We start from the raw sequence: 141,256 nt of genomic DNA on the forward strand, positions 1-141,256 counted from the left end.
TTAAACCACCTAATACATATGCACAACGTGATCTCTTTACAAAGGAGAAACTTTGATTTTTTTTTTTTATTATTCATCTAAAAAAAATCAAGCTGTTTAATTCCATTCCCAGTTAAAGTTGACTGTCTCACCCAACAAGAATTCACCTTGTGTCCCGCAAGCTTAATGCGAGTGAAAATATGTCAATGACATGCTAATGGTTTGCATCGGTATTTGCGGTTTTCAAAGCAATAAATATTTACTCATAGGCAAATATTCTTAATTCTCTATGAAAAAAAATACTACTACTAGAATACTACAGACTACGACTAGAATAGTAGAAATCCAATTCGTTTGTGTATACATGACTGCATAATATTGCCCCCCAGTGGCTAAAATGGGAACACCAGAAGGTGCAGCACTGAAATGAGTGTTTAATTTTTTTCCCGTTCAATTTAATTTTGCAGTTTTTTCCTTAATTAACATTTATAATTTACAAATGAACAGTATAGATTTCTCGTAAAATTATCAATTAAAAAGTCAAAATAAAAACTAAATATAGTACCGTACATAAGCTTCAAGACCAGATGACCATATTTATCTATTGAAAACAGGCATTGGTGATGGAAAGAGGAGTTGCATGGCGAAAATTGATTATTTCATTACATATGATTAAAACACCAATTGCGCTTGCACTGTACACAGTGTAGTAACTGTTTGATGACGACTATTGACAAAGTATTTTTTCATGAGTTTATCTATAAACAAATCACATGCAGGAAATCACCAACACAATGCCAGTAATGTTACGTCGTAATCGTGTAACATTTGCATTTGTCATCTCAACTTCACTCACTCACTACGACACACTCACTTCCTTTTAAAAATGAAAAATCTGGTCTTTATAAAAACAAAAAAAATACCTTTTGTGGCCTTTTAATTCAAAAAAGGAAAAACAGATCTTCAAATTCAAATTTATGTTTATAATTTTGTGGATTTCAATCCAATGTATTTATATTTTTATTATTTATTAGAATCAAGCAAGATAATAATAACAAAAACATAGCTGTATTTCTAATTTATTTAAAATTAAATACATTAAATGGTGGGAGCGCAAACAGTTAAATCACGGCGGTGCGTGATTACGTCACACGCCGCAGCCGCCTCCTCCTCCTCCTTCTCATCTTGGACCTGACCGGACAGATTGTTCAGATTCAGACGAACTTCGACCTCAAATCATCACCAGCCGGATTTTCAGCTCCAGTCATGGGGAACTGCCAGGTTGGTGTTGTTTGCCTTCAAATCCTGCCAAATGCCTGTTTTTTAACCTAAATTTCTTAACGTTCTCATTCCTGCTTTCGTCAACAAACAAAAAAAACCCAAACAAACTGTACGTTTCGCTACGTTTTGCCGCTGGATTGTCGGGATTTGTCTTGTTTCTGCTCATTTTAGTGGAATTATAACGACGTTTAGTGGAGCAGCAGGCCACGCCCATGCGCAATTCATGGCAGCCCCCGTTACTTGCTCAGTGGTGGGGGGGTCGTGATGCCTTCACGGTCACTCCACTTACCCGCACTAAAAACCTCCATTCATCTTGCACAAAATCGTTGCGGCAAAAACCAGCACAGCATTTGGGCAAAATACTTCCAGAGCACTTGGAAGGTGGACGAAGAAATTAGATTAGTCAATGATACTCGATACTGCAAGACTTGATACTGGTGCCATAGCAAGTAAATGCATGTGCAACAGTCACGTTTGAGAAGATCCCATCTGTCTGTCCATCCGTCCGTCATTGTCTTACGAACCATAATATTGTACATACAGTATACTGGGTGCACTCTAAGATGGATACAGACGGATGGACGGTTCATTGAGACATCACAACTCCACTCTCACCTCATCAGTACAGCGCTAATATTGGATGTTCTACGCAGAGGATAAAGAAAATATGACTTAATACTGTTGTATCATCTGTTTGCACGAATTGCGGTACTGTTTGTGTTCAGTTATCCCATGCATGACAGCACCTCGCCCTAAATACTGTTAGCATTAGCATTAAGAGAGCATACTGGGTGGCTAAGCTGCATGGTTGTTTAAAATCCAGCCAGCAAGTACTTTTCAAGGGAAGTCAATGACAGTGGATCTTTCAGAGGCGGTGGGAAAGGAAATGGAGGAGTGGGGGAGGGGGGAGATTTGTCACTGACCCTCTACCAGCATAACTCATTCATGTTTGTTTAGAATTTAGGGCCTGGAATTTTTCCAGTGGAGCTTTGTGCTCCCGCCTCCCCCCTCCCTCGGCCACCTGACGCTCTACCCTACTCACCACACATATTAACCCCCCTCCCCCTCCGCATGCCTGTCATACACTTCCTCTGTGATTGTTTTAATTGGATTAATTTAACTGAACTTGCTGCAAAACAACACACACGAGCTTGACATGGAACACCATGCTCTTGTTATTTTCATTTGAACAGAGAGTAAAGAATGTTTATAAATGTGTGGCCATAATGCAATTGTTATTGAATTTAAAAAAAAAAGTTTCTTAAGGAGTGTCTCGCTCTCTCTCTCTCTCTCTCTCTTACTTGCAGCCCACCATTGTGCCCTATGAGGACTTTGACGTTCTCGCTGACATCAAGGCCATCCGAAAAGCCTGCAAGGGACTTGGTAAGCATCAAGTCTGCTTTGGAACAACCTGATTGATGACGATATACATTTGCAGGCACCGACGAGCAGGCCATCATCGACATCCTGGCCAACCGCAGCTCAGATCAGCGGCAAGAAATCAAGCAGGCGTACTCCGACAAGTACGATGACGTGAGTAGCACGTTCCGGATTTTTCGATGCATAAAAATAATCATAATACATTTCATTTTGTTTGTATGTGTTGCTGCTCTGCATGTATGAAGTCGCAGTTGTTTGAAGCTTAGGAATTATTGTGACTTCCACGCGCTGTCATTTTGTATTTAGCGTTAGCATTGAATTAGCAGACTTTCTTTGGTTTGGTTGAACATTTTAGCGGTAAAATATACAACGCTGAATTCTGTTTTGTCTGCTCTGTTTGGATGTGTTGCTGCGCCGTGCGTGTAAAGTAGCAGACGTTTGGAATTAGCGTAACATCTATGCTAATTGCCGCGCACCTGTCTTTGTTTTGTTTCACGTAAAATGTTAGCATTATGCTAGGCGATGTTCTAAACTTGTAATTTTATGAATTGGGTAAATAGCTTAGCGTTTATATATACGACGTAATTTAGCGTAACGAGGGTTCGCTGTAAAACGAGATGTTTATGATGTCTTTTTTTTTTTTTGGCATAGGAGTTGGTGGACGTGCTAAAGAGAGAGCTGTCGGGAAACTTTGAGAAGGCCATCCTGGCTATGCTAGACCCGCCCGTTATCTACGCCGTCAAGGAGTTAAGAAGGGCCATGAAGGGGGCGGGCACCGACGAGGACGTGCTGGTGGAGCTCCTGTGCACCGCCACAAATTCCGTCAGTTGCTTTGCTACGTACACCCGCCCCAAAAAAGAACAGACTTCATTGATTAAATTGCGCTCATTGGGTTTTTTGCTTCTTTTTTTTCTCAGGATATTGCCTTGTTCAGGGAATGCTACTTTCAAGGTGAGGACACATTGTCATTTTGGTTGTTTTTTTTTTTTTTCACGCAGCATTTCATTGATATTTTCCTTCCTTGTGTTTACTTTTAATGGTTGACTCATTTGCTGAATAAAAGCACATTCGGTCACACACTGTTAAATCCGGAACAATATGTCTGAAATGGCAAAAAAAAAAAAAAAAAACACCATAAAATGGCCGCGTATATATTTGTGGGCGGTATTTATCTTAATGAGTCGTCCCCTCCGTTGTCAGTACACGAACGCGATCTGGACGCCGATATCGAGGGAGACACGAGCGGTGACGTGAGGAATTTGCTCATGGCTCTCATGCAGGTAACGTGCCACTCAACAGTCATAAAAATTAGACGTTCAGAATCATTTGTGAAATTGCACTGGCCCTTTGCAGCTCCGTTGTTGCCATAGCGATCTCACATCACTTACTTTAAGAATATTCATGGTCCGGCCAGGGCATCTCAATCACATTTCGTTTCGCAGGGTAACCGAGACGAGAGCTACGAAGTGGACGAAGAGCTGGCAGAGCAGGACGCCACTTCTCTCTTTGAGGTGACTTCCAATTGTGTGTAGTTGCGTTTTTTGGCGTGGTTGTCGATTCCAATACAGTTATCGTTTTGACGCAGGCGGGCGAGGGTCGCTTCGGGACGGACGAGTCCACCTTTAGTTTCATTCTGGCCTCGAGGAACTATCTCCAACTCCAGGCCACCTTCAAGATGTATGAGCAGGTGAGTTCTTTTCAAGGATGACCCTTCAAACTAAAATGGCAGACTTCCTGTGTCCTTTTTTTTTTTTTTTTTTGGTGGGTCAACTCATGATAGTAATTGCTACCAAATTTGATGTTGCTAAGTGAAATTGGCTTTATGGGCTGAATTTTCAAAAGGTTTTTGAAGGCCTCGTGGCAACGAGCGAAGTGACCTTAAAATGGCTGACCCTTCAAACCAATGTGGCAGACTTCACGTGTGTTTTCAGGCATGGCTTCTTGAGACTTTTTTGTGGGTCAGCTCATGATAAACATGTTCACCAAATTTCATGTGACTAAGGGAAACTGGCGTTGGGGGCTGAATTTTCAAATTATCTTTCAAGGACGAGCGGCATTGACCAAAATGAGCCTAAAATGGCTGACCCTTGAAAACAAAATGGCAGATTTCCTGTTTTGGTTTTGTAGGTCCGCTCAGACGCGCCGACCAATTATGATGTTGTTAGGTGGAACTGTGCTCATTTTTTTTAAACGTTAATGTTAACTTGATTGATGACTTGAATGTTGATTTGTTTTTCCTGCAGCTGTCCGGCACCGAAATCCTGGACGCCATCGAGAACGAAACTTCAGGCACGCTGAAGAGATGCTTCGTGGCTCTTGGTGGGTGTACATCAAAACGCCAGAAGGACTGAGGTCATGTGTGCTATGAAAAAAAAAAAAACAATTAAATGTGTCCTTCTACGTCAACGTCCAGTGAGAGTCGCCAAGAACCCACAGCTCTACTTTGCCAGACGTCTAAATGACGCCATGAAGGGGGCGGGGACTGACGAGGACACACTCATACGCATCATCGTATGCCGCTCTGAGGTAAGATTTTTATTTTTTACCTCTATCAAGGTTGTGTTGACATCACGATTCAACTTCTTGTGTGCCGTTTGTTTGTTTTTTTCGCATTAACCCGGATTTAAAATGATGATGATTATTATTTTTTTTTATCCAGACCCTGCTGATTGATCACCCGTAAATTCTCATAATCGTTTTTTTTTTTTGTGTCACCCAGTTTGACCTGGAGACCATCAAGGACCTGTACCTGGAGAAGTACGACGTGTCCCTGAAGGACGCACTGAGGGACGAGTGCAGCGGTGACTTTAAGCGCCTCCTGCTTGCCATCTGCCACTGAGGACCCCCCCCCCACCACCACCTCCCCCCCTCCCTCCCTGCTCAAACATTTACCCTCAAACGCACTGTGACTTTAGGTTGCTTCTTGTCTTTTTTTTTTTTTTTTTTTTGTAACCTGACCTTAATCTTTGCGCACGTAGTTACTAACCAACTGATCCCCGGTCCGTTTTTAAACCATTTCACGGCGTTTATGTCGAAAGCGAAAAGGCCTGGATGCGTTCGAGAGTTGGATAGAATACAGCACAAGGAAAACGCACCAATCTCTTATTCTCCAACTACTGATTAAAAAGTCAGTTCTTTTTCGATGCTGACTTTTCTGGTTAACAATTTTGTGCACAAGATGAAAGCCAGTATCCCTCGACTGAGGTACATCCGTGCCAAAATAACGACCTCACTTTTGTGTACTACTGCGACATGCACTGAACAAGCGACACATTGCTGTTTGTACATTTCTCACTGTTATTTCTGCCCTCCACGCGCAACGTGGCGCTGATTGTAAACTACGCTCGCTACTCGTGACTTGAAATCAAACCGCGGTGCAGATGTGATGGAATTCACACTTTTTCCCGTTTTTATGCACTTTCAAGCAGCGCAGTTAAAAGGGGATGACAAACTGCCAGTAAAGCTGTTTTGTGGACAAGACTAACGGACAAACTGCTGAATTTTTTAGTAGAAAGTTAAATGTGAAGTGGAGAAAAAGGAGATTTCTTGAACATATTACCGGTCCTGTAAGTGCATTTGATGAAAGAACGTTAATTAATCAAGTTTTATGCCGAGTTAAATGAAGAGAATTGAAGAGCGACCCTCGTGAAGATAAGCGGCTCAGACAACGGGAGGATAGATGGATTTAGTTTGTGTTGATTTTTGTCTTATTAAGAAACTATGTATTGATTTACAGAAATTTGTACGTTTGTCCAATAATAACACACCAAGAAAGACTTGACAGACACAACTACACCTCATCTTCTATTTTATTAAGATTAATTACACGACTAACAGCTGACGTGTTGTATGACACATTTGGAGTACCACGCTGTAGATGAATGAGAAAGGCCATTTCGATTAATGTGCCCGTGTGGCAGCTGACATGCTTTCAAGTACCGTTCGTGTAAAACGTTCGATGTTCGATGATAATATCGGTGGGTGATGTCATCCTAAAGTACAAATATTTCACTGTATTTGCCTTGATATTGCCGCGGAAATGTAGCAGAAAATAAAAATTCCCTATAATTAATCGCACTCGTTTTCTTGCATCTCAAGCATACGACATGCCGTTTTGTCTGTAAAGGCAGCGTCACCATTTGCTTTGTTTGAATGTTGTTTTTATGCTTTTTCGCCATTTTTAGAATTATGTAAAATGGGGCACGCGTTTTGTCATTCTCAATCCCAACCACAAGGGAGAGCCACAAACTGCATTATAATAGGTTTTAAAAGAGGACACGCGATTTGGCATTCTCACTCCTAACCACAAGGGGGAGCCACAGACTGCATTATAACAGGTTGCTCTGCGTTCATATTCACACGAGCCACCAGGAAAGCGGAAAATCGTCACATTCAGCCCGATTGTAAGTGGCCTGCTTTGCTTCAAATTCATGTTTCTATTGTAATCATTGAAGCCAAGGAGTGCGGTCTTAGACACAGGCAGCACATGTGGCAGTACATTAGCATGATGCTTGCCTGTCCTTCCGTACAATATTTTTCGACCACGTTTTATTCCAAATTCCTTTTGTCTATTGGAGGAAGTGATTTGTGATTCAGAAGCTCCGCGTGGGTTCAGTCGTTAAGTAAGCAATCCTGCCCAATGTTTTCCTCCATTGAATCTCCCACTAGCTGAAACACTTTACCTATTTTGTAACGTTGTTTGAACATCGTTTGGACATAAAAGTGTCGCTCGGTGTCGATTAAATGCAAATTTCTTGAACTCCAAAGTTAAATACAACTGAATTATACTTAGGCAGTCGTTCTTCTGTATTCCACTAGTGGGAGTCCGGGTACCAGCAGAAATTGTCGCATTTCCTTCCTGCCCCTCCCACCCCAAACCAGCTATTTGCACATTGTCTATCAACCAAGCCCACCCACCCAAATAAGCACCGCCATCCGTGTCTGTGATGTGAACCCATTCCGTCACGTCTCATCACCTCGCCATCATCAGCGATGATGGCGCTCGTGAGGGGAGGAGGTTTTTTTTTTTTTTTTCCGTGTGGCTTGATGGCCAGGGGGGACAGGTGCATGCTGGTCCTCCCAGTGAGAGGGGAGGAGGGGGCTTGGATGTAAAGAGGCAGTGTATTTTTCCGGTGATACCGAGGAGGACAACGAGTGCTCTTGATGGTGAAAAGGTTCCAGTATGGACTCCCAATGACCCAAATGAGGTGAAAGGAAGTGAGCCTCAATTGGCTCAAACTGATCTCAGTGCAGCTGGGACTCCATTTTGTGATTGCAGGTGCTCAGCCACACAAATCCAAACTCCACCTCTTCGATGAGACCCTCGTCCTGACCTTGAAAAAAAGAGCATCTGCATAGCCGTCGCGTGCGCGCACACACACACATACAATGGGACGGTGTTATGTGTTAGACTGTAGTTGTTATCTTGGCGATGTGCAACATAAATTATTACAAGGCTTGGAAAGAGGAATAATTGATTTTACACCCAGAAATGGGGAAAATAATTCTTTGTGGGTCTCGAAAATATCGTTTCAAAACACAAAATCTGAAAATATGTAATTTTAAATATTTTTTCCTGCATGTTTATTTATCAGCAATTCATCAGATTCTCATTTCCGATGTTGACATGTAGACAAAGAGTACAAAAAAAAACTGGCAAAAGAGGTTAAAAACAGATGCAAGTATTTTTTTAGAAATGGTGTTCATGAAAGATAATATACTTTAGGGATGTTTGATACCACTTTTGTTTGGGTCGAGGCTAGTAAGTACTCACCGATAATAAGTACCAATACCTCAATTAATAGAATGACAAAAAAAATTCTCGATAAATATAAAAAAATTGCTTCGCACCTCTTTCCATACACTGCTGAATTGGTTTTAGCATGATCAACATATCAAAGGTGAAGAAATGGCAGTCGCCCTCGGCCGAAAAAGTTTGGATGGCCCTGTCGCGGAGGCAATGAAATAAATCACGGCGCCAAAATAATCCTCATTAAACAGATTTATCTGGGTAATTATAACACAGGAGAGGAGTGGCGGCGATCCTAATCTCGCTTGACGCCATCAAGCCGTCCAGGGGAAGCGCTTTCTGCTCTCCATCTGCCTGGCACTGATAACAACTTATCATGGGAGGGCAGGAGAGGGGGTTGCTGGGTAATCGCTACACGCACGCACAGGCGGTCTTAAAATCAAAAAAAGGGGGCGAGTGGGGGACTGTAATGTATTTTTTTCAGGGGAGGGGTGTGCTAACTAAACCAGACAACTGTGGGCTTGTGTTGACCCCCAAGTGATGTCAGTCCGACTGTGTGTGTGTGTGTGTGTGTGTGTGTGTGTGTGTGTGTATGTGCGTGTGTATGTGCGTGTGTGGAGGGTGGCGTCACATTGCAGAGACAGTCGAGGTATCGTCGTGACACAAGCTTCCCCAAATAAGCCCAACCCATTCGGCGCCCGCCTCACACACGTGCCGGAACGGGGCTGACGTACGACGCGACAAAGACGACGACGACGCCCTCGGATGCTGTTGGTTCCTCATGTTCGTGACGTGAGCATGTGTCACAATGCAGAGTGTGCAGGAGGAATTTGAAAAAAATATATATATATATGCTAAAAATAAACTGTGGAGGCGATAAAAAAACAAAAAGCACATGGTCCCCAATAGTTGCTTCACCTGCGCGATTTCATCCAAGTGATGTTTTCCAACCGTATAGCTTAGCCTTCCAGACCACTAGCTTGATGCTAAAGCTAAATAGCATCTATGTTACAGTGCTGTAACCCTTGAAGCAACTGATTGACCTGGCCTGCAGACAGGCAATGTAACGTTACTCACAGTCTTTATCCTCTGCGAAGAATGACTAATATTAGCGCTGTACTGATGAGCTGAGAGGAGTTTTATTGGATAGAATATCCGTCTGTCTTATACTGTTTGGAGTTGTGGATTTTCAATCAAAGTACAAGGTGAACAATGTGAAGTCCGATTTTTTAATTTTAATTTTTTTTTTTCGGGGCGGGGGGCGGAGGAGTTGACAAAGGATATTAGGAATGCTCTATTTGCTCCTCTGCCACAGGCGTCTTGACTTTCCCTGGCAAGCAAAGCGGTAGGGGGGAAAGTCCAGCTTTTGAAGGATTGTCTGTCCAGAAGCATCTGAAAGGCCTTCTCATCAAGTTAAAAGCACCTCATGTGATCAGGCACAAACCTAATACAATATCGAGTTCAGGCTTTCATTGAAAGATTAGCATTTGATGCTCTTGTAATGCTATTTAATTCAGCGCCAGCCATTTTCAAACCCTTTTTATTACCCTGAGTCTTGAAATAAATTAAAAAAAAAATAAAAAAGTGCATGAGATGTGTGGAGTCTGAACAGACATATAAATCCGCCTCTGGGAGTGAATGAGAAACAATGATAGGATATTTTGTGATTCATAATCGTGCTATCATGATACTTTATTGTACAATATTACAATATGTTTAAATGGTTTAGTTATATTTTATTCTATTTTAATGATACAGTGTTTTGAAAGCGCAATATGAATCAGGAATCAGGATGTATCATCAAGCTAATAGTGACATCAAGCCTTTTTGTCACTATATCGATAAACACTGCTGTTCTAACGATACTGTGCAGTAAATGGCAACAATAGGATTCATTCTGATAATGATTTGTTGTTGGTGAAATGATAAAATACGCTATGTTAATAAAGCTGCCTTGCCCTAATGTGTACATTTCACGTGACTTTGAAGCTAATGTATTACCAGCATGCTAGCACCGCCTCACAATTAGTTCTACTAAATGCTAAGCTAGCACACCTGACCAATGCCAGCTCGGCCGCAGCTTGTGTCTCGGCGATATTAGCCTAATGATCTTTTTATCCTTCGTTTTATCATTCAAGAGGCTCATGATGGGGTCCGTCCCACAGCTCTGGGGGGCGGTGGGGTTGGTCATGGCCGGCTGGACGCACACAATAGCAAGCCAGACGTGGGACTCCATTCATGCACGGCGTGTAATAACCTCTCTCCCTCATCATCGCTCGCCTCGCAGCTACATCGCAAAAATCAGCAACCCCCTTTGTCCGTGTCGTATTTGTCGAGCGTGAAGACGTGAGCTTTTTTTTTTTTAATCCATTTTTTTCGCTGGCTGTTGTTTCTTGTAAATGTGGTGGCCCGTATTGATTGGAGTATTCGCACAAAGAGCAAGAGGCGATCCATACTTTGCTCAATCAGTCGCTCTAGCCTCATCGTGAATGCTTGCGCATTGTCTTTTTTTTTTTTTTTTTTAGCAGCCTTTCCTGCTCAAGGACACTATTTTTTAACATGACATTTAACACAACATTCTATGATGATGTTAATGAACTATCACTGAAAAAATTTTTTTTTAAAAATGAATCTCGATATATATGTAGTGTTTCACAGTCTCCCTGTGAGGTCAGTCACAACTGACGAGGCCCGCAATAGAAAATGAGTTCAACTTCACGGCTCTGGAACATACTAGTAATAATAATTCCCAAAATATGTCGTGTCAATCAAAGAGGATGATCTGTGTGCGAGGCGCAGAGCCGTATGTAGGTTACCTGTCGGGGAAATTAAGCCTATTAGCTGCTTATGTGAGGCGTCACACTTTTTTAGTTGAGACGCATCCAATTTTTCATACCTGCCATGATGAGATTTTCATCGGGAGCTGGATGTTTCTCACACATTTTTACAAACGCTTGGAATATACTGTTGGACAGTAAATAGCACAGCAAGGTTACTATAGTTCATGAAAAGTAACCAATTAACTGAAATTCAAATGACAAAAAAAACCAACCCTATTTCTTTTGTTAACGTTACAAAATAAAATGAAAATGAACTTGCATCTTAGGTTGACAAAATTAACGACAATCATAGCAAAAATATCTTGTTTTCCTCTTTGTCAATTAATTTCATACATGAGCTTTCAAAAAGCTAAAACTAATACTAAAGCAAATCAAAACTCACTAAAAACAGCTTTTTAAAAAATAATAACGAATAAACTTGCTCTGAAAACGAATCTAAACTAACTGAATTTAATAAAGAAAAGCCAAACAAAAATTAAAAATAAATTCACTGATTAAAAAAAATAAATCTGAATTATAACCCTGTAGCATCGCCAATCTTGTACAAATAAGCAAACATTAAATAGCCCTGAATGGCTTGCAAGAAAATTGTTATCAGCCTGAAGGTGGCGCTCCACTCACCAAAAAATGTCCTCATCCTGCGAGGAGTTGTCGGAGCAGATGTTGAGATATTTCAGTCAGGGCCAAATTGACTCGCTGAATGATGGACACTCAAATTAGCGTGATGTGGCGCCTTTCCAGCAGGGGGCGCAATTATAATGAGGCAGCAAAGTGTCAGCTTTCACAAAACGTGATATGGAAATAAATGATTTACGATTGGATTGTGTAAGTGCACCCGAAAGACATTTTGCCAAACTCATGCTGACATTTACTATTGTTGTTGTGTACGGGGACAGACTGCGACCCGGGTCCGGCGTGGGCTTGGACCCCATCCGCGCCAATCCCACGGCTCTTTAGGACCATCCTGGGAATCATCTGTGAGGCGATGGAGCAAGAAATGAGTTTGCTGCCCGGAGGATGTGACTGACCAGGCTCCCCCGCCCCCGTTTGTTGTGTGGAGGCCCCTCGATGAGCACGTAAGGTGAGATGTTTTCAAAGTAAGAATAATAGATGTTCATAATAGAGAATATGTATTTAAATATTACTGAGCACCTTCTCACGCAAGAAATGGGGACTATCGTATAACAACACAAAGAAGACCGTTCAGGTCTCACACAGTTTTCCAAATAAGTTTGCTTACTTCAAGTGTTTGTATGTCACTCCGAGCTGTTTACTCTCTAACTCACGCATAAAACCAAAGTGAATTAACTTTTTTTATATTTCAACACCAACATATTCAACCAACGCGTCTCACTTTGTCTAATAAAAGTCAGCTAGCTGAATGCTAACTTAAAATGTGACACTCCATAGGTGGGCTAACGGAATTCAGCATCGAAGTTACGGTAATTGTAAGCTTTCCATCGGCGGCTGCTTGAACACACACGGAGCAACGACACTTGGGACCTGCTCTGCCTCTTCTTCTTGTTCTTCATCGCAACTGCAGATTTCCCCTAGACCTCAGTGCTGCCGAGGCACGTTGTGGCACAATCTGGTACTACACAACTAAATTGGGCCAACCCTGTGTACTGTAAAAGCCCATAAAAGAAAAACAAATTGCTTGAAAACCTACAGTGTGTGTGTGTGTGTGTGTGTTGATTTAAGTGCATTGTGCTTCAGTGCACATATGTGCAAATCACTGCTGGTGTGTCTCGTGTGTTTCTTGTCTCTCCACAGCTCCCGCCGCCAGTCCTCAAAGGTCAGAATATACCTTTTTATTACTATTAATTAATATATATATATAATATTCTATATATAATATATATTAAATATATTTGGCGAGTTGCTGGTGATTTATACACTTATAATTGTGAAAACTGCGGGCAAACCTTATTCCCCCACGGCCAGCCACATTTGATTAACGTCAAATTGTATATACAATATGAAATGCAGTTACTTTCAGTAATGAAAAAATGTCTAAATAATCATTCGTGTTCATTTAAAAAAATAGTATATTTAATCATTGTCGTTATAAGTTAAAAGCATTTAATGGCTTTTGACTTTACAGTGGATCTTTAAAAAAAATACAACAAAAAATTCAAAAGGAGTACATCGGTGTAATTTAATAATAAAAATGCAAAGCTTCGATCACAGAAGGACGGTGCGAGTCCTTGGATTTCGCTTTCGTGAGTCACCGCAGCTGTCACTTGCACGGCCGACGACGATGCATAATTGACGACGCCTGCAGATCGCTCTCTCCTGATAGTCGACTGAGCATGCATGCCAAAAAACAAAAAAAATGTGATTCTCGTTCTGTCGTCAATGGCTGTAGTAATGTGTGATGTACAGTTAGTAAATTGTCGTTATACTTCTGAGGATGGAGACGGAATGGTTTACGAGGTGTTCGTTGTAGAGTAAAGTGTTTCCGGTCACCCGTGGCCATCACCTAGCCCCGCCCCCTCGCAAGCAGGTTTGTATTCTCGCTGCTCTGTTTGAACGACGACTCTCACTGCAGTTTGAGGTCAAATGGGAAAAGCCAATATAGTTTTTATTTTGTTTGTTTGATTGATTTTTTTTGGGGGTGGGGGAGTGAGCTCGGTCACGGAATTAATTCAACTCGTGCAAAAATCAAGGTACCACTCAATGCGTCTTGGCTCAGATGCTTAAAATATTGGCGTAAAAACTACAAAAGTGCTCCAGGACAGAAACGCCTTAAAAATGTTCCTTTTGCTGTGTGACAAGGCCTAAATAACCGCTGCTGTGAGCCAGCCTAACCAGCTTTCCTTCGGGAATGAATGGGTGTCTATATGGGGAAAGGCTCATGCCGCAACTGCGGCTAATTCCCGCTAATCCCAGTGGGGGCTCCGACCAACGAAGAGAGCCGCTTTCCAATGGTGGCCTCGCCGTCAGATTAGCTCGTTTACTCGCTCCCGGACCGGGCCGCCGCCAGGAATGGGCTCGCTCTCTGTCCCAATGGTGCTGTTCAGACAACCATGTAAGTGACTTTTTCCACTTTGTGCTACTCTTACACTTCGTATTTTTTGTCATTGACTTGCTTTTCAGCTGCCAAAATGAAAGGCGGCCTTTAATTCGCTGTCACATTTTGCGATAAAGTCACAAGGTTGGGCCACCCGAGGAACCCGTTCGGCTGTTTTTTCCCCTTTTTAAAAAAATTGTCGACATAGTTAACATCACACATCCTTCTTAAACCATAAACAAGCGTTGCTCCATGTTATATAGGTCATATACTTTTTGAATCACACTTTCGTCGGTGTAAATTTGGGAAAGGGACTGCATTGTAAACCGAATACCAGAAATTTTCAATTTAGCATTAGCACTACCAATTTGCAAGCTTCAAAAGTGTTTTAGAACATGTTTTAATAATATTATTTAATTTGATCAGATTTGCTTTTTCAGAAGTGTGTTTCAGACTGGCAGCCCTTCGCCCTCAGCGCTACCTAAGAAGTAGCTCTCGGCTTCCAAAAGCTTGGTGACCTCCTGACGTCGATGACCATGTTCTCGTGTTAGCCGTCTGCACCTTTTGTCATTGTCGTGCTCACCTATGGAATAATAGGGTTGGAAACGTGTCACCCCCAACTGTGCCACTGCCTTGGGATTATCCTCTATTTTCAGATGATGTGCTGCTTCCAGGTTAATTCCCCAATGACAACATTCCGGCATTTTCTAAAGACAACTTTTGGCCAGTCCCTGATACACTTTCATTCATTCAAACCCACAAATACAAAATGAAAACTCTTACGGAGCATGGCGCAGATGCTGAACTAACCGTGTGCTAAACAGCCAACCTGACCTGGCTCCTGATGTCATTCACTTGGCAACATACAAATACAAGATTTGTATTTGATGATTTCTTTTTTTTCCTCCACTTGGTGTCCTTCCGCAGGAGATCCCTCCTCAAAATGTTTCCACAATCTGGGAAATCGATTGTCTTTGACAACTTTCCGGACCCCACTGACACTTGGGAAATCATCGAGACCATCGGGAAAGGGACTTACGGCAAAGTGTACAAGGTGCTCAACAAGGCGGACGGAAGCAAAGCGGCGGTGAAGATACTGGATCCCATTCATGTGAGTGTTGCCACCTGTGCCCAGTTACTGTCTTAGTTTCGTTTTACAGTTTTGACTGCTCGCGCTTTTTTGCAGGACATCGACGAGGAAATCGAGGCCGAGTACAACATCCTCAAGGCTCTTTCCGACCACTCCAATGTTGTCAAATTCTATGGGATGTTCTACAAGAAGGACGTCAAATGTGGGGATCAGCTGTGGCTCGTGTTGGAGGTGAAAAGCATTTTTTGTTGGCTAGTTTGTCAAAAAATCTAAGAAATCTCAGAAATCTATTTTCATGGAAGGTGCGTTTGTGGTATGGCTCAAATGCCGGCGGATACTGAGTTTGGGAAAGTGGTCTCCGCAGAAAGTCTAAACTTGCCAGACCATATATACAATGCAGCTGGTTTAACGCAATATGCTAGTGCTTGACTAGCACGTTGCATTTAAGGGGAACGAAAGAATCTGCTTTGAATGACTATGATTGAAGCCGTCTGTGATCACTCCCACAGCAGCGCAGCCTTCCCATTTTCAAATATGCCGATTTGCACTCATCGGCGAAAATACGAACATAAGAGCTAACCCGCCTCTTGGCAGAGATTCGGCACACGACCGTGGCCTCGATGCGTTTGCATCCCGGCATGTCGTTTTACCGGGCGCCGCGCAGACGAAAGCGTGCGAGCGTGCCGATTAAAGGTCCGATTGTTCCTCGTGCTGCGTCTGGTCAACTTTGCGCGGCGGTGCTTAAATCTGGCTGCGGATTACGTAACGCTAAACCCGGCGGGAGGTGGAAGTGGAGGATGGCGCGGTGAGGATGACAGTAGCAGAGTTGACCCGTCGGCCACCTGGGGGATTTGTTTGCAAGCCAGTTGGCATGGTGGCAGTGTTCCCAGAGAAGATGGTCCTCTCGCGTGTCACAGGCTGCCTGCTTTTGTGTACAAAGTCGCCTCCCGGACAATTAGATTAAATGATACAGCTGCTTGGCTCTATTCCTGCTGCCTCGTGTCAAATGTTGAACACCACGCAAGTGATGTGGAAGTTGGAGTTTAGACAGTTTGGACGTACCATAAAACTACTTCAGTTAAATGGTAAGAAAATATTTCATTTCGGGTAATGTAATGAGATCCAAGAGAACAATACTTGAGGCGCGTGGGTGTGACGTTTGTGCCGTGTTGTGCACAGCTAAAAGAGAAGGAGCTCCCGCCCCGCACGTCTTCATCTCTCATATTTCATCCCCCTGCCGCGTCGCCGCCGGCGAAACGTCAGACCTGTAATGGAGGTCAAGCTCGGAGCGTAAACACACACACACACACACACACAGCGAGGGAGATATTGGTTTTATTTGTCTTTTTCTTTTCTTCTTGTAAGCGCTTGTGTTTGTGCTGGGATAAATCAACCCGCAGGCGTCCGCTCGACTTGATTGATGAAGCCCGTAAATATGACGCCACGTAAACATGATTCACACGGCGTGAATTTTGAATGAAAAATGTCTCAATCACTGTTTTGGTTGCGCTTTCATCGATGATCTGATCTTTTTTTTGGGGGGGGGGGGGTTGGAAATGTTTGGGTGCAACCTCCCATTTTGAGAATTTTCACTGTAAACACATTGAATGAATTTGTGATGATTCACTTAAAAAAGCACATTTCATTGTAAATATATTTTTTTTTTGAACAGTAGGTTTAATTATTTTATTCAAATATTCAAGCTCAGAAAAGCCATTGATTGAAAAAAAGTCCGATTTCCTGTACCAATGTGGCTGGTGGAGGGATCGAACTGTTAGAGTACATGCACGTGACGTTTAGCGATGATGAGGATCTGTTCCCTCTCCACGGATTCTGTCCCCTTCCTCTTTTTTTTTTTTTCCTCTCAACAGTAATTCCTCCCCCCCTCCTCCTCCCCTGAGCGCAGCCCAAAGAAGCCTGCTCATTAACAACAAGCTGCATCCTCCTCTTTTCTTTTGCCCATTCATGAAGCGTGATGAGAGGACACTTTCATGTGGCCCCGCGCGCTCCAATTTAAGCAGGCGGGCAGCTGCAAAGTGCTTCAAAGAAAGCGGGCCACCGCTGGGCCCCCCGACTTTTATTTTGTAATCAGAAAAAAAAAAAAAACGATTGATTTGCATGCGCACATCACAAAGGAGGCAAACGTTCCGAGACGAGTTTTGAAAAGGCGCATGGCAAAAAAAATAAAAGTCGCAATGAAATTGAACTATGGGCCTTTTCCTGTTGCGCCCCTCACGTCTTGGTTGGGACTGACGGTTTAAAAAAAATCGTGTTTGCCTGCACTCATCAAAAGTTGGATGAGTCAGCGCCGCGTTTCATCCGCTCGGGGCTTCTTTGATCGACCTGTCGTTTATTCGCGTGACTAAACGAGCCCCTGACCCAGCCGAGAATATGCGCCGACACATTTTAACGCAGGCTATAGAACGGCGGGAAAGATCACATTTAAGATGTGCCAAATATTGGGCCACTGGAGTTTGGGTTTCAAGATACTGTTGCGGTTTTTATATTGAGGTTTCAAACAAGGGCTAGGTTTTCAAATTTGGGTTTTAAGACATGGTTAGGGTTTCAAAACTGGGTTATGTTTTCTACATATTGTTAGAGTTTCACATTATGGTTCCAAAAGCCAAGATTTGGGTTTTCAAACTATTTTGTGAAGACATGGATTTGTTGGAAATCAGGGTTTCCAAATGGGGGTTATGCATTGAAATTGATGCACTGATCTAAATGCATTTGTGGTTTTCTGCCTTGGAGGAGGTCTGCGCTCTTCTGTCTTGGTTTTGCTCGATCTGCTTTCTGCTTTGTACAAGCGCTCCGGGGGAGCAGATTTTCCCCCTAGAAAAACCTCAGCGAGCACACGTATGGCCCAATTAGGCTTTTGTTTTTCAAGAGCTGGGAAATGGGTGTAATTATAAAAGAAGACACGACGCGCTTGGAGAAAATTTTGCCGTTTGCCACCCGACCGCAGTGACGGATGCGCATTGAAAGGCGAAGCGCGCACGTCGCCATGTTGACAAACAAATGTCAAATTCTTCAGATTTTTTTCTTCCTGCCGTTTCTGTTCCGCCTACGAGCGACGCGGCCGAAGCGTCTAATTTAACCCCCCCTGCCGCCACCCCCCCTCCCTTCGGAATCTTTCAAGAAAAAGCCTTAAATGGAGGGCTATTATCGTTTCCATGGCAACCGAATGGGTCGTTTTTGCGAACGGGTGCCTGGCTCCCCACCTGACAGTTGCAGTCGCACAGCTGGCACAAACGGCGGGGGGGAACTCTTGGCGTCTTGCGCGTGCCGAATATTGAGCCCGTCATCGGATTAGAAATGAGCGTCCGCCGCGTTCCCTTTCTTATCCTCCCACGAAGCCGCCTGTAAAAAAGATAAGCATGCGCATGAACGACTCTTTGCTCAATCTTGCCAACAAAACCGCCCGCTCAGGCCCCACCCGAATGATGGCCCAGATTTCCCCAGAAGTGCCGAATTGCAATTTTTATTTTTTATTTTTTTTCAATTCTTGTCTCTCTTTTGTAGCTCTGCAATGGCGGCTCGGTGACAGATTTGGCCAAAGGCATGTTGAAGAGGGGGGAGCGCATGGACGAAGCCATTATTGCCTTCATCCTGCATCAGGCCCTCATGGTGAGCTTGGAAAGACTTTGAACGTCCGTCTTCATTAGTAGGACAATCCAACGCACTAGTAGAACGACTCGCGTGCGCTTTTAGTCACCCCCCCTTGACTCCTGCCTTCCGCTGCTCTGTGACATTTCTGCACGCTAGTAGATGTTCTCTCGCCTCAGAATGCCAGTTTTGGTCAACTTGTATGCAATTAAACCTGACAGGTAAACTACTGTGCCACACTAATAACAGTACGAGGTATACGTATCGGGACAATACTGGGCTTATTTTAAGGATATCGGGTACTTCTCGAGGGGGCCAATACCCCAATACCAGCCACCGATACCTAGGCTAGAATAGTCGGCGCTGTACTGCGGGAATTTGCCACATTGGCGAATCGTCACCTGCATCAGAATGAAAGGTCTTTGCTCGCAATTATTTTTTGTCGCGTTCAATGAAATTGAAATGAAATCTCAAAAGTACGAGAGGTATCGTCAGAGGAAATAGTCGGCGTGTACTAGCGCGCGCTTTGTCCTCACTCGTCAAACAACTTGAACAGTATGACGTCTACGCGTTACTAGCGAGGCACACCTGCGCACTTGTTGCCAATTTCTTGCTAGCGGTTTTGCTAGTGACATTGTCAATGTGAATACGAGCAATCTGGAATCAATGCCCAACTGGCTTTTGTTTCCATCATCAGATGCTTCAAAAAGTTGTTCCACTAATTAATTTTTTGTTTTGCTTTAGGGACTCCAGCACCTGCATGTCAACCACACCATCCACAGGGACGTGAAAGGCAACAACATCCTGCTGACCACGCACGGAGGCATCAAACTGGTCGACTTTGGTACGTGACGCACCTCAAAGGCAAATTCATCACATGGGGGCGGGGTCAAGCGCTCCCATAAAATACGACGACTTTCATCCAAATTTTTCTAATCATTTGTTCGGATGCGCTTCTTACGCTAGTCTGTCAAAAATGTTCCACCTTCCGGAAGCTGTGTGCTAAGATTTGACCGTTTTCAATCAAAACACACACCGACTGCCAAGAAATAACAACAAGCTGCCCGTTTTCATTATAAGTAAAAGCGCTCCATTTGGAAACATGTGTAGGTTTGCATTTAGCCTGCGCTTCCCTTAAAAGCTTCCCCCCACCCCCACCACAACAGTGAAGTGCATGTCTCTCTTTTGAAGATGAGGACAAGGGTGCCGTGGGTGCGTGCGCGCGCGTGTAAGCGGGGCTTAATGGAATCTGTTAATACGTGAAGTTGCTGCAAAAGAGCCTTTTCCGAGAGTCACTCGGCCTCCTCTCAAAAGCTCGCGGGGGGGGGGGGGAATGTTTCTCACCACTTTTGCATTCACTCATCTTGAAGTGCAGTGAAGCTGTGCGATGTCGCAGTTTTTTTAAATTTATTTTTTTGTGCGCACACTATGTAGCAGAATTGTCAAGCAATGTTTTTTTTTAAAGAAATAAAAAAATGTTTTTTTTTTGCGTCTTGAGTATAGTGCCACAAAATACCAGGTAAGGGTTTTGTTGTATACTTTGTGTAGTAGTTGTTTGAAGCGTTATAATTACTGATAACTGTATGCACATTCCGTGCGCTCGTTCGTCGATGCCGTTTTGCATTATATGCCAGCGGAATTTCGTTCAACACAATTAGAGCAGGAGTGCTGCTTGTAGGTGTTCAAGTATCAACCGTTTAAAGGTTTATCATTGCCGTAGCAACGATACTAGTTTCCATTAGGCCATCCGCGGTGTTTAACATTGTTAGCATTTCGTGGTACCATTAAGCTAGCTGACGTTATTTTAGGGTTTGGTGGTAAAAGTACAAACTACGGCGAGTTAATGGTATGAGAGTATGGGAATTGTTTGTGAAATATTTCAGCATGTGTTTTGATGTGTAAAAGTACATTTTGTGTTCGCATTTCAGCACTTTATCTGGCATTAGTATTCAGGTCAAAGCGCAGGAATAAAATGGATTTTTTTGGGGACAGGAAAAACCGCCACTACAGTCGTGCGTCGCAATTCCGACCCCTTCAATGCGTCGTCCTTCGGCAAGGTCGCCAGCAGGCAGTCAAGTGGGCCGATAAGGCGGCGCATCCCCGGGGTTTGCCTCGTACCTGCGAAGCCGTAGGAAACTGAGCGCCGTTGGTCGTGCGGCCAGAGAAGCTGACAGCGCTGACGCTTATCAGCTCTCAGTCGCGGCCAATCACAGCCAGGCAGGACATTCGGAGTCAGCAAGGAGAAAGCAAACGCGCGGCCTGAGCAAAGCGTTGAAGGAAAACGTGTTCGGTCGGGCGGGTGCCGAACTGCGTCACGAATGGATTAATCCTCCCACCCCCGCCCGACATCGGCGGAGGGGCTTCTGCTACGCTGAGCGGATAAAGCCCCCGTTGTGACTCATCACCAGCAAACGCACAAAATAGAAATGCGGTAAATATTTTCACATGCAGTTCGTACCAAACGAAACAGAACATATTCATTTCACGATTATTCTTATGACGCATTTATGTCGTGCCAATCAAGGTAGACTCTGACCTTGTGAAAGAACTACAGCACATTTGGTTTTTCAGTGTTCCCGAAAATGTCGTCACCTTTTGCAATTTAAAGCAAGACCACATTTGCATGTCAAATATTCCTTCGCGATGCTTTCATTCGCTTTTTTAGTCTCGGTTGCCATCGTGACTGATTTCCCTTTGCTGTGTAAACCGTTTTTGTGTGTGTGTTTGCCGCAGGTGTTTCTGCCCAGCTGACCAACACTCGCCTGAGGAGGAATACCTCCGTGGGAACGCCCTTCTGGATGGCGCCAGAGGTGCGTTGCCCCCCCCCCCCCCCCCCCCTTGGGTTTCTGTCACATTAGCTTGCGGAGCGTGTCGCAGGTGGGCCGCAGTGAATCGTCGACATCTCGCCATAACGTGCTCTCATCATCGCTCTTCACTCGTCTAATCAAGCCTGGCAGGCCTCCGGTGGCTTTACGACGCAGAAGCAGTCACACTTTGTGTGTGACGGGTTAAACGGTTGAAGCTAAATTGCCTTTTTAGCCACACGTTCGATTGGACAGTGGAACATTGTTTATCATGGGGGTTTTGTTGCGCACCCACCCGCGTGAAGTGGAAATCCACATTAAAAAAATCTTAATACTATTTTTATACTATTGAATAACTAGAATGTATTGTCACTCATTCGCTAGCTAGCACAGCTGTTAGCATTCACTACTAGTTGAAGTTCTCTGCTAAACTGACACACAAAGAGAATTCAACGTTGTATATTTACAACATGAATATGCTCAACCACACCTTGTCATTTTGCCTACAACCTGCTCTCATTGTGCTAACGCTGTTCGCATTTCAGGAATGCTAACATTGCTAGCATTTCAGACACGCTAACAGCGTTAGCATCGTTTACAGTAATGGTAAACTTTCCAACTGTTGCTACTTGAACATGTCGCAACAACACAACAAATGAACTCAAAAAGAGTTCAACGATATATATTTAAAGACCAAAATGTTCAACCAAACCATGTCATTTGGTCGGATGAAAGTCTGCTAGCTTAATGGTAACCTGTAATGGGGAAACACCATTAACAGGCTAATGCGAAACTAATTAGCTAATTCAACCCACATAGAGCATCAACGCATTTTCCATCACCTCAACTGTGATTCCTGCCACAAAGTACAACAAAAAAACTACTTCGAGCGTCCGCATATTTCCCATCAAATCACACCATTCACAAATAGGCTTTTTTTGTGTACATTGTAAGGCGATTTTGCATGCTGTGCAAATGTTGCGTCACAACACAAGCCCTGCGTGACGCCGCCTTGGCCAGATTTTAGTCTGATTCGAATCGGACGCTCGTCGAACACAAAGCCTCGAAGAAAGCGCGGGATGAAGTCCGGCTGCAGACGCAGGATTAATTCCACCGTGTTGTGGAGTACGGCAGCATTGATTTGCTTTGCTTAACTTTTAATCTTCTGAGGTAAGTCTTCTACAATACAAGAGGCTTAGATTTGCAACACCAATAATTACACAATGCCCATTTGTAAAAGCATGTATTACAGTGTAAATATGTTTTTTGTAACAATCACCATTATGAGTCTGCTTAAGAATTACAGTTTTCACAAATTTGCCAAATCGCTTTTCTTCTCCCCCCCCCCCCCCACTTTGAAAACCAGCTATTAAAAAGTCACCTATTCACACACACACACACACACACAAATCACAAATGAGTAATGTGCGGAGGTCATTCATGTATTTATTTAATTTTTTTTTAGGTGATAGCGTGCGAGCAGCAGCTGGACTCCACCTACGACGCCCGCTGCGACGTCTGGTCCCTGGGCATCACCGCCATCGAGCTGGGCGACGGAGATCCGCCCCTCTCGGAGCTCCATCCAATGAGAGCGCTCTTTAAAATACCCCGGTGAGACCCCTAAACCCCCTGTTGACGTCATCATTCGAATAACTTCGAACCTTTAGCTGCGCCACTTTGGATTATCTTTGACGCGGTCACGTTCTTGGGGAGAAATTGACTGGTGGTCAGAAAATGAAATAGTCACTGATACTTGAGACATCAACTTAAGTACAGTGTAATTGGTTATTTTTCACCACTGGTGATTTGACGGTGTCTCTGTGAAAAGCCCCCATAAGCACTTTCCCGTCACTGTCTGTTTAACGGTGCAGCACGATGTCACATAGCTCACACACACACACAAAGAAGGTGCTTGCTGCGGGGCTCCCGCTTGTCACGCAGCTTTTCGCCGAGTCTCTGTGACGGCTGCATTGGACCCTCAGGCTCCAGCTCGTCACCTCTCTGGTTGTATTTGATCAAGCTTTAACGTGGACACACTTGAGGCATTCATGTCTGCACTAACACTCGTCCTGCTTAATTGACGCACTCCCCCCCTCCCCCTCTCTGTGTGTGTGATTCACTTTCTATTAGATTTTCTTTGAAATAAGCAAAAAAATGTTCTTATCAGACAATGGAAATTTACAAGAAAAGAATTTGTAATGCTAATCCCTGCGCATGGCTTTTAGCTTTCAGCAACATTAGCGCGTGCGCTTATGCCCGGCATGCTGCGCAACGTAAATTATTGGAGTATTGTGATTGCCGGCTGTGAAGACAAGAAGCCTGCCAAATATCTTCCACTGGCGCACATTTGTCCTGCAGATAAAAGGGGAACTCTTAAGAGCTCCTGACGTCTCTGTTGGGCATGTTGTGCGATTCAATAGAAGCAGTGCGTCCGCTCATTAGGCCAATTTATCCCCACCTGCACTATGGCGGCACCTGCACTCCTTGTCGCTACGTAGAAATTACTGCAAAGTAGCTTCCCTTTCTCCACACAGTTTTTTTTTTGTCACTTAATTTTACTCTTCCGACACTTTTTAATTCAACATATTGAAACATCTTTCTACCCACATTCTTGCTGCTGGAGGCTGTAAATTTCCCCAGTGTGGGACAAATAAAGGATATCTTATCTTATATGAAAAAAAAACACTTGTTGAAAATTATGTGATACTTTTTTTTAAACATGTCTGTTCAAGTTTACTGTAAAAGTCACGCACAAAACTAAAGACAAATAATGATTGTCATCATTCCGTCGAATGAAAGTCCGCTAGCTAAATGCTAACACGTAATGTGGAATGCCTTTGATGAGCTAAAAGAATTAGCATAGATGTTATGCTAACAAAAATAAATAAATAAATCACAAATGTTATGCTAAGGATTTACTGCACTATATGTGGTGGTACAGTTTCACTCTTTAACATGATGACTTATCATTTATTTTGACAGAAACCCTCCACCCACCCTTCAGCAGCCAGAGTTGTGGTCATGCGACTTTAACGACTTCATCTGCAAGTGAGTGCGTGCGTTACGTCCTCCCGACGGTCACCCGAAGCGTCATCTCGGGCACTAGTTTTCCACATGCCGTTCATCGCTTAGGTGTCTCATCAAGGACTTCGAGCTGCGCCCGAACGTGGCGGACCTCCTCCAGCATGTCTTCATTAGACAGACTGTTGGCAAGGAGAAAATGCTTCAGAAACAACTCATTGAACTTATCGATCTCAACCAGCAAATAGGGGTCATTGAGAAGACCAGGTAATGTCCACGATTCACGATACACACACACACAGCCCATACAGTGCTCCCATTGCTACCGCTGAAGTCTGCGAATAATTAGAATTGCCTGTAGACATCACAAGAGGGCGTCAGAAACTCCACTTTCAACTGTTAGACAGGGCTATGGCCTAAAGAAATGAAGCGCTATTACTTTTTTTAACAGAGATAAATATGGCGCCAAAGCAATACTTTTATATTAAACAGGGCTTTGACCTGAGCGCGATAAAGCCAAGCAGAGATTTTCGGCGCAAAAAAATAAATGTGTACATCGGTGAAAAACACTGGAACTCACTGGCCAGAATATTAGGGACACCAACTTAATCCAAACATTGCACAACGTGAAGGTACTGTCCATCGAAATAAATTATATGGGAAAGAAAAACAACAACACTCTGATATACATCATGGATTTATAATTTATGATTGGCCTCAAGAAATTTGAATATTGCAAGACAAAATAAAGGATTTTTTTGTTGTTACTGTTAAACATACGTATATACATATTTCATTAATCTATATACTGTAATTTATGAGTTTTTATGAGAATTACTGGGGAGAAAAATTGACTTTTCTGTGATATTCTAATTGATGTACCTGTCCGTGAAATGTAATTAGTTTTATTCGACTTAGTGTTCAAATGCTGACGTTTTTGCCCCAATTGTTGATCCCATTGCTGTCATTTTAAGCCATCACGGAAAAACCGACAGAAGCAGAGACAGTAATGACAGGTAAACAAAACTCCTACTGTTGATGTGGCCCTCATAATGCGTCGCACGCACTCCCCGATAGAAACCTTGATGTCCCACGCACGTAGAAACCGCCGATGCTGCACTAGTGTGAGACGAGAAGCTTGACCTCGTTTTAGCTAGTTTATTTTCGTGCCGTCGCGTCATGATTGGGGGTCTGACTCATACCGACGTCTGCTTTTCTACGTCCCTCAGCTTTTTGTATCGTCTCTATAACCTGGAGTGGCTTTTCGATCTTTGCTGGCAACAAGTTCCCAGCAATGCTTTACTTTTAGGGGACAATAAATGAACACTGTAGAATCTGTACATTGCGGCATGTGTCATTTCTTCAGTCTTGTCCAATGAAAAGAAAAATGAAAAATGTGGAACTGTATTCGGAGCCCATTTCAAAAATATTATTTAACGTAGCGAATGCAAAATGTAAGCTGCTTTTGCGTGTACATTTCTTTGTATATTTCTCAGAGTAGTTTTATTATTCATTTGAATTTTTTATTGCAATTTTGGCTCCTATTGCAGGCGTGAACGCATCCACACCAAAAAAGGAAGCAACATGAAGACGGACCGAGATGAGGGCGACGATCTCGCCGCTCTGGAAGTTCTGGACGAGGTAGTGACAAAAAAGAATCTTGAGCAGAGCAAGCCTCAAGTCGTTTTACAACGCGCGCGGAGCGCGATTGCGATCGTTTCCCTGTCACCGTGACGCATGAGATCTCTTTTGCATCTGTAAAGATTGTCGGTGCCGAGTGTAACTTTCGGCGTAAACAATGTCAATATTCCAAGCGTCGTCTTGACACTCGGGCCATTCATCATGACGGCGAATGCTGCTGCCCCTGGTTCTATGGGCCGGCGGATATTGCCGCCATCCTTCACCGCGAGAGGCTGCGCTGCGGGACGCCATGGCGTTGTCATCGTCGTTAGTGTTATTGTTGTGGAATGGAGGACAATGCATTGCAGAGAGCCCACACTTGGTGAAGACCCTTGAGTAACATCATGCAGGATTATAGTTGTCTTGTTTGAGATTTTTTTTTTTTAACGAAAGCGTCTGAATATTTTTGCATAGTTTTAAGGCCTAATTATCCAATTTTTTTGTTTTGTTTTGTTGTTTGTTTTTTGTCACCTTGTGTCGGTTTATTTTATCTTTTCTTGTTAAATCAATTCACTCATCCATGTGGACATTTCAAGTTATTTTTTTCTATCTTTAAGTGGCTCTATTTGTTGCTGCACATTATTGTGGTTCTTCACTACGCATTTTTTATTTTAAAAAATTGTCAAACATTAGAAACACTTTCACAGTAAAATGCACAACATAATGGTTTATTTTTGCTACTTTTCATATGGACAGTATATAAAAATATCAATAGTTAGAATTTGAAATCAGAAATTAATATTTGTGGCAAGCAAATATTTCAACGTGCCTTCCTAAATTATTATATACTGTTGCTCAATGAATGTTAAAGCCCCAAAGTTAAATTGAAGAAGGCGTGGGCAGATACTGACGTTTTGACTCTAGCCTTGACTTGAAGCAGGATGTGATCAAAAGTCAAGTATGCGTTTCCTTTTTTTTTTTTTTTTTTTGTACATTTGTTTATTTTTTTTTATTTTTATTTTTTTTGCGGGCAGGATTCGGTGAGTGAGCAGCTCCAGGAGCGCTACGGCAGGGATCAGATCTACACCTACGTGGGCGACATCCTCATCGCCGTCAACCCTTTCCACAAAATGCACATTTACGCTCCTCAGGTTCGTTCCGGGCCAAGTGGCTTTTCATGCACGCATGTTCTCGATGAAAATATCCTCAATCACATTTGTCTCTTTCAAATTATGAACTGCAGATGTTTTTGAAATGTAGTCGTGGCCCTTGTTTTTCATCGCTTGATCAAAGTTTCCCCATTTGTGTCCGGGATAGTACAGTAAAATATACGTGGGTGCAAAGCGGACGGCCAACCCGCCGCACATCTTTGCCGTGGCCGACATCGCCTACCAATCCATGGTGTCGTACAATTCCGATCAGGTGACGCTTCATTTCCTCTGCCTTCTTTTTGAACGTTTGTCGTTTGAACTGATGGGACCGTTCCTAACCCCCCCCGCACGCAGTGCATCGTGATCAGCGGCGAGAGCGGAGCGGGGAAAACGGAAAGCGCTCACCTGCTCGTGCAGCAGCTCACCGTCTTGGGCAAGGTCAGAAATGGAGCTAGCAAACGTACTCGACATTCAGTACTCTTGTACTTCATACCCCCCCCCACCCTCCTTTCCCTCGTGGTGAAATCAATTGAGCAAGAAGTTTGCCATCACCGTGTTGTATCTCGCAGGCCAACAACCAGTCCCTCCAGGAGAAGATCCTGCTGGTCAACAGCCTGGTGGAAGCTTTCGGAAACGCCTGCACGGCCATCAACGACAACTCCAGTCGCTTCGGCAAGTACCTGGAAATGAAGTTCACCGCTGGAGGGACGGTGGTGGGCGCCAAGATATCCGAGTATCTCCTGGAGAAGTCCAGGGTCATCCATCAGGCTGTGTAAATATCACCGTTTCATACATTATTATTATTCGTATTATTATATGAATAATAATTGGATGGATGTCTGTCGATATTTATGGCGCTTGTATGTTTCCACAGGGGGGAGAAGAACTTCCACATCTTCTACTACATCTACGCTGGCCTGGCCGACAGGAAGAAGCTGGCCCACTACAAGCTGTCTGACAGCAAAACGCCAAAGTAGCTCAAATGCACACGAGCAAACACTCTTGCTTCCTCTAACAGCACAAAAAAATGATGAGGAAAAAAAAAGTGTTGAGTTTCGATTCAAACCATTTTTTTCCCCAAAATTGTATGATTCAATCCAGTAAGCAAGAAAGTAAAATATGTAAGTTGGCTTTGGTAGAGCCTGTACATGTAAAGAGCCGCGGAAGCAAAACCTCCCGCCTTGGGATGCTTCATTTGCAGTAAGAACACAAAAAAAAAAAAAATGGAGGCGGACGCAAATTGACAGCACGCAGCTCATTGTGATTTCCCAATACAACCCTCTCGTGCTTCCCATGTGCCGCGCAGGTATCTGTGTAACGAGCACGTTAAACTGGGGCCCGACATTGTGAGTAACGCCCGCCTCAAGGAGCAGTTTGACGCCGTGGAGCAGTGTTTCAAAGTCATCGGATTTTCCCTGGAGGTAATGCACTGCTCGCCCACATCACCTTGATGCCAATCGTCGGCCGTGTCCCCCCCCCCCCCCCCCCCCCACTCCGTGCGACGAGGCACCTCAAAAAGGACAAACCGCAGAGTCTCTTCATCATCGCTGTGCTGGCTAATGAAGCGATGATGGCTTGTGGGATCTGGCCGTCAATAGCACTTATTCTTGTCAATGCAAGCTGCATTCGAGGAGAAACCTTTCTGGTGACAGGAGAGAAATTCAATGCGATAGGAGTCAAAAAGTTGCCCATTTTCAAGCAAAACTTTTGTCATATTTTTTTAAATAAAGCATTTCTCACCCCCCAGTTACAGTGAACGGGAAATAGGGACCAACACTTGCCTGTAATTGACACCCCCTCAAAATTTTTAGAGATGCCAGTTGATGCTACAGGATAGCACTGAAGCCCTACTTTTGTCCAAATGAAGCTCCTCAGATCCCCAGGAGTTCAGGGGGACCTGAGTTTGAGAACTACTGTTCGAGTTTACAAGTCGTCTATTCTTTTCCCAGTGATCGTTTCAAATGAAGTTTGCATTTGCAGGAGCTGGGCAGCGTGTACAGCACCCTGACGGCCATCCTCAACGCGGGCGACATCGAGTTCTCCGCAGTGGTTTCGGAGCACCAGACCGACAAGAGCAACATCGCCAACATGTCCATCCTGGAAAACGGTGAGAGAAGTACTCTACTGTTCGTTTCCCATGCACGCCTAAGTTGTGGGCCAAGAAGAACATCGTGCGAACATAATTTCATAATACTCCATTGCGTATATTCTTTATCCTCTGCAACAAAAAAAAGAAGAAAACCCCTCCATGAATGCTCATTACTGAGTCGATGTGACTGCCTTCTTGGTCTTTTTATGATGTATGCCGAGTGGCCGGCACGTGTACACCAGAAGGAACACCACAATGCCCATTGATGAATAATAATGCACAAAGTGTTAAACTCTTAACTTCTTTGTATATATGTTATGACTGAATGTTTTTGTAAAGTACAATGCTGCAGAGTGCTATTTCTCTCATTAATTTTTTTTTTCTCGTCTGGAGTCATATTTTCATATTTTGTCATCTTCACAATTTGATATTTTTGCTCTTTGTGGATGGATGGATGGGTGGGTGCAGTTATTGACATTTTTTTTTTCCCACTCCCCTCCTCTCACCTCAGTGGCATCCTTGCTGTGCATCCGCTCCGATGAGCTCCAAGAAGCCTTGACCTCCCACTGCGTGGTGGCCCGGGGCGAGACCATCGTGCGGCCCAACACGGTGGAGAAGGCGACAGAGGTGAGGGACGCCATGAGCAAAGCTCTGTACGGCCGCCTCTTCAACTGGATCGTCAATCGCATCAACTCGCTGCTGCGGCCCGACGGCCAACTCGGGTGAGGGCGCCACGCACCCGCGGCGCGGTTTGACATGACATCATCCACTGACTGGGCTTCATCCTCCAGAGAGGACGACAAGGGCTTGAACATCGGCATCCTGGACATCTTCGGCTTTGAGAACTTTAAGAGGAACTCCTTCGAGCAGCTCTGCATCAACATTGCTAACGAGCAGATTCAGTTTTATTTCAACCAGCACATCTTCGCCTGGGAGCAGGTAACTTCCATCCATAACGAGGTGCATACTGTCTTTCTTCTAAATGCAAACAAGCAATTCCAAATCGTCTCAGCCCATTGAAAGGAATGGAAATGTCATTAATGCGTTTCAGCGACATAGAAAACACCAACAAAAAATATTTGTACCGTCTTTTTTAATAAGGAGAACTAGCACTCCACATTGTTGGACTTGATAAAAATCTATAGTTCTAAAATAAATATACAGAAAGTTTAAAAAAAGCTGTGAATTATGATTTCACTCTTCAATGCCAAAGAGACAGTGTAATCCAGACATATATAATACACCAAATGTTTCATGACTCAATAAGCTGCAGTAATATTTTTTTAATTTTCACCTAAAGAAAATATGCATGTAAATTCAGTTGAGAGGTCATGAGGTTCAAATCTGGTCATACTGCTGTATTAGAGTTGCACATCGTCCATCCAAAGCCGTCACCTTCATTCACAGCAAAGTGGGATTCACTTTTCTTCCTTTAAGCGATCCTCTTGGGCGGGTGGGGGGTTGCGTCCCCAGGGGGGTGCAGAGAATGGTTTGTTAATGTTAAATTATTTGCTCTCACCCATGGAGAGCGGCCATAAATCAGCCTAAAAAAGGCTCAATTAGGAAGGGGGGGGGGGGTGGACACTGCTCAGCATTAGATTTAAAATCGACTCTTGGGAGTTCTTGTTGGCACCAGGCCCAGACATACATTTGTCCTATACTGCCACCATATACACTTGAGCAGACGGGAGTTGTTCCCAGGTTCATTTTAAATGCATTGCTCATGTGTTCAAGCTGTGCTGCGTCAAACATTTTGACCTTTATCGTGATTGAAGCAGATTTGATGTGCATTTTGTGGTTCTACGGTAAATCCATTCCCATTATAGGGTAACAAGCCCTGCCGCAAATAGGGCGAAGACTTGAATTTGGACCACTAAATTTCCCACTTCTAACTGTAGCTTGTGTGCAGGACGAGTACCTGAATGAGGACGTGGACGCTCGCATGATTGAGTACGAGGACAACCGGCCACTGCTGGACCTGTTCCTGCAGAAGCCAATGGGCATGCTGTCCCTCTTGGACGAGGAGAGTCGCTTCCCACAGGCCACCGATCAGACGCTCGTCGGTGGGTTTCTTCTCACAGCTTTGGAAACCTCTTCTCAGTTTCTCGTCAAGTTGTAACCGTGACGGTGTGATATTTTAGAGAAATTTCAAGATAACCTGAAGACCAAAAGCTTTTGGAGGCCAAAGAGGATCGACCTGGGATTTGGTATTAATCACTACGCTGGAAAGGTATCTTCTCTTCCTTAAGAGGATTTGAGTTAGTGAAATACTTTTTTCATCCAGTGATTCGAAAAGAAAACATTAGCCAATAAAATATAGCAGCAGTGTCTTTTTCGTGTCAGTTTTAGGGAAATGTCTGTAAATATTGAGACAAATGGGGGGGCCTAGCCTGGTGCTGTGTGGTGCTCCACATGATTAAATGATTATTCATCCCCAATCATCAGGAGTGAAGACTATTTTACGATCCAGATTTTAGCAAGAAACAAAGTAGATGCACATAATTTGCTTTAACGGGTCACACGAACGCTGTGACGGGCCTCATCTGGCTCCCCGGACTTTGACAACTATGATTGAAACTCTCAGGTGATCTACAACGCCGCAGGATTCCTGTCCAAAAATCGAGACATGTTGTCGGCGGACATCGTCCTTCTGCTGAGGTCCTCGGAGAATGAGCTCGTTCGTAAACTTGTCACCCATCCCCTCACCAAAACAGGTGAGTACCGTCAACCCTGGTTGCTATTCCTCACCAACAAATGTTTAGAATTTTGTTTAAATCCTAAATATACCCCCAAAAATATGATCCCAGACCATTTTGGACGCTGGCATGTATGACCAGTTACTACTTTCCTATCAGCTATTATGTTTATCGCCGTTAAAGTCTTCAATATAGGAAAACCTAATTAAAAAAAATAAATAAATCAGCCGGGCTAATAGAAATTAGCATAGATGTTAGTAGAGTGATTATAAACTTTCAAGCAGCTGCTACTTTCACACACAGAACATCAACACTTACAAACGCCGTGTGTAATAAGAGCAAAAATCCAACCAAAACGTCCGCTAGCCTAATGCTAGCATGTGATGCGATAATTCTGCTGCATCTCTTCCTATGGAGCTCAGTGCTGCCCGGCATGTTGTGGCACAAAATGGTACTGCACTCAAAATCAGACATACCCGCAAATTTTAAAAAAAAACCCAATAAAAATAAAGAATCGCTTAAAAATTGTACAAAGAACCATATCGTGATCATAAAAAATGGTTTGAGACATGTCCCCAAAATCACTTTTTTTTCCCCCTCAGGCAACCTTGCCCACACGAAAGGCAAAGCCATCAACACGCTCCGCACCCCCACTCGCACCCTCACCTTCGCCAAGGTACTCTGCACACTCACCTCTGCACGTTTCTTTCCACAAAGGCTATTTTTGTTTTTTACTTCTCAGCCATTGGCTTTTATTTTCCAAACTAAAGGTGAAACCCTCTCATTTGTTTCTTCCCCTTCTTTTGCTGCGTGCTCTGTGGTAAAGATGGGAGTGCTTACCTTGTACAGTTCCTTTGCTTTCATCGAGGTAACCATTATATTTCACTTGTTTTTCCTTTCTATTTATAACCCTTGCCTCCGCTCCAGTCGAGTCTCTTTCTTGCTACATGCTTCCAAATTGCGCCCTGGACCTAACATTCTTTGCCATTACAGAGCAATCAGTGTACTCACATCGAGCTCAATATCATGTTTAGCTTGCATGTAGTCCACTTTCGATTTCCGAATTGCAAATCGGCTCTTTTGTTGTTTGGTTTCTGGATTTTGGGCATCTGTTTTGCAGCTCAGATTTAGAGCTGACGGCTGACCAAAAAACATTTTTTTAATGCTTTTTTGATGCGCCTCTTGCTGACACAGTCCAATAATGCATTCCTATTATCATTGTAAAATGGAGATTGGTTGTTGGTTTTTTTTTTTTACACATTCACCTGGAAGGTATAAAAAATGCAGAAAGGACTACATGTGGTCGTTTTTGACAATTTATTTATTTTTGTCTAGCCGTTTGACGCAGACACACCCTACCATCCTCGAGAAACCACCAACATGAGAACACAGACGGTGGCGTCCTACTTCCGAGTAAGAGATATTGTTGACATCAAATGGTAACCTTTTGCCATTATTTGGCCACTTTGAGCAATTCAAACCCATGAAAACTATGTTCATGTTGAATGACTTCTTTTTCAAAATGTGTGTTCATTCTCGACACGAGACATTTTTAGACAAAGGGTGCAGTCGTTCCTGAAAGTGAAATGGAGCCAATGAATGGCCCAATTTTGATTTGATAAAGTGAAGAAAACCCTTCACTGACTGTAAAAAGATTTTTTTTAAGTGGTACTGTACTAAGAATATTTTACAAAAACGAACCACGTCAAATATTAAGCCCTTGTGCTCCTACTAGTACTCCCTGATGGATCTGCTGTCCAAAATGGTGGCGGGGCAGCCCCACTTTGTGCGCTGCATCAAACCCAACAATGACAGGCAACCCAACAAGTTCGACCGGGAGAAGGTTCTGGTCCAGCTGCGCTACACGGGAATCCTGGAGACGGCCAAGATCCGGCGGCAGGGCTATTCGCATCGCGTCCCCTTTGCTAATTTCCTCAAGAGGTTGTCATTGACGTTGATTTTTCAAACAGGTTTTTGTGCTCGTTTCCGTTCGACCGCTGACGATTGGTTGTCCCAGGTATCACATCGTGGCGTTTCATGCTGACGAGGAGCCCGCGGTGACTCCGGAGACATGCGCGACCATTTTGGAGAAAGCCGAGCTGGAGAACTGGGCCATGGGCAAGACAAAGGTGGGAAGAAATCACCCATGCGTTATTTGATTTATGTGGATAAGATGATGTACTGTACATTCAAACCAGATCGTGACTTTAAATTTCTTTGATTCTGTTTTTATTGTTGTTTAGTCTCATGTTATTTTTCATCTATTCAAGAAATGCCGTGGGAACCTATGAGCAATACAAATCTTGTGACATCTATGCTAATTTGTGTTAGCCAGTCTATGGGATTCCAAATTATATGTTAGCATTAAGCTATATATATATTTTTTTTTGAAGAAGAAGAAGAAATGATATGGTTTGATTGTGAAATGTTGGTCATGTAAATCACACATTTCCACCTGTCGCGGCTTCGACTGGACGGACTGAACACAGTTTTACTTTCGGCGAATTTGGTTCGTCCAGGTTTTCCTCAAGTACTACCACGTGGAGCATCTGAATCTGATGGTGCAGCAGGCCACGCAGCGCATCGTGCTGCTCCAAGCCTGCGTGCGAGGCTGGCTGGGCTCCAGACGCTACCGCAGGCTGCTGAAGGAGCGACAGCGCGGCGCTCTGGTGCTGCAGTCCGGTGAGTCAGCCTTGCCACGTTGAGCGCAACCCCTCTAGCACCGAAGTGTGTCATTCTTTCGCTTCCATGCCCAGCTTACAGAGGCTATCAAGTGCGGAAGAGGGTCTCCGACGACAAGAAGAAGAAGCTGGAAGCCTTTGTTGTCCGGTTTCAAACTGGTGAGAGCCGCTCGGACTGGGATGGAAGAAAGTGCGGTTTGTTTTCGAATGACACCTGTTGGCGTCGCTGTTGTCAGTCTGCAGGGGGTATCTTGCCAAGAAGAAGTTCAAGGAATTGGTGGAGGAGAAGCATAGAGCGGCAAGCAAGATTCAGGCGCACTACAGAGGCCACAGGGAGAGGAAGAATTTCAAAAGGAAACGGTATGAGAGGCAAACTATGCTCCTTCGTCCACAATATTAAGTTGGCCCTCTCGTTTTCAGAGAAGCCTTGGAGAAGGTGAAAGGAGAGAACGCTCCGAACGCCGATCAGGAGAAGCCGCCTGAACCGGACCAGAGCATCGCCGAGGACATTCGTCCAGCTTCAAGCGCCGAAAGCCGAACTGAAGACGAGGAAGCCAAGGCTGCCGTGGTCCTGCAGACCAACTTCCGAGGCTACAAGGAGAGGAAGAGGTTTAAGGAGAGAAAGAAGACCATGGCCGGATCCGAGCTGCAGCTGCCACCCGTGTCACCGCCGGAAGCCGAATGTGGCCAAGAAGAAGCGCAAGGTGCCAAGAGCCCCGAGGAGGAGGACGAAGATACATATGAAGCGGAGGAGAACGGAGACAGCGATCACACGCAGGTGCCGGACGACGAAGACAACATCGAAGTGGCGGATGAGCTGGCGGTTGGATCCGGGGAAGAAGCCCCGCCCGAAGAGAACAGAGACTCCTCGATCTCGCAGGAGGAGTCCGAAGCTGCCACGGTTCTCCAGAGTAATTTCAGCAGCCAGGAGGAGAGGAAGGGGCTTCAGGAGGAAGCCAAGAGCAACCGAAAGAACCGCTATGAGCAGGAAACTTCAGACGAAGATGCCGTGGAGCAGGACAGCGCAGACCCGGAAGAGACCAAGGCTGCCACGGTCCTTCAGAGTAACTTCAGGGGCCACCAGGAACGCAAACTAATTGAAGAGGAAGGGACCACCGAGAGTAGGACAGAAGAGCTCAAAGTGGTGCCAGAATCCTTTGAGAACCTTGAGGTCCTGGATGGAGAAGAGGCAACCGAGAAACTTTTATCCCCCGATGATGTGGAGCTCGAATTAACCCAGGAGGCTTTGGATGCCTCTGATGTTCTGTTGGAATGGGACGCTGAGAAATGGCGGGAGGAAGAGGCCGCGTTAAAGATCCAAAGTCACTTCCGAGGCTACAAGCAGCGCAAGAAGACGAAGGCCAGCAAGCAGGCGGCGCAGGAGGAAGCCCAGCAGCTGGAGACCTTCTCCAAACAGGTCACTTACAAACACACACTTGACGCTTGTTTTCCCAAGGTATCAAATAGCGAACTATGTTGACGTGAGTATGATTATTCTCGATTATTTAACCTGATAAGCTGCATGTGAGTTGTCCCCACCGTTCATTCCCCAGCTCACTCACACCAACTGCTCTACGTCCTCCACAGATCGCAAAGACTTCTCACCACTTTGTGGCCCTGCAGCAGAAATTGACGGAGATTATCCAGGCCCATCAATCAAACCCGGAGAGGAACGGCATGTTTGTCAAGGAGAAACCAATCAATGGCTTTGCTTCCCCGATGCACAAATCACGTAAGAGATTGACACATTTGTATTGTGTTTATTACTCTTAAAGAATGATGTCACAGGTATCTTGTGTAAAGTAGAATAAGATGTTATTCCGATGTTCTGGTCATTCTTTTATTGTAAAGTCTTACATTTGATCAAAGCGGCCTTCGAAAGGGCCTAAAAAGTCATAAATTGAACTGATTTTGAAATATTGGACAACTCTTATTTTCAGCCTTTCATTTGTCCAAACAGCACATGCCCCCCCCCCCCCTTTTTTTCGAGCTCATCCATCATTCAGTGAGATGCATCTGAGTTGTTTCCTGCGGAGATGTCGGGATTTGATTTGCAAATATTTCGGTTGCGCCCACAATCCAGGAACAGTCGAGGATATTTTGACTCCGCGAGCTTGAGCTTTTATTTCCGCCTTTTGCGGCAAGGAACACGATGCTATCTGCGCGGCCGTTCCCGCGAGGCTTGATTAGATCGGTTAGCCGGTGAAAGTCAAGTGGCCAGGCAGGAAGCACTTCTCTATCCGACGTGTCATCAAAAATAAGTAATTACTTTTTGGGAAGGTGAGCGGCGACAGGCGGCAAACGCAAAGTTCACCGCGGATGCTCACGGGACGCTAATGATGCCGTTGGCTCATCTGTCACTCTCTTTTCAAATTATAATGGGAAATAATCATGGAGGGCTCACGTGTTTGGGAATGATTTTCACATTTCAATTAGATTTGATCGTGCCACGATATTTCAGGATATGTTTGTTTTTTTTGGATGAATCATCAGCTGGCAATCACACGGACATTAATATTCACTTTCTCAAGCTGTGCTATTCAAACACAACTTGTATAACAAAAGACAATTTAACATTGTATATTTAAACACCAACAAATTCAACCAAACCATATAATTTCATCAAATGAAAGTTAGCTAGTTTAATGCTAACATATACTGCGGAAAAGCATTGACAAGCTCATGGAGATTAGCATATGGACTCATAAAGTGCTACCGTAAAACACATAAAGAACAACAGAGCATACAACGAAAAATAATTTAACACCGTGTAATTATAATTAAACACCGACAAACACCATATTTTGTCTGACCAAAGTATGCTAGCTTAATGCTAACAACACATTATGCGAAACAGTAGATGGGCTTCGATTTACAGCAATAATACAAATGCTATTTTAATACACACGGAGCAGCAACACAAACAACAACATATAATGAAAAAAAATTCAACACCGTGTAATTACAATTAAACACCGACAAACTCCATATTTTTTCTGACCAAAGTTATGCTAGCTTAATGCTAACAACACATTATGCGAAACAGTAGATGGGCTTCGGTTTACAGCAATAATACAAATGCTATTTTAATACACACGGACCAGCAACGCATACAAACAAAGCATCCAGCAACACGCGAAAAATTCGACTGCTTTTTAACGTATGACGTCATCACATCTACTTGCCCTTTACTGACTTTTCCTGCGCGGAACACATGGCCCCAGGTCTCCTGTAAACTTCCGCGCTTTATTTCCCTGGGTTCATATTCATGCCCGTAATCATCAACTCCATCATCATCATCGCGCAATAAACACGTCGGTCGCAATGCTCCTCACGGGAAAGGTCGTCCAAGCTTAATCGCATTGTGTGACAATTGCGACGGGGAATTAATTGGCGGAAGCGTAGAATTGTTTGCGCCAACACCAAATGACCTTTTCAATGATATTGTAAACTTTCCGCTCGCTCTTCTTGCTCTGGCTAGTTTTTATTCACCTGTTCGCTCTCGTGCGAACGTGATTAATAAGAAGTAGCGCGGGAAGGTCAACGTGATGTATTTGCACGAGCGCAAGAGTGTTACCGGCCGACAAAAATGATCAATCATCGTGAAATGGTTCTCCAGATGCTCCAAAACCTTGCCGGTGGCTAAAGTACTCGTACTCTGTAATAAAGTAGAAGTACAGATAAAACATCGTGCGAAGAGTAGAACTACAGATTTAACTTCTATACTTGGTTCAAAACTTTTCAAGTACGCGCTCTGAAATGTCTGAAAGTAAAAGTATGGTATAGAGGGCTACTATTGGAAAATTCAAAGCGTTGGCAAGGCCTGAGGTTAAACTGCCCGTGCGGATGGAGGTCAGCTCAATGGGACAAAGGTCGCAGCCAGGTCAACTGTGCGGTGAGCCACTCGGATGGCTTCTCGTCAAACGTCGTCGTTTCCCACTCTTTCAGCCAACAAGAGACTGTCGCGGCCCCCCCGCCGCACCCTGCAGCCAAAGACCCTCAACACTCCCGAGGACTCCACCTACTACACGTTGATCCACGTGAGTGGCCTGAAAGATATTCTCATATTAAAAAATGTTGGGGGTAAAAACAGCGGCTCATTCCTTTCATCCTTTTCGCGGTGTAGCTGAGCACCGCGGCATTTCCTCCACTTCGGGTAGCTTTATGGTGCGAACTGAAAAAAGGTTTACACTGAACTAACTGTGCCGAGAGAGCATGTTTACACTGAAGATGATGATGGCCGACGTGTTCGCTCTTCCCCGCAGCGCTCCGTCCAGGATGACAAACGCAAGCCGAGGAAAGAGGAGTAAGTGCATTTAACATCCTCTTAACCGCCGACGCGCGGTGACGCCTCATGGCGGACTTAACGACACGCGGTGTCCAATTTTTACGAGCGTCGTCTTGTGTGGCGTCCACGCGCCGGACATGTTCAGTGACGTTTTATGATACGGAATATAAAATGTGGCTGGCCGCCTTTGCAGGACATGGAAGGTGCTGAGAGAAGGGACAATGTGAGCACAGGTTCACATTATACAACCGAGTGAACACGAAAAGGGCTCAAGGTTCGTAATCATGCGATGGATGGGAACATTTTACACGCGCCATTAGGAAGGAAGAGAGGCCATCAAGAGACTTTGACTGAAGGGGGAGGAGTCAATAGATGGTCATGTCGTGTGTGCATGCCCAAAATAAATCAAACCGATGAATCTTATCGCCTCTGAAACCTCGGTGTATGTTTTATAAAAAGGAATGTGGGTGAATAGTGGTGATGAGGGGACTTAAAACACAGCCCTGTGGAACTCCAGAAAGATATTTAGGAATCTTTCTCTACAGCCAGCACAATTATTATCTTGCAGATCACTTACGTACGAACTCAACATCAACACAAACTTTTTGGCCTTGACTCTTGCTCGTCCGTCCTCGTAGTCCGGGTAAGCTTGTGGATGTGGACCAGCACTACTACCAGGCTTTGCCCACCAGCAAGTCTATGCCCGCCATTCCTTCCGAAGAAATGTCGTCCGAAAGCAGTCTCCAGTGCAGGGTTTCCGAGGACCAGAGACACCCCGTGGAGACCAAGCCAGAACCTGCCGAGACCAGACAGCCAGAAGAATCCAAGCCAGAGGCCAAACCTGCCAAAAACAAAAGGTGTCTTTGTTCATCTATCTATGCCAGTGGCGTTTAGTGACGGACAAAACAATTCAATGCTCTTCCATGAAAGCTGTCTGCTGCCTGACATATTGTGGCACTCCGTGGTACTACATCAAAGGGGTGCTACTCTAAAGTGGTATAAGAGCCCATTTAAAAAAATGATTGCTTCAAAATCAGCAATACTGCAAAGAGGGTTGGTGGGTCACTATTATACTGAGCCCTGTAAAGTTTGGTAATCACCGTAACAAGGCGTTTGAAAAAAAAAACACAAACATTTCATCACTCGTAGCTTCTGCCCATACACATTTTCTCTCATTAAAAAAAACACTTGAAACAAATTAACTTGTTTATCCAGGGAATCGACTTAAAAAGAAACAACAACCCCAAGGCCGCGCTCTCAAATGAGAGCGCAGATGGCGCACCGCGTTCCGTGCCGTCGTCTGGCTGCGAGCGTTTAGGTGAAGATTTAAAGCCAAGCTAATTACGGGAGATTCGTCGTAGCGAGCACGCCCGCAGCTTTCCTCACGTCTATGAAGTGTTTGCTTTTTTTTTTTTTTTTTTTAACCGTTTCTCCCCCATGTTGCAAGTGTGCAATGTGTATATATATTTTTTTGCGTCGTCCACAGTCGCTCCGTTGCCAGAATGCTGTCTGCAAGCAGTCGCACCGACGATAACCCCTACGACTTCAGGCACCTGCTGAGGAAGACCTCGCAGAGACGAAGACTCATCAGACAGTACCGAGCAAAGGACTGAACTTTCTTTTTTTTTTCCTTTTTAAAATAATCAAACAATGGTGACAATGACAAGAAATGGTTTCTTATCATAAATTTGCACTAAAACAAAACTGACCTATGAGAGCTTTTTAGACAAGATGACCACATCTGTGAATAAAAAATGAGCTTTACTTTAAAAAAGCCTGTAAATAAAAGCCTTGCAATTTAGTCTCTTTATTTTCCTTTTGTATTTCTCTTTTTTTTTTCAGTTGGTTTATATGAAAAAAAAAACGTACAGGTAAGTCTGTACACAACCTAAAGTATCTACTCAATCAAAAAGAGACATATGGCACATCAACTTTTGAATATATTCCAGCAGATGCACCCTTTACATTTTCAATTTTGGGCAATATGTAAATGTAACGTAGAGACAAACTACTAGGGACCAAGTTGTGCGCCTTGGGGTGCTCCAGATGACAAACATTCACACCAGTGTGAAAATTTAACGTCTTCAAAAAAGCTAACATGCATGTTTCTGAAATGTGGGAGGACATAAAAGTACCCAAAGAAAGGCTGTACCTGCATGAATTTTCTGAACCGTCAGGCAGACATGTTAACCAATTCTACACCATGATTTTTGTTTTTATTCACCAGTTTATTCATACATAATCAGTACTCACGTTTCTCCATTTTGCAGTTGTTACCATTCCCACACCAAACTGAGCTATTGTTTATTGGAAACATTTTTAATGACTAAAATCTGACATATTTTTAACTGGTACAAAAAATACTACAATTAAAGTAAGATGAAGCATAAAACTTACATTTTAAAGTCTATTTTGGATATAAATAGAGTAAAACTAATGGGGATCAAGTTGTGAGCCTTGGGTTTCTCCACCTGCTTGAATTACTTTGATTTTAAAGGGAAAAAATCATGTATATATATGATAGATATTTTATTTGGGGGAGGCTTGTTTGTATAATATTTTTAAAACCACATTGTGCAACCTATGGGCCCGCCATGTATTCTGAAAAGAAACCATCAAAGGAAATATTAAAACATTTGTTTCCCAATTTTCATGAATTTTGTCTTGCCTTTAACAGGACAAAGGTTTCCCAATGCTTTGCTTTCAGCATTTCATTTTGTGCTTCCTCCGCAGTCAGAGTATGAAAAAGTTACCATAAGTACAAGCATTCAAGTAACGAGTATGAAATACTTTTGGAGTAACGAGCTGTGACGCTGCAGAGAGAGAGAGAGAGGAAAGAGAGCGAGAGATCCTCCTTCTGTCCTCTCTCTTGTCCCCCAGCTCCGGAAGGGGTGGGCGGGGGCAGGCTCCGCTCGCAGCCGCCCTATGAGACGCCCTCACGGGCAGACGTCTCGGTTGCCATTCGGTGCTCATTTGGAGGCTGAAGTGGAACAGCCGCGTTGGTGTTTGCGTGCGAGTCACGGCGCCACGCAGCTCGGCATGACTCGCAAGTGAATGCACCACGATTTAGGTTTATTTATTTTTTCCTTTTTTGTTTTTTTCGGGTGACGTGAGATTGGATGTCATCCCTGCACCCCCCACACCCACACGCTGCTTTGTAATCCACTTGGTTTTTTTTTTTCTAAGGGATGTAAAGGACACTTTTTTTCCCCCTGGACAACACAATTTCCAGGGAATGTATGTGAGAGAATTTACATTCTGTAACCGCGCATCGTCGTAATTGCCCCCGCCCCCCTTCTTTTTTGTTTCCTCCCCGCGTGTGCTTGGATGTGCGCGCGTCCGACGACGTCGAGTACAACCAGGACGCCACACTCGCCGTGCTCCTGAGCCATGGCGTCCCCGGGTTTCTGGTCCCTCGGTGCCGGGGACAATTCGGGCAGCCGGAGCCCCAACACGCGTGAGTACATCTTGCATTTTCTCACGCAAGGCCTTGCATCACCTTTTTTTTTTAAATTCCTAACCAAATTTCGATCATCATCTTGCTTCACGTGAAGTCGCGTGACGTTTTGGGTGCATTTCTTAAAAGTTGCATGCAATGAATTGTCTCTCGCAGCCCGGGCTTGGTGCCAGGCAGCGGCCCAGAAACTCTCCGGAGGGCTGGGATCCAAATTATGTGGTAATTTTACGCTGATTATTTTTTTAGGGGTGGGAAACTTTTTTTTTTTTTTTTTTTTTTAAATTTCCTTTCTTGAATTGAATTGTGCCGTTTGTTTTGGAGCGCTCCTGAACGTGAACGAAGGGGACAAAGGTGCAGCCGATCCCCCAGCCGCCAAGCAGCAACCTCACGCGGCGGAGGGCAGCTGCGGATGCACCAAAGACTGCAACTGCACTAAAGCCGCCGTGCAAGGCTTCTCCGACCTTTACTCAACAGGTGCACCACACATACACACGCTGCAAAAAAAAATAAAATCTCAAATAAGCACGATTGCTAATTTTTTTTAAGCCTCTTTTTTTCTGCATTTCTTTATTGTAAAATAATCACAGACCGGTTATGTAATCGACCTTGCACTGAAATGCATGGCATTCGTGATTTAAATGGTTTATTTTACCGTGCGAAAAATCAAACACACCCTGAAAGCGATCGTTGATGCTGCAGAGGTCACCTTGATTTCTTTTGGGGATTTGCTGCAAAAAATATATAACAAAAGGCTCACCTCCCAAAAATGATAGAGATGTAAAAAAGAAAAAAGAAAAAAAAAAGCCCTCCCGTTTTTTGTTCCCCAGACCTCCTCCCGGCCATGGACGGCGACGCCAAGACTCTGAGCTTCCTGCAGGAGGTGGTGGACATCTTGCTGGCCTACATCGTGGAGTCGTTCGATCGCGACACCAAGGTGATCGACTTCCACTACCCCAGCGAGCTGCTGCAGATGAACAACTGGGAGTTGCAGCACGAGCCCAGCACCCTGGACGACATCTTGATCAGCTGCCGCGCCACCCTCAAGTACGCCATCAAGACAGGTGAGCAAAAAGCGGGGCGGGGGGGGGGGGGGCGTCTGCCTTGCATGGTTGCTTCATATGTGCGAATCGATGGCAAAAAAAATGAGCAACAAACGCCCAAAACAAATTATTTGATGTGAGGAAAAAAAACGAGACGTGTTTCTTCCCCCCCCCCCCATGAAATATAAAATGGGGCCTCCGCCTCCTTCCTCTGCTGCAAAGATAATGATCGGCAGATTACACCGTCGCAGGTCCATTTTGTAAAATAAAACACACACACAATTGATTTTTGTGTGCTTTATCTCATCATGCCGCCCCCACAAAAAATAAAACAAAAAGGAAAAAATGCATTTTTTAGCATTTGATATAGATAAAAATACAATACATCCCTTAATTTACTGCGTTGTGGCTCCAAATATTTGATTTGTCGTGAAGATGTAATTCTATCTAAATTAAGGAGACTGAACATAAAGGCCATTAATTTCCACGCAAATCCGCAAAAAAAGATTCGTACACAGTGAATAAATAGATGGGTGTGTCTATTCATTTATCCTATTGTTCTGTCCATTTTGAGAGAAACAAATAGGGAACAAGCTTTGTCCCTTGTGGCGCTCCACATCAAATTATCATCTTCTTTTGTTCCTACTCACCATTTCCTATGTTTTTTTGTTTATCTTTGCAGTTTGTGTGTAAAATGTGAGTATTTGCAGAATCAACCTTTTTTTTTTAATATCGTCTTGGAGAAAATGTTAGTTTTGATGCTGCTACTGCAAAACCCACAATGAAGAATTTGATTTGAATGAAGAATCTTTTTTGTTTTAACCATTATGAATTGACATTGTCATTCGTTTAATTCCACGGCTTCGTTAAGATGTGACCATTCGTGTGAAAAAAAAAAGGCATTATTTCACCCCCCCTCCCCCTTCAGCCCACCCCAGGTACTTCAACCAGCTGTCTACTGGCTTGGACATGGTGGGCCTGGCTGCTGATTGGCTGACGTCCACTGCCAACACCAACATGTAAGTTCTGGCCTCCGACCATCATCATCATCATCATCATCATCCTCCATTGCATTTCCGGTTCGACATGCGCACGTGCGAATGCTTCTCTTGCCCCTTTTCCTGCCAAATGAACAATAAGAAGCGAATTAGCCCCCCCCTTCAACTCGCCCCCCACCCCTCACTCACTCACTCACTCACTCACTCACTCACGCTCTCTTTTTCTATTTTGTGCCCCCTTCCTCCCTCCTTGCATCCCCATGGGAACAAGGGAGGGAGAAAATTGGCTGTGAAATTAAATCCAGCGGCTCCATTTAGTGTGTGTCTGCTTTGGGGCTGATAAAGCTTCGTGCCGCTTGTCCAACAGTGACCTAAAAAAAAAAAAGGCTGCGGGCAATTAATTAGAGCCTCTAGTTTAGACATATGGACATGAGTGAAAATGTACTTTTTATGGCCTCTTTATGGATAGAAATGTCAACTGTCACTCACTGAAATACGTTGACATGCATTTTTATTACTGTGGCGACATTATACGGTTGCTGCTTTTTTTTTTGGTACGATTTTTAAAATCAAATCATTGTTCTTCTTTCTGGTGTAATCAATTTTTCGTTCAGGTTCAATTATTCCTAGCTGTGTAGAGGGCTACAATATTTTTACATTCATAAAAAGAAGTGGTTGTAAATTCATTAGACACTTTATTAGGAACACTTGCAATTAAAACATTCTATCAAGTCTCACACACCAAAACTGAACTGAGAGCTGTGTTTAATATTTGGACTCCATAATAATAATAATAATGATAATAATAACGATAAAGTGAGCCTTTGTCGATGTTTAGTGCCGCTCTCGTGATGTTGGGTGCATTGGGTTGTGTGCTTAATGCAGTCTCCGCCAGATTCGGGGGGGAGTGTGACGTGTTTGCGTTGCCTGTGATGTCACCACGCAGGTTCACGTACGAGGTGGCTCCGGTCTTCGTCCTGCTGGAGTACGTGACGCTCAAGAAAATGCGCGAGATCATCGGCTGGCACGAGGGCCGCGGCGACGGCATCTTCTCGCCCGGTGCGCACGCACGCGCGCACGCGCACCGGACTTTTCGTCATTTTCGTATAGACGAGGAAAAAAAAACTTGTCGTGGTGTGCGTAACATTTTCGTTTATTTTAAATGCTGACAAGTCATCATTTGCAGTTCTTAATATGTCCTCTAGGTGGAGCCATTTCCAACATGTACGCCATGCTTCTGGCCCGTTTCAAGATGTTCCCTGAAGTCAAGGAGAAAGGAATGTCATCCGTTCCCCGCCTGGTGGCCTTTACCTCCGAACATGTAACGGCTCTGATCATACTCAATAATTTAAAAAAATATATATTATTATGACTAGAAATCGCTCATGTTTTCAAGCCATGCCTATTAGGGTGTTCATACTGTGACATGGTATACATCGCTGATGTCATCTTCCTTCTTTTCATATTCCAGAGTCATTTCTCCATCAAGAAGGGAGCAGCAGCTCTCGGGATCGGCACCGAGAGCGTCATCTGCATCAAGGCTGACCAAAGGTAACGCACTCATTTTATTAGGCATCATGCATACTTTTACGCTGAAAAAAAAATGCTTCAAGCTGTTTCATACCACTCCCAATTTATGTTGTGTATTTAAAACAACCAAAATTCTTTTCCCCCAGTGGCAAGTTGATCCCCGCAGACCTCGAGCGGCGAATCCTGGAGGCCAAACAGAAGGTGACGCGCCCCTTCCAATGCCCGTCGATGACGCTGTAAAACCGAACCTTATCTGATCGCCCGATGTCTGAATTCCACGTAGGGTTTCGTGCCATTTTTCGTGAGCGCCACGGCGGGCACGACGGTGTACGGCGCCTTCGACCCGCTCATCGCCATTTCTGACATTTGTAGGAAGTACAACATCTGGATGCATGTGGACGTGAGTCGCCCGCTCGTTCGTCATCGGGAATAAAGTGCTCACTGTTGAGTGTGACAAATGCGTGCGACGGCTTTGCTGTGACCTACTTCACAGCTACGCATACACACACACACACACACACACACACACACACACACACACACACACACACACACACACACACACACACACACAAATGTGAACGCAGGTTATAAATCATCTCCTGCCCTCTCTCAATGGCCATTAGTGACCCCCTCCTCCTTCTCATCTTCTTCTTTCACCCCCCCGATAGATGATTTAGTCTGGACAGCAACGTCTCAATCAGGCGTTGCAAAGAATATTTTCGATAAATGTACAGTCTCGAAGACATTTCCCTGGGAATTGAGCAAAACTTCATCTGTTCACTGTATTTATCATTTTTACAAATCAGGTTTACATAATCATGCCTACAGATGTAGATTTCAAAAAAGAAACCGACAGCCGTTTGCCTTCTGTCGGCGTAACACACAGGATGATAGAGGATTGAGACGTTCAACAGCCTCTTTCGATTCTCTCCTGCAAGAATTTGGCTCTTCATTCTTCTTTTTTTCAAATTTTGCGTTGAACGCAATCATGTGTCACCAACTATAGACAGTTGGAAGAATTACACACAAAAATGAACAACAAAATTGAATTGTAACCGGACCACCAAAATAAATAAATAAATAAACATGCTTCCGTTTTAATTGTGCATTTTTGTCACGTCAGGGTGCGTGGGGAGGAAGTCTGCTAATGTCCCGGAGACACCGGTGGAAGCTGGATGGTGTCGAAAGGCAAGTTTGTTTCACCCCCAAAGAAGGGTACCAAAATGATCACTTAATTCAGTCCCTTTCACGATATCAATCAACAAAAATCTGCATATGACCTGACATGGTTGGTGAAAAGGGCAGAATTGGGAGTAAGTCACATTTGTCATCAGGAAGTCCTGAAATGGGAGACTTGAGTCAAGTCATGTGACTCGAGTCCAGGCAACCATGACACATTTTCGATGCTAACATAATATCGGTTGTTACCACAGAGCCAATTCGGTGACTTGGAACCCACACAAGATGATGTCGGTGCCGCTGCAGTGTTCTGCCCTGCTGGTGCGCGAGGAGGTAAGTTTAGTAAATTTCGTACAATATTTTCAGACTCTGAACTAAACACAGAGGTATCCACGTACCTATTTTTAAATATTTGCTTTCAAATTTTACGGTGAAACTTAAGTCCCAAAACAAAATATTTGGACTTCATGGCATTGCGCAACTGACGAAGCCCCTCCCCTCTTGCGGCCCGCCCATAGGGCCTGATGCAGAACTGCAACCAGATGCACGCCTGCTACCTGTTCCAGCAAGACAAGCAATACGACCTGTCCTACGACACCGGAGACAAGGCGCTGCAGTGCGGACGCCACGTGGACATCTTCAAACTGTGGCTCATGTGGAGAGCAAAGGTGAGGACCGACCAACCGCACAGGGACCTTTGATGAGCAATGCATCGTGGGAATCGACATGACCACGTTTCACAGGGCACCATCGGGTTTGAGGCGCAGATCGACAAATGTCTGGAGCTATCCGAGTATCTGTACAACAAAATCAAGGACAGGGAAGGCTACCAGATGGTCTTCGACGGAAAAGTATGTACAAGTTTTTTGGATCGTTTGATTAGCATGTTAGCATTGAAAAATTCCTGTCGTGTTCTGAAAATGTTCACTCTTCATCATGTTTGCCCCTTGTTGCGAGGCAGAATTCATCCTTAGGCCAACAACAACAATAAATGGAATCGACCAGCCACAACGCCTTAAATGACAAAAGTATTATATTTTATATTACTCTGGTTATACTCACTTGTATCATCTTACATGTGCGCTGTATTAAATCTTAAAAACATAGAGGGAAGAAAAGGACTGTCGCACTTTGTAAAATCGGAAAGAGAAAAAAATAGCACCCTCTGCTGGTTATGATGGATTATTGTCTGGCCGTGCTTAAATATTATTTTTAAATTGGAAAGTAATGGGTGGAATAGCGCCATCTGGGGTTCTGATGGCGCACTGAAAGAAAATTGTGGGCGCTTTTCGAGAAGTGTGTCATGTGTGTTCTGTATGAAATGTAAAACGGACAAATGTCGGGATCTGGTCGTTTCTCATGCGTGTTCTGGCTTCGGCTGAAAAGGCAATTTGGGCGTCTCCGACCTCCCGCCGCTATTATGTGTAACAAAAGCACAATTAATTGCTCATCTGCATATGAATGCCGCAGTGTCACAAATACGCTCCATTGAACACGAGGAGAACAAAAGAGTGGCAAGATATGACGAGAGGGCCATCTCATAAGATGCCTCCGGACACCCGCCGGGCACTCATTTGCATTTCATTCAATAATAATTTGGTTTTATTTCTTTGATGGTCCCGTCGTGTTGGATTGGAGTCATTTGATTTTGAGACATGTACTTGTTTGATTTGCGTGCAGCCTCAACACACCAACGTTTGCTTCTGGTATTTGCCGCCCGGCATGCGCTACATGGACGACAAAGAGGAGAAGAAGAAACGCTTGCACAAGGTGACTGAAGTGGAGAACACAAGTCACGTAGCGAGTCAGAAATAATAATGTAAATAATGTAAAATGGAATACATATCAAGGTCAGAGTGGGAGGGAGTCGGCATTTGGAACCTAATCATTGGCAATTCAGACATCAGGAAGATGCTACGTTGTTAGCAAACTTATTATTGATTGATTTTGGGCACTTTTGTCTTACTTAATTGTCTCTTTGAGTCATTTAAAAATGAATTATTGGTGCGAAAGTTAACCACTGTCTAGTAAAGCTGCAATATAGTAACAGTACTCACCCTTGTGTAAAGACCTATGGTTAATTTGCTAATGCTAACACAGCGTACTTGTTTGCTTTTCCAGGTGGCGCCTGTGATTAAGGCGCGTATGATGGAGTACGGGACCACCATGGTGAGCTACCAGCCGCAGGGCGACAAGGTCAACTTCTTCCGCATGGTCATCTCCAATCCAGCCGCCACCTTCGAGGACATCGACTTCCTCATCGAAGAAATCGAGCGTCTGGGTCAGGATCTATAAAAGAACTGGCTGCAATTCACCATCCTCAATGTAACTTGCTCCATTTTATTTCCTCTCAAACAAAAATTATATTTGCCATTTTCACGTTATATACAGTGAACCCCCCTACCCACCTGTTTACTGCGGCCATGTTCCAGACCCAATTGCGATCGGTTGACATTTGCAATATGAAGATGTGTACATTTTTTCCTATTGTTCACCACTCCCGCACTTTGTAAAATGTAGACATAACTCCCCCCCACCCCTCCCTCAAGGTTTTTCAAGCTAAAAAAACCCCATTAAAAGTCCACTAGCTTAATGCTAACATATAATAAGAAACACAATCGACGGCCTACTGGAAATTAGCATTAATCACGCTGTGTCTCTTTCACTGGACCTCAGTGTTGCACCACATGTGGCACAAAGTGGTACTACACTGAAGTACCCAAAATTTGGATTTACCTGCATACTGCAAAAGCGATTGCTTCACAATCGGGGATACAGCTGGGGGCGCAAACGAACTGCGGTTTACTGGGGGTACACTGTATAGATATATAAATATGTGTACATATACATATATCTCTATATTACGTATGCTAGCTTTGTTGTGGACCGATGTGGTCCAAAGCTTTGTACAAGTGCTTGTCCGCCTTTTTCCGCTAGTGTTGTCCCGACCAAAAACGTGCGAATCGGTGTAACTTAAACTGTGCTAATATGTGATAATGTGCAATAAGTCCACAATTATTAATACTCTGATTGTTTTATAATCATTTATGACGACCATGTGATGACGTGCCAAAGTGTCCGTGTTCTTTAGCGTAAATGGCATTTGTAAGTCATTTTTAAACAAAGCACCTAGCCTTCCTTGCCTCGGCATAATCAACTTCCATCGGATCCCGCCCTTGTGCTAGCCCCCGTGGCTAATTTGCTAATGCTAATGAAGCACCCATGACATCAACTGCCAAAAAGTGATCATGTAAAATGCGACCCGAGTGACTCACTGTTGTGAAACAAGTATACAGAGTTTGCTTCCTGGCTAATGTGAGAGCTAAACATGTTGGCTAACACTAAAGAATTAGCAGGCACTGGTTCCAGAACTAGCTACAAAAAACATTTCAACTTCTTTACCTCAGCGAAAAGAACTGATTGATAACCATGACCTGATTAGCTTCCCAGCACAGGTTATGACTTATGAAATCCAGCTACTTTAGATTCTAAAACTCTTTTTGGGCAAATTTGAGGCTACTTAGCTCAGTTAGCTCAGAAATGCATAATCAATTGCCTTTACATACCACATGCTAGCAATGCGGCGACTTTGCTATGTTAATTTTCTGCTTGCCGCTTGACTGCTTTAACTGACGATTTCCAATAAGTACTCTATTAGCAAAATTTGCGTAAAATTATAGCTCTGGTCAAATTTGAAGCCCTATTCAGTAGCGCTGGTTCCACAAGTAGCTCGCTCAAAAATATGCTTGATAAACTACTTTCATATTTCACATTTGTGCTATCTCTATGATTAATTTGCTAATGCTAATTTAACAAACGTGACTTGGCTGCTTTACGTAACGACCAATTGCATGGAGGTTTTTAAACGAATGTCAGAGTTTTAGTTTGCGATTACCTTCCCTGCTAATGTAAATATCTAATCCCGGTGGCGAACGTTAAGCTATTTTTTTTATACTATTTCTCTGAGTTGATAAAATTGGTTCGAGAATTAGCCAGCTCAGAAATGCTAAATGTTTTCACATCTCATGCGACCAATTCGGCAATACTGTACTAATTTACCGCTTGCAACTTTGCTGCTTTAAGTGACGACATCCAATTAGGAACCGAGGGAATCCAGAATCTTTCAAGTGGCCGTAGGCAAGAATTTTAGCTCGCAATTAGCTTCACCACTAATGTATGAATTCAAATATTGCAGCTAACGTTCAGCTAATATTAACACATTGTGTAAAAGGTCAAAATTAAGAAATGCAGAAATGGTATTCTAATTTAGAAGCAAGGACTCAAAATCAAAACAGGTGGTTGCGATATTAAAGCGACCCCGCAGGGGGTACTGTTGTACAAAGAATGGCCATGTTTGCCCTTAATGCTTTGTTCCAAGTTGCAGAATTTATTTCGGACACAATTTGGCAAAAGTATAATTTCATGGATTTATGTACTGAAATTCATGATCAAAACAAAATCAGAGTTCCAGTTCATATTGTAGCCACTGAATGCATTGATATGAACGCTTGCGGCACAGACTACTTCCTGGTACCACAACCTTGTACGGTTCTTCTCAGCTCAAGATATTACGATAATTAGATATCGAATATGTTTGCGAAAAAAAAAGCACTAGTATACTAGTTCCTCCTTGATTCATTCGACAGCAATACGGATGATGTGATTGGTCGCAAGAAAAGCACAATTAGCTCCACAATCACTTTTTGACGGTAACGTGTAAATAGCGATGGCGTCGTATACATACATGTACATAGGATGTATAACCAGAGATTATTTGTGATGGTAACTCATATTTCTCCTCAGTGTAGAGCAGGGGTGGGCAAAGTCTGGTCCTTGGGACACGTATGACCCATTAAGCAGTCCTGTAATATTGATTAAATATTTTTTAAATTCTATTTTATCACAGATTGATGTATTGTTAGCATTTCCTTTGATTAACAATTTGAGATATAGTTGCTGTTATTAAACCTGGTCAATAATCGGCTAAATAATTACAATTGGGTTAATTATAAATGATAGCATTAAAATTGAGAATCAATCCCAGTTTTATCTTTTAAATCGGGAATATGAATTACAGTACATTATTATGATTATTTTATTATTTTTAAAATAAGCTGTCCTAACTGTCCCTCGCCCTCCAAACTTTGCCGCTCCCCTCCCCAAGGTATCGTGTGTCAACTTGAATGTATTTTTCAACACGTGCGCGTAACTCATAAAGGGTTGCGCACGTGCGCGTTATTCCTCGTGGTGACCTTTTGTGAGCCGCAAGCACTTTTCTGTTGCGATACGTGACTGGCGTGTGACGTTTGTGTGTCTGTTGTGGCGTATTTTGGCTGCCTTATACTGTAGTCCAACGTTGCTGGTATCGTCTGTACATTCTACCACCTGACACCCTCATGCTGTCTTGGGGGGTGGGTGTGCACTTTAGCCTACACACAAACACAAACACAACCACACGCACGCACACACACAAGCCAATGATGTGCAATGTCCTTGTTCCTGAATGAGGGTGACAAAAGTGTTCAAAAGTAACCTTGAATGTTTAATCGACAGCAATGTGTTTATTGATCATCTATTTATTTATTTATTTATTTAAAGATTGCGGAATCGCCAAAGTGAAACGCCCCCAAAAGTTTATATCGACATAAATTCTCCAAAGTCAAACAAGTCCGGTAAAGCCTAGGAACAAAAAAAAAAAAAAAACAGTAAATAAACGGTAAAGGAAAGACAGATTTAAAGTTAAATAAAACTGTTCTGTAATGGATTTTATATAGATTTTTTGGGGGGTGTGGGGGGGTTGTGGAACTTATTTGCGGACCCACCATTTTTTTTTTCTCTGATCCGTGCTTTTTTTTTGCATTTTTTGGGGAGGAGGGGTGTGGCTATTTTTCAGAAGCCCAAAATATTCACGGCATTGAAATTGAACATCCTGCCAGTTGTTTGGGTCCACTCGACTCGAAAATAGCATCCTCTAAGGCTGAGTAGTTTTATTACATATCAATCTCATTCTCTCGGGAGGGGGCGGGGTTATGAAATGCAACTTCAACATAACCTGTATTTTCGTTCGCTTTTCCGAAATGACACATAAAGTGTCTCCCCACGTATGACAAAGCCCCGTCTGGTATAAAAGTATAACTTTGGCGCAACCTTACTGCTAAGGAACTACATTGAAATGAGGGGAGGAGTTTCATTCGAATCGAAATATCGTGCTTTGCTGCCGTATTGTGCCGTCTGCGGGCAAACGATGAAGCTTTTGGAGGGCTTTTTGTGTTGCACTTCAGAGGTTCTGCTGTATTTTTTATTTTTTATTTTTTGGGACACGGGTGACACCAAATTGAAAACATTCGAGCACGCTAACGGCTAGCGGCTAAACGACGGCGTTGGTTCGCTGCATCCAGCCCGGCCCCCTTTGCACGTGCATGCATGCGCTTTGTTGGCCTTGCCTCTGCTTTTATTGTATGTGATGTAGCGCCTCCTATATATGCACACACGTATAGCTATATATTTATACCTCTACATGTATATCCGCGTCTATGCAGTATCTATCCGTATATTATCTCTATTAAAGTCAGTGTTGAGCTTTGTAATTAGCTTCGGTGTTAACGTCCAGCATATGATTGTTGTCTTTGGGCTTTGGAGTTAAAAAAAACAAACAAACAAAGAAAACATACCAAAAAAAAGTGTCTCTGTAGCGCCAGCATGCCGACCTCGCCTCTCTGCTCTGTCTTCTCCTTCTTCTTCTCCTCCGTGTCGTTCTTCTGCTTTTTTCCGCTGCTTCTGACTGAGTGTCATATATTCTCGCCGCATGTTCCCCTGCCCGCGCTCCTCCTCCGTATTTAACCTCTCTCTCTTTTGCCTGAAGGGGGTGGGGGGGGCCCCCCTCTGGCTGCAGTTGACCCGCCGTTCGAGAGTCTTGTTTGGCCGTATCGGATGGGTTTTTTTTTTTTCTCCCTCCTTTTGGTCTGCCCTCCAACCAATAAGTCTTGATCAAATGCTCATTCTTTGCAAACGTAAGCAATCAATAAGCCTTCATTGACGCTAGATGGTGCAAATGTATCTTCTGTAAAGTGATGTGCCGGAGTTAACGTTCATTTTTGTCCTGAACTATGTGTTACTCTTTGGGGAAGAAATATATAAATAAATATTGTAAGTAATGAAAGAAATATCGATCTACCTGTCTTTCTGTAAATATTTTTCAGAAAAAAAAAAGGCTTCTAGCTGTTTATTGCCGCTCGGAGCGCAGTCTTTAGTCTGCTAGCTTAAGGTTGACGCTAACACGGGCAATGACTAGCATCTACGTGGCTCTTTTGTAGGCCTTTAAGTATTTGAACACAACACATGTAGACAAGATAACGGTATTCATAGTCAAATATGGTATTCTTTGTCCTCTGCAAAGAACAGCTGAATGAATCCCACTTAAGTTGTAGATGAGAGCTGCAGTGCCGCACTGTGATTGGATGCTACGTCGAGTCAGGAAAGTGCAAAGTAAGTATGAACTGGCCTTTATACCGTCAATATACGTTGGAAGACAAGAAACTAAAATTGACCATTTATCAGTTCAGCTTAAAGAGTCTTTGATGGTGCTCATGATTTTGGGATGTCATGAGAAATTTTGAATTTGTGATCTCTACAATTAATTGTACATGTTTAAAATGTGTATTTTTTTTTTCTTTTTTACGTTAAGGATTGCCAATCTTGAAATTTTCTTCCACCTTCATTCATCTTTTTTTTCCCCCCCCAAGCTAGAGTCTAAAGACGCATGACAAGTTTCTATTTTGCTTCTATCATTGTGCAGGTTGGAAACCAAAACCAAAAGTCGTTCTTATGTCCCGTAAGCGGGGGGTTGTGGTGTGTCAACTCTTTGGCAGTGTTTCAGGGGGTGTGCGATATTCGTCACTCTTCAAACATATAATTTATAGAATGACATTCTTAAACGTATTGTTTAACCCTTTCATGCACCCTGTAACCTAATAACATGAGAAGCTGTCCACTGTAGTAACCACTGTCACTTACAGAACTTTTATTTTTTATTTCGCCATCAATAATTGTGTGGCTATCATATAACTTCCAATTGTCACTAAAACCGACCAAAAAAAAAACCCTGAAAGAAAATTAAATATTGTGGATTTAAAACAACAAAATGTTCCACAAAATCCTATCTTTCATCTCACGAAAGTCCGTTAGCTTCATGCTAACACAGAATCCAAAGTGGAAATTAGCATAGATGTTAATCGTATGCAATTACAAACTACTGTTACTTTAACACATACAAACGTAGCATATAGCTGCCATGACTGCAATTGGGGACCTTCTCTGCCACTTCTTGCTGTCGAATACGCTGCCTCGCTTCCTCAGCGCTGCCCGGCATGTTGTGATGCAACGTGGTACGACACCGAAGGCACGTGACTCAAAATTGGAACTTGTCCGCATACCGTAAAACCCGTCAAATAACACTTGCTTAAATAAGCCACCATATAGCAAGCGCTTTTTTTTTTTTTTTTTTTTTTCTTGGCCGCTGTGTGTTTCCCCCTTCGTGATCCCTCCCCGGCTAGCTTCCTGTAACTAACGAGGCTCGCTGACTCACACGGCGTCTCAGAACAAAAGATTGTGAAAGATTGTGTGATTTTCCCAAGGTTAAAAAGCACAAGGTGTTCTCACTGGGTGGGGGACACTCGGCTCATTCATAAGAATGAAGCCAACACCCTGGCAACACTCTTGTTGGAGGAACACACTCGCTCATTGACGACCGTTACTTCGTGTGACGTCACGTTTGCAATGCAGCCTTTGAAAAATCAATCATATTTTATTGTTATATAGTGTGTGTGTGTGTTCAGGTTGCCTTGTGGATTTGTAGGTGAAACGTGATTCTTATTAAACTATAGTACCCCTTGGAGTTTTTTTTTTCTTCTTCCTGTCGCGTATCGTTTCTGTTTTAGTCACGATTGGTCCCGTAAAAGTGACGTTTATTGCCCACTATACGTTCTTTCCACAAAGTGGGTCAACAGAGGGTTGGCGGAGGCGGAGGCGGAGGCGGAGGCGGAGGGAATCCTCGGTATAAAAAGTCAAAAGGCGTCTTTGCACTCTGTGCCGCACGTGAGCAACTACACTCCCTACACATGATGGTGAGCTTTTTGAATGATCTTTTTGAACGAAGGTACGCATTGGAATTCACGTATCGTCGAACTTTTTCAACAATCAGGCCTCGTCTTATGATAATAATATCTATATTTTAAGGATTTAATTTTTTTTAATAAATTTTGACTATTGCCGAAAAAATGTTTTTTTTTCTTTCCAGAAAATAGTCAGGCAGAATCCTCGCATCTCCAAAAGCAACGGTCAACTCCCGTTGCAGCCATTTTTTCCATTGAAAACATGGAATTTGTCCCCCCAAAAAATGGTAGACCCACGTGGGCACCGTGGACAAATATGGAGGAAAAAAAGTTTTAAAAATCATTCAGTCAAAATTTCCCTCAAAATACAGAAAATGACCATTAAAAAAATTCTAAAATTAGCCAGTTGTCAGATAATACTTGAATTTTGTCATTGCTAAAATAAAATCTTATTTTATATTTCTTTTATAAATATTCTTAAAAACAAATGTTGCATATACAGTATTTAGTTCGTTTCCAAACATCAAAATGTGTGTGATGTCATAAAACAACCGGGCTGATTTTCCCCGTTTTTACCGGAACTCATCTCAAAGAGAACTTCCAAGAGTGTGAAAAAAAAAAAGTACAAAACGTGGACGTGATTTCATCACGTCCCGTACAGCTTCACGTTTTCAACGCTTCGTTCTATAGATTTTCTTCATGAATCATTTTTTTCTTCTTTCGAGCCAGGACGCCAGCATGCGAGAGCAGATTTTCATTCTGGAGAGGCAACGGCGAGAGGTGAGCAAAAAAAAACCAAACAATGTGTAGCTGGTGAAGCAGAATGTGACTCAGTCATAACACAAGCTCTGGGTTCCTAGGAAGCAAAATTGGTTTGTGAGGGAAACGTATTTTTTTAAGCTGACTTGTAATTGTAATGTGTACATTAACCCTTTGAGCCACAACAATTACAGTGGACAGCTTATCATGTTATCAGCTTTACAGGGTGCATGAAAGGGGTCAATGAATTATTTTGTGGCTTTTTTTTATTTTTGCCTCAGCTGCTGACCATCAATGAGAAATGGGCCAGAGAGTACAACACCATGGTGGCATTCTACCAAAACAAGGTTAATAGAAATGACTGTACTGTACTATGATAGCAGTATGAAGTCTTTCAATTGAATTTCTACATTGAATTGTCCCCAAAATTTTCTTTCCTTTTTTTTTTTTTTTTAAATAAAAGCTGTTAGAATGTGTTAAATCCATTTTTTATTTTATTTTATTTTTTACTATTTAAAGAATGGTTAAATGATCTTTGGACATTGAAGGAAAGAAAATCTTTATTAACATTTTCATGGTGATTTTTGACAGCTTCTGAGTCTCCAGGCTCCACAACGAAACCACAGCGATGTTCAACAAGAGAAACACCAAACAAAAACTCAGGTAAGTGCAGTCAGAAACTCCAAATATTTCACCAAATATATGTTTGTAGTGATTTATTATTTCTTAGCGTTACGGTCGACACTCGCTATATATTTTTTATTGTATTTATATCACATTTTAGACCGTAAACTCAGAACTCCACACAGCAGTGACGGAAGCCAAAGACCTGCGGGCGCAGAACAGCGTTCTGACCAGAAGGGGGCAGCATCAACAAGAGGAGATCAACCGGCTCAATAAAGTCAGTCCAAAAATTTAGTCTCCAAAAACATTTTTTTCCTTTAATTTCTTTGTATAAGTGACGATTTGAATCATGGGTGCTTTGTTCACGTCCAAAGGCTCTGGAGGAGCGACTCCATCCTGTTCAGACCCTCGAGGAAAGCCGCGGACCTCCAGACGACCTCTGGAAACATCAGGTTAGCTTTCGTTGACGGAATACTGCATATACTGTATATATATATATATATATATATATATATGTATGTGTGTGTGTGTGTGTGTGTCTTCACATGTGCGTGTCCTTGTCCAGGCGGAAGTCTTCAAGGAGGACTTCCTGAAGGAGCGAGGGGACAGAGAGAAGCTCCATCACAAATACGGCGAGCTGCAGAAAAAACTGAGCAAAGTCCAAGATGAGCTGCACTTTATTAAATCACAGGTATACATATTTGACGGCAATATTTCCACGTAAGAAATATGTTGTTACCACGGCAACCTGGTTTGAAACTGGGTGGACGTGTCTATTGTAACGTAACACAGCAAAAAGTGGATAAATAAAAATTGAACAGGAAGTCAGCCATTTTACGTAAAAGCAGTCATTTCAGGAAAATTCAAGGGCTGAGACTTGTGTCTCAAAAACAATTATTTTGTCTTAATTATGACATGTTTCCTGACAATGAATGACTATTTTGTTTAGGCCAGTTGGACCCGCATCTTGCAGCCCGTGGTGGACTGCAATTGCAAGTGGGCCGAGCAGCGCAACGCCCGCGTCCATAAGAAATAGACCCATGTGTGAAGACAGGACGCCTCGCTGGAAATCATTGGCCTCAGAGTCCTGAGTCATGTCTTCGGAATTGGATTTGGCCTGAATGAATTTCTGTGCCCAACTGTCTGAAGGACATGCAATGACGACAGCAAGGCAGGCAGCAGAGCAATTTGGGGGAAAATCTCTGGCGTCCTCTAGAGGCGTTTAATGTGAATTGCATTTTTTTTACCTTCAAATGTAGCACTGACCGAACATGCACGTGTTTCCAGTTTGTTTGTACAATGTGTCAATAACACAATTTGTAACATTTTCACTGACCTCAAACAGAAATAAAGGTATTTTCTTTCTACCTCACAACAAATCTTGTGCAGTAGGGTCCTACTTTCGCATCTCTGTGGACAATATTTATTTGTATGTATGTTTGTTGTATGGAAGGCAATTTTCGCCATTAAAAAAAGCTAATAAATAAATCAGTCCTCTTCCATTGTCATTATTGTTTGTTATTATTGCTGTGGGTGTGACGAGCGACAATAAGTGGTAACTTTCCAGCCAATCAGATGAAGCGCTATACAGGTGTTTACTTACGCAGCCAATCAAATTTAACGTTACAGTACTTTGCGGAGTACGTATGCGTCGGTTAGCTAGCAGGTCAATTGTGCTAACTTAACACATTACGGTGGCCAAAAGAACGGGCAGTGACGCATCCCAGCACCAAGTCATAGTAAAAAAACAAAACAAATCAAAAAAAACCATGGTTCTTTTTGATGGAATGGTTGTAGAAGTACGTATGTGCGAATCGACGAAAGTGACGTCAAACAGAGAATTTCTTTTCTGACACGTGTTTCTGAGGAACTAAAGGGACGTCTAACATATTGTGGATATTTGTGCTATCCATTTAAAGCAGCCAGAGCGAATTGTGAAAACGCTTTCAGTGTTAAAGAAATGACAACAAAGCGGCATCCGAACATCAATTTGAAGTAGTACATTTGGAGCGTCCGATGTGGATTAAAGTCCAAGAAAGAAGCAGACGGAACCACCAATCCGGATGGACAAAGTGTCTAACCACTTGGAGAAGTGAGGACGGCCAGGAAAAATAAGGTAAAATGGGCATTCGTCATTACATGCTTAGATTCTGAGTAGTAGGAAATTTCCACTATTTTCTGTTGGCACTCCGACTATAAAAGCGGTGCAATTATATTTTTCGAGACAAAGCATACAAGTGTGATACTGGTGCTACTCACAGTGGTCAACAGAATTCTCAGGGGTTTGTGTGTATGCTCAGACGCTTGTAAAATTAAGGGGAATGTTACTAGATGGACTGCTACGAAACAAACTGCTTACCAAAGCATTCATGAACTTTATTGGCACAATTTGAGCAGCAAAGTGTTTGTGTGCTTCAATGTGATAGTCCTTTAATTGCGTGATGATTGTCACAAGCACGGTGATTGTATTACGTGTACTGTACAGGAGCGTTTTTTTTTTTTTGTTGCACCATAAATAGTCCCGTTGGATTTCGAAGGATGCTCATTCCAAAACAGAATAATTTACAAAAGTGTCCAAGAGGCAAGCTGTTGCACAAATGTGATGTCTATGAAGAAGGTGGCCCTGAAGTGTAGACACAAGGGACACCCTTATGGAGCCCACTGGACATGAGTGGGGAAAAAATTAAATTGCAGTGACCACACAATAGGTATAACGTGCACACAAAAAAGTTTGTCAAGTTTACGCTTGAAGTCCAAGCAAAAAAATAAAAAAAAAGACAATGGGTCACTTGTATCTAATGGCACCACTTGCTTCTCTTTTGTACAGATAAATATGTTAAATACATTCTGCGAGGCTGCGTTCAGTCACGTAGCAGGAGTTTGTCAATAGAAGGCGGGATTGGTGTGCTCGATGACGCATTTGCGGCAGTGACGTCGCACGAAGCGTAGCGCCTCCGGCGACACCTCGCACTCCTGCACGTTGAGCAGCTGCAGCTGGCAGCAGTTGGCGGCCAGTGCCTGCAGGCCGCGCCCCGTCACGCTCTCGCACGCCCGCAGGCTGACGCGGCGCAGTCCGCCACAGTACAGGGCGAGTTGCTCCAACCCGGCGTCCGACACCAGCGGGCACTTGCCGACGTCCAGGGATTTGAGTTTGGGGCAGCTGCGCGCCAGATGCCCCAGCCCGTGGTCCGTTAGCCCCTCGCAACCGCGGGCGTTTAGGTAACGCAGCTTGGGGCAGTAGCGCGCCACGTAGCGCACCCCCACGTCAGTGATGCGCGCACAGTGGGCCACGCTCAGGTAGCGCAGGCAGCCCTCCAAGCGGGCCACCTCGCGCAGCCCGAAGTCGCCCACCAGGCGGCAGTCGCTCAGGCTGAGCTCGCGGATGGACGGGCAGTGCAGGGCCAGGTGGCGCAGCGCCTCGTCGCTCAGCCGCGTGCAGCGCCGCAGGTAGAGGTGCGTCAGGCGGGGGCAGTGTGTGGCGATGATGCGCAGGCCTTCGTCCTCCAGGCAGAAGCAGTCGGTCATGTCCAGGTAGTGGATGGAAATCTGCTGGCCGTGCAGGGGGGACAGTTGCAGCGACGCCTCCTCTGTGAGGCTGATGCATGTCACCTTGGAGCAGCCTGTAGGGGGTGCAAATGAGACAATGCTCAATTGTGTTGTTGTTTTTTTTTTTACACGGGTGCAGTGGTCAAACTTGGGACCTGACTAACCAAAGTGCCAACAGCTATTGCTGCTTGGCACGGTTCGATGTGTGCGAACATAGTGTGGCTTTCGACACAGAGTGCCAAGACCAACACACTTGTAAAAACACACTTTGGAACTCGAAACTAGTATTCAAAACTAAGTGTTTTAAAACGCAACTTTTGATGCACATTTTAAATGTGTTGGAATAAATAAAAAAAAATTAACAGAAAAGTGTGGAATACAATAGGACAGGGGTGTCAAACTCATTTTAGCCGTGGGCCAATTTGGAGTTACATCTTCCCTCGGAGGGCCGTTATGACAGCGAAAGCGCAAAATGATTACTTGTACACAACAAATTAATAGATTACAAATTATGAAAACAGTCAAGTCAATTCTAATAGTTTGTTCAATTATTGTTCAAGTGAGTGTAAATAGGATAACAAAATTATTGCAACAATCTCAACGTGATTTATTACACATGACAATTTGACATTTCGGTACAGATTTTAGCAAGTTGACACACATGATTTGCTTTCGCGGGCCACATAAAATGACCTGGCGGGCCAGATTTGGCCCCGGGGCCTTGAGTTTGACACCCGTGTAATAGCACCACAGTAGGTGAAAATAATGTGGAATTACGATCAAGGCAGACCTTTTCGGATAGCTCGCAATAAGATGCTTGCGCAGGTGTACCTAATGAATCGGGACTACCTGAGAGGTCGAGGTGCTCCAAGTTGGGGCACCGCGACACCACCTCGAACACGGCCTCGTTGGAGACGTTGTAGCAGCCGGCCACTTCCAGGCGGCGCAGTTCGGGGCAGCACTGGGCCAGCACGTGCAGGCCGCGGTCGGTGAGCCGCTTGCAGCCGCTCACCACCACCGTCTCCAGGGTGAGGCACACGTTGGGCGTGTCCTGGCACAGCCGGTGGGTCAGCACCCGCACGGCGCGGTCGGCGTGCAGCAGCTCGCCGGCGAGCCGCACGCTGCGCCACAGCCGCGGGTCCCACGCCAGGTTGTACCAGCGGCGGCACACGCGGGCGCAGCGGCACAGCTGGTTGGTGGGAAGGTGCGAAAAGATCTGCAGCAGGACGCCGTCGGGGAGGAGGTCGGCGGGGGAGTGGCCCCTGGAGACGCGGGCGTGGGTGCGGGCCCCCGGCTGAGGGTGGACCACGGCCACCGTCTCGGAAGCGGCGGCCGACGAGGACGACGAGGTGGAGTTGGTGTCATGGCCGTTGCTGGACAGCGCCGGGGAGGACAGAGACGACGACTTGAGGCCCGGACTGGGTGTGCTCAGAGTCCTCGTGCTGGAGTCCAAACCTGAACCGCCGAGACAACAAAACCAATCAAAGATTGTTTGGATATTCAACACAACAGTCGACAAAGCCTTCCGCGGGTGGGAAATTTCCTTGTGTGTTTTCAAACACTCGACCACCAAAGATGATTGGGATTTGAGCGATGAAGTCATCAGAGACCCGACGGCGTTGCGGGCCTCCGGGCCGCCCGTCAGACGGGTTGTACGCCGCGTGTCAGCGTCTGCCTGACGGATGGACGCCACGCTGGCCCTAATGTGGATTTGTGTGTCGGTACTGTCAGCGGGACAGCGACATACTTCTTGCCAGATCGCTATTCCAGACCCGGACTCCATCTCGGCGTCTGATGACATCCGCAGACTCTTCTGGAACAAGTTACCTGATTCGAGGCTACCTTTGAAAAAAAAGATCTCCGCTGAGCCTTAAATCTCATGTCCAAGTGTCGGCAAAGTGTGCTCTGGTCACTTTTATACGGATTCTTGGAAAATGGGCAAAGTCGACCAAGAAGGTGTAACATTTGCGCAGGCGAGTCCAAGTCCAAGTCCTTGAGAGTCTCTCTCCAGCCTGTTTTACATGTCAACCATGATCAGCTCATTAGCGAGCTCTGATAAACCTGATGATGAATCGGGTGAGGGCAGCGGGGGGACATCTAAAACTGGGTAGGAGCTCCTGAGGACCGGACTCGGTCACACTCATGTCAGAGAAACAACCACACACGAAATCTTCACATGGGTGCGTGCACATGAAGTCATTTCATCCATCCATCCATTTTCTGATCCGCTTCATCCTCACAAGGGTCGCGGGTGGGGTGCTGGAGCCTATCCGTCTTCGGGCAGTAAGCGGGGGACACCCTGAACCGGTTGCCAGCCACTCGCAGGGCACCCACAGACGAACAGCCATTTGCGCTCACACTCCCACCGAGGGACAATTTGGAGTGTTCAATCAGCCTGCCATGCATGTTTTGGGAATTTGGGAGTAAACCGGGAGTACCCGGAGAAAACCCACGCAAGCCCGGGGGGAAACATTCAAACTCCACATAGGGAGGCCGAAGCTGGAATTGAACCCTGTACCTCCGCACTGCGAGGTCAACGCGCTAACCACTGGCCCACCGGGCCGCCCAAGTCATTCCAATGTCCTTTTAATAAGATCCGTCGCTACATATCTGCATGTCAATGAAAGCCGGCGGCAAGACGAAAAGCCCCAAATGGGATGAACAGACGAGCAAAGTTTTCACAAGACGGTTTTCGTTTTTTGGTCTCCATAACGACGACTGATGAGGAACATGTGATGTGGCCGAGAGGACGTTGACTTCATTCAGGAATAAACTCACTGGAATCCGCGCGCGGGGTTGTCGTAGCGTTGCAAAAAAAACGAGAAAAAAAAAGTGTGTTGACGCACATGCTGGACCGCTCAACGTGCAGCAGGAAATCGGAGGAGAACGAGTCAAACATCTGGTCTTTACCTTGGACGCGCAAGCGGGCGGGCGGCGGCGGTGGAATGAAAGGGGCCGCTTGGCGTGCTTTCTCAATGCGCGTGAAGCCACACGAAGGCATGCTCGGGGTGGGGGGGGGGGAGCTGGAACCATTTGCCCACTAATACTCAAATCGGATCCTCGGCGGCGCGTGGGGGCAGCAGGAGTCGATTAGCGTCAAGTTTGCCGCCGCTTGGCAGCGCCATCTGGATGGCGCTTTGATACACTTGAGGGGTCTTGTGTAAATCAATCCGGGGGGGGTGTGATCGCTGAAGAAGTGCAGCAGGAAAATTGGATTTTTAACCCCTTCAGAACTGTTCATTTTCTGACTACGCAAAGTACGTTCCCAGATCAATTTGGAGGTGTCGAAACGATAATTGTAAGCGACAGATCTTTTTGCAAATTCCTAAAAATATTTCGTAGCACCTCTAGATAAGATACACATTTAAAAACCTTCTTTTGAGCGAATTTTGGGATCACTTTAGAGAACCGAATCAAATTTCAAGGTGGGGGGGGGGGGGAATGCATTGATGTTATTTTATTTCGGTGAAATATCTAAAAATGGCGACGAATGAAGAAGATGGTCGGGACTGTTTGCGGTTGTCATAAAAGACGTGAGAGGAAAAGGAAGGAAGCTAAGTTGGCAGGCGCGCTTGCAGATTTTACCAGAGACGGACGGAGACAAGTGCACGGGCAGTGGGACTGCAAAGCCAAACTGCAGGGATTCTTTTCAGGCCCGGCCAGCGGAGTCAAGTAGACGGAGCTGCCAGGTGGGAAGTTTTCGGCTCGCTTGTTTAAAAAAAAAAGAAGGACTTGGAGCAACTCGTGGAGGGGTCAGGCTTCGATCAAGGAAGAAATCGTTTCACTTTGCCGGAGATCCACCCGGGATTTGTGGCGCAATACGGATACGCAATCGACGGCAGACCATGTGATTTAACAACCAGCGACCGAACTGGGGAAGAAAATCTCCGACTGACAATTGCCAACATCTTGCACCATAAGAGCGAGAAAATAAAACAAGCTAAACTCCCGTTAGTCCGTACAACTCGACTCCAAAACTAAAAAAAATACATATCTAATAAAATCTCATCACAAACAAATCGCTACTCAATTCTTAAACTTCAACCGGGCTATCTGTGATCTGTCAGTCTTTTGTTTTCCCAAAACTGTATCGCCGCGTGTTGTCAAATCAGCCAATTTTCCTTTTCAGCCTGCCCTTCAAAATAAAACTTCCATTCCGAAAGGAAGGTGGAGAAAAATAAAAATGTCCAAGAGGATAGCAAAGCAAGCAGGGAAAAAACCGCTGTACCCTGTACAAGGCGGTTCGCGCGATAACCGGCATGACTAATTTTCAACCCATGTGTGAAAATGAGGCGCCGATTTCTGTCAAAACAAACATTTGGCGAAGGTTGGGAAAGAAAACATGCAGCGAGGACCCCTGGCATGCAAAACAAAACCCCACGGCCTGCCTTGGATTTTAATTGAATACGTGGAAGTCCATGTTAGCATGCAGTGCGTGCGGCCGCGCTATCAGCAAAGCCTTCACGACAGGAAGCGCTTAGGTCACCGCACAAGTCGGAGGACAATAGGCGCCGCTGAATGCCGGCGCTCGGACAGGAAGCGGACCGGGCTCTTGCTTCGCGCAACCCCCACAGCCCCCGACCTTCACCCGGGCCACAATTCTCACACTCGTTCAACCCCCAACCAAAAGGAGAAGTCGAAAAAGAGCTTTGTCACCTCAAACAACGATCCCCCGGCGCCAAAGGTCTGACCACCCGCGGCGAAAAACTTTTTACCTCTCGCTTTTGAGTGTGTGGCGTCACCAGCCGTGTCCTCGCTCGAAAAAAATAATGCCCCGCGCTGTACGGCATCAAAAAATATAACCTCCTCCGTCAGAGGTAATGACAAGCTAGCACTTTGCTCCTCGGCACCGCCGCGCCTAATTACAAACCCCACGGCGGTTCTGGTGGGGCTGTAAAAAGATTTAATATGCATTCAACTCGTAAACATTTGGGAGCCCTGTTTGGGGAAATGTGTGTTAAGCTAATTACAAGATGTAGCTTCTGTCGTGTCGTCAAGCCCGGGAGGTGTCAATCAATCGCGACAAGGGCTGAAACTGCCCTGATGACGAGAACAAATGTCTCCCAGTTGGTCCTAAACACAGGTTGCGTACCGAGTGTTAAATAGTACATTACCGTATTTTCACGACTATAGGGCGCACTGAAAAATCTGAAATTTCCTCCAAAATGGACGCCTAATCTCATTATAAAACCTGTGAATGTTGCTAGGTGACTTCCACGAGCGCATCGCTTGACTATCTGTTCTTACGCAGACATGTTCATTTCAGATACAGAAGATGAGGACCTGGATGGATTTGTGGAGGAGGATTGAGCCAAAAAAATCATGTGAGTACAATGTTAAGTCCTTCCAAGTACCCCCGAACTCAGTTTTGCTTTCGTTGCCTTTTTAAAAACATGGGCTAGCCTCCCTGCGTGCTGATGTCATTTTTATAGCCTCCCTGCATGCTAATGTCATTTTTTAAGCTAGCATACATTTTAGCACGACTGTCTGTGTCCTATGTGTTGTGTTGTGATATTTTTGATATTTTGACTTCAAAATGGCGCCGCGTGAGTGGCTGCCTTTCCAGCAGCTCCTATATTTTGTTGTTCTACTTCTTCCTTTCATAACTTTGCTGCTGTGAATCGGGAATTTCTCCTTTGCGAGACTAATAAAGGTTTTCTTATCTTATTTTAAAAACATGGGCTAGCCTCTCTGCATGCTAGCTTAATTTTTTTAAGCTAGCCTACATTTTACCATGCCTGCGTCCAATAATACAGTGTATGTACTAAATACAGAAATAGCACCCGTAACCGACACTGCGCCTATTAACTCATTCAGTACCAGCCAATTCTGGACCAAGTCTGAAAAGACGTTTAAAAACGTCATTGGGAGTGAATGAGTTAATATGGTGCGCCGTACGGTCGTGTAAATACGGTATTTAAGATGGGGGGGGGGGTCTTAAGAGTCCGTTTAGCTTGTGCATAGCAGCCAAAACAACGCAGGTGCTCCACAGACCAAATCTGAAAAGAGGCCGGCAAGAATTACAGTCAGAGGCACCTTTCCCAGCTCCCCTCTTGTCACCGACGTGAAAAATGGGACTACAAAACACCAAGGCCGCCTCTTCCTCAACAAGACTTAGTGCTACTCCTCCTCTTTCACAAAAACAACTTCTCTCCTCTTCTGTTTTTCCTTGCTTCTCCCTTCTCTGCTCTGACTTCTCCAATGGAAGCGAGCAAAGCTGATGGGAGAAAATCTTGGGGGGCCGGAGGGGGGGGGGGGTAACATTGGGTTTCATTTCCTTTCTGCGTTCTCTGGACACCAACTTTCCAAAAACGTTTTCGAAGCAAATTCTCAGAATGATGGGCATAATAATTTTGTGGCTTCAAATCGAGAGAATGGAGTCGACATCACGATTCCTTCTTAATTTAAGCATTTGGTAACTCAAATTCAAATTGACAGTACAGTCAATCCCCGTTTATTGCAAGCGGGACACGTTCCAGAACCACTCAAAAGAAATGAATAGAAAGACCAAATAAAATCCTTTCGAAATAGTTTTGTCCCGGTCCTTCAACCACATTAAAAAAATCGTAAATCTTTTTAAAGTACTCATTGTGCCTGTTCTCACTCCTTCCCTGGCAAGCGATTTCAAATGAACCACGGGCACGACAGTTCTTACCAAATCACAAGAAAAAGGAGGAAGCGGATGATGTGGAAGTCGCACCAAAATGAACGTTCTAACCAAACACCTGGCGACGGCCGTCCTTCGGTAACAGCCACTTCATCGACGCCGACGCCTCGGTGACAATTTGCCCGCACAGCTGCGAGCCCAGCGGAACACATGCGAACGCGCATTAAGTTCCACTCCACAAAGACGCATTTGTCACGCTCGGCGGCTCAACATGGAGGCAGATGCGGACCTCCTGGTGAAACCGGGAAAAGTCGCATTTACAAAATCTTTGGTCCCAAACGCCTTCCCATCCAGGGATTTTTTTTCTATCTATCGTATATCGCTCAATCAAAGGGTGAACATGGAGACCCTTCGATGGTGGAAACATAAATGACCAAATAGTACTCCTAGGGGGACACCATCTTACCATTGATTGTACCCTCAAAGGTAAGCACACGACTGAATTTTGGAGACCTAGTAAAGGTACAAACCATTACCTCGAATCCCGATGAGAAGCTTTTTCGGGTCCATTAGCAACCCAATGTGAACTCCAACTCGCTCAAAAATTTAGGGGAACACAGGACTGTGTGGGCGACATACTGTGCGATCCGCACGCGTGCGCGTCTACTCTCGTAACACTGTGTGTATGTTCTTAACAAGGGGGGGAGTGAGGGGGGTGGGAGGGGGCGACTGCGGCAGCGGTGGTTGCAGACCATGTAATTACTGCCACTTAGCGTGGAGAACAAAATAACACTTTCAGTCATAACTCAAGAGGCGAACGGTGCTCCTGAATCTTTCGCTAAATGGTTGATGGACCGGAATCTCCCCGTGGACATCCACAAGTACGGTGAAACCCCCGTTTCTCGTGGGCTATACGTACCCGACCATCCCTTGATAGGTGACCATCAGCAAAATGCTGTCGCTCGGTAAGTGGGAACCATCTGGTCCTGCGGGCTACCGATGGGGTCCTTGGGGGGGCTGTCGAGTGCCCGCGAGTGGCCCCTGATTTAACCACTTATTAACACACAAACTGTATCGAGCAGTGTGGGGGTGGGCAGTTTATATTGCAGTCTCATACTGTTGACGCCTATATCAACGCGACATCGTCCTGAATTAAGGACGCTAAATTAAAAAAACAAAACTAATTAATCCCGTCGACTTAGACGGTGCCAGTGTTAGCATCTAGCTAGCCGCTAAGGGCGCATCCCAAACGCCGGCAAGAGCTGTCGGACTACTTCATGACTTAATAGGCAAAAGTGATTCCGCGTGTGTTTGCTGAGAGGCCGACGCAGTTGCAGTTAATTCCAAAATATTTCATACCTGCAGCCCTACTTCATATTGATACTGACCCATGGAGGATGGGCCGCAAATGGCCCCCGGACCATACGTTGGTTAGAACTCTATTCACTGAAGCTATCGTGCATGTTTTTGGCAATGTGGGAGGAAGCCGGAGTACCCTGAGAAAGCAGTGACCGTTCCGTGTTTGTGATATTTTCCTTGAGTTACCTTTCCCGTGTCCGTTTACAAAGTCAGTATTGCGAAGTCCTCGGACTAACAAATTCCTGCGAGTGTGTGTTTGAATGAGGGTCATCCCAGGAACACCCGGGTTCCTCTTCCCAAAATAGGCAGCGCCAAATGTGGATGAGGAGGAAAGAGAGGGCCGGTGGGAGGAGGCATAGAAGAAGAAGCAGAAGAAGGAGGGGAGTGGGGTTTAATGAGCACCAGATGCTTTACCTTCGCTGGTAGTCGCATTCTTGGGAGCTTTGGTGGGCGTGTGATCGGTGCTGGAACTTATGTCAGACGAGATGCTGGAGCTCCCTTTGCCTGTCGGAGGAAACAGAGCAGAGTGACAGCTTGAGGATGACAAACCACTTTCTGGTCTTGTCATGTCCGCATGCTTGTTTTATGCTTTTGTGACACCTATGTCACGTCGGCTTGGCAATTTGATACTTGGAAGCAGAAAACAAACCGGTTGAATGCCTTTCAGCCATCCTCACGACCAATCAATGTGTTGAAAAAAAACCAAAAAGATGATTGTGGTACTTTTTAGCTCACGCAGTCCTTCTGCCAGATGGAAGTGCTTCACATCACGGCCTTTGGAATTTACAGCTCGGAGCTGCAACCAAGTTGAATGACTTTGTCATTGTACTTCGTCATTGTGAAGTCAAAAAATCATGTAAAAAATTTACACTACACTCATAGCGGGCACACCCCCTTGAATTACTGAAGCTATGGTGGAATATTCACCCCACCAAGTAAAAAAAAAAAGGCCATGTCATGTTTGCCAACAGCTTAGCATAAGGCTAGCAAACAGAAGCACAGTGAAGAAGTGGCGTGGAATTAGAAGTTTATACTCAGCATGTACGTTTACCAAAAAATAAAAATCAAAATCAAATCCATAACACTTAAATGTTATATTACCAGTCCATGATAAATTCGTCACTCACGCTATGAACGTGGCTGCCGTGGGTAACGTCGGCTTGTTTACTCTGCTAATGCTAGTATAGTCTTGCTAGTTATTTTGGCTAATTTTGTTAAAAACTGGATATTCGTTCTCCGTGACAATTTATCACGACTGTGCACTTTCTGTCCGTACATTTATGACTTCCTAAATGGGGAATGTCTTTTTTTTGTTTGTTTTTTCTAACAGGAGTAGTTGTACTTCTTTTGCCACCTCTTTTGAGCTTAGCTTGTATTGTGCTGCTTTAGCCCGAGCTCTTCAAACGCGTGGACGAGGAGACTTTGTCCACCACGCAGACTGCAGACTCCCTGTCTGTCTGTCAGCTTGTTGTTTATGGGATTTCATTCCTCTGGCGGGATCATAAATGCAGCCCTGTGGCTTTCCCGACACGGAGTACGTGCCTCTCAGCCGGCACGACAGGCTGGTGACGTTCGGCCCCACGACCGGGCCCTGAAAGCAAAGCGATGCTCCCAAGGGGCGCGCCGGTTGGACTGCAAATTGGGGCTTTCTGTTGGTGGTACCAAGTCAGGTGAGGCCTGTTGATTGTTGCCTGTAAACTAAACCCGGGGAAAGAAAATGTGCCTCCCAACGCTCGATGATGAAAGCAAGAAGACAAAAAAAGGTGTTGAGATGAACTGCCTCTCGCAGTGACATCACAGGACAAGGAACGTGTTGCCGCACTTGAGTCCAGCTGTGACTCAAATAGGCACGGCCCCCCCCCCCTTTTTTTTTTGTGGTCACATCCAGGCAGAAATGATGCAACCAGAGAAAACTTTTTCTAATATTTTCGCCCAGTATGACTTTTCTCCGCCCTGCAGCGAGGAGCTCTGCTGGGAGCTTGTGGCTTTGCGGATTCGTGACAAAACCGATTGTTGAGCGTGTGTCGTTTCGTTGTCGAAGGAGGGAGGGGGGGGGGCGGGAGAAAAGTTGCTTTTAGCTCACAAAAGACGGTACACCACTCATACTTCGGTGCTCTCGTTCAAAAAAAAAAAAATGTGAGAGGGGTGTGTACTCACTTTTGTGAGATATTGTATGTGTAGCGCGTTCCGGTGTAGCAGAGCCGTTGACGAGGATGATTAATTGCCAAGTCACACTTGAGAACAGATGTGGACAGTCAGGGCCGGAGCCCTCGAAGTGTGATGATGATAACGAGAACTCATTCCTTCCTTTGCCCATCACTCATGACATGAGTCATTTTGATGTCGTACAACGGTAAATGTCACACACATTTAATAGTAGGATTACACTAAAACACAAAAAGTACCGGTTGCTAATTTCCTTTAGCCTTTCTATGGTGTTTCACATTATAGGTTAGCATTAAGCTAGCAGACTTTTTTTTTGGTGTGTGTGTGTGTGTGTGTCAGTTGCACAGTAAACTTCAACAAGCGACATTCAGCTTTCTATGACATGGTGACGTCATCTCTCCAAAAGTTATGTTGAAGGAGTCGCAGTTTTTAAGTGGAAATATCCCAAATGGGGACACCAGGTCTGACATCACCATGGCGGGCGTCCATCCCCTGTCCTCCTTTTGCCGCCGCTTTGGTAAGGCGGCCCATTTTTAGACTGCAGGCGAGGCTGCCAAACTGAGAGCTGCGCACGGGTTTACACTTGTTGACACGTGCTTTGATGGATTGCTCTCTGTGGCTTTTAGGATTTTTAAACCCACGAAGCGAGCATCGGCTCATAAACGGGTCATGTCGTAACTGGACTTGGCGGGGATCGAGTCCAGTTTTGGGCGACCCTCTGGGCCGGGCCAGTTCCTTGGGAACACTGTGTGGCCGCGCTGTTATTTTAAACATCACAACTTCCAATCTTTTTCTCCGCCGTTATTGACTTAGGACGGGATCACGCTGGAATGTTATTTATCCAAACATTTTGGCTGGGCGGACAGAAATAACGCGGCTCGACATTTTGGGGGGAGTGAGTCTACGTTTGGAAGATTAGGCCTTTGAGATAATAACGTGGAGGTGAGGCTGACATTTCAGGTTGGGAGATTGTATCGCTGTTGTGGAATGGGAGTCTGGGATTGGAGTTATCACAAAATCCACGCTTACAAAAAAAAAAAAAAAAAAACTGTTTCGAGTCGCTCCCTAGATTTGGGCTGCATTCCATTTAGGTGAAGCACTTTCCCTCTGTTTATCTGCACGTTGGAGAAAGTTCTCTCGGGTCATCTTAAGTCGGACGAAACGGCATCGGTCCCCGACCACAAGAACTGATTTGTGGGCCAGTTGATGAGATCAGCACAGCTTTTGAGTTGAGGATAAAGATTAGGGGGGTTAATTGACACATTATACGGGAGAGAAATGCCAACCCGTTGGAAGTTGGACAAGTTTAGTCAGCTGATGCTCGAATGAAAAAAAAAAGATAGAAATGTGTTCGAATTATAGTAGAAACAGAGAATGTGTCATTGAAAAGCGAACAGCATGTAAAAAAAAAAAGCCACCAACGTTCAGTTTGAGCCTTGCAATGAGTCAGCGTCGCTCATGGTGTGTTTCTAAGTTGTGTGTCTGGAAATAAAATTATTTTGACATCAAAAACCCTTCCTCAGTCTTGTTTTTGTCGTTTTATAGTTTCAGGTGTAACGAAAGCAAAAATATATATATATTAGCGCCAAAGGGACTGGGATTGACAAACGGATTGAAGCAAGCATGCAACGCGAGAGTCTTTTCATTTCCTGAAAGTGATGTTATACAATAGTCGTTCATTTCCTTCCAGCAAAAGAGCATGAACGGGCAACTAAGAAATTATTTTTTTAGTGTGTTTTAGTCAAATTTGAACCAGCCTATGCTAACTCTCCACATTTAGAGACCCGACCACTGCCTGCGTAGGGATGAAAGTCTCACTTTGCCAGACTGAATTCCTCTGGTGTTTTGTTTTTTGCATGTGGCGTTCAAACGACAGCGGCGAGTAAAGAAATGTCAGGAATTGTTTTCTCATGAGTCGCTCGTGCCCTTTGAACCCGCCCTCTGCCGTGTTCAAGAAGCAGTTGTTTGAATTGTTGGGATGACTGAAGGATGCTAATTGCTGTTAGCCCATCTAAGGCATTTTGCACGACATGTTAGCATAAAGCTAACAGAGTAACTTTTGCAACCTTGACACTTGACTTTTAATGCTTGAAAAGCCTTCTTGAAACTAAAATGGGACGTCCGCCCAAATAATTGGTGTCGATTGTACTTTGAGTTCCTTACATTTATTTTCATGCTAGATTTTTTTAAAAATTTATTTTTATTTTTATCCATAGATGCTTAAGTGCCAAAAACGTCTTTTTTTTTGCCTTAAAACGGACTCGCCCCCTTTAGGATGAGAGACATTGAAATGTGTATGTGATGTATTCATGATAGGGCAAAAGGCACATAAAATAATCTATTTTGCCGTGGTGTTGTATTAAATGTCTTCGCCTTTTTCCCTTGAGGGTGACATTGAAATGTGTCTGTCAGTGTGCCGTTGCCTTGGTTTTAATAGGGCAATTTGCATTGCAGTCGAGTTGTATTTTATAGCTTAAACGGGCTCCCTTTTTTTGCCTTTGCAGTGACTAGCCCATCTTTTACGAGAATGAAAGGTGTTTTTATGTGGCTGTCAGAGGGAGAAATTTGCCCAGAAGAATATTCCTTTGCAGTAAGGTGGTGCTATGCCTGCTTCGTTGGTGTAACTACACATTAAGTTTCATTTTAGTCATTTCGGGCGCACGCGCACACACACACACACGCGAAAGTATTCTTCAAGTTGTTGGCGCAACTTGGGAGCAACTCACCCTCGCTTCCATACAGTTTTCCGTTGTTGGAACCCATTTGAGAGGACACATAGTCGAGCACCCAAAACTCGAGCGGTGATTTTTTTAAAAATCCAAATAGTTAATCCAGATGTGGACGCGAGAAGGACGCCTCACGGCCCGGCCTTCAGCCTCTTCTTCTTCCTCCTCTTCTTCTTCTTCTTCTCCTTCTCCTCCTCCTTCTTCCAGCGGTGCACGGCGCGTCTACATCCTCCCTCCTCCTTTTCGCTCCTCGCGTTCCCCGTTTCTGCGCATGCGCACAAGCCTCGACGACAGAACACTGGGCAGGAACAAAAAAAAAAAAAAAAAGTTCTGTAGGTGTCCTAAATGGTAAGCAGCTGTTGTCGTCCGCCTGCCTCAATAATAACGTCCAGGACCTCGTGCACGCGCATGAGGTCCGACTCCGCGGCGTGTACGAGCCTCGCGTCGTCTGGATTTAAAGGGACCGCAGCGCGCAAAAACCGCCGGAGTGCAAGTCTGCAAACAATGGGCGAACATCATAATTTGAAGGACTGCGGCAAGAGAGTGGTCATTTGAATATAAAAAATGCGGCTATAAATAGATGTTTGTTGCGAGTCACAAAGTGAAATGTCATTTGAGTGGTGAAATCCTGCAGATGGCGCTGTAGTGCGAGGTGGGGTGGAGCCAACCTTTTCTTAAAAGTTGCTTCTTCTAAACAGTAATTGGATAAGATGTTTCACCATGACGTCATGTTTCGCTAAATGGCCCAAAGGAAGACAAACAAAATGTTTTATGTTCTTTAGTGTTGACTTCCTCACTTATTGACTTGACTTATTGCAGGTGGTTCTGAAACAAAAGCATCCCCTCGCAGTAAATCGGGTTCACTGCCTTGTCATCCTTAGTGGTGCCCCCACTGATTATCCTTCACATAAGAATGCCACTGTCATTTGCTGGATTCCCACACCAACACTGGGGAGGTGGGTGGTGTTCGACTATAAGTGGAGAATGGTTTTACCGCACGTTTTGGAATGTTTCTATTAATAGGTGCCGCACAGGTCATCGGATACCTCTGCAGAGGTCTGGTGGTGGGGGACGTAATGAATCCATGCAGGCCGACAGCACTATAGACTCATTTTTATCCAGAAACCTTGTGTTTGCATTGGTAGATGAGTAGCAAGGGCGGAATGCTGAGATTATCTTTTATAAAGGCTTATTTTATTGTGCCAAATGCTCTTACCGTTGCAGTGCTAAGACTATGACTCTTAAACGTCACAACAAATAATTAAGAGACATCTGATAATCAAGCCTGGCTCAAAATCAGGCCAATTATCGGTACTGGATGTGCGCACGCATAACTGTAACCAGCGACCATAGATGTCAATGCAGTCTAACTCTTTATTGAAAATGGAAAATATATGGACTCGAGATGGAGTAAAAGTAGTGTAAGTAGTCAGTCAATGTGGCGAGTTGCCCGCGGGGGCGTCGCGAGTCATGTTGGCAAGCAACTGGGTCGATGACAATGAGCAGCAGTCTTCCATGGGTACACACAGGGAAGTCGTGCAGTCCTTTTCGGAGTCGGGAGGGTTGGCGGCAGTGAGTTTCATCTTTTCGTACAACGCGTGGAGGCTCAGAGGGATGGACATGCACCTAGAAAAAAAAAAGTCAAATAGTTTTAGTGCTCAGGCCATCGTCATAAATATATACAGTATATTTGCTTCTCTATGTTGAAGTAAAAGGAGGAGCTTCATGTAGTCAACCTCTGTGCTGGAGTTACAAAACAATAAATAAAAATAAAATAATAATAATAAGAAAGTGGATTCTGAAATTCAGCATTTTTGTCCTCCAAGCAGATACCTCTTCAAGATCCCGGCGACGTACTCATCCAGGGAGGAATCGCCAATCCCAGCTCCGTATAATCTGCATGTAATATTCTGAGAATCTGGAATGCCCACCAGCACTGTCAACAAGCAGAATATTGTTAGATTAAAGTTCGCGTTATATGCAAAATGATGACTTTAATATGTGCCGTGATAAAACCCGCTTACAAATGGCAAGTGAGTCTTTGTCTGGCTGCTGGAATGTCACAGAGAAGTCGGTGTCAGCCGCCGGCCGTACCTCAAAATGGTGATCGCAATCTGAAACTTAACCACGATATGCTTTATAAACCTCTGCCAAGGAGATTTTGCGCCATCCTGCCTACCTGGACCTTGGGACATGCAGCTCTTCAGAAATGTGTTGATGGCGCACTGATGCCGCAGCAACTCCACCAGGCGCGGAACGTGGGCGGCGTGGGTGAAGGGAACGGCGTCCATCGCGATACCCGCGTGAGAGGCCGCTTCCCACGCCTCTGCGGGGAAGACGTAGGTGTGCGTGACATCGCCAGGAAGAAGCTGTACACACAGACGCATCATAGACGGGGACTGAAACCAAGTCGGAGAGATGGAGAGACCATATCACTGGCACGGGCCAAAATTTGGTAAATTTCTTTTTTTTTTTTTCCAACAAAATTACATTATTGGTCAGTTCACGCGTGTTCGTGTTGACCAATCGAAAGTGGCTTGCTCTCTTTAACAATGCAATGTTAACATGGGGAGGAAAAATCTTTTTTCGACTGTACTTACCGCAGTGCAAAAACGATCCAATTCATCCTCCGGACTGCAGTGATTTATCGAGTCTCGAGCCAGAAGATTGTGAAATTGCGCCCACTGCACGTCGTGGTCTGGTACTGCAACTCCTGGGAAAGAGAACGCAACCAGGACACAACTTGAGGTACCCAAATGGAAAGCAGTTTCAGCAAACTTTCATTATTATCCTTTGTAAAGATTGTTTTTTAAAAAAATTCATTTGACATTTTTAAGACTGTCGGAGTACCTAATCGACAAATCATTCGATCGCCTGGTATGACACCGTTAAAAGTGTACAAACCTGTAACCTGGTTGATCTTGTCTACAAAAGACCTCAGCGTGGGTATGGTTGGCTTTAGGCGGAGCACAAAGCAGGCAGGAAACGTCTCGTGCGCTACTTCGCTCGTTGGGGATAAGATGGGAAAACTGACAGGAAAGCACTAAATTACTCCTGCGATATCCACAGAGTTCTTCAAAAACATACATTTGAGTAAATTTAAAGCATGTGGACGAGGGTAAGACGATGAAAACGATATCGTTTCATGGTCTCCGTATATCATGAATTTTCACCGATTCCAGATACATTTGGAACAGCGATAATGCGACACGGAACTAAATCCGACTTTACCCCTCGGGGTCAAGTTGTAGAGGCAGCGGGACGACTGACGCCATCTGAAGTTTGTGTGACACGCGACTGGAGCGCACAGCCACCCGGGCCGCCTGCTTGTCCGCTAAATTCACTCCGTCGCGTCCGTTCGCTTCGCCGGTTGGTGGCGAGTAGAAATGGATGGTCAAAAGGCAATCTGGAAGAAGAGAAATCTCTGTGTCAAAAGGGAGAATTTTTATTCCCGTCATTTGTCATCGTTTAACCTGCTTGTTCAGCGAGGAGACAGCCAAACAAGCTGTCATTGATAATATCGGCCATCTGCCGGCTGCTGTTGCCGCTGGCCACTCTGGAAGCAAATTGAAAAGCATTTCCCACCCGAAATGTGCAATTCATTCGCATTCCAACGGGCCCACTTCAAACAACTTTAATCACTCACCTGGGCAAATGCGAAATGGCTTGCATGTCTTTCCCGAGGTGTTGGAAAGCCGTGAATAGTTTGAATTTTACATCGCTGAAGGGGAAATTCACAAGGCGGTTAAGACACATTCGAGTATTTCATGAAAAAAATAGTGCTGTCAAACGATTACAAATTTTAATTGCGATCATTTGTATAATTTCATAGTTAACTCAGAATTAGCCGTAATTAATCACAGATTTTTATCCTCAATTTTATTTGCTTTCTTTTTCTCCTATTTTAATGCTCTCATCAACATGGAATCGCACATCAGTATTCTTTGTGCAAAATGCAAATATTGACTGAAACAACAATTTCAATTTTCAATTTTACATTAACATTTTTCACTTGGAACAGCCATTCAAACTTGGAGCACATTTTATTATTTTAGAGCAATGTAACATCCGCTGTGACGTGGTGCTGCATTAATCTCGCAATAAAAAAAAAATTAACCGAGTTAAAATCGTTTTAATAAATTAAATTAATTTAAATTAATGCCGATAATAACACGTTAAACTGACAGCACTAGAAAAAAGGGGGAAAAAAACTATTGCGAGTAGTACTTGTCTCCGGGGACGTCATACTGGCTCGCGAGGTCTTTCAGCCTCGCGGAGAACTCTGAAAAGTCTTTTGACCTGTTGTGGGCAAACAAAGCATATTAAGAGCTTTTTAAGCCAGTTTACGAGCTACACCTATTTAAGAGATCCAATAAAGTGGTCCCGGCTCACCTGAGAGGCTGCAGGAGGACCTCGCTCTTCTGCAAGACATTTTTTTTGTGTTATAGTAGAAATAGTGATGCATATAGAATCGATTTGCCGACACGCACCGAAGGGGCTCCCCCGTGCGGCGCCACCTTGACCTCGTCCATGCCGCCGCACGGCAGCAGCGACGCCTCCACGTAGAACAGGTCAGCCGTTAGGTAGCACGTGGCCTCTGTGAAGTGGAAGCCCATCCTGCGAGTCGTATTTGAAGCTCAAGAAAAATATCCACGGGGCATGTGACATTCTTATCAAGCCGTCTTTTATGTTCTGTACTCGGGAATGCTAATTTGTTAGCATCACAGCTGTTAGCGTGACAGCATTTCAGCAGCGGTCATTCCAAAGCTTGCGGGGGTTTATTTTTGTGAACCAATAAATCTGTTCACAAACTCAGATTGAAAGTGATAAACGGGCACATTCAGAAAAAAAAATGGCCAAGAAGTTTCCTTATTACCCTTGTCGTTGAGCCGCCAGCTCCAAACGAGATCTCATGGCGTTGATGGAGGACACTAAAGCGCATACACGCGCAACATCAGCTGCATTCAGCCAACACAGTTTATTACTCTTTTTTTTTTTTTTTTTTTTTACCCTTAAACTCCTCCTGGAGCCTTTCCAGAGCCGCAACGAGCGGTTGGCAGGGTGCGGAGTCATCTCTGGATTTGTCCTATGGCAAAATAAAGGGGAAGTCTGTCTGTGGAGAGTGAGTATACAAACAAGCGCCACAATGGAGTACTGTAGTTGTGTGACAAAGGCATCTTTGTGTAAACACATTTGGCTTCCCCGCCCGCTACACAAAGCATATACAAGAATATTGACAGTGGGATGGGCTTTCCATGCACCTGTTTATTCATTGTAATGTGCAGGATAATCCTAAATGGCCTTCCCTAAACTGTAAACATTTTATAGTTGTCCGAATCTGTCTCACAAGTTGAGCACCGTCAGGGGAGTGAATGGCCAACTTTTAAAATGACTTACCATGCATTTTCTAACCAGCTGGAAAGTCTCATTCCAAATCTTGGATGCATACTTGGTGTGCAGCTGTGATAAGATGGAGCTCATCACTGTGAACAGGGTTAATTATTGTTTTCCGGCACTCTGTAAATAGCACAATTTGATGCACATTTTCTCATAATTACCTGCACTGTTAAGATTTTTTTTTTCTGTTCAGGCGTGCGAGCCTTTTATAGCGGTGAGCCAATTAAAACGGGTCGGTAAGTTTAGAAGTCTTTCATTAATTTGATGGATATTAACGCGCTTTGAAACTAATAATAATAGTGACAGGCGAAAAAGCAGGCGAATATATGCTTTTTTTTAAAATTACAAATTAACTAATTGGTTTTCGGGGACAGGGCGGAAGTTCACGAAGCCGAGCGGAGCCGAATGTGGGACGAACCATCGGGGCTCTATGGACGCAGGGAGGAGGCTACGAAGCCGAGTGTAGCCGAGTAAATCCGAGTCGAGTCGAGTCGTGCCCAGCCCGCTGCCTGCCGATCACATCCCTACTTGCTAACAGCTCGAGCTAGCTTGGGGAACTAGCCATGAGCTAACGACCAGCTCGCCAGGAAATCTTTTTTTCCCCCCCTTTTTATCAACGGCAACTCAAAACCTCGCCCGAGGCGGTACCCGCGAGAAAGCTTTCAACAACTCTGGAAGGTGATGTTTCTTTCACGATGTGCTTCGTCGCTTAGCATCGTTCACTTGGTATTAGCTGCTGGTTAGCCTGCTGTTGAATTGCCCGAGTGGCCGCCGCCGTCCTGACCGGGCGGCCAGGGAGGATCCGAGCGAACATCTGTTGCTGTGTATGGTATTTTCTCCTCGGCTTTTGTCAGTCATAACTATCAGTGTCGCTCTCTCGCTCTGTCTTTTTTTTTTTTTTTGGTGTGTGAATTATAAAATTTATGAGCACTCATCTCACTGGTAAGGCTGAGGGTCGTTTTAGTCGCAACACCGCCCACTGTGCATCAAACAGCGAGCTAGTTTTTTCTTCTTCTTAGACTTGTATTCTATTTTATTATTGATCTGCAGCTGTGGACTGTTAAGTTGCTAATAGAACTACTAATACTTGACGTTCCAATTCTTTGACGTTTTAACGCTGTTACTCCTCGTATCGAACAAATTTGAAGGTTGGAGACATGTTCTAATAAGCCAGTTGTCACTATAATCGTTAAAGATAATAATAATAATGAAAAAAAACTTGCATTACGTCACGTTTTGTGGTTCTTGATAGTGTCCAACACAGCCGTTCGATTTGTTCTTCCAAAACTTGGTAGTCATTCAAGCTAATTAAAACAATACAAGTGAGGAAATATGGACTAAAAATGTTCAAAATGAAAAAGTTTCAGCAGTATCTTGCGACTTGGGGGCTTTTGCTGCTTTCGTGTGGCTTACCGAGGTCTTGGTTTTATTTCAGAATTCGCATTTTATAGCTCTCTGGAAAGAACATATTAATTTGTGTAAAACATTGCATTTATGTATTTGATTCTGCAGCGCATTGACGCAGTGGTTTGCACATCTGCCTCGCAGCTCTGACGTTCAGAGCTTCAATCCCAGCTCCGACCTTTGTGTGTGTGTGTTTTCCCCAGGTACTCCAACTTCCCCCCAACATTCCAAAAACAAATGTTAGCCTCACTGGGGACTCTGAATTGTCCACAGGTGTGAATGTGAGTGGAAAAGGGTTGTTTATGTGGTCAGCAAGTGCTCTGGAGCTCCCATGACCCCGAACAGGATGTGTGCAATAGAAAATGGACGAATAGTACAATAAAATGACTGCCTTGTAGAGTATGTACAGGACTGATTCCGTGAACTAGTGGCTTTTTACGGGTTTATCCTGGCTTGTGCGTGCACACAAACACATCAAACATTTATGTTGACTGTCAAGGGGCGTGGTTAAATAATAACTGTTAAAAGGGCTTGATATTTTGCCAGTTTTTTTGCTACCTGGAAGTATCGTCACACCTATTGTGATGAAAAAAATGATGAAATATCGGAAAACAAAAGAAGGCCCCAAATCCACCGATTTTTTTTGTTTTGTTTGTTTCAGGGATTTAAAGCCCCCGCTGCTGCAGCTGGTGTTGATCTAAGTCGTCCGGCATTCATTTCACAATCCCTCCCCGATCGGATCCCTCGCTACCCAGTGCCATGGCAGCTGCTAAACCCAAAGGGCAGAATTCTTTAGCCCTCCACAAAGTGATTATGGTGGGCAGCGGCGGAGTGGGGAAGTCGGCGCTCACGCTTCAGTTCATGTATGACGAGGTAAGCGCGCCCGTAGGATTCAGGTGTGGGCGTCGTTTAAATTCCCCGCGTCGAGCGTCCCCCCCCACCGCTGTTCCCGTCGGCTTTTGTCTTAGTTTGTGGAAGACTACGAGCCCACCAAAGCGGACAGCTACAGGAAGAAGGTGGTGCTGGACGGCGAGGAGGTGCAGATCGACATCCTGGACACGGCCGGGCAGGAGGACTACGCGGCCATCCGCGACAACTACTTCCGCAGCGGCGAGGGCTTTCTCTGCGTTTTTTCCATCACGGAGTTGGAGTCTTTTGCGGCGACGGTCGACTTCAGGTATGGCTGAAGACGAGAAAATCATGCGGGAATTGGGTGACAGTCGGCTTTGACTCCCCCGTCCAACACCTCATCCTCGGCAGAGAGCAAATCCTACGAGTGAAGGAGGACGAGAACGTTCCCTTCCTGCTGGTGGGCAACAAGTCAGACCTGGACGACAGGCGGCAGGTGAATGCGGACGAGGCCAAGGCCCGCGCCGAGCAGTGGGGGGTGTGCTACGTGGAAACCTCAGCCAAGACCCGAGCCAACGTAGACAAGGTCTGTCTGATCTGCGTTGTTTCCCCCCCCCTCCCTCATCTTTTGATGAATGGGGAAAAAAGTAACCTTCATTTATTGAATTTTGCCTTCCCCGCAGGTGTTCTTTGATTTAATGAGGGAGATCCGGGCGAGGAAGATGGAAGACAGCAAAGAGAAGAACGGCAAGAAGAAAAGTAAAAGTTTGGCCAAGAGAATCCGGGAGAGGTGTTGTATTTTATAATGGCCAAACAGCTACCCTGAAAAAAAAAAGCCAGAGAGCTGTTTGTGTACATATACATTTCCTCGGACTTTTGATTTCAAGCGCCCCCTGCAACTCGCTGCTCCTTATCCATGCGTCTGGGGGAGTCGCCGGGCAGCGCTTCATCCACTCGTTAACTTCCTAACGCGCTCACACTCCAAATTGTTCATGTCGACCGTCTCCTCCTTCGCTTGTTTAAAAATCAAGCCTAAAGAAGCTTTGGTGGGGTACACACATTTATGCAGATTGAGAACCGATGTGTCAAATGTGAGAGAGTGCGCGTGATGAGCGAAAGAAAATAGGCAAGCGTGAGGCTGAAGGGTGTGGTAAAATATCGGGGGGGGGGGGATGAAAATCCCAGATGTAGAGAGATCACCCCCCCCCCCCCCCCCCTCCCCACACACACACTCCCAAAACAAAAAAGGATCACATTGAAACTTAAAACACACGTTTGCAAAAGTACGCCTTAGTGCCTGGACTCACTCCGTTGCCGTCAAGAAATGGGAGCTGATCGTATAACATCACTTTGGAAAAAAAGACGGGCGCAGTTCTTCGAATGAGAGGCAAAGTGTGCCTGCCAGCCGTTTCTTGTAAAAATGACGCATCAAGCAAATGAAAAGCTGCTACCGTAATGCTAACGCAGAATGCAAAACGCCATCGAGGGGCTAAGGGAAATTAGCATAACTGCTCAGACTAAACGTTGACACAAGTGCTACTACACACGGAGATCCGCAACACGTGCAACTCTTCAAACGATATTCAGAGGCGGAGATTCTCTGTTCTGTGGGAGCGACTGCAGATTATAGTCGGTGCTCAAAGTCGGGCCGGTCGTTGTGTGTACTCCGCTTTAGCTGAAAACACACCTCAAAGTCACTACAGCAACTTGGAAATGATACCCCCAAAAACTTATTTGGCAGTTTGAATTCAGTCTTGCCAGGCAAATGAGAATCATGTTTATGATTTTTTTAATCTTTTTTTCTTCACCACCACTACTTTTGTCACCCATATTGACTTGGACTTTTTTTTTTTTTTCCTTGCACATGTTCTTCTATTTGCCCCTCATGAAAAAAAAGCGCACTAACTTTCCTGCCGGAATCCTCTCAAAGACAAATAATTCTCAGTCCTGGCACATTTCAACCATTTTTTTTCTCCTCCAACCTCACGCGTTATGATTGTCATTAACTTTGTTTTTTAAGTTATTATTACTGCGACTGATGACTTTGTTTCTGTGATCGAGTAATTTTTGGTGCTCCAACAGGCCAGTCGAATCGCACTAAGCTGGCATCATCAAGGTCCACAAAGGATTGCGTTCATGCCTATTTGACCAAACTGACTGTTTTTTTTCCTTTTTTTTTTTTTTGAACAAAATAATCTTGCTTAACCTTCTCTTTGCTTTATTTGTTTGCTAATTGGGCTGACCTGTAATCAACAGATATGTCCCCCGAGAGCATTTACACCTTGAGAACTGAAAAACTGAAGCCACAAATGCTCGTAAGACAATAACAAATTAAAATAATAAAAAAAAAAAACATTCCTCCAATTTTCAGTCCCCCATTCAATCAAAATATTGTGGGACACGTACAAACGAGAGTTTCTCTCTGTCACCAAAAAAAAATCCTCGCTAGTATTTGCAAAAGTGCCGTTGTTTTCAATTGAAGTCAATCTGGACCAAAAAAAAAAAAAGCAGACGGAGACGAGCCTTTGCGCACGCAGCTGCCTACCCGCTGTCCGCGTTGAATGTCGACCATCCCGAGTGCGACGCTGGCGATCGTGTGCGCTTTCTCCGCTGACCTTAATCTTCCATTTCTTGGCCGACATTTCAGGATGAATCCCAAATGATGACTTGTTCAATGGAACTACTTTGCGCATGACTTGCTGGTGTCTAACAAAGTGCTCAATCAACATAATTCACATTCATTACAATTTCGGGTGTGCATTTCTGCCTTTAAAGCCCGATATCCATCGCTTTTTGCAAGTTGTGTACTTTCAAAAAAAAAAAAAAAAAGCATCAAATTGCCCCTTCGTTCCCTTCTTTTGCGAAGAACTGAGCCACAGCTATTACTACGTTCCACCATTTTCGACAATAAACAAAACGGATGGCCACTACTGGAGACTATGCAACAACAATAGCAACAAAAACTGGTCTAACGACAAAGCACGGAACCATGTTTCCCCTTTCCGGTTCACGTTCAAAGATATCTTTTTCTTGCGCTCATGTCACCCAAAATGCAAAAGAATGCCTCCGGTATGTATTGATTGAAAAAGCACACACAGTGGTGGGAGTGTTTTGAAGCTTTTATGTGTTGAGGTGAAGCCAATCATTTAGTTAAATGTATGAGAACGAAAGTAAGAGAAAGATAGGATTTTTTTTTTTTTAAGGGCTAACCTCCAGCATATGACGCCACCCCCACCCCTAAGAGTCAAATGTCACATTTTTAAGAGTAAGGACTGAATAGTGTACCTCCTCCATGGTCACAGTGTGCTCTTGTTGCTAAAATAATAATAATCATTAAAAAAAAATACCACCGTTGTGCTTGCTGTTATTGGCTTCAGAGTTGAATCATAGTTAGGGTATTTAAAAAAGAAAACAAAAAAAGCAAATGTCCGCCATGAGCCTCTGAAATGATTTCTATTTCCTCCCAAGAGTGTGGCGAGACAGCCAATTCAAAGAAAATGTATTGCCTTTTTATATTCATGCTCTAAAAAAAAAGTACTAAAATAATCTATCTAGTATATGTCTGTTTTGGTGGGTGGTGGGGATGTTTGCCACGATTGAATTGCTCACTTCATGTTTACTTTTTCTTTTTGAAACATAACCACTAATGTAGCCTCTACCTGTCTGTTCGTGTGCAAGAGATGATGCTTACATTTCAATTTTTGTGAGCGTGCGTGCGTGTGTCTGTGATTTGGAAATTGCAAATAAAGGTGATACGACTAATGCAAGTGAGTTGCTGTTGTGTCCAATATGTGGAAGGGTACATTCAAATGACTGACATGAAGAGGAAATATGTTTGCTTATTTATCAGCGGTAGGACGCAACGTATACAGTACAAATACTTCCTTACAAGTACTTTAAAAAAAAATTTCTACAGTTAAAAAAAATCCTTTTATTAACGTTAGCTAAAATAATGTGCGAATAAATTACCTGAACGATGCACTTGCATGTTTAACATTAAAGCACCGTTTGTATTAGTTGTCCATTCCGGTGGTGCGACTCAGGGGTTCCCTCAGCGCTGACGTCACAGGGCACGTCGTTACGCACTTTCCTGTGATTGGCTGACGCCGGCGCACGAGGCCTGTAGTTTGAAAGCTCGTCTGGGGCCCAAAAGTGTAAAGTAGCACTAGCCTGCTTCACACCACCAACTAAGTTAACGCCGTTTGGGAACTTGATTCCAACCAAACGCTCCGCTCGCTTTGGTCCCCGAAAGTAACGCGGGGCGCCTTCAGGGACGATGACGCCACCTGCGGGAGCAAGCCACTTGGCGGATTATACGATGGAGGAAGCGGCTTTTTGACGCCTTTTCTGGGGGGCTGGAAGTCAACACCGAGAGCGGAGAGAGAGACAAGAAAGCTTCCCAGCTGGCTAGCGGCTAGGCGGCTAACTGGGCAAGCTCGCGTGCCGCTCCACTTCCCTATTGCGCTACGGCAGTGTCAAATGGGAGGCTGACAACTTTGCTTTTGACTTCGAACACCAACCCGTGGATGGAAATACTCGCACCGGCCGCGCTGCCTCCACGGAACCGGGGCTTTAAATCTGGACGGGCCTCGGGCTTGCACGTTCGTCCACGAATGCGATGTGTCGTCTGGTAGCTTTAGCCGCCCGAGGCTAACCTAGCTTTCATTGACTTAGCATTTGCTAGCGAATCCGTAATTATGCACACTATAGAGTCCGGGTCGTTAATCGTCTCTTGGTAGCTGAATGTCATTTGTGTGCGAGTGTGTAAGAATTGATTCGTAACAAAATTGGAGTGAAAAAACCCCAATCCAGTTAGCTCTGTGATGCTAACGTTAAGCTCGTGATCTCGCCAGTCAGGGCATTCCAAACGTGAGTTATGATGCTAACTAGCCCAATGTTATTATGTTCCACCCGCAAAGCAAGGAGCATAGCATAGCATAAGAGTATTTAAAGGTTATTTCTTAGTGAAGGTGGCAGTAGGTGTAACCGTGTGGATAAATGCCGAATTCAGATTTACTTAGGGATGGCCGCGGCCGGAGTCCCCCCGCGCAGAGAAATGCTAACAGGCAGGACAGACGAAACGCGAGTAAGCCGGGAAGTAGTGCGGCTCAGCGGGACAGACATCGAGACAAGAGACGCTCGTCGGCTTCTCGCCGGAAGAAACGCAGACAGGCCAAGGACAGGGACTTGTGGCACATCGGTGCAACGGAAGGTACGGTCAGTGACCGACATGGCACTTTTGGCAAGGAGGCTGAACTTCGGACACTGGTGGAGTATGATGACGTGAGCTCCCAGTCTGAGCGCTTTTCCGGGAGCCCCTCGCCCAAGCTGGACCACCAGGTAGATCGGTTCCCCATGGACCGATTGAGCGACTTTGAGGAGTATAACGCTCCGACGAGGGACCGCCAGGCCGTCTTCCTTAACAAGGACGCGCATGCCAAAAGACCTGCAGAAAGGAGCAAGGACCCTGGCCGAAAGAAGGAACGTCCTAATCGTGAGAGAAATGCCAAAGTTCGTGGCGGACTCAGCCCGAGCAGCTCTAAAAATCAGCGAGACGTGGTGAAGACTAACGACAAAAATGGCAAAAGAGCGTCCTCCAGTCAGTCGTCACAGTCTGCAGACAAACGGGACTCCGCAAGGCAACGGAATAAAACGAGAGCAGATAAAGAACCGCCGTCTGCGTACAGAGACGTTCCTCCGCAGTCCTATCGAGATGAAGAGCTGAGGGCCTACAGGAGGAGCCCGGGATTCAAAGCTGAAAGTCCCTATGGGACGTCCTACCCTTACAGCTACCAGTCTCCGTCCGGTTACAACCAGATGACATCAAGACGAAGCCCCCCTTACCCAAGCAAAAGAACATCTCCCGCGCCCAACTACTACGGCCGAGATGCTGACGTGTACGGCGCTTACGGCGTCGCCAAGTCACCCAGCTCGTATTCGGGCAGCAAGAGGAAGCGATCACCGACCAGTCCAGCCAACTGGCGCCGATCTCCCAGTTACAGCAGACACAGCCCGTACGAGCAGGGGGAGTTTGTCGCCAGTCCTTACGCAGGCCGGAGGAGATCTCGCAGTCCCTACAGGAAATCTCTCAGCCCGAGTCCAGATGTCAGGTGAGGTGTGAGGCTGAGCTCCAGGGATTGATTTGCAGGTTTGCAATTGGCTATAGAAGCGAGCAGGTGGCACAAAAGTAACATGATGTTAGTATGACGATTTTATGATGCAACCATCATTGCAGTCATAGATCATTTTGACCTTTAACCGCTAAAGGTGATTCAGAAAGTTCAGATCCTTGTCAAAAGGCACACTGAGGTGAATGCTCCATTGCGATATTATTTATAACCGTCATTATGCGTCTGAATTAACTCTGCTGCATTGACAACATATTTGGCTTTTTTTTGTTGTTTACGCGGTCACAAGTGGCAACAAAACTAGGACATGCATATTAATGTGGCTTTGCAGAACTGTTATTCTTTACTCCTATTTACTTTGAAATGGCAACCCGTTTTTTTTTTTTTTTTGGCAAAGGCCACGGTATTCAAATGTTTACTGCTCAGATGGTAATCTTTGAAGTGGGACTGCCGAGTTAACCACCAAGTTTCTGTTCCTCCCTTTTTGGGGCTAGATATTATTTTACTTCCTCGTATTGGAGCTTCCTACTAGCTTTGGTTTCAGGGAGCTGCAATATGTATTTCTTTTCACAATTTATAATCGTTCCCAGGTGCTGCAAAGTCTCTGAGATATCTTTTTGTCAAACGTCAAGAAACGTCAGCCCTAAAATTCCGCTCTTCTCCCGCAATGTCTGAAGTGATCTTAAACATGCCCGATCTTTCTTCCCAGGCGATCGGTCAGGTCTCGGAGTCGCAGCCCGTATTCTTCCTCCAGACATTCTCGCTCCCACAGCCGCCACCGCCACTCTCGCTCCCGCAGCCGACCCTCCAGCCTCTCGCCGAGCACGCTCACCTTCAAGAGCAGCCTGGCGGCCGAGCTCAGCAAGCAGAAGAAAGCCAAGGCCGCCGAGGCGGCCAAAGCCAAAGGTGCTGGCAAAGTTTCCACGCCGACTAAGAATGCCGCCGCCCACCAGCCCAGTCCCAAGACCAACCACGCGGCCAGGAAGGGACGCCTGCCTTCGCCGCCTGCCCCTCCAGCAACGGCAGCAGCGGAGAAAGGGCCGCGCACACCCACGTCCAGCCAGCCCCAGTCGCCCTCGGACTGCTCCTCGAAGAAGAGTTCAGAGCAGCCTGTCAGTCGGGAAAAAGACGGCAAGGCGAAAGATGACTCCAAGAGGAAAGCGGCGGCGGGAAGCGGGCCGAGTAAAGATAAGGAACGAGCCAGCGGGACCTTCATCTCTGGTGTCGCGTCCCTGCCCCTTCCTCTGAGTGTTCTTGAGCAAATTGATAAAGGAGACAGGTATGTCCCTGGCAAATTCCACAGGAAAGACACCATATTGAAGAAAAAAAAAAACATTTTCTTTTATGTAGTTCGCTGAGTGGCGACTCAACTCAACTTTATTTATTGAGCACCTTAAAGTCACTAAATTAATAACATAAAAAATAGTCAACACCATAAAACACGAAACTAAGTCTCATGTTGAGTCAAGAGCCAAAGAATAAAAATCAGATATGAGACAAGTTTTAAAAATGGACACGGATCTGCCATTGAAAATATTTGAAAATCACTGTCCAATATAAAACGCAAATTTGAGATGGTTGGATTTTATAAGGCGCCAGAGAGCCCAAATCAACAGGGTGGGATGTAAGAGGGCGACTTGGACCAAACACCATCACTTCTGTTTTAATTTTATTGAAATTCAAGAATTGGAGTCCCATCCAGGCCTTGATTTCCTCCAGTCAAGACAAAACTAGCCTGGAGGAGAAAGCGTCCTTTTTGCTTGCCGGGATATCGATTTCACTTTCATCCGCATGGCTGTCGAAGGAAATACCATGCTTTCTTAAGACGAAACCTACGGGCAGCAAATGCAATGAAAATAGCAGGAGGCCCAAAGTTGAACCCAGTGGAACACCATGTGACAGTGCCTAAAATAACCTCAAAGCCATTTATAGGTATGGGTAATATAAGAAGAGGACTTTGAAATGATATCAACGCAATCCTAAATGTTTTTCGAGAGGGTGTAAATGACTCACTGGATGGCTTGCCCTTTATTTCCCGTGAGTAGTGTCGTTCATCTTAATTACGCAAATAGCCATCTAATAAATTGTTCTTTTTCATTTATCAGCGCAAAGGACACGTCGGCAAAGAAGAAATCCGATCGAAAGGGCCGACAGCTGCTCACCGACCTGCCCCTCCCGCCGCTTCTTTCCAGCCGCACATCTTCCCCGCACAGCCCGGCCGACGAGAAAAAGGGCCAAACGCCGCGTAAAAGGCCCAAGTTAGTTCAGCTTTATTTTTCATGGTTGTCAAGCTTTGTCGTGCTGTGAGATTGTTCCCATCTAAAATATATGCGGTTAGAAATACTGCTTTGCAGACCCAACTATTTGTATACAAACCACAAAAAAAAACGTTTCCTACCCGATTCCAGAATGTGCGGCCCGAGATACGGCGAAATAAAAGAGACGGAGATCGACTGGGGGAAGCGTTGCGTGGACAAGTTTGAGATCATCGGCATTACGGGAGAAGGCACGTATGGCCAGGTCTACAAGGCCAAAGATAAAGACACAGGTGGGAAACACTCATTTCAGAAACGAAAAAAAAACTCCCTTTTGTGAAGCTGCTGTTCAGAGCCATGTCGTCGTCATTTTATCTAAACAGCGGAGATGGTGGCTCTGAAGAAGGTTCGTCTGGACAACGAAAAGGAGGGCTTCCCAATCACGGCCATCCGAGAGATCAAAATTTTGCGGCAGCTCAACCACAAGAGCATCATCAACATGAAGGAGATCGTCACCGATAAGGAGGACGCGCTGGACTTCAAAAACGATAAAGGTGCGTTTTCGTCCCATCTCCCCGGATTACAATGACAACGATTTTTATTTTTTTATTTTTTGCCATTCAAATGTGTCGTTTCGTCCTCTCTTTACCGGCAGGTGCTTTCTATTTGGTGTTTGAATACATGGACCACGACCTGATGGGCCTGCTGGAGTCGGGCCTGGTGCACTTCAACGAGAGCCACATTAAGTCGTTCATGAGGCAGCTGCTGGAGGGGCTGGATTACTGCCACAAGAAGAACTTCCTGCACCGTGACATCAAGTGCTCCAACATCCTGCTCAACAACAAGTACGGAAGTCCGAGCTCTTCGTAAAGCCCCCCTCGCCGCTTCTCGTTTTGACGGTTTTTGTTTTTTCCCTCACCCCGTCTTCGCTCATCCCATCAGAGGCAAAATCAAACTGGCGGACTTTGGCCTCGCTCGCTTGTACAACTCTGAAGAGAGGTGAGCCGACGTTGGCCGGTTCTTGAGTGATTCAGCGGTCACTTATTCGTCCGCATCCAAATTCTTTTCCATATTTATTTTTTTTGTTCCATTCAATGTCTGCATCTCATTCGCAGTCGACCATACACCAACAAAGTCATCACGCTGTGGTACCGCCCCCCGGAGCTCCTGCTGGGCGAAGAGAGGTACACGCCTGCCATCGACGTGTGGAGCTGCGGGTAAGAAGTCAGAAAGAAAATGTTATTTTGGCGGGGGGGGGGGGGGGGGGGAGTTAAAAAAACAAAATCTCTCTGACACCGTTCACAGATGCATCCTGGGCGAATTGTTCACAAAGAAGCCAATCTTTCAAGCTAACCAGGAGCTGGCCCAGTTGGAGCTAATCAGGTACAAGAAATTTGGCATTTTGCTAACGAAAATTTGCATCAGTTACGCGATAAATTTTGAGCATTAAACAATTGCTCCTTTCTTGCTTATTAATACTTGGCTTATTTGAGTGTTTCGGTGTCTTCCAGTCGGATATGCGGTAGTCCGTGTCCCGCGGTGTGGCCGGACGTCATCAAGCTTCCCTTCTTCAACACCATGAAACCAAAGAAGCAGTACAGGCGACGACTGCGGGAGGAATTTGCCTTGTGAGTTCGTTTGTGTTCATTTTTGACTTGTACGTGCGTTGTAATTTTTTTTTTCTTTTGTGAATAATTTTGTGGGTTTGTTGTTCAGCATTCCTTCGACTGCCCTGGACTTGTTTGACCACATGCTGAACCTTGACCCCAGCAAGCGCTGCACGGCCGAGCAGGCGCTGGGCTGTGAGTTCCTCAAGGATGTGGACCCGGACAAAATGCCCCCGCCAGAGTATGTTAGCCCTTTCAATTTCGACATGTTGAAAGGATGTGTGTTAATGTGTGTAACGCGCACGCACTTATATAGGAAATCTAAACTAACTATCGTGAACATTCCCAAACTATCGTAACACTCACATTTTCAAAAAGAGGCCGCTCACTTTGTTGTTGCATTTCACACATGATGGCCGTGCTGGCACTCCAGAGATCACAACTATTTGCCCACAAGGCATTTAAAAAGTCAATTTTCCATTTTATGTCTCCCTCTTTTTGCCTTGAAACGCCCCCCGCTTGAATATCCACAGCCTTCCACTATGGCAAGACTGTCACGAGCTGTGGAGCAAGAAGCGTCGGCGTCAGAAGCAGATGCCCGAGGAGCTGGCCGGCCCCCCGAAGGCGCCGCGCAAGGAGCTGGGCTTGGACGACAGTCGCAGTAACACTCCTCAGGGCTTCCCGGCTTCTGCGGGCATCAAAGCCCCGAGTGCGGCGGCTTCATCACTGCTGGGTGAGAACAGGAATCTACTCTACAATCGACATTCTGATATTTTTAGTGACTCCCACTGTTAATATTAGACTCACATTGCAGAGGTGTCAAACCTCCTCATCCACTCTGATACTTTTCTAGCCGCAGACCCCAAAGGTCCGAACGCTCAGTTGACCCAGGAGCAGCTCGCCGTCCTCCTGAACCTCCTCGGCCCGCCCAACAGCACCGCCGCCAACACGGCCCAGTTCTTCCAAGCGGTGAACTCCAAAGTCAACCAGGAGACACTCCAGCAGCTCTCCAAAGCGTTGCCGCCCCCCGATGCGGTCGAGCCCCCTGCTCAGCCCCCCCCACCCGCCAAACCCCCGCAGCCCGCCGTCCCGGCCGGCGTGCCGCGCACCCCGCCCATGCCCAAGCCGCCTTCTCCTCCTCCGCCCGAGGGGGACGCGGCGGCCGCTACCCAGACAGCCGTCACCATGCTGCTGGCTCAGCTGCTGCAGGCTCAGAGGCAGGAGGTTGGGGACGGGGGTGACGCGGCGGAGGCTCCCGCCAACAACCTGGGGGTGGGAGCACCCGTGCTCCCTCTCGAGAACAAACAAGCTCCAGAATCCAGTCCGGTCTCACCTGGTAATCCTTTTTTAATTTTGTCATGAACTCATTCAGTACCAATCAATTCTAGACCAATTCTGAAAAGACGTTTAAAAACGTCTTTGGGAGTGAATGAGTTCAGTAAGAATCACATGTTGATATGGACCTTTTTTTAGCGCATTGTTTGTTTTTATTCGACCCACAGCGCTGGACATGACAGGCGTCCCCATCCTGCCCCCAGACCAGAGACCGCCCGAGCCTCCAGAGCCGCCTCCGCATGCCGATCTGGACTACAGGCGGCCGCCACCTGAACCTAAGCCCGGCCACGCCCCGCCCATAGCGTCGGCCGGCGGAGGCGACGGCGGCGCCCGCCCCCCCGAGCCCGACTACCCACCCCTCCCTACCGCGGAAGGACCGGGCTACGGGGGCGACTTCAGCCACCCGCTGCCGCCGCCTCACTTCACGCCAACGGGCTTCGGGGACAGCTTCATGGGTCACATGTTGGGCGCGGGGTTACCGCCTCACTCTCTGAGAGAAGCGTTTAGTGGGCCGGGCCAGGCTCCGCCCTTGGAGCCCTTTCCCCCGCCGCCGGGCCCCCCCTCCACTGGCCCCCCGGGGATGATGTTCGCTGGGGACAAGGACCACCGCTTTGAATACAGCCCCCTACCAGTGGAGGGCCAGCCCAACCCTGGCGCCCTCCACCTGTACAACCACGCTCTGGTCCGCAAGGACGGCATACCCCCTCTCCCGCCACCGCCCATCCCGGCACCGGGCCACGCTTGGGCCTCGCCCTCCTCGCAGGTGCCCCTTGGCTTCGCCCCTCACATCAACTCCACCATTCGAGGACGAGGGCTGCCCTTCTAAACCACCTGGAAGCGGCATGTTGTGACTTGAAGACCTCCGCCTCCCCCGACCACCTCCTTTACAAGACAGCAGACCTAGTCAGAGGAGCTTTTCTCAGACCATTTTTCATATTTTTTTGTAATTTGTTCTACAAATCTTTTAAATTAAACTTTTTTTGGGGGGGGGTGGACTCTGAATTAACCTTCTGGTACATTCTTATGCTTCCCGTGACCTCTTATACTGAACTTCAGTGTCGTAGTCATGTTTTGCACTACTGACTGAAGTAGGTTCAAAAACACTTTTAGCAGCACAAGAACAACACATCATGTGACCCCCATCTCTTGTGCTCTCTCTTTGTGTGTATTTTTTTTTCTTTTATAAAATGCTCCTGGACTTCTGGCATTCGGTTGAGCAAATTTGACAGTGAGACTCTGGAGAAAACATCAAAGTTGTATAGTGATCCAACACAAAAAATGACACCAAGTGTTTTTTTCTTTCTCTCTCTTGCCCTCTCTCTTTTTTTTTGTATTAGTAAAAATCTTGACATCTTTTTTCCTTTTGGCAATTGTTTATTATTAAAGAAATGCCACTGTGTATAATGTCTCTTCAGTTACTATAAAGATTATTTTTCAATGTCTTTTCTTGCTGCGTTTGGCTGTATGTGTCCTATGCAACCACTGGATGGCACCATTTTGTAAAAATGAGTTTCCACTATTATATCTTTAAATGAAGACAAAGTGCCATTCAGTACATTTACCACTGTCACGTGGTTACTACAACAGTAGTTTACCTTGAACACTGGTTGACAGTCGTGAAGTACAAATACTTATTTCTGTATGTGGTCTTCATTAGAATATTTTGCGATTTCTTTTCAGTTAGCACTTCAAATTATACTTGTTACTTTTTGTTCACCTTCGTGGCTGATGACATGATGGAAGTTTTTGGATTCCAGAGAGCGTTAATGACTGACACAAATGATTTGGAAAAGTAAAATATGCAAACCATCCATGGAATTATTCTTGCTTTTTGTTTTATTTAGTCAGCTCCATAAATGGTTTGCTGTAAGAAGCAACTTTGAAGTGCTTCTGTGGTTTGTCAAAAGATCTCAAGAGGCCTTTTTGATGGTAATTTTAATAGGAATCAGTCACGCTATGACAACTTTTTGTCTTTGGCAGTCATCAAGTATACCATTCAGTGCGTTGTGAGAATGACACACAAGAAGGAATAAATAAAGACACCACCCACCACCTTGGTTGTGTGATTTAAAAATTGTGTATCCATCGAGATCTGTGGAAAGAAATTAAAAGGTGTGGAAATGTAACAAACTATTTCATCAAAAACATACCAAGCGGAGGCCAAGACATTTAATAGCTGTACCACACATTGAAGAATATAAGATGAAACATTTATGCAAATCCGAACAAACTGGCATCTTAAAATATATTCCTATCAGTTCCAAATATAATACTTAGCGAATTAGTATTTGTGTTAGTTTTTTTTGGTCCTTTCTTTATATTTTGGTGGACTTTTGAGGCATACCGCATAATGCATTTTAGGCTCTGTATTGTGTCTTCATATACCATTTTTAGGACTCCCAACAGCCTAGCATCTATGATTCGCATTTTTATTAACAATGTCTAATAATACACGTTAAACCATATTATTAAAATAAATGGTTATTTTCTAGCATTTCGACAAACCGCAACAAAGTTAGCACCTTGTAATTCAGCCATAGCGTCGTTAGAGAGCAGCATGTCGTCTCTTAAACGGAGCACACACATTTGTTTGGTGACAGACGCTGATTGTTCGAGGCTAGTTTGGAAACTTTTATTTGGTCTTTTTGGCCATTTAGGACGTTCTTGTTGGGTGTGTATCGTTTGGATTCGCCCCAAATACAGAGAGCAAGTTGGAAATGTTTACCTGGAGGAGTGACAATAAGGTAAACATTCCATATTATGCTGTATGTCACGTTGAAACGAACGACGCTATGTTGACGCAATGTGCTTTTAATTGATTTGTTTCGTTCAAATCAATTCTGGTAAACTAATTCAGGAACCAATTTCACAGAAAATCTTGCTTAGGTAAACTATTGTGTTGAGAAAGTCACACTACCAGGCCCAAGTTGGAGGCATGTTTGAACATTTGACCTTTTATATTCATCTTAAGATGCATGTACTCGTTAACTCGTTCCGCACACGAGTCGAAGGACAAGGAGGCATAGTTTTTTTTAACCTATCCCCTGTTATATTCACCAACAAACCAAAATTTGCTATTTTTGTGCTGTAATTGGTGCCAAGGAGTTGAGAAGCTCCATTTTGGACAAAAGCAATGCTTTGGAGCCATTTTGTGACATCTATGGGCAGTTATAAAACTGTTGGTAGATTTTCAATATTTGCAGGGCTTAGTCCCTTCATATGTTTTTAAATTGTTTCTAATGTAGTCTTTGAGATTTCCAGTGTTTAAAATGGACCGGAGTCAATTTTGAACATCTCTGCTCATAAGCTAGTTACTGCGCCATCTTGTCTCTGCAGTTGAACGGGTCAAATCCGGAGCATTAATTAGGAGTTAAGGGTGATTTATTGGAGGATTTAAAGTGGTGCATATGAATTAACCTTTTCGCCGGCGTAACGGTTAGCGACCCACAATGCATCAGTCACCACGCCTCGGGCCTCACAAGTGGTGAGTCAGGCAGAGCAGCTAATGGATCCCAATGGTCGCCCCCTCATTGGACTTTGTTTTCATTTGTTGACGTTTTTGTTTTGTTTTGTTTTCACAAGTTCCTGTGAGGACTCATTTGCCTTAATTAACATCTAAAAATTAAAATCTAACAGTCAGTGACGCACTGTGTGCAATGTGCTCCTTAACCGTCAGGTCTTGTTCCATTTTAATTCCCTTTCAAGCTTGTTTGTGGATGTACAAGGGGTTCACCGTATGTTTTGTTTCCCGCCTTTGCTGAGCTACCTCAGATTCCTGCCGTATTCCCGTTGAGCGATCGTAGCGAGACGCTTGAAATGTCACGCTCCAATTCTCAACGGGTTAACGTTTGATGAAAGGATGTTTGTTTGGTCAGTCGTCAAAGCGGCAGACGTTCATCATTGCTCCGCTTCCATATGTGCCTTCATAAAATCAGGGGTGGGGAGGCGGGTGGGTGGTTGTCGTCATGGGCCCTATACGTCCTTCGGTGCATCTCCGTCCGGCTCTGGCTGTCTGGTAAAATCACATTTACAACCCCAACCTCCGCCCTCTGGTCACAAACATGTCGGCTTTCATCTACCCACAGTTCAGTGTTCCTTGTGTAAAATAACACACACACACACACATACTTATGCACACGCTCGCAATCATTGACAAAACTTTGAAACGGAATTCAATTTGTTGAAGGTCGGACCCCGAGGGGAGGATTTGTGACATCACCAATTAGCTTAATTAAATCTGTCTCGCGTTTGTGGACTGGGATCAATAACAAGCACGCGCAGACAGAACCGCGCGGTCGTCTCGTAACGATTCGGTACGTTTGAAACATTGTGAATGTGGAAACAGAAGCTTTATTTGGTCATGTTGATGCGATACAGGGCGACTGTTGAACCACAGTACAGGTATCTATCGATTGTGTGCGGGTGTGGGTGTGTGGGTGTTTTGTTATTGTCTCCAGGTGGAGGGAAATGGCCGAGGGGCTTTGACGTACCAATCGTGTCCACGGGGATGAATGGTTTTGATTTTGAGATGGTCGTTTGGTTGGGATGGAAAAGTCTGGTGTGTTTTGAACCTAGCTTGAGTTTTGGGGACTTGTGTTTGAGGTTCTGAGAAAATGGGTGGAGCATTCAGGAAATGTATTTTAGGCAATTGTGACAAACTATGTCACGACCAACCCTCCGTTTGGTGCTTATTCATGCAGCGCCTACTCTTAGCTTCTCGTGCGAGCACAAGGAATACATAATTTAGCAGGAGGGCAGGTTTACGAAAAGAATCAAAGAAAACGAAACGTAGGAAAAAGAGCACACGTGGGGCCAGCAAAAGAAATTCCATCTTGATTTTTCTTACATTTTTCATGGGATGGACACCACCTTTATTGTTCATTGACTGCCTTTTTGCTGACATAGCGTGTGTGTTCCGACGCCTTGTTGTGTGATTAACGAGCGCACAGACGGACAAGCGGGCTGCATTCCAATCAACCACAAGGACGCCAAGTGATGGAAACCATGAAGAAGATGAGCCTCGGACCACACGCAAACCATCCGGAGGAAATTTAATTGACTACTTATAGGAAATCCATGCGCAGGAGCGTGAAATTTAACTCTGCTCCATACGTTAAGTCTCTAGTGGGAACGTTAACCGAGACAAGAGGTGCTTCATTTTTATGCCCCGAGCGAAACCTCATTATGTCCTGGACCATAAACACTGTAAATAGTCTGAAACGGATGCAAAAAAAAAAATTCTTGGGGGTTAACATATTGTATAATTGAATTTAAAATTCAGCCCGGTGGGCCAGTGGTTAGCTCGTCGACCTCACATTGCGGAGGTATCAGGTTCAATTCCATCTCCGGCCTCCCTGTGTGGAGTTTGCATGTTCTCCTGTGTGGGTTTTCTCCGGGTACTCCAGTTTCCTCCCACATTCCAAAACCATGAATGGCAGGCTGATTGAACACTCCAAATTGTCCCGAGGTGTGAGTGTGAGCGCGGATGGTTGTTCGCCTCTGTGTGCCCTGCGATTGGCTGGCAACCGGTTCAGGGTGTCCCCCGCCGACTGCCCGAAGACGGCTGGGATAGGCTCCAGCACCCCCCGCGACCCCTGTGAGGATAAGTGGATCAAAAAATGGATGGATGGATAAATTGTATTTTGGAAAACGTGATAAGAATATAATACCAAAGGGATAAATAAACCTGATTTGTGCTCTATAAATAACATTTATTTAATTTTCTGCTTTATCATTTCCAAAATATTTCTAATCAACTAATTAGCTTGCTAACTTACCAACAAACCAGCTAACAGATCAATTTGCTAGGCAACTAAATGCATAACTAAACAAAGATGATAAGCCACCGAGTTAACTCGCCAAATAAACTAAACTTCAAACTAGCTTAACTCACTCGCTCACAAACGCATTAGCTTTCTGACTGAACGAACAAACAAAATAACAATTTAGCTTCTTTACACACTCACACACACCACTGAATTAGCTCTCTGCTAACGTAAGATCAAACTCACCCACCAATGAATGAATTAACGAGTTTACTGTCTGACTAACGAGATGACAAACATGCTTACAAATTTATTAGCGCTCTGACAAACTCTCACTAACAAACCAATTAATTACCCTGCAAACTAAACTAAGAAATAAATGTTATTAGTCATGTTCCATTCATTAGCAAACTCGTTCACCAAATTAACTTTTAGCCAATTAGCTAACTTTTAACTAAACGATAAACTCGCTAACCAACAAATTAGCTCAATAATGCAATACGGGTAAAAGGTTCTTTCCTCAGCTCAAACTTTAAGAGTGAATATCATTTTATAGTTACATTTAAGAGTTATATTTGAGACTTTTTAAAATATAGTCACGTGCAACCACTCGGAGACAAATTTTTATGCCTCATAAACGAACAAAGAAGTTTTAGCCAGCAACTTCTCACGTTTCCGTTCAGCCGCCGTGCTGGCATATCCACTTTGCCATGCCCACCGTTATCTTGGCCTTGGAAACAGAAATGTCGGCTTGAGGAATGCGTTGCCAAAAGTCAACGCGGGTTGAGGTGATGTATCTGCTGTCACTTTGCGCATTAGCGCACTGACCTTTTCGCTCTCGCTTCCTATTTTGCCAGCAATGTGGAAGAAAGATGGATAAGTCGACTCCCAAACATGTCAGTGGCGCCGCTAATCCATAAACGCCAGGCTCACGTGTGAAATAATAACGAGCATAAGAAAAAGACTTAGTCACTCCCTCACAAAATGATGAATTAGCTAGCTACCTAACTAAGCTAATGACAAACTAGCCAACTTGCAACAGGACGTCTTTGCTCACTTACTCAACAAAACATTCACTCAGTAAATGACAAATTAACTAAGTCAACGACAAGCTGGCTAACTCGCGGCACTCTAAAAACGGCACAAATTAGTTTCCTGACTGGCGGAAAAACCGAAACAATGACGTCGGTCATTTGCTAACTGACCAATGAGCTAGCGCAAATTCGATTACGAACTAAACAAACAAACAAACAAAAAAACTCACTCAGAAAAAAAAGACAAATTGACTAGCTAACTAAATGACAAATGGAAAAATTTTTGTTCCATAGTGCTAACTTATCAAAATGACTATGAAAAAAAAAAATAATAAAAAAAAGACGGCATAGTCAATCAACTCATCGATAAAAGCTGAAGCACCAGGAAATGAGTGATAAAGTGCAGAAAAAAAATGGGCTCTCCCCCCCCCCCCCTTTTATTTTTTTTGTGTGTGTGAATTTTTTTTTTCTCTTCCTGCGCGTGTGTCTGTAGCTGCAGGCAATAGATCAGACCCAAATGCGGATTGATTATGCTGTCAGCTGCGACGTTATCCCGCCTTTTGAATGCATTTCATATTTGATTCAGTTTGTTATTCACGCCCCCGATGCTTTGTGGTGCCATTTGTCTCCGACGTCGTCGTCAATTCATCACACGCGTGTCCTCGTCGCATCCAGCCAATTTACACAATAAGCAAATACTGCGCTCGCCCTTGAGTCAAACGCAAGCTCGTCAACCAAGTGAAATACAGACAGAATTGCAATTACATGCGGGCGTGTTTAAACCCAGAGTGGATTAGCCACATTTCGTTTGGGAATTTAAAAAAAAAAAAGCCTCTTTTTGGAACTTCCCGAACAGTGAGTCACTCACCTAGCACACCAATTGGCTAACTAAACGGCACGCCAATTCATTCACTACCGGCTGAATTGAATACCAGTTGACAAGTAATTTAAAAAAATAATTAGCCAAGGATTTGGCTACATTTTTATGCTAGCAGCTTAACAGGATCGTCAGCATTGTCTGTTGATGTTACTAAATTAGATTCTGTTCTGTGTTCCCCCCAGACTGCAAATTGGCTGTTTAAAAAAAACTTTTAACATGAGCGTTGCTAAGGGTGTTAGCGCTAATCCAGTCAAATGGAAACAAAGTGAAGTTGCAAGCAGAGCCAAAAGTTTTGTCAAATAAGCAAAAGAGACACCGGGGGGGACTTTGAAAGTAGCTTCTTTGTGGCTTTATGTAATAGTTTGTGATACCTGCATGCGCTTCACCTGAAAACAGATAACCGTGAGGGGATGAAAAGTGAACTCGCCAGATTCCATCCTGTTTTTTTATTTTTATTTTATTTATTTTATTTTATTTTTTACGATGCGTGTTTGGGCATGTGCACCGCAGGCACGGGGAATGTACAAGTGAATTCGGATAGCGGCCGAGCTTGCACCGCGAGGCCTTTCGAGGGCTTCCTCGCAAACTTTGACGCTGATGCTTTCAGAGCTCAGATGCCGCACGGTGTAAAATAAGACCGGGGATTAAAGACGCGGCGCTCCGCATCCGCCATGCTGGCGGAAGTCTGTGATCACACGATGATGTTTTGGGGGTGGTGAGGGGTGGGGGGGGGGGGGGGGGGTGGGATGAAAAAGAGCATTCCTGAAAGGCTACCAGCCTGCCACTAACTCTGTGGATTTGGACAAGAACGTCCCCCGGATGCACGTACTCAATTCTTTCTGATGAATAATTGATGCCTTTTGCTCCTTTCATGCTCGGCGTAAGTCATTTACTCTTATTTTTCCCTCATACTCTTTTTTTTTTTTCTTTTTCTTTTTTTTTCTTCCCCAGCTGAAGGCAAGCTCGAAACGTGAATCACCAAGGACGAAGACAGCCACGCGTGATCATCCTTGGGCCCTTCAGATCATCTGCATGAGAATCAACCTGCAGCGAGGGGTGAAGTGCGCGTTGGGGAGAGGAATATGCGAGCGATCGTCGCGATTGCATCGATCCCAAATATCACGACTGAGACACTGCAGTTGATTCTCAGAACACGAAACGAATATTGAGACTAATGCGTCTCGGGTCATGTTTATTTGATGTCGGGAATTTGGAATTTGGACACAACACTATAAATCTCATTTTGATTGATGCCGCGTATTAGTTTGCATTCGTCGCGAGAGATCGCCGAGGTGATAATTTGAGCTCAAATAGATGACGGAGAAACGAGCGCGATCATGAATCGCGTGTTCCACAACCGGCGTGACTCAAACACGGTTTGGAACATCCACGGGAGCAACGCAGAGATTCCTCAAAGGAAGCGCTTTCGGAAAACATCCTGAGAAACGCTTTGTGGAAATCCACCGACGCACGCAGTTGAACGTCCAGCGGCGTGATTCAAATTTGGGGAATTTTTTTGTTGTCGTTAATTCCGGCTTCTGTGTGGGTGTGAAGCAACGCTGAAATAAATGCATTGAAAATGAACCCACCAATGTTGGATACGAAGTGACAAAGACGAAAACGAAAGACAAGCGTCGTTAGTTTTTCCAAACATAAGACATGTTTTTTTTTTTTTTTGTATTTATAAAAGCATTTTTGTTTTGTTTTTTACGTTGTTCCCCCCCCCCCCCCCCGTCATAGTTTTTTTTTCGTTAACTATAATGTGGCGTGAAACACGCTACAAAAACTGTTGGAACACCCACGAAACCACACAGCGAATGAAAATGTGTGTTGGAACATGCATTTTTTTTTTTTTAAATTAACAATCTTCTCAGTACGAACCCCGCACATCTCCACAACAAAGTGGAGTTTAGTTTCAAAAATGCAATCTTCTAGAGTGCCATCCATATTTGATGGCCTAGTAATAGAACTTTTTATTTTTTATTTTTTGCCTTTTGGTTGATTGATTAATTTATTTGACCCCAAAACGCCCCTGTGGCTTTCGTGCCAATTTGCATTTCAGATTGCAAGGTTGCGTCGCACCGACCGACAGATGAACCGACCTTGTCGCGCACACGCGCACGCCTACCTGGAGACGCGCGCGCACTCGCACACGCCTCTGTGTCGATGCCCCTTTCATAGCGTTGATACTTTGTTTGGGCCAGCTTTATAAAAAAAGCTTTTTTTTTTTTTTTTAATCGGCCGGCTCTCACGCGAGCGTTAAAAAGCAAGTTGAGCTCCTCCGGCGAAAAACTGCATCAAACACGGCACAACTTTGGATGTTTTTCTACAAGCCGGCCCGGGAACTGGCATCACACATACGCTGCTGTTGGTATGCGTGGTAACCAGGCCGCGGGTGACTTTGCTCCGACTTGGCGTCACGGCTCATTAGCGTCAAGTTGCTCTCTTATTCCATCCAGAGAGCGTGACTCACGCCGCGAATGAGCACTTCCTGTACACTTGGACGTGCGTGAGTAGGACACGTCAACATTCGGTGATATGTCAACTTTCCCTCCGCGAGTGGCACTTTTTAACGAGCCCCCCCCCCCCCCCCCCCGAGCGTTCGATTGAAAGCGGACTGTAAAAACACCTCCTAAAACATCCAGTGAAAAACCCGCTGCCTTGTCCACGGCGAGTCGGCCGACTTCGCCGATGCGGTCGTCATTCAAATGGATTTTCCAGGTCTTTCCCGAAGCCTCGTTCAGTTCTTGTTAGCCGCTGGGGGTTTCTCCCTTCACTCCCCTCTTCAAGAGATCAAATGCCTACTCGATTAGGTTAAGGTCTGGGGATTGACTTGGCCACCCTTAGACCTTGTACTTCCCCCCCTGATAAAGTCCTTTTGGGCCATTGTCTTGTCGCTTGCCGAAGCGTCCGATGCATTTTTTTCTGTACATTGCACCACAACAATGGTTTTGTAGACTTCAGAATTCATTCCATTTTCCAGCTCATGTCAATGGCTGTCAATCATATGTGGATTTTTGCTCTTTCATGGCCAGCACATATTTGATCCATATTTCTGGTTCAGAAGTGCGTGAGCAACCCAGTAGCACTGCCGAAAAATTGTGCCCGCCTATGATCTAGTACAGGGGTGTCAAATTCATTTTTCTCACGGGCCAAATTGAAGCGACCGTTTTCCTTGGAGGGCCGTTATGACTGCGAAAGCATTTAAAGCAGTCAAGAATAATGGTTGATTCAACAATTGTTTAAGTTACTGTAATGAGGGATTTGGTAGCAAGAAAATGCTTACAATAGCTCTCTTATTTTATTACATATGAGAAGTTGAAATGTTGACATGTTTGATTTGCTTTCGTGGGCCACATAAAATGATGTGGCGGGCCAGATCTGGCCCCCGGGCCTTGAGTTTGACACAGGTGATCTCTTGAAACATTTAGTCAACCATCAGCTGAAATACTTACTGAAAACATTCAGTGCAATGTGCAGTGACATATTTGATGAAATAAAGTCAAATATCCAGCGAGACTTCCAAGTGAAAGATTGAGCAAATCTCAATAAAAACGTCAACTTAAACGTTTGGAAGTTGCCGAGACGTCCTTTGAAACCGATTGGTCCTGTGAAGCGTTCCTTTTTTATTTGTCAGTAAAGCGGTAGCCCCCGCGGCTCGTATTTGTCCTACGGCTCATCTATGGAGAGCGGGGCCCTAGATTGCCCCAAAGCGATGAATAAAAAGAAATATTTATCCGGCGGGCGCTTGCGGCTCCAAGGCGCTTCTTATCACCAATGCCGTCCCGCTCGACTGCCGCATTCCACGAGGCCTCGGCCACGTTTGTGTCCGGCCGACCTACGGCGGGACAAGAAGGCTCGTCGCCGTCTAAATGTGACGCTTGCCTCTGTTTCTGCGCACAGATTGGAAGATCAAAAGAAAAGCACGCCGAGGGACCTCAGCCAAGACCCAAACTGTTAAAGAGGAGGAAACTGGAATGTTTGCTTTCCGTGGTCCCTTCCAAGACGTGTTGGTGAGTCCTGAAACCCTAATCTGGTACCCGAACCTCGTCGTGAAGCCGTAATTGTCAACCTCACTCTTCAAACATCTCGTGGAAAGCCAAACATTTGCTCGAAACTCTGACCTGACCTCCAAAGCCCAATTTGAAACCCTAACAAATCGAAACCCCGCACCTGAGTCAAACCTTACACTCCAAAGGGTGATTTTGAACCGGAACCTTTTGTTAGAAACCCTGAGCCAGGCTTAAACCTTTCGACCTGAGCCGCTTGAACCCGTTTGGTAAGGGGGGGGGGGGGGGGGGGGGGAGTGCTTGCGATCTGTTGTGGGCGTTTGTTCCTTTTCTGGTTGTTGCTGTCACCTCAAACAAATACTTTGTGCGTGTGTGCGCGTGCGCACGTCTCTATACATTCTCCACAGAGGCTGCGAAGCTTTGGAGACGCTGCCAAACAAAATTCTAATTAAGTTGCATGCACATACGCAAGCACGCACTGCGTCTGTGTGTGTGTGTGTGTGTGTGTGTGTGTGTGTCTACAAAATGTTGCGACATGAGGCGCTCTGATCTGTTTTTGACAATGCACCAGCGACGACGACAAGACAAAGAAAAAGTAAATGGAAAAAACCCCAAAACAACAGATGACAGCCAGGTTGTTGTTTGTTTGGGGCCGTTCGATTAGGCACACCAGCAGTGCCGTCAAACGACGTCAATGCTAATAAAGCCGGACGCACTCCGCGTTCACACCTTAACCCTGGTTTCAAAACCCTAATTTAAAACCTTAACCCAGGCTCAAAACCCCAATTTGAACCTCGACGCTTGCGTAAAGTCCCACTTTAAAAAATGATCACTTTGAAATTGAAATCCTACCGCCGCCTTGAAACTCCAATTCAAAACCGGAATCCAGACTTGACACCCTCATTTGAAATGTCATCTTGTCTCCAGACCTCAACCCTTGTTTAAAACGCAAACTTTGCTTTGCAAACTCACTTTGAAACCCGAATCTTCGTTTTATAAAACCCTCACTCTTGTTTGAAACGCTCACTTAACTCATTCAGTACCATCCAATTCAAGACCAAGTCTGAAAAGACGTTTAAAAACGTCTTTGGGAGTGAATGAGTTAATACCCTTACCCTGGTTTTAAACCCAAGTTTGAAACCCTATCTCTTAAGTGTGCCCTAAAACTGTAATAGTCTGAAACCGAACCTCTTCCCGGCACTGATGGAGAGACGCTTGTTTTACGGTTTTATGGTCTCGCACTGGACAGGCGGGGGGGGGGGGTCACGTTTTCCTTGTCCGTCCGACACTGTTTGCCCAGGACGACGTCAGGGAGATTTATGTCCCCCCGTCCTCAGCGCAGCGGCGTGGCCTCGGCCGTTTATCGGCAGGTGCTCCACAATGACGCGCCAACCACACTCCCATCGATCTTGAGCTGGTAATGAGCAAGCGGACAGTAATTTAAGGCCATAACTCTGACAGGCGTATTGATCGCGGTGGACCCGGAAGCGGGAGGGGGTTCCGCCGGCCCCCGGGGGGCCACAAATCACGGTGCATGTGTTAAAGCAACGCCCTCCACTGGGATAAATCAGAGTGACGCTCATTTGTCTCTGTCCTGCGTGTTGCCACTCAGCACTTTTGACGGCATGCGTCAAAGCCAGTATTTTTTCGTCGTCCTTTTTTTGCAGCTGTTGACTTGCCTCTGCTCACCAGAAATGTCCAAAATTTGGTTTGGAGTGAAAATTTAAGATGAAGCTAAAATTCACTCTTACGGGTGAACTTCATTTGATCTTCTGTAAAGTTTTGAATGTATGCGCTTGCACAACTTGAAGTAGCTGAACAGCAAAAATTACATCGGGCATTTGATCCATGAGAATTTCCCAAGACATTCACTTCTATGCCTTTCTGTGACTCTTCCAGTCTCTCGGTTACAACCTGATGCCACTGTATGACTCGAAACGTAATTATGGACTTCAGTCATTTTCAATAGTTTATTTACAGATAAACAGCAAATGAAACGCGGTTTGAGCGAATGGGATTCACCACACGGCTCAAGTGTGTCTTTTTTTACATGCCGTTTGCTATTCACTCCGTCAACTGCGTCATCGAGTCTCACGCTCGCCGCACGCATGTACATAATCCCTACTCTGAATTCACAATGTAGCGAGAGGCTAAGGCTGACGCCTGAGTGTAAATGTGAAACCATTCCTGCTCTCGAACTAATCGGACTGTAGTTTGCCCATGGCCGCCGGCTCAAGGCCGCAATCGACTCCCACTCCGACGTGTAATTAATGTACCGCATTGTTTGCCGTGTTGTAAATTTAGCGCACCGCTCCGCTTTTACGCCACATTACCATCGGCTAGCATAAAAATGGTCTCTTTCTTTTATTCCTTCCTGCAGGAATTTTGCCTCTTTACCTGCAGCAAAACTCATTTTGCTGGAAAATTGGCTTTAGCGTTCGCCACCCTCCTCATCCCGCCTCCTTACCACCCAACTCCCCAATCCCCTCCGTTCCCCCCTCAGCTCCTCCATTCTTTCCACTTGCCACTGTAATTCAGATGCTATTGTTGCGCCTTGAGCGCTAATCCAATTAGCTATAGGAAGCTAATGGAGTTATCTCTCACGTTGGCACATCACCGGCGCGGGGCGGGGGGGGCAATCAGTCGAGAGGCTGGCCGCCACTTATATTGTGGCTTGGAGGGATTTACGGTGGCCAGCATGCAAATTGTTCACAGCGGAAAATAAACACCGAAGAAGTAGAAGAAGTTGAGTGCGTCTTTGTGCCACGACGTGCCGGGCAGCACTGAACGCTAATGGAAGAGATGTGCCGTAATTCAGAGCAAGAAGAAGAGGCAGAGATCGTCTCCAATTTCTTGACGGGGAAAGACGGAGAACAGGCATCAAGGAACACTTTCCAAATGTTGCCAATGTGTGGGAACGGTAAAACTATAGAAAAAAAGTTTTTATCTTTTCGGGCTATGTGGAGGATTTTCTGAAACGTATACACCTGAAAGCTTTATGCTAGCATATAATGTAAAATGACATCGGCAGGCTAACAGAAATTAGCATTGATGTTACAGTAACTTGAAACATTTAAACATCAGCTACTTCAAGACACGCAGAGCAGCAACAAAAATACATTCTCTCTTGGTCTTGCTCTCGATTACGCTGGGTCTCTTCCTGTAGAGCTCAGTGCTGCCCAGCATGTTGTGGCAGAACTTGGTACTGCACGCAACTCTAAATTTGGACTTGCCTGTCTATTGTGAAAATCTTGGCAAACTATCACTCGAAAATCCGTCAGTCCTCAACTCTTTGTATTCACAGACGCACCCTGTGACTAAATATCAAAGTTAAGTGACCCTCGCCGCATATCCAGGGGCAGACCACCACCGCCTTCTTGGCCCGTTTCCCCGTCTATTAGCCGCTGTAAACATTCCCCCCACCTTTACAAAAGCCTCCATGCAGCGGCCGTATTTCTTGAAGCGTTGGCAGATGGTGGGCAGCGGGATGGAAAACAAGGGTCAGCGCTCTAATATGAGCTCGCCATTACACTGAAAATGTTTTTCTATTGAGACTTGGCCACGTTCATTGAAAAATGAGTTAATTACATCATAGACATAGATAGCAAACCCACGTTTATAAATGAACTGGGGCTACATTCCAGCCCTACCTGCAATCGTTTTAGTGATATGACAAGAAATTCTATTTTAACGCACGCACGCACGCTCAATTGAAACATCAGTATTGTACTAACGTGGTTAAGCACTAGAACTGTTTCATCCCCACTCGCGGGCGTTTCAGACTACCAACGACGATGCCCTACAGGGCGAACATCAGCCATTTGTCGAGCCAGCCCTTCCAAAAGTACAAAATGAGTTGTACTCTTTGTTTAATTGGCGCCCACGGCTGCACCCAGAGCTCGTCTAAATCCTGCCGTGGGCTCAGCCGCTGCCTGTGTGCCCACACGCTCTGAGCGAAAGACGCTCGTGGATAAATGCGGGTTTGGAGAGCGGTTGCCAGGTTCTGGCCTGCGTTGAACTTTAGCGGGATTTTGCCAGGTCAGTGTTAAAAGACAGGCACTCATTTTATAAGAAATAAGAAAAGTCTGGAGTCCCTATGCAAGAGAAATTGAACAGGAAGTCAGCCATTTTTCTCTTTTTTTTTTTTGGAAGCAGCCATTTCAGGTGAATTCCATCGCTTTGACTCGGAGAAAAAAAAAGTCAGCCGTGACATGTCCAGCTTAATGAGATGTATGAAAGAGTCTCAAGAACTGTTTTAGTTGGAAGCAACCATCCTGCACTCAGACAGAAAGTTTCTCGCCGTTTCTCCAATGGACACGAAATTAGGTGGACATGTTTGTCGTAACACGACGAACAAAAAGTCTCAATCACCCATCGCTGAAATTGAACGGGAAGACAGCTGTAGCAAAAGAAACATAACAGGAGGGTTAACAGATGGTTGAATCCCGCTCCCGCGTTAAGTGCTTGTCACGTATACTCGCGGCGCGCGCTAATTATTTTGTCTTACTTGCGTCCTAAACCAATTCCATTATTCCGCCCTCCCCATCCCACCTTGCTTTTGATGCAAAGCACGCGACGGGCTGTTTACTCGGTCCCGCCGCCATACCCGAGAGTGCTGATCAATGCCTCGCAGGCGGAACAGTGGAAAATGTTTATGAGGTTTTGTATGCAGCTGAGCGAGGTTATGGATCCCTGGAGCTCCGTTAACCGTCGCTGGAGTATATTGTTCTCGGATTTTCATTAACACGTGCCCTTTGTGAGCTGGAGGCAGTCTATTTCCCCCAAATCACACAACTAGTTTGCTTGCAAGCTACAATATGAATACTTTATTATTTTTAACCATTTCACCTGCGATTCCCATTTTCAATATACCTGCGCGCAAATTGGCTGTCATTTTCTTTGGCAAATGAAAGTTAAATGATGGCTTTTTAACGCGCCGCGGTGCAATGATAGCAATATAAATGGAAATGGGGCGCAAATGGAGCCCTGAGGTACGCCCACATTCACACTCAAATGAAACATGTCTATCATTTTCTTTCGGTGGATGAAATTCAGATGTGAAGTTATATTTATGATATATTGTATTCATAAGTCGGACATCTTTTAGTGTCCAACTATGGTTAATTTGATATTGTTATACAAATCAGTACTGTTGGTCAGGCCCCACTTGGGTCAGTTCCTTTTACAAATTATTGAACAAAGTGATGGGTTTGATACAGAGAGTCGTATCTGTCGGTCGGTGGTCATGGTGTTTGATGCCTGGCAAGACTAATTAATATTTCACCATCTTGACAACTCTTAATGTTGTTCATTTCCCAATAGTAACCCTAATAAAGGATTATCTTATCTCGCCAGCTCGCAAAGCATAACAACGCCATAATTGATATGCGACGTTTTACGCCGTTACATTACCCACAGTGATTATTTTGGAGCGGTAGAAAAAGATAATTAATGACTGCTGAAGCCGAGCACGATGGCTGAGCGTAAACAGAAGACGGAGAATAAGAAGAAGAAAGTCGTTCAGGGGGGCTGCGGGAGGGGGCGGTGGTTGAAAGCAAAAGTAACATTTCACAGCCATCATAAACTATGACGACTTAACACTCGGGGTGAACTCGCCGCCTCCGCAGCGGGATGGTGAATGTCGATGAGAATGTCCACAGTCGTTCCCTGCCGGTTCCCTACGCACTGCTCGGGAGGCGGGGTGGCGGTGGGAGGGTGGGGGGGGGGGGTGTACTGTGTCAGATTAATGAAGTTCCTCAAACTACAAAGTGATGTGGGAATTTGACAAAGAAAAGTTTATCCTTTCCATTAATCTTCAAAAAATCTAGCTAAAATTGAAACCTTGTGCAATCATTTCTCAACGATGTTGCATCATCGTAACTTTACTCTCATTTGTTACTTATTTTATACCTGCATTATGGTTTTTTTTAATTATTTACTTGGGCAAATCTTTGCTCGAAGACAAAATATTAATCCCGGCCCAGAGAAGCATCCCAAAACGTGACTTCCAATTAATTCTCAACCGTTTATAGCATTTCCACTGTTCCGAATAAAAGTGCCCCCAGGCCACGGCGTATATTAGCGCGCGGCGGCGTACACCAATAATTATCTTGTTGGAACGTGACTTAATTTGGCCCAACACAAATGAGCGTGTCCTTCCTTAGGCGTCGCCAGTTAGGGAGGAAAAAAAGAATCACATTTTGTCAAATGCCATTTGAGTTAATGAAAGTGAAGGAAAACTAACTGTAAACAACCGTCTTTCAAGCTGCGAGGACGAGGGCACGTTAGATTTAAAAAAAAAAAAAAAAAAAAAGACAAGTGAATAGCGTGTGGTGAAGTCAACCGCGGTTGTGATATTGGTTAACTGAGATCTTGAGGACTTAAAAATGAAGGGGACAGATTCGGAGAAGCAAAGTATAGACCAGGGGTGGGCAAACTTTTTGGCTCGGGGGCCGCATTGACTTTTAAAATTTGACAGAAGGGCCAGGTCAGCACGAGCTATGGTACATTTAAAAAAAATAAATGCATTTGTTGACAGTCCATATCAAACATCAACAGAACAAAAGCATGAAAGTACTGTATTAATATACTTTTTTAAAATGACGACAGTGTTGTTGATGACCTATTTTAGCCTGTGCATTTCTGCAGATGGGTTGTGATCAGACCAGTAGAAGTAGAGCGATACAGAGGTCCTAGGTGGTTGAAAAGATCCCGCCCCCCCTCCCTGTGTTCTGCAACTTCAAGTCAATGCGCCACCTGGCGGTGAAATGCCTGTCATTACAAGTCCAATTGAAATGAATGCAATCATTCACATCGAACCTTAATTGTGGACCGACCTTCGGCGGGCCGGATTAAAAGGACCAACGGGCCGGATTCGGCCCGCGGGCCGTAGTTTGCCCACCTCTGGTATAGACCCTCCATGGCCTTATTTCATGAAGAGAATTGTTTTATGTGATCCAGTCCTAAAAATCACAAGCTCCTGCCACTCACAAAAATTCTTCATCCAATCTGAAAGTCCAAAATAAAACACATACAAGTAAGCGGTTTGTTTTGGATTTGTCTTTTTTTTTCCATTTATCGATGAGCATTTTTTTATTTGTAGTGAGTCCGTAATGCCAGCAAAGCTGAGTTTGCCTATGTGTGATGTCACATCAGTTTGTGCTAGCTCGCTGTACGATTGTACGATTGAATTCCGTCATTTTTGTAACATGGGTTCATGATGGCGTGCATGGTGTTGATGCTTTGCCGATTCGTCGTTCTGCGCTGTCACAGACCACAGTGGGGAAAAACATTGCATGACGAACCCCCTTTTTGGGGCGCTCGGTCCTGGTCTATCAAGCAATTTGATAATTGTTGACTTTATTCTCTTTACGTTCTGCCTTTATTCTGTGAGTTCACTGCGTCGAATAAAAAAAAAAAGAAATGGGCCAAACAAACTGTAAACAAAGGAAAACGAGCACAAATGTCGTTTAACGGGCAGTCGCTTTCAACATTGCTGCAAGTTACGGGAGTGACTTGCTGTCTCGTTGACAAAAAATAAAGTACGTTATGTTTCCGCAATGCCGCGCTGCTAACGGGGCCATTTATTATTTTTCTCCCTGTGACATCACCCTTAAGACGCTGGAAATGTGGCTGGAAAAGGCACAAATGGAAACGCGGCTGCACAGCTTTATCGGCCATCTGGGTCCAAATGTCAGCCGTGTTTTTTTCTTCTTCCCCCCCTGCCCCCCTTTCTTTTAAAAAAAATAGTGTTATCAGATGGCTTCCTATCGCGGTGACAGCAAAGTATGGAACAAGCGACTCGGAGGTAATTGCCAGTGCTGGGGGAGGATAAAAAAAAAAAATGCCAGGACTGCAATGTGTTGTGAAATCACCTGCAAAATCTCGCTGTTTATTAGAGAAATGGTTCGCTGGAAAGGACCGGCGCTTCCCTTTACAAGGTGTGTCTATTATTTTATGGAGAGAGCATTCAGATGCGCCGTAATGCGGGCAGATGGGATGAAAGGTATCAGCTATGAATCATGTGGAAATGCAGTATGGCAAAAAGGCAAAACTGTCGAAAGGCCACAGAGTTGGAGATGATTATTTGAGGCATGCGTTTCCCCCCTCCGGCCACTTGAGGCGCTGATTCCGAAGCTCTTTTGGTAGATGATTACAAATGACATTTACACAGTTACGAAGGTTGTACTTCATTTAATATGACAAATCAGCTCTTTATAATTGCAATGGTCTGACTTTGAGTCTTTAATTCCAAATTCATTTTTTCAAATATTCCGATTTTGTTCTTGCATTTATTCTCTGTTGCTTCTCATAAATTGGAAGACTTTTTCTTGAATTATTTGAATACTGCCCTAACCTTTTTTTAATTTAATTTGCATGTTCTTCCCAGGCCTGCGTGGGTTTTCTCCGGTTTCCTCCCACATTCCAAAAACAAAAACATGCATGGCAAGCTGATTATTTCTTTTTAAACAGTCCTGTCACTTGCTACAAGGCCCTGTTGGATCTCGCCGTCTTCCTCCTCTCCTCTTTTTTTCTTCTTTTGGTATATATTAGTGTTCAAAAAAAAAAAAAGCATCTATAATCAAGCCTGTCAGGAAGCGTGCAGCGGCGCATGGTGCTCGACATTTCCGACATGCCCCCATTCTTTCATCTGCACTGCGAGTTCTCTTTTAAAACAATCTTATTTGCTTGAACCAACGGCACTCGGGCACAAATACTATTGCCAAAATAGCAACGGACTGGTATGTTGATGTTAGCTGCAGTGCCGCAGACACTTCAGTGCAAATATTCGTCTTTTGCCGATCTCCAAACCCCATCGATGCTCTTTGAAAAGTTGTCATTAAAAATCCTTGCATGTGCCTCATTGGATTTCTCAATGGGGGTGCTCAGCGGGGAGTTCAAATTGCTTGAAAGCCAAGCACGTGCGCGCACCAAAAAAAAGATGAAAGACAAAAACGTCATGGCGTCGTCACGTCACGGTTCGAAGCAGGTGAGGCGGTTGCTTTGATGCCTAGAGTCAAGTCAAGTCAAGTCAACAGTATTTATAGAGCACTTTCAAACAGCCATCGCTGCATACAAAGTGCTGTACATGGAGCAATTTTACATGCACAATAAACAGTAAGACAAATCGGTAATAAAGGCGGTAGAAAGCACCAAACAGTAAAACCAAGAACAAATCTAAGTCATGCTGAGTCGAATGCCAAAGAATACAAGTGAGTTTTGAGGAGGGTTTTGAAGATGGGCAGCGAGGAGGCTTGCCGAATGTTCAGTGGGAGGTCATTCCAGAGAGAGGGACCAGCAACAGAAAAGGCTCGATCCCCTCTGAGCCTCAGTTTAGTTCTTGGTACTTCTAATAAAGTCTGGTCCACAGACCTGAGGCGCCGGGCAGGTGTGTAGGGGCGGATGAGCTCAGAGAGGTAAGGTGGCGCGAGATTATTCAGAGATTTGAAAACAAATAAGAGGATCTTGAAAATAACTCTAAAATGAATGGGGAGCCAGTGAAGGGATGCCAGAGTAGGAGTTATGTGCTCCCTCTTACGAGTACCAGTCAAGAGGCGAGCGGCGGCATTCTGGACCAGCTGAAGGCGCTTAATGGAGGACTGACTGACTCCAAAGTAAAGGGCATTGCAGTAATCGAGCCGGGATGTGACAAAGGCATGAATTACTGTCTCAAAGTGTTCATGTGAGAGGAGAGGTTTTATTTTGGCCAGCTGTCTAAGGTGAAAGAAGCTGGATTTAACAACGGCACCAATTTGCCGATCGAGTTTGAAATCACTGTCCAGTTTAAGGCCCAAGTTTGAGACTGTTGACTTAAGATAAGGAGACAGGGGGCCCAAGTCTACAGGATGGAATGTACAAGGGCCACTGGGACCAAACAATATCACCTCTGTCTTCTTTTCATTGAATTTCAAGAAATTTTGTGCCATCCAGGTTTTGATTTCCTCCAGACAGGATAGGAGTGGCCTTAATGAGAAGGCGTCTTTCTTGGGCAAATCACCCCCCAGACCTCACCCGGTGCTGAACACCCCCCGATTTTTATTTTATTTTTTCAGTTCAGCATTTTTTTTTTTTTTTAGTGCTGTGATGTTTTCATGTTCTATTTTTTTTTTGCGAGGCTGCTGAGTTACTGTCGGGTTATTGACCTTGCTTGCTGTTTGCTTGAGAGAAATTTTCTAGATGCCTCATTCGTGGTTATTGTCGCTCTTTTTTCGATAGTTTTCTTGTTTAGTAAGTATCTTGGGATTTCTTGTTCTTCTTGGATTATTTCAAGTTTGGAGTAATTGAACTTTTTGCCATTGCGTGTTGTGTATTTTCGGGTATCAAAATTACCTTTTTTTTTTTTTTTCATAGTGGCTTTTTCTGGATTTTTTTTTGATACTTTGTCTGTCCTTTGTCATTCTGTAAATATTTTTTTTTTCTACCGTCGCCTGTCCGAGTTTGTGGGGTGCGCTCAACGTCTGGTCCATTTTCCTATCGTGTCAAAATCATTGATTTACGTTGTGATTTATTTGTCTCGGTTCGATTTTAACATACTCATTTTGAGGATCAGTTATCTTTTCCGTCGTGGATTTTATGATTCCAGTCCATTGCAATTGCCGTTTATTTATTTTGAACTTTAATTTTTAACTCATTCACTCCCAAAGACGTTTTTAAACGTCTTTTCAGACTTGGTCCAGAATCGGCTGGTTTCTGAATGAGTTAATTGCTATGGCAACCTGTTTTCGTCACCGTCTCAAATCGTTTTTCTTTTAACATTTTTGTGTTGATTGCCCCCCCCCCACCACCATCCCAAATCAACAATAACATTTCTTTAAGATAAATAAACAAAAATATGGAGCTATTGTACATGCTTGTGACATGGAAAGCACAATCAATCCCTCCACTCGTAATATTTCTTAATGACAGATGCCGACCTTTGTCGCTCTCGTGCATCTTTTCCATTTGACGATCTGTAAACATTCCCCCGAAAGCAAGGGCACTGAACCGTTCTCCTTTTGTTGTCCCAACGAACGCCTGATTGTTTACGTGAACCGCGAGGTCGTCTACATTAAGCACATACACGCGGATAGCCTTTTGCTCCAAGGCTGCGTCGCCAGTGAAAAATATCTTTTGTTCAGTAGCTCATTTAAAAAAATTAATAAATAAATAATTCCCCTTGTGAATAACAGCAGCTCGTCCAAAGCCCCTGCCTTTTATTCTCATCATCGATAACGTGACCCCAAACGAACCGAATGAGTGTAAAAGTCCGCCTGCGCGCCGCCTGATTCATGAAGTCGAGCAACGCGGTGCAAAAGGTGACCGCTGAACAATGTCACATTGAGTCCACTTGTCCGAATAATAGAAGGAGCAAAAGCAGCGTTTGCGGCGTTAAAACTGCTGCTAAGATTAGACAATATTAGCGCTAGCAATGCTAAGGTAGCATTTGCACTGTAAACAAGCAGATCAATCAGTTGCTCAAAACCTTAACCGCTGCTGACATTAGCTATCTCTCTTTGACTTTTTTTTTATGTTGCATCACCATCAACTGAGGTAAAAAAAAAAAAATAGGAGAAAATTGAGGTAAAAAAATTAAAGTAGAATTAGACCAGGCAACTTTATACACAAGGTAACTCAATGTGCTTCACATCATCAAGACCGCAGCATTTAGAATTCAGGACATCTAAAAGCGAAAAACACATCCGGACGAATGGAAGACATTTAAAGCGGAGTAAAGAAGTAAAATAAAGAATTGAGAAGTCGATTTAAAATTTAAGATGCAAACTGTGCTGAACTATCACATTTCTTGACCTTTTTTCTTTCAATTCTTGTCATGCGTTAATACGATCAATAAAACCAATCAAAACACAAACAGTAGTAATCTACAGACATCTTAAAAGAAATCCACTCAAGTATTTGTCCACCATTTTGAAATGAAAGTGCGTTTGCAGGAACGCCGAGCGTGGAATGCTCGCCATTGTTCTCATGTCCTGATTAATGCGACTGCTGATTTCATATTTTGTTTGTATTCTCCTCAATTATTCAGCGCGACGCGGAGACGTAATGAGTTCTCCCGTCCGTTATTAATGTGCCACGCCACCGCTTGTTTATCCCCACGCCTGTAAAGATGAAGTTATTCACCTTTTCACTCGTGCAGACTTCTTGAGAAAAAAAAGTTCAGTTGCCTCTTCCTTGTGCTAAAAAACTGTTTACGTTCAAACTTTTAACGCCTCGCTGCCTAATTTCAGTCCTTCGTGAAACTTTTCTTTGAGTCAGGCTTTTTTTCCGCCCCTCCCTTTATCAGCAACTTCCTTTGAGGTGACTGAATGGTGGAGCAAGGGCTCAATAGATGGCTTTCAATTAAAAATAGGGATGCTCTTTAGTTACACCCACAGCACAGCATTAACTTGTTATTTTTATGTTCATTTGACTTCCGTTCCACTTCTAAGCTCCACCCACTACCGTTGGACTCGAAGTAACCCTTACGTATGATGGTGCCTTGAGTTACAAGTGGCCCGACGTCACAGATTTTCAAGCGATGAGTCGTCAATCAGCTATCGCCGGAGTAACACTCGGCCACTAGATGGCAGCAGTGAACCCGACAACCCAACACCCGGCCTCCGTCAGTTCACGTTGATTACTTCTCAGTGGAAAAAAGTACGGGTCGACTCGTTTTGTGCCGACTCGCTGTCCTCGAACAATGCAAGAGTGATTGCTGAGAAGAAGTCACACCCTTTGAATTAAAGCTTGAAGAGCAAACTTGGACTTGGCAGCTGCTGAAAGTGAGAAGATGTCCTTGAGAAGGATGGAACAGATCCATGGCATTTCATTCCTTCATTTTTCCACACTATTGAGAAGCATCCTGAATAGTTCGAGCACATTGCGTCGTCTGATTGTGGGTGGAACTCAAGGGTAAAGCCATCCGGCGATATGAGGTGAGAAGAGAAACGTTGCCTTGGTGACGTTGGACCCCAACATACAATAGAATAAATTGCAGCAATCAGTCAGCAGACAACAGACAGCAGGCAGCAACCATCACTGTTCCTATTATTACTCGCAGTCATGTTGGGCTTGTGCGAGCAAAGGCCCATGTGTCAAATTTGGCACAATCAGCCCCCAGGTGTCTGGAAATGAGCATCCTGCTGTTGGAAGGCGTCAGGAAACTTGTGGGAGGCGCTGATGAAACGCACAGTGACCAGCACGAGATCTCATGTCCGCAATTTACTGCCGGGGATCAGAGGCCTCTTGGGACCAAATAAATTGGCACCTTTAGGGGTTTGCCAACCCCCCAAATATATATATTTTTGGTGTGTTCATAAGATAAGATATCCTTTATTTGTCTCGCAATGGGGAAATTTACAGTCAGAGTTTAGAAAGGAAACCACAAGGAATTCATGTTATGCGTATTGGGCGTAACCCCTGAATATTGGCTTGGTACATCATGAGTACACCCACAAAAAAAGCTCCAAAAGACACTGAAAGATGCTATTTTGTTTCGAATTAGCCACTTGAGCTTATTTTTGCAATTTCTATATGGCCTGAAATGACAAACTTGTCAAACGGCAGATGTTTTATTTACCAGCGTGAAATTTGTTAGATGTGTCCTTCATAAGTTGAACCGCAAAAAAAGTATCAAGAATTCATACCCCAAAATGCATTGCAAATCTGCCATTTTCTTTGTTGAAAACTGACGTTTTTGGGGTCATTTTTTGTCAATTTCCAGGGCTGTGTCATAGATTAATTACTGTGATTTTTACCAAATTTGAGTCACATATAATAAATCGAAGAATAGATGATAGTTGATTGATGTTAAACTGAAGTGTTTGCATTTTTTTCATTCCATGTAGGCAGTCTGCGTGGGGCCAATTTTGAGGAATTGGCATAGAACAGCACAATGTTTTGAAAAAAATCAGCCCTTGAAGCCAGTTTGTACATAACTACTTTGAGTTTTGGTAGGTGTGTATATAATGTGTAGGCCCACAAAAAAAGCGTAAAAAACATATCCTGTAAAATGAAAAGGAAGCCGACCATTTTGTTTCAAGCGACCATTTTTTGGCTCTGCGAATCAATGACACATTTCCAAAATATTTTGCAACCAAATTTTCACTGTGTAGGTTACGCTAGACGGACGGATGGAGCAAAACATTTGACTTTTTGTCCTTGCATGACGGCCAAAGTTTGCGATGACCAAAATTTGAATAAAACAACTGCAGGTCAGGTCGTGACAAAAAAGGCTCGCGGCTTTAATTTGTTTTGCTGTTGTTCACCAGCCAGAGCCCCCCCCCCCCCCCCACACACACACAAAAAAAAGTCTTTACAACATCATCAATGTTTCATTGAAACGATTTCTCAATCCACAACGTATACATGGACAAGGTTTTGATTGAGCAGCATTATTCTTTTTGAAAATTCGCCCGTGGCCGTGTGATTTCCTTTTAAATATTTCAAGCATAAAACAACAAACATTGCGCCGCAGCCGCTTCCATTATAGAAGCTTCCCTGGGCAAGAAACCCAATTAAGACTCAAGCTTCAAATCAGTTTTCTCTCCGAGTGCTTCCTCCAGACGCCGCCGCGGGGCAACTCATCTGGGCGTCACATCAATGTATGTGTTTTTGCCCATTGAATATGCATGGGAGGAAAAAGCACTGATTTTCATTCACGTTTATCACAAGTTACATATTATTATTTTTTTTGATGGATCGGATATTGCTGCGCTAGTATGGCTAGGCGGCTCAGCGTCGTCACTTTGTGGATTTGTTGCCGGAAAAGACATCTTCGCTTATGCGTGCCTGTCGGAATTTGGCTTTTGGAAAAATGGCTTTACTCTAACTTGTTCTGCAGTGTTAGGAGCATGCAAATGTCCAAATGTCTTGTTCAAGCAAAGATTTAAGATTCAGATGGAGTCCAACCTCTGCTTGATCAATTAATTGATTAAGGGCTCTGTTCAAATACTTGCTCTGTTTGCCAAATGTCACCATGGTGCGTTTTCAAGGCTTGGTTTCTTGGATTTCCAGCGATTAGCCTCATCCACAGTGGGACTGCCAATCAAGTTAGCCTAGCATGGATCGAATTGGTTGATAAGTAGCTAAGTGTCACTCTATGCGGGAAGACGTTGGATGGAATGGTCAGCAAAGTCTTTTGAAGGGAATTTACGACTCCTCACTTTTAAAGTATGCTTGAGTTTTTCTTTTTGACAAATACTCAACTTAAACCCAAAACGACAAGCGCAAGATCAGAGAGTCAAACGAATGAGAGACGCATGCTAGCTTGACCGAAGGCATATGTGTTTATGTAACTCCTTGTGATCTGAGAAATTGATTTTTAAAATAAAAGCGTGTGTCTGCCATTTATGTACACAGCTCTGTTAAAAAAAAAAAAAAAAAATCATTCTGTAGTAAATTATAATTTAAAAAAAAAGTGTCAACAGCATTGCTGCTATTCTTTTCTCTGTGTGTTATGCGTGTTAATATCAAGGCTCTCTTTAAAGCAGCTGGTTGAATGTATCATGGAATCAGTGATGTGTTGCGAAATCCAAGGGACTGATTTAAAGTTTTCCGGGTGTGTCACCCCCCCCCCCCCCCCGTAACACCAGGCCCGCCTCTCATCCCCCCCCCCCCCCCCCCCGAAGCTTGTTAGCGTTCAAGCCTTAATTAGCGCGGGTGAAGGTTTAAGCTGAGCACACGAGCTGCGCTTTCCTCGGCAAAGGTTATCCTCACTCTGAAGGCGACCGCCGTCGGACGTCTGACTCAAGGGCACTCGCGCCGCCGCCCGGCTGAGCCCCGCCGATCGCATTGCTCTGCGAGCTGGTCGGCTTTGAACTCTCGACCTCGACGGGCAAACGCGGACCCACGGGCTCCGACTGTCCCCAATGTGGAACTCGTTTTTTTTTTTTTTTTTTTGTGGCAAGTGATTATTCCTCCAAAAAAGACGTCGCGTGTGATCAAGTGGCTATTAAGCGAGTACCGCCAGAGGGCAGAGAGCACTCTCACGTGTCTTTTCCTTCTACTTAGAAGCAATGAATGCGAGACGCTGCGCCAGTGCGTCCTCAATGTCCCTACCGTCTTTTCCTGCGGGACAAGGGAATGGAATGGAATTCAAATGGCAGAATCAGACGATTCGTTAATTGAAGTGTGAGACTCTCCGAGGCCTGGACGTGACTTTTTAGGGTTAAAGGATGCAATGTTGGAGTGTTTCTCCGTGGGAATCAGACAGTGACTCTGTGACCAAAGTTCAAAGCGAGCCACATTTATTAAATAGGAAAAGAACCCAAAACGAAACCATTCACAACCACTCGAGTTCACCTGTTCTTGTCAAACCTGTTTCTTGTGTCCACCAATCGGCTCCCTCCAGCCAGTTGTGTCTTGGCTAGGTGTGCCTCGTTGTCTGTCCGTCTGTGCCGGATTGTTCTCGTTGCTGTTATCTGTCACGTAGCGTTGGTCACATTATATTTAGTTCCGTTTATTTATTTTTTCCATCACGCTATAAGCAATCAAGGGTCAGTGCTTTGTTCCTGCGTGACCGATGCTGGCGGAAAAACATCCTGTGACCGATTATGGCCAAAAGGACCCGTCCCGTTTGCATACTTAGTGATTTGTCAGTGTGTTACTCGGTAGGCTAGTCGACGACGGTCATCTCGGCGGGCTTGTCTCACGATCGCTGCGATTGTCCGTGATCTTAAACGTGTGCCGTTGAATGACAATCGCAAGAATGATTTCCTCTTCATTGACATTGACCGGCCTCGCAGTAATTCACGCCGATGTGTTGCGCTACTCGCGCATCGATCTGTTGCCTCACAGCCATGAAAGTGCGAGTACACGGCCGCTAAAAAGCAGCCGCCCTCGCTCACGCCGACTGATTAAAAAGCCGCGGAGGCTAAACTTCCACTCGGAATTCGTTCTTTAAGGAAGTACTGTCGCTCCGCTGGAAGAAAATAACGATTTACAACTCCTTTCAATTAGCTCCGAGCTTCCAATATCGCAGCCGGGGAGCAGCGCATCGGCCGAGCCATAAATCAAACGGAATTACAAAGCAGACGGCGTGTCGAGACGCGACGCGGGAATCATTTCCCGCAGATCCCATCCATTCCTCTGTGCTCTTCAATTCCCGCATCCATCAGCGCGGCGCTTGATTGGTCACAATGAAAGCCTTTTTGTCGCGGAACGCCGGGCTAAATCATTAATTTGCTCCAATTAAAGCGGCGGAAAGACGATTTGAGGCTGCCGCGCTTGCTCTTTGAAACGGCTGCGTTATTAGTTGTTGATTACGTTTATTTGGGAGCCTCTCTTCATTTGCATTTGTGAAGCCCGCCGCCATTGTAGGCGCACAGGATGCATCCCGAGTCGGCAGATGGTTCGCTATTCAAGTGTTTATCCAAAGGCGGCGACTGCGAGGTCTTTGCCGCCACTCATTAGCAACGCCACGCGGCAACTATGGCAACACCTGGCAGGAAACGTCAAGGGACTATCAGGAAGGCCGCGCGACAAATAAAAGGCCAAGAGGAGCAACGCTGCAGGCTTAATCCCGCCAAGCCTCTCACACGCTCTTGTGTAAATAGCCCTTGTTCAAATTCTATTTCAGATCGTATCGCTCGCCAAGCTTGTTGCCACCGATGACATCATCAGAATCCTTCAAGATGATGTCCCAGGCATTGACAGACTGAAGGTTCTCTTGTGGTGAATTGGTGGTTAAATTGCTTCACCCCCCCCCCCCCCTCTCTCGAGCCCTCTCATATCCTTTTTTTTTTTTCTGCAACGGCACAGCAGAAGCCTCGGTGCGGATCGTTTCGTTTGGTATTTTCCCGGTGAAGTGAGCAATGAGTCAAGTCAGTTCTTCTTGACACCAACTGTGTTTACTCACTGAAGGAGTTTCCGTTGGTCTCTTGTCTCCCGAGGCGAACGAAGCGAGCGAGTGTTCTTGAAAATGGTTTGAAAAGACTAAAAAGCCACGTATCCACGGAGGGGGAAACTCACCCGAGCAACCTTTTCCGAGTCTGAAAGTCCTTCAGCTCCACTAGAATTGGTGAAGTATCCGTTCGTCCTTAGAAGTTGAGGAATCAATGAACCCCTTTGAGGGACAGCGGTTGCTACCGTGGACATCTTATCGTGTTAGCAGGTTACAGGGTCTATAACTGCTTCAGACAACAAAATGTATGCAGGAAAGTGGTTACGATTGCACGATCGTCTCTGTCTAATGTGTTGTTTATTTTGTCATTTTACGTGAATTTTTCTTTTGATGGCGGCGCGGGCACCTGCAGCGGCTCCTCCTGTTGTGAGAGGGAAGAAATTTCAACTGTGCTGTATGGTGCACATTCAGCACATTTGACCAAAAAAGTTGTACTTGATACTTGATGAAAGGGTTAAAGAAAAGCATCTTTGGCACATCTCCACTCACCCGTTCATGTTTGTTTTCCCCTCTAACCTCAGCTAATTGCCTATTTTTGCTATTTTTGCTCATTTTCCACAACCATGGTCTTGTAACTTTCTCAATTACAGTTGCCCCAAAATTGGCTCTTTTTGGGCGATGTTGAGGAATTCACCCCCCCCCTCCCAAAAAAAGAAACCCATCCGTATGCGTCGGCATCTACGTATTTGAATGCAATGTGTCATCGGGCTTCGAATGTCTTGGTTTGGTAAGCACAAGCCAGAAAAAGAGTGCAGTCAATGCACTTGTCATCATCACAGCGCAGGTGACAGACGCGACGGCATAATAACTGTCAAAAAACCCCGAATGTGTCAAAACAACCAGTCAGTGTTACGGATCAGTCCGGAAAGAATAAACAGCCGCCCTTGTTTTTTGCCCCCCCCCCCCCATCCCTTATTTATACTCTACTCTCTGCCGATGGATCCTCGTCTGTCAATGCCAGCGAATGCGTACGAGCTCGCCGTTGTTGCAGCTGGGGCTGCCTCGAGATCCCCGCTGCGTAAGCCTTAAACACGACCGCTTAGCCGGACGGTTAAAGACGTTCCTCTGGCAAACAGGATAAGCCGAGCCGCGCAGGTGAGCGACACAGGAAATGCTCGAGTGAGACAAATCACCCCGCCCTCCCCAAAAAAAAGCCTTCCACTTCCAAGGGGAAGCCGCCACCATACAGTGTGAAATTGATTTCCACCGAGTGAATCAGGAGCTCATCTCACCTCGCAAAAACAAGGTGGCTCGTCGCGAGGATAAATCACACCGGCAGGGGAAAAAAAACAACAAAACACCGGAAATTTCTGATCTGGGTCCAAAAAGCTCTTTAATGACATTCGAGAGGCACGCAGGCTTGGTTGGATGCCCGCTCGCGTGCTAAATTTCTGTCTTTCAAGTCTATTCAAATTCATGTTTGTGTCATGCTTTCATTCCGTTTTGTGAAAAGCTGCGGCGCGCAAAACCTCGTGTTAATCGGCGTGTCGATGCATGGAGTCAAAGGCTTGTGGCCATTTGGCATTAGAGCCCTACGCGAGTCGTCTTTTTCTTTTTCTGTGTTTAATTGTGTGTGTGATGTCATCACGAGGTGAGTTGGCAAGGATTATCAGGAAGGCCATCAACAAAAACGCGCGCAACAAAAAGGCCAGGAGGAGCAGCTTTGTCAACAATTGGACAATTGAGCATGTCGGAATTTAGTTGTGTCATTTATTTATTTTTGCTCGAAATGGAGCCATCGAGAGAGGTTTTCTCTCGAGTGTTCGTTGCACTCTAGCGCCAGGGTAACTCCCAGGTGGCAGAACGCAAGTCACGACCACTACCGTATTTTCCGCACTAAAAGGCGCACCGAAAAGCCTTCCATTTTCTTAAAAGCTCACAGCGCGCCTTAAAATCCGATGCGCCTTGAGTATCGTCATTACGGTAATATTTCGACCCCAAAATGGCTCCTTGCTCGAGACATGCTGACAACGCAGAGTTCAAACTTAAGGCGTTCGGTTACGCAGATGAAAACGGAAATAGAGCAGCGGCAAAAGAGTTCGACGTTAACGAGTCAATGCTATAACTTGCTGTCGGTTAAGTACAATACAATACATGCTGATTTATAGAGCGCTTTCACAACAGCGGCAGCTGTAACAAAGCGCTTAACAAAACAGTTCACATCAAGTTAAAGTGTAAACACAACACATAACATAAAACACGGACAGTCGTGCAGTCCCAACCACTCTTCCGTCACGCGCTTTGTTGTTTGAAGCAGTTTGAGATGAAAGAGGAGAGAATCAAAGTGTCCTTTAACCAGTGGATCGGAGACATGACATGCTCAAAATGCGCACACGTCGGCTACAAGCTCAGTTTCAAAGTCAACGAGAGTGAACTTTATCGCTGATTTATTTAAAAAGTTTTACTGACATTCGATCGTTCTGTTGGTGTTTCTTTGTGCGTAGCTCCCTCTAGTGGATGCATTGCAGATTGCGTCTTATAACGCGGTGCGCCCAATGTATGAAAAAAAATTACAAAATAGGCCATTCATTGAAAGTGCGCCTCATAATCCAGTGCGCCTTTTAGTGCGGAAAATACGGTACGCTGACCAGAGGAAGGAATCCGAAAATCATCAGTCGACCAGCCACTGACTGATTAATTGAACGGCTTGACTATTTCCACAGACGTGATATCCTGTCGGAGGACTTTTACAAGCGACATGTACACTCTGGTTTTCGGATGTTGCGTCTTGTTACAAAATGACAGTCTGATATTGAAGAAATACGGACAAAGTGCAACACGGATTCAAGTCAGTGTTGTAACACGGAGACGGTTTTCGCAGCCCCAGCGGCTGATACTTGCTCATGTTTTATTCAGGAGAGTAAAGGTAGTGTATGGCCGCACACAAGTCAGCTATCGAGTTTCTCAGCGCCAGTTTTATAACGCTCCTCCTCAACCGAAGCCTGGCCGGGTCCTGATAACGGAGAAGCCACCTGGGGTGGGGTGGAGTGAGGGTGGGGGGAGGGGTCGGTCGTCGCGCGACACCACCGGAGGCCGTCATAACACCCGACAAGGAGAGGTGGGGGCGGCGGGGGAGTCGACGCTCCATATCGAGACGCCGCACACCTGAGCGAAGCTTCCAGCGGGTCTGATAAGAGCGAGGGTGGACATGAGAGATTGAGATGCTTCTCCATAAATTCTGCATTTCCACGTATTTCCGTATCGCCTTTTGGTTTTGTGCCGCGCATGTTTATTTTGCTCGCGAGGGGTTTTTTCCTTGGCTCGAATTGACCATTTTGTTATTTTGCCTGCACCACCACCTGGGCTCAAACAAACTGTGAGGTATTTGGATGCATTTTAATTGCCGTTAAACATGACCCCCCCCCCCCCAACGTTACGCTCAAGTAATACATTTTCGTTGCGTGACGGGTTTCAGAGCCAAGGATGGATGGAAAATAGGCATAGGCGGCAGCAGGAATAACCCCGCCCCCTTTTTGAGGATCATCTGGAGTTATATTTTCCTCGCGTCCTCCCGCCAGATTCCCTTTTCGCTCCATATCATTGAACGTCGTCGCAAGGCATCCGAGCGCATCGATGTGCACACCAACGCGGTGTCTTGGCTTCGAATTAATAATAGTGCGCACATGGCTGAATCTCATTGTTCATTTGGTGTTGCAGTCACGCCACCAGAGAGGCACTGGAGGCTCTCGCTGACCGGCGATGACTCGAGGGGTCTGATGCCGCTCGCACGCTTCAGTCATGCGACACAGAGTGAGAATCTCCCCAAAAATGGGACACTTGGCCCCCGCGGCCATAAGTGCACCAGTTGGGTTATTTGGCAGCTCAATTTCTACATTTTCTACACCGCCAGTGATTTTTATTTGATTTTTTTCTGTTGTCCTCCCAAGGCGTGCACCGGTCAAACGAGGGGTGGGCTGCTCCAGATGATATACAGTACGTGGCACCGTTTTTAGCGTTTTGCATAGTATTGATAGTTTCTACAACAGCGATGTGATCATGGTGCTGTTAAAACTCATTCAGTACCAGCCAATTCTAGACCAAGTCTGAAATGACGTTTAAAAACGTCTTTGGGAGTGAATGAGTTAAGAGGTACTTTAATTCAGGAAAAAGTAATCACTGAAGGTCACTGGGTTAAACTAAAGCCATCTGATCCCAGATGTTTGAGCCTGTCCTGTTTGAGCAGCGTGCTGCCCACAACTCTTACTTGACCTTGACGGGCAAATATTGTCAAACTCGATAGCGAATAATGTGTTTGATCGGTCCCGAAAGCAGCGGCTAATCTGTTTTTTTCCTAATATGAGGGAGCATATGCTAAGAGAGATAACTCTGTTTGGCAGGGTGGTCATTTGGAGTCTCTGGTGCTGAGGGCAGAATCAGCCCACTGGGTCGTCCCACAACCATCTGTCTTTGGCGTACGCACGCGCACGCACAAGGTTGGGCTGCCTTATTAGGCCACAAATCTTTTAACTCTGAGACCGAGAAAGAACAAGATTCCGTGATGCACCTAGAGATGACGTGTCGGTTATTTCCATGTTTTGAATCGCATCGACGTGGCTAGGAGCTCATGAAAAGTGAGCATCTCTAGCTAATTCAGCTAATTAGCTAATTCATTTTGGGTTTTTTTTGCCTTCAAACAGAAAATATAAAATGAACAACGATCCAATTTGTAGTCATCTCTCAAGTCCAGTCTTGAGTCTCCAACCACCCAAATAAAATATTTTATGTTTTATCTCTAGCTAGAAAGAGTACAAAAGGTGCAATGCATGGAAATGAATTGCAGACGACAGACATTAGCCTAGCAGCTGCCGCCGGGTTCCAAAATCATCATATTATCTGAGCCAATAGAGAAAAGCCAACCAGGCGCTATCTCCGCCGCTTTTTCTTCGGGCGTGCAAAAGGGCATCTGCTTAGTTAATCGCTGCCAATGACGTGACCGGCGATCCAGTCAAACATGTATTGAAAAGACATCGTTAATCTACCCTGAACCAGCCTTCCAGAGTTCCGACGAGAACCGCGAGAAGGTGTATGGCACGTCGAGCCTTATCAGCGGTGGGCCGTGCATTTGGAACCTGGGCCTCGCAGTGAGGACTTACCTGAATCACCCTGCCTCTTAATGCCACCGCTATCACGTTGTCATTATAGAAAACATCAACGCTACACAAAAAGCCAATGTCACATTACGCACCTGTGTAGCAGTTCACAATCGATATATATCTCGTAGCGTGATCGAAACAAAACATTCCAATAAAACATGTCATTCTCACGAGACATTCGGGTTAATCAACGTAGGAATATGTGCAGATTGCCAAACAAGTGTTTTGCTAGTCTAATTTGCTGGCCAGCCAGAGGAGGGAAAATTGTTGACATCGTTGAGGGCCAACGCACTGGTCCTGTGAGGACAAATTTCAATTGATTGGTTGGGGGTGGGAAAAAGTGCTTTTAGGCGTTTAGGCAAGCAGAGAAGGCATTGCTGGCCGTGACCACCCGCCGCTGAGATTTATCTACTCCAAACCACAAAGTTATGTTTCTAAAGCGCCATCAAACGCAGAACATAGTCGGCTCTTGCTGTGACAGATCGCCCGCGTAACATCATCCGAAGCTAATAATTGTTTTCCGTGGCGGCCCGCGGAGAGAACGGCTTCATTTGCCGAGGGAGGCATGAAAGTGGGATTAGTCGCTCGCCGTCTACTCGACGACGACAAAACAAATGTGACACGCGGCCCGGCTTTGGGGATTCTTAAGACGTCCCTCATGCCGCCTCGATTGTCCACCCACTAAAAGTAATTTGGAAGCCTTATTAGTTCATTTTTGTAGCAATTTGGCCATGTGCGCCTTACCCACACAAAGACGCTTGCGTTTGAATTGTGAAGCAAAGAGTGCTTCACAAAACAAGGAAGAAGCCATTATATTTTCTTCTTCGGCTATATGCTTTTAATTGATAGTTATTTGAGACGACAGATGACTTAGGAAAGAAACAAGGAAACTGAAAGTAGAACAAGATAGTTAGAATGGCTAACTAGTTTAAGAAGCTAACCTGACTAGAAAATCTACGACTACTCACAACTTTGCTACGTTCGAGTTGATATACTAGCTAGCATTATCACATAACTACTGTGCTAGATAATCAAGCTAGTTTTGAGAGAAGCTCCAACGTTTGCGAACCCTACAAGCATAAGGTACTACTTTGTTTGATAGATGAATACATTCATCGGTAAAATGCATTAGTAAGCTTGTTCGTTGAGATAGAGAATGTACAACTAAATGGACTAGCATGACAAGCTAGCGTTGCTGCGACTTTGTCCTAATAGATGTCATACAGTAACTCGTGTTGTAAGCTGACTAGAATTATGGTTAATATGACTCGTACAGAGAGAGTTTTTGAGAACGCCTCTACTTTTGTTCTATGGATCGAGAGAATTTTAAATTCATGGGTGAATACATGATATAGCCTGATAAGTTAGCTAGCTCATTGTAATGTATGACTAAACGGAAAGGTAAATGATAGCGCTTCCAAGCTAACTCGTTAGACAAGTAATTCTCTGATCCACATTCAAAATATCACATGTAAGGCTAACTTGCTGATTTCTGTGACAATTTGGCGACCACTAGCATGCTAAATCTAGTAAGTGTTACCCATAAAAAGGAGTTTTGTGCATGATTTTTAGTGAGCAAAAAAACTGCATCACCAAATTTTGTAGTGTTGACCATGGGTCAGGGTAGAAGCCATCAGATTTTTCTTTTCTTTTTTAATGGTTTGTTGTAATTTGATGATTAGGATTGACCGTTGAAAGAAATAATTAAGTATTACATTGCCATGGTTGAAAAGATGCTTATGTAAAAAAGTTTCCAAGGATTTCACTCACACGTATGGGTAAATGTCAACTGCTATTCAGCCACCACTGTCATAACGCTATTGTCACTTGCCTTAAATGCCCGCGGCCTTCAGGGAAAACATGTAAGAGAAGAACATCTATTCATCAGTTGCTGCCTCGAACACATTGCAAAAAAAAGAAAAAAAAGAAGAAAAAAAAAGACCTTTTGTGTCCCGTTTGTTCAATAGGACTCAAAGAAGCACATTGGAGCTTGGGTCACCGGTTTTGTCATTGCAGCACTTGGGCTTCTTCTGGGCCGTGTTTTTAACTGTGAATTTATTATTTATCAGCGTGTTGATTAGCCTTCAGACCCTACTAGCATTTTAAAGCCGCAAGAGTGTGTTTGAGGACAAAGGATGTGTCCTCTTTTGTCCGGAGCAGACTCGCCTTTAGGGCTCAGCCAGGTAAAAATATAAAACATGACAGGCTGTCACATGACAACGGGCCCGAATTTGACTTTCTCCCCCGTCTTTGCAGCACATTCAAAGACACTTTGTCCTTTCATTCAGTGCATTCAAATCAGAAATTTGCTGTAGCCCTTTTGACACCATAATTCTCTTTTATTTCACGTCGTCGTTTTTTTTTCTTCTTTTTAAATCCCAAAGTCAAAGGTATTTAAAGAACTTGTCTTATGCGATAAGGTAAAAAACAAGTGATGCTTTTAGCTCACAATGTCGAGTTATTTCCTCAAGAGGTTTCGAGTGGCAAAAGTTTTCAAAAGGTCAAATGAGGCTCACCTGTAACGGTCACAGTGCATTTTAGCTTGATTTCGAAAATTCTACCCAAAAGCCAAATATAACATTAGAATAGTAGTATTTCCAAACCGCCATGCCTCCTGACCTGCTCGGAAACGGTAAATATGTATTGTGAATAAATGATGAAGGGCCTGTGCCATCACTTAGCTTCACGAGCCACAAATATGCGTCAATGTTTCGTTCACAGCAGCAGGCGGTTAAAAAAAAAAAAAGAAAAAGAAATGAATAAAGTTTGTGTCATTTGATTGAGGCGTCCTCACTTATGCCCGCTCCGAGTTGGCGAAGCAGTCGGCAGGAGGCAAATAAGAGCGAAGTACCTTGAATATAATCAAACGTTAACACAGGTATGAGGGAACTAGTGCCACTTGGCTTGTATTTTTAGCGGGATTGTCTTCTTTGTGGGGACGCCGCACATTGATTTCTCTCCCCACAAAAAAACCAAACCCAGAAGTTAAAATAATGCATTCACTGCTTTTGTTATTCCTTTGAGTACAGTATCTCATCAACACAAGGATTCATGTGCCACTTGATGTCTGATTACAAAGTCTCACTGTACACATTGAGAGGAAAAAAAACATCAAATGCGTGAACATAATTTCATTTATGGCTGCAGCGTTTACATCATCGTAGCAGAAACTTTTTCGCGAGCCACTTCGTCATTGCAATTCATGTACAGTTGTTTGCAAAGAAGAGTTGAAAAGAAATATTACCGAAGCCACATGCTGCTTCACTGTGCCTTTTTTTTTTCATCTGCGCACATACCGCACGCAGCCTGTTGTGGAAAATTTCCACTATTCTCATGTCCGTCCGACTTGCTACAGAATTTGTGGGGGTGGGGGGGAATTAATGAATGTAAAGAAATTCGGAAAATAACAATTAAAAATACCCCAAAGATAGCAAATAGCGCAATAAATTCCAAATTTTTAAATGTCAACTCTTTCAACTAAAGCAACTGACAATTTAAAATATTTATTTACATCAAGGTGAATTAATTAATAATTGATAATTAATTTTAATTAAAAAAATACTTCATATATGATTTAAGAAAAGAGAAAAGACAATTGCAAAAAACATAAACTCAATGAAAAATGCTTTTGAAAAGAAAAAAAAATACATGCCTGACATTCCAATTTTACACTGAAATGAAACGATCAGAATTAAAAATGGGAAAATCCATTTCAAAATGAAAACGGATATTCCCTTCAAGTGACGCCTTTAAAATGAGTGGGAAGGAAACTTTAAAATATTTTTTCCTTTTTCATCAGACCATTCCTCAATGTTGAATCACCACTTTGGCCTGTTTTAAAAGCGAGAAGTCAAGTCAGGTTGTCAATGTGTGATTACAGCTTTTAGCACTTGCCCCTAATTTGCTGAAAAAAAGAAAAAAAAGAAAACTCATTTCAAGCCTCCTAACTCTCGACGGGTAATTAGCGCCGTGCTCATGCACTCACTTATCTTCTCGAGTGCTCCTCGGAGACGGACGTCCAGGTCCAGGATTCCCATTCAGCGGCTGACGACTCGGCCAATTAGCCGCAGCTCCCGCTCGCGGCTATCGACCGCCCTCGTCCTCGCGCAGCCCGACATGCGCGAGAAGATTGCGCCGGTGACATTTGACTTACTTACCGGCCGTCGCAGCCGCGCTTGTCCTTTTACTTCAGACGGCTCGCCGTCGTCGCCGTCGCAGCCGCCGGCCCTTTCGGTTTCCGTAGCAACAGATGGAAAAGAGCTATTCTCGGGGTCGAGTCATTCATTTGATTTGGCGGAGCTTAATAAAGTATAAAGTCCACAGGGGTGGAAAAGGAGGAGGAGGGCGACCTGCTAGGTGATTTGACGTCCTTAGAAAGCACGACGTTTGCAAACTTTTGTTTGCCGCCGCGCTTCTTGCTTGACCTCTCGTCATGAATCAAATGTTCGGAGCAACTCTTGCTAGGATGTCGGACTCAAACCGAACTAATCCTGTAAACGTGAGCCTCTTTCACAGGGAGATGTGTCAAATCGTTTCAATGGGGAGAAATCCGCGTCGGCTGTTTAACGTCACGCTTCCATCTTTGCCACCCTTGACAGATACTCCTGGGATAGTACCTCCCAAAGCAGGAAATTGCCGCATAACCTAATGTACCCAAACCTAGCGCAGTGCAGATACCAAAACCCAATCCACCGTATTGTAAATAAACTCAATGCCACTCCAGGTCCCAAATCTCAGCACAATTTAGCAACCCAACGTATCCAAACCTAATGCAGTGCAACCCAACATACCCCCCCCCCCCCCTAAAAAAAAAGGTGGTACATCATGCCCAAGTACGCAATAGTATGGAAATCGAATGAGAACCATTTGTTTTCTTTTTGCAATCGGCGGTTCTGCCGCAGCCGCGAGAAAATTGCCAGTCCATCTATTTGGTCAGACTTCACATATATCTCCATTCAATTCCATCTCCTGCCTTGAGCTTGTCCGGGCACATTCTGCTCACGTCGTGTCGCTGGGCAAAGAAATCGGGCGCTCCAACCTGCGCCCCAATGGGTGCTTTTCTAGGGATCGGGGTATTGTCTATGCCACTGTATCCACATTTGACTATTTTTGTGCAGATCCAGCCAATTTCTCTGCATAGTGTTTTGTTTTTGGGGGTTTTTTTTGGGCAACTTTATGAATGATACATGAAGCCTGGAGTCTGAATTTCACCATCCGTGCCGAGAATGGTCGTCTCACTGAAGGTGCTGACGGAATTGGGATTGTTTGTGTTGTGAGGATTGTTGATAGGTCCATTTTGTCATTTTGGATTGTGTGTGTGTGTGTGTGCAGAGGTGAGTCTTATCCACGAGGGAAATTACCTTCACAATGTGCTATTTGAGGGCACTTTACCAACGGAAAAACGTCACTGGAGTGGAACTGAAGAGCGCCTGGTTTCAATGGCACACACACACACACACACACACACCCTCTAGACATGCGTGCTCACATGCTTTTTGCGCTTTATTTGTCTTTGTGCTGAACAAACGCCGCCCCTCCTCCATCCGCATCACCCACCTGCTGTGTCTGGCAACTTTCTTGTGTCACGATGATGAAGGGCACCTGCTGTTCGCGGCCCGATACCGCCGTCATCTGCTCCCGCCCCCTCCCTCCACATTACTGACATCCTGCCTGCATTATTCACAAAAGCGCGCCGCTAAACTCGAGGCTCTTCACAGTCGAGTTTGGGTGATGCCGAGGCGAGTCACCGCGTGTCACCTTTTAGGGCTTTTGCGGCAAAATAATGAGCCATTTCTGCATCCTGCTGCGGTTTCACGCCAGGTCGACATGTAACCACGGCTAATGTGTTTTTTGCTCCTATTTGATGAGATTCTCAGCGGGCGACGCTCTCGAGATAGACACACGCGACTCTCCTTCCTTTGACAGATTGTCAGGCGCCGGCACTCGGGCATGTAAAATGTCGTACTAAAACATCACGCAAGACAATAATGCAATATTGCAACGCGAGACTGTTGTGTATCATAACATAACCCAACACTACGCACCTAAAAATACCTCGGTGCAAATGAAGTAACACAATTTAGCAGAGCACAATATGACACGCCTCAACATAATGCAACCCAGTGTAATGTTGGGCCAGGGTACCCCAATGCGATGTAACCTAACCTATCACTCAGTTCAATGTAACTCACCACCATATAGCCCAGTGCGTCATAACCCAGCACCCTAGGTAAGGTAACCCAGCATACCGCAACAGAACTCGACGTAATGGGACCCAGTATTAGTCAATGTAGTGCGACCCAACTAAGTGCAATTCAAGGCAGCATAACCCAACATCACCAACACAGCATAACCTGCAAACCGAAAGGCAACCCAACTCAGTTCAGTGTAACCCAATCCGACGTAACCCAACCGAGCACAACGCAACATAACCTCAACACAAAGTAAGACGATGCCAACGTACCCCAATATAGCTGAACCAGATATAACATCATGCCGCGTAGCCCAACGCAACTAAATTCAAGATAACCCAACATACCTCACCACCTCTTAACCAGCCGTAATATAACCCAACATCGCCTCGTGCAACATAAACCGGCATACTGCCACTCAAGATACCGCAACCCAACACCGTGTTATTGCAATATCCGATACTGCAACACCACATACTGCGCACTTCAAAACAACAGACAACAATGTACCAGATCAAAATGTAACAGTTGAGCAATTATAAATGATCGTATTGTTAATTCATTCACTCCCAAAGACGTTTTTAAACGTCTCTTCAGACTTGGTCCAGAATTGGCTGGTACTGAATGAGTTTTAAAACACTCACTGAGGGACTGGCTAATTCATCCAGGAGATTGCAGTAAATAACTTACCACATATTTGGTGATGGTAGATATAGCATCGAGGCTAGCATGCTATCAACATTTGTGAATTATCACAGTCTAACTTTGAGCGGTTGTTTGTTGTTTGACTGATACCGTTTGACTTCCCATCTCTTCCTGTATGCCGGATGCTCTGTTTTCCGTTATCTGACTTTTCTCTTTTTCGTATTCGTGGCACAGGCGTGCCATATTGACGCTGAAAAGGATAACCCGCCGTAGTCTCCTCCCGAATCTCATCGGATTGTGTGCCTAACGAAACGTCCCCCGAATATTGAACGACGTGTGAATGAACGGGCGTCCGTGTGCGGTGCATCATCTCGTCTTTCGTCCGAACTGCTCCAGACGTTTCCCGTAAGCTTTTCTGACGCCGCTCAGTCAGCAAGGAGCGCCATAGGAGCCGGTCGGCGTGTGACATGAAATGAAAGAATCAATCTGCTGCATGCCGAGTCAGGAGGCAAGAAATGCGTTGATCAGATTCACGGGCTTGTCATTTGACTTAATCGCGGCTGACAGAGGCGGCGGCGTCATGACTTATTCAGGGATGAACGACTTACTCTAGCACGTTCCATCCAGTGGAATTACCTCTGCCAAGTCTGGATAAATATATTATATTATATTCGCCCGATCCCACTGCCCATTCTTGAATTCAAACGGTAGAATCCTGACTGTGTTGCTAATGCCAGGGTTCCCAAAAACAAAAAAGGTAAATCGTAAAAGATTCTTTTAGCCTCAAATATATATATTTTTTTCCTCCTAGCAAAGTGGAAGCTTTTCACCCGGGAGTGACTGTGCGATCGAGAGACATATTTTCATTTCCTCAAAGTGATGTTATACAATCGTCTCCTACTTCACAACAGCGACAGTGCGAGAACAGGCGCGAAGGAAGACTTCCCCTCGGTGTGTTGTCAAAAGTTTAAATGTGATTAAAGCACGCGGGAGGTGTGAAACTATACCCAGTTTGTTCATGCTGTCTCTCTGTATCGCGAATTTTCCCAAGCATGCCGGTGGGCCCGAACACCCCCCACCCCCAACTCGCGCGATAAACGGTCAGTTGAATGTCGTGCCGAACGTTATGTAACTCTGAGAACACAACGGTGCACGCCTCAAACCAAGTAGACGCTTCGTTTCCTTGAAGAATGTCTCATTTCTACTCCAAAAAGTTCCGCGCTCGCGAAGTGCTCTCGGGGGAAACTTGAGGATGTAGCTAGGCGGAGGAGGAGGTGAGCGCACACGTCATGTCACTTCAACGAAACGAGACTAAGTGTATTGCACTTTTAAACACCCTTACGTGTGTGTGTGTGTGTGTGTGTTTTATTACCCTGCCATTTCCCCCCCGCACACATTTATCCTGCCTCACCATGCTTTACGGCTGCTGTCACTTCCTACCGGGACCAAATCGGAACATTACAACCCAAAAGTCCTCCATCTCTCAATAACACACACACACACACTAGTGATAAGGCCAGATGTGGTACAGTGAGATTGCGTCAAAAGCAATGCTGAGTCATGCATCATCGTCGCTCAATCGATTGGAAACGTCTATCTGGTTTATTCCCGGAAGCGGTTGCACACAGTAGATACACAGAATGCAGGACTCAAGGTGGCCGTGATGAGAAACCAAAGACAATTCCCCCTATGTACTGTATATTAAGGCGAAAATCTGATAGTTTGAATGCTAAAGCTAACGTCCGGAACGGATTAACGGCATCTCCATTCATTTCAATGGGGAAAAGTGTTTTGAGATACAAGAAGTGTGAGTTATGGGCGTGGTCAAGTCAAGGTAGCGTTGTATTTCAATCAACGACGTCTTCGTTTAGATTAGGCCGAGCCATTTGTGATGTCAGGGTATATCGTCACATCTCCCCGGCCGTTCCAGACACACGGATGATTTGTAAACTCATTAAATGACTAATGAGCGTAGCATATGGCATGGGCATGCTGTTAGCACCTCGCGCTGTCGTCTGCGAAACGAGCAGCTGCCCGAGCTGGGACCTTTGCCACCAGCAGCCTTCAAAACTGTCACTTTGACACTTTGCTGCCCTCTACAGCGTTGCTTTGTCTTTCATTGGCGATACAGATGCTGTATTGCGGTTCACCTTTCACGAATTTGCCCGATAACAGATTTACACAAGACAATCCGAAACAAACAATAGGGAGCTCAGAACCTGCTTCGGGTCTCTTAAAGCGTCGTAGGGTAAATGACGTCTTCAAGGCAGTCCTCTCAAAAAAAGGATTACCAACAAGAGGCACGTATAATAGTAAGATCCTTTTCAACCATTTCCGCTATTAAATGTTCACTGCCGCCGTATGAATAAGAAGTTCCCGATCCTGAAGGAGACTTAAGTCGACATCAGAGCGAGCGCAGATAAGAGGCGAAGGATGAGGGCGCCGACGGCCCGGAGAAGCTGTCGGCGCCATCAAAGGTCATCTTTTGGTGGCAGATTAGCGCAAGCGGCCCGGCAGATACGGCTCGGCAGATCATTTTTATTACTACGCAAATGCCGTTGACATCCGTTTGGCTTTGACACCTGCAGATTGCCGGCTCGAACCTGACATCAAATGTGGGCTTTCCAATCCGTAAGTGGGTGGAAATTGCAAGAATTACGTGTCCTGTGACAATATCATGAGCACCGAATATACTTTCAAAAAAAAAAAAAAAAATAGGCACAGACTCGTTTCTGTGACCAGAAAGTTTCGAGCTTTCACCCCATTGGCTGGTAAGATATGAACGCCATTGACCTCATTTGCATAAATCTGTAGCATCAAAGCAGCATTGGGAGGAGCACTGAGAAGATACTCCGATGTTCGTCACCGGGACACGTAGTTTGACGCCCGGCCTCCATAATGCAATAATGCATCGCAGTGACAAACGGCCTCTTGCACTTTTTATATTAGCGCACGCATGCGACTTTGCCCGCGACCTTGATATTTACGGCCGAAGACTGATGCTGAGGAGCGTTCGGACCTCTCCAAATGGAAGCCGTTAACGCGCCCGGGCTTTATTTTTTAACCGATAATGCCCCTCGGCCAGGACTTATAACGTGAGCGCTCATTAACTTAGTAGCAAGTAGAGGTCACACCAATCGGCTCGCGACGCCACAGCCACACGACGTCCGGAAAGGAAGTGCCAAGCGCCGGGATATAAATCAAGACCAACTTTGCAGCTGGATCGATTGTTTTCTTTTTTTTTTTTTTTTCTTCATTTGAGCTCAGCAACATTTTGCAGCAAATTGAAAGAGCAACCTTATCTCCTCTTCCTTGTAATAGGCCTCATTCAACAACCGTGACATGATTTTTTTTTAACCCTTTTTTTCCCCCATAGTCGCGTCACTGAGTTCATGAGCAAAGAACTGACAAGCATATTCCGAATATGAAATGGCATTTTTGTGGTTCTGAAGAATGTGCCTCGGTCACCCACCCGGAAAGTTAAAGGAGCTAATCAATTAACACGAAATTGGGTAGACACGCGCATCATCACAGAATGCATGCAAAAGTCTCAAGACAAAGCTCCGCCCATTTAATTGTATTTATTTATTTGCAAATCAATAACTTCATTTGAGAAGCAACTTTATAATTTCTTGGAGCATTATTTTTTTAACGATACGATAAAAATATGAGCCATTGGTTTTTATTTCGAAAAATCCCATTGATTTTCCCCGAGGCGTCCTCAGAGCTTTGCGCTTGCTCCAAACTTGCTCGCACGTGTGAGTTAGCAGCATCGCATTCTCCCTCGGTAATCCCTGGAGTTGAGTTGGCAGACTGGATCCAAGGACCGGCGTTCTCAATTCTCCCGCGCTTGATCCCACCTCTCCCTCGCCTTGTATTCCCACGGCGGCTTCAAATGCGCTGACTTCAGCATGGCATCCGCTGGCATTCTCGCTTGTCGGGGTCCCTGTTCCCTTTTCGGCGGCCTTGTATTTATTTATTTATCTTATAAAATCTTTTTTTTTTTCCTTTCTTTCATTCTGCAGCAGCCATGCCATCGTCGTCTTCTGCTTGGTGAAACATTATCCCGCTGAGACAATTCCTGTACAAGTCGAGTCGGCCGCATGAATAAATAACCGTGCAGCTACGGCTAATAGTTTCGCTCCGACGATATTCCAGCCGTGAGATTTTCAGGATAATAGGTGCCTTCCATTTCCGCAGCCTCGCGTGTCACTCCCGGACGAAAGAAAAGTTGGACTAGCCAGGCTTAAACTCGAAGAGAAAAAGGAAAAAATAATAATAATAACGATGTCCGTGCCCGTCAAAGACAAAGCGGGGATCAGTTCTCCACGCGGCCAACCAAGATCTACTCGGGCATCCCGGCGCCTAAGTGGGCACCCTGTCGGTTCGCATCATAACGGACGAGCGTTTGTCGCCCGTGCTTGGATCGCATGTGCTTTGCGTTGTCCCGGGGCCTCTGCTTTCCACGCTGAATACCGAATTGAGGTCAAGCAGCGATCCTACAACATCAGTCGTTGAGCAGCTTGTGTCAAATCCATCCAGAAAAGACTCGTTGAATGACAAACGCCATCCTGTTATTCCAAATTGACACGGTTCGAGCCTTGCCGTCGCATATATTGTTGCATCGTTGGGAAAACTTGAAGGGAAGACGTAAATCCTAGTTTGGGATGCTCTCGTGGAGTATTTTCAAGGTTCATTCAACTCTGTTAACCTCGCAGGGAACGCCAACCACACAGCAGAAAGTTACTGTTTTTTCTGAAGTCAGGCTTCCTAAAAATCCAATTTTTTTCCAATCCTGCTGACGTTCATTAAATAGCTCCAAAATGATGGCTTCGATATTATTGGCGCACTGACATTTGGCTGTTCCAGGACAAAAAAAAAAAAAAACGACGCAATGTGACTTCCATTGATCACTTCCTTGTCATCAGTTTGTTGTCTCAAGGAGACTTTGCATATTCAAATATGCTAATGAGGCAAAAAAGGAAGCGACGCGGCGAGCATCAGATTAGCGTGGCGACAACAAGGCGATGTTAGATGGCGCTCATTGTGGCAACTCCCCAACAAATATTTGCATTTGAATGCCATTTTTTTTTTCTCCCCGGCGCGCGTCGAGAAAAATACGTCCGACAGTGACATACTTTTAGCCCTAATTTTCTCGACTTCCTGTCATTTGGAGACTCACTAAAGAGCTTTATTTCTTTTGTTGCTGTCGGAATGAAGAATTATCCACGCTGATGCCAATGAAAGCTTGTATTCTCGGTTTAAAATAGTCCAAAAAAATCAAGCTGAAGCACAATATTTATATAACAACGCCACGCCGTAGGTGAGATAATGATTTCCTGGACAGGTAATGTGTTACATTGACTTATTAATTATTTACAATATATAGTGATGCTGCTTAAAGCATGACTAAATGACGCCAAAGACTTCATGCCTTATTCTGTAAACACAAGGGGTGCCGCTTCTAGTACCTGAGGTTCGCACAGAAAGCCCATTGGAACCGATCCCACGCTGCCCGCTCACAAGTCCTGGCGAGTGTACCACTACACCATCAGCGACTATTTACAGACATCATGATGCAAAAGAGCGCAGAAGAATAACCTTGGGCAGGGAACCGCATGCTGCGGTCATCTGATCTCATGTTGCAGCCATGTCAAATTACATTCCGTGGTCTCATTTAGCGAATACGAGGTGTTAAATTCTATCAGAGTGGTTAATAGATAGTTTGGGTGTCCCTAATGAAGTGCCCCTTGTACGTCAAGGTGACTTCAAAGGCGTAACGGGCGCACAAAAGTGGCGTGGAGGCGTCATTTGGCGGAGATCAATTGGATTTCTCCCGCCTCTCCGGGAATAAGCGACAGAGGCGGCGAGCGGCATGGCAATGACTTGTCAGACTTACCTTTGCATTTTTTTTAAACATTTATTTATTCACCATGTTTACCTTTTCTCGCCAGCCGCGGGTGAGGAGGCCAAGAGCCATCAATGCCGCAGCATTCGTTACCTCCCTCAAGGACGGGCAGCGAGAAAAAAGGGCCGGGGGTGGATCTTTCATTTCAATTCAATAGGAGAATGGCGGAAAAGAACACATCATCGACTCGAACGCCCGTCAGTACAGCCGCGACCTCCGCCAAGGCCACGGGGTGTCTTGTGCTCAACGCTAGCAGGCAAAACCCTATAGTTTCCGTCTAATGGAACCTAGCGTAGATGTCATAACAAACATAAAAACAGAGCACACAATATTATTCTAATTTCTCCGTGGACGACGACTATTTTTAAATTCACTATTAATTAAAACGTAGTCACGTTAAAGACAAGACAATAACCTATCGGCCCTGGAACTCAAACGATTGCACCCCGTCGCAATGTTGATGTTGGTGTGTTATTGTTTTTTTC

General features: G+C 44.9%; 8 protein-coding genes and 1 long non-coding RNA gene across 12 annotated transcripts; 7 read left to right on the forward strand and 2 right to left on the reverse strand.

The window, feature by feature from the left end:
* The first annotated feature begins 1,129 nt into the window (after positions 1–1,129).
* Positions 1,130–6,712, forward strand: anxa13 (annexin A13). The gene is made up of 11 exons (XM_086102410.1): positions 1,130–1,260; positions 2,568–2,643; positions 2,699–2,793; positions 3,292–3,462; positions 3,558–3,591; positions 3,841–3,920; positions 4,083–4,151; positions 4,226–4,327; positions 4,884–4,959; positions 5,054–5,166; positions 5,360–6,712. The coding sequence occupies exons 1-11, from the start codon at positions 1,246–1,248 to the stop codon at positions 5,477–5,479; spliced, it is 951 nt and encodes a 316-aa protein (XP_085958536.1). The 5' UTR covers positions 1,130–1,245; the 3' UTR covers positions 5,480–6,712.
* Positions 6,713–9,093: 2,381 nt separating this feature from the next.
* On the forward strand, positions 9,094–12,815 carry LOC147187040 (uncharacterized). Its single transcript, XR_015098955.1, has 3 exons — positions 9,094–9,172; positions 12,126–12,310; positions 12,640–12,815. It is a non-coding gene; the product is annotated as an uncharacterized LOC147187040 (long non-coding RNA).
* An 898-nt stretch (positions 12,816–13,713) lies between these two features.
* myo3a (myosin IIIA) lies at positions 13,714–41,089 on the forward strand. 2 transcript variants are annotated; one of them, XM_086101321.1, is made up of 37 exons: positions 13,723–14,260; positions 15,170–15,353; positions 15,429–15,563; positions 18,855–18,959; positions 19,683–19,782; positions 21,672–21,748; positions 23,208–23,353; positions 24,725–24,790; positions 24,875–25,030; positions 25,738–25,779; positions 26,314–26,404; positions 27,418–27,534; positions 27,701–27,805; positions 27,889–27,972; positions 28,104–28,306; positions 28,409–28,507; positions 28,841–28,955; positions 29,515–29,641; positions 30,135–30,345; positions 30,415–30,562; positions 31,533–31,686; positions 31,765–31,853; positions 32,208–32,337; positions 32,922–32,995; positions 33,146–33,187; positions 33,655–33,732; positions 34,055–34,260; positions 34,337–34,448; positions 34,839–35,001; positions 35,076–35,159; positions 35,237–35,360; positions 35,421–36,417; positions 36,588–36,732; positions 38,949–39,040; positions 39,266–39,306; positions 39,927–40,145; positions 40,775–41,089. In XM_086101321.1, coding segments are annotated over exons 1-37 (5,190 nt in total). In that variant the 5' UTR covers positions 13,723–14,258; the 3' UTR covers positions 40,902–41,089. The 2 variants fall into 2 exon arrangements, with proteins under 2 accessions (XP_085957449.1, XP_085957447.1); XM_086101323.1 differs by lacking the exon at positions 40,775–41,089 and having other exon boundaries at positions 13,714–14,260; positions 39,857–40,073.
* An 876-nt stretch (positions 41,090–41,965) lies between these two features.
* Positions 41,966–54,658, forward strand: gad2 (glutamate decarboxylase 2). Its single transcript, XM_086101324.1, has 16 exons — positions 41,966–42,745; positions 42,902–42,964; positions 43,067–43,219; positions 43,573–43,806; positions 44,714–44,804; positions 45,730–45,842; positions 45,989–46,104; positions 46,255–46,334; positions 46,460–46,514; positions 46,597–46,713; positions 47,440–47,504; positions 47,750–47,828; positions 48,014–48,163; positions 48,239–48,346; positions 49,176–49,265; positions 49,617–54,658. Exons 1-16 carry the CDS (start codon positions 42,679–42,681, stop codon positions 49,788–49,790), a joined length of 1,755 nt encoding a protein of 584 aa, XP_085957450.1. The 5' UTR covers positions 41,966–42,678; the 3' UTR covers positions 49,791–54,658.
* A 1,856-nt stretch (positions 54,659–56,514) lies between these two features.
* On the forward strand, positions 56,515–59,355 carry LOC147187043 (TNFAIP3-interacting protein 3-like). Its single transcript, XM_086102119.1, has 8 exons — positions 56,515–56,617; positions 57,335–57,385; positions 57,646–57,711; positions 57,956–58,027; positions 58,149–58,265; positions 58,363–58,440; positions 58,554–58,679; positions 58,938–59,355. The coding sequence occupies exons 1-8, from the start codon at positions 56,612–56,614 to the stop codon at positions 59,022–59,024; spliced, it is 603 nt and encodes a 200-aa protein (XP_085958245.1). The 5' UTR covers positions 56,515–56,611; the 3' UTR covers positions 59,025–59,355.
* Positions 59,356–60,343: 988 nt separating this feature from the next.
* On the reverse strand, positions 60,344–74,855 carry LOC147187044 (F-box/LRR-repeat protein 7-like). Its single transcript, XM_086102608.1, has 4 exons — positions 74,393–74,855; positions 69,915–70,004; positions 62,384–62,989; positions 60,344–61,608 (listed from the first exon to the last, which is right to left on the reverse strand). Exons 1-4 carry the CDS (start codon positions 74,427–74,429, stop codon positions 60,872–60,874), a joined length of 1,470 nt encoding a protein of 489 aa, XP_085958734.1. The 5' UTR covers positions 74,430–74,855; the 3' UTR covers positions 60,344–60,871.
* A 720-nt stretch (positions 74,856–75,575) lies between these two features.
* Positions 75,576–79,873, reverse strand: med1l (mediator complex subunit 1-like). Its single transcript, XM_086102565.1, has 15 exons — positions 79,790–79,873; positions 79,403–79,478; positions 79,269–79,323; positions 78,883–79,009; positions 78,785–78,813; positions 78,620–78,691; positions 78,039–78,113; positions 77,866–77,948; positions 77,624–77,798; positions 77,297–77,421; positions 76,993–77,105; positions 76,572–76,761; positions 76,417–76,512; positions 76,226–76,328; positions 75,576–76,018 (listed from the first exon to the last, which is right to left on the reverse strand). The coding sequence occupies exons 1-15, from the start codon at positions 79,871–79,873 to the stop codon at positions 75,826–75,828; spliced, it is 1,596 nt and encodes a 531-aa protein (XP_085958691.1). The 3' UTR covers positions 75,576–75,825.
* On the forward strand, positions 77,014–85,809 carry ralaa (RAS like proto-oncogene Aa). 3 transcript variants are annotated; one of them, XM_086101828.1, is made up of 5 exons: positions 77,014–77,140; positions 81,855–82,066; positions 82,162–82,370; positions 82,454–82,628; positions 82,726–85,809. In XM_086101828.1, the coding sequence occupies exons 2-5, from the start codon at positions 81,953–81,955 to the stop codon at positions 82,846–82,848; spliced, it is 621 nt and encodes a 206-aa protein (XP_085957954.1). In that variant the 5' UTR covers positions 77,014–77,140; positions 81,855–81,952; the 3' UTR covers positions 82,849–85,809. The 3 variants fall into 3 exon arrangements, with proteins under 3 accessions (XP_085957954.1, XP_085957953.1, XP_085957955.1); XM_086101827.1 differs by lacking the exon at positions 77,014–77,140 and adding an exon at positions 80,258–80,467; XM_086101829.1 differs by lacking the exon at positions 77,014–77,140 and adding an exon at positions 81,457–81,474.
* A 351-nt stretch (positions 85,810–86,160) lies between these two features.
* cdk13 (cyclin dependent kinase 13) lies at positions 86,161–94,809 on the forward strand. The gene is made up of 14 exons (XM_086102096.1): positions 86,161–88,152; positions 88,880–89,449; positions 90,276–90,428; positions 90,579–90,718; positions 90,809–90,979; positions 91,081–91,270; positions 91,368–91,424; positions 91,541–91,642; positions 91,731–91,808; positions 91,937–92,053; positions 92,142–92,273; positions 92,566–92,765; positions 92,886–93,368; positions 93,535–94,809. The coding sequence occupies exons 1-14, from the start codon at positions 87,041–87,043 to the stop codon at positions 94,191–94,193; spliced, it is 4,164 nt and encodes a 1,387-aa protein (XP_085958222.1). The 5' UTR covers positions 86,161–87,040; the 3' UTR covers positions 94,194–94,809.
* The last annotated feature ends 46,447 nt before the right edge of the window (positions 94,810–141,256 follow it).

This window comes from Hippocampus guttulatus, chromosome 21 (genome assembly GCF_054856545.1).
Source record: "Hippocampus guttulatus isolate MCC_2025c chromosome 21, RoL_Hgut_1.0, whole genome shotgun sequence".
NCBI lineage: Eukaryota > Metazoa > Chordata > Actinopteri > Syngnathiformes > Syngnathidae > Hippocampus > Hippocampus guttulatus.

Coding starts and splice junctions, on each gene's coding strand:
- anxa13 (XM_086102410.1), top strand. Junction 2,644..2,698: donor AAAAGCCTGCAAGGGACTTG/GTAAGCATCAAG, acceptor ATACATTTGCAG/GCACCGACGAGCAGGCCATC. Junction 3,463..3,557: donor TGTGCACCGCCACAAATTCC/GTCAGTTGCTTT, acceptor TTTTTTTCTCAG/GATATTGCCTTGTTCAGGGA.
- myo3a (XM_086101321.1), top strand. Junction 30,346..30,414: donor CGGCCCGACGGCCAACTCGG/GTGAGGGCGCCA, acceptor TTCATCCTCCAG/AGAGGACGACAAGGGCTTGA. Junction 32,338..32,921: donor CCATCCCCTCACCAAAACAG/GTGAGTACCGTC, acceptor TTTCCCCCTCAG/GCAACCTTGCCCACACGAAA.
- gad2 (XM_086101324.1), top strand. CDS start 42,679: ATGGCGTCCCCGGGTTTCTGGTCCCTCGGTGCCGGGGACAATTCGGGC. Junction 44,805..45,729: donor TCCACTGCCAACACCAACAT/GTAAGTTCTGGC, acceptor GTCACCACGCAG/GTTCACGTACGAGGTGGCTC. Junction 49,266..49,616: donor AGAAGAAACGCTTGCACAAG/GTGACTGAAGTG, acceptor TTGCTTTTCCAG/GTGGCGCCTGTGATTAAGGC.
- LOC147187043 (XM_086102119.1), top strand. Junction 58,441..58,553: donor ACGACCTCTGGAAACATCAG/GTTAGCTTTCGT, acceptor GTCCTTGTCCAG/GCGGAAGTCTTCAAGGAGGA. Junction 58,680..58,937: donor TGCACTTTATTAAATCACAG/GTATACATATTT, acceptor TATTTTGTTTAG/GCCAGTTGGACCCGCATCTT.
- LOC147187044 (XM_086102608.1), bottom strand. CDS start 74,429: ATGGGTTCCAACAACGGAAAACTGTATGGAAGCGAGG. Junction 70,005..74,392: donor AAAACTGTATGGAAGCGAGG/GTGAGTTGCTCC, acceptor TTCCTCCGACAG/GCAAAGGGAGCTCCAGCATC. Junction 62,990..69,914: donor GAATGCGACTACCAGCGAAG/GTAAAGCATCTG, acceptor TCGGCGGTTCAG/GTTTGGACTCCAGCACGAGG.
- med1l (XM_086102565.1), bottom strand. CDS start 79,873: ATGAGCTCCATCTTATCACAGCTGCACACCAAGTATGCATCCAAGATT. Junction 78,814..78,882: donor CGCACGGGGGAGCCCCTTCG/GTGCGTGTCGGC, acceptor AATGTCTTGCAG/AAGAGCGAGGTCCTCCTGCA. Junction 77,949..78,038: donor GCCATTTCGCATTTGCCCAG/GTGAGTGATTAA, acceptor ATTTGCTTCCAG/AGTGGCCAGCGGCAACAGCA.
- ralaa (XM_086101828.1), top strand. CDS start 81,953: ATGGCAGCTGCTAAACCCAAAGGGCAGAATTCTTTAGCCCTCCACAAA. Junction 82,067..82,161: donor TTCAGTTCATGTATGACGAG/GTAAGCGCGCCC, acceptor CTTTTGTCTTAG/TTTGTGGAAGACTACGAGCC. Junction 82,629..82,725: donor CCCGAGCCAACGTAGACAAG/GTCTGTCTGATC, acceptor CCTTCCCCGCAG/GTGTTCTTTGATTTAATGAG.
- cdk13 (XM_086102096.1), top strand. CDS start 87,041: ATGCCGAATTCAGATTTACTTAGGGATGGCCGCGGCCGGAGTCCCCCC. Junction 88,153..88,879: donor AGCCCGAGTCCAGATGTCAG/GTGAGGTGTGAG, acceptor CTTTCTTCCCAG/GCGATCGGTCAGGTCTCGGA. Junction 91,809..91,936: donor GCCCAGTTGGAGCTAATCAG/GTACAAGAAATT, acceptor GGTGTCTTCCAG/TCGGATATGCGGTAGTCCGT.